At 56.7% G+C, this 102,244-nt stretch overlaps 2 protein-coding genes across 12 annotated transcripts in view; one reads left to right on the top strand and one right to left on the bottom strand.

Moving 5' to 3' along the window:
• The first annotated feature begins 8,878 nt into the window (after window positions 1-8,878).
• RAP1GAP (RAP1 GTPase activating protein) lies at window positions 8,879-75,053 on the top strand. 11 transcript variants are annotated; one of them, XR_004346302.1, is made up of 26 exons: window positions 8,879-8,950; window positions 25,756-25,791; window positions 45,408-45,501; window positions 52,127-52,162; window positions 53,166-53,213; window positions 54,467-54,505; window positions 54,992-55,177; window positions 58,348-58,451; window positions 58,695-58,773; window positions 59,149-59,202; window positions 60,301-60,384; window positions 60,587-60,687; window positions 60,821-60,950; window positions 61,997-62,152; window positions 62,618-62,689; window positions 63,298-63,384; window positions 63,813-63,950; window positions 65,788-65,919; window positions 67,856-67,933; window positions 68,908-69,017; window positions 69,941-70,096; window positions 71,667-71,790; window positions 72,781-72,883; window positions 73,216-73,350; window positions 73,619-73,660; window positions 74,035-75,053. XR_004346302.1 is itself a non-coding variant. In XM_032608962.1 (26 exons), the coding sequence occupies exons 1-25, from the start codon at window positions 23,606-23,608 to the stop codon at window positions 73,625-73,627; spliced, it is 2,262 nt and encodes a 753-aa protein (XP_032464853.1). In that variant the 5' UTR covers window positions 23,582-23,605; the 3' UTR covers window positions 73,628-73,660; window positions 74,035-75,053. The 11 variants fall into 11 exon arrangements, 3 of the variants coding, with proteins under 3 accessions (XP_032464853.1, XP_032464840.1, XP_032464873.1); XR_004346293.1 differs by lacking the exon at window positions 8,879-8,950 and adding an exon at window positions 23,582-23,649 and having other exon boundaries at window positions 69,983-70,096; XR_004346292.1 differs by lacking the exon at window positions 8,879-8,950 and adding an exon at window positions 23,582-23,649.
• A 14,194-nt stretch (window positions 75,054-89,247) lies between these two features.
• Window positions 89,248-102,244, bottom strand: part of ALPL (alkaline phosphatase, biomineralization associated) — a 56,910-nt gene continuing 43,913 nt past the window's right edge. The window contains exons 5-12 of the mRNA XM_032612527.1: window positions 102,193-102,244; window positions 101,233-101,408; window positions 97,836-97,979; window positions 95,867-95,936; window positions 93,805-93,939; window positions 91,539-91,730; window positions 90,959-91,078; window positions 89,248-90,259 (exon numbers count right to left, since the gene is read on the bottom strand). The exon at window positions 102,193-102,244 is cut by the window's right edge and continues 123 nt beyond it. Of these exons, the coding sequence (XP_032468418.1) occupies window positions 89,994-90,259; window positions 90,959-91,078; window positions 91,539-91,730; window positions 93,805-93,939; window positions 95,867-95,936; window positions 97,836-97,979; window positions 101,233-101,408; window positions 102,193-102,244 (1,155 nt within the window). The 3' untranslated portion in view covers window positions 89,248-89,993. The remainder of the gene's footprint in view (window positions 90,260-90,958; window positions 91,079-91,538; window positions 91,731-93,804; window positions 93,940-95,866; window positions 95,937-97,835; window positions 97,980-101,232; window positions 101,409-102,192) is intronic.

Raw genomic sequence — 102,244 nt, 5'->3', positions numbered from 1 at the left:
GGGAGGCAGGGGGTGTTTAATGAGTCTGTGCGGGAGAGTGCACTGCACACAGGACCCTCACAACCCATTCTAGGAACCTGTGGGCCCCACCCTCAGGTCGGCAAAGGGAAAGGATGGACTTGAGGTCCAGGTCGTGAGCTAATCCTCATTTTTAGATCCCAACACCTGCAGTCCCCCACCCCCCAATGGACCTGAACATAAAATAATAACATGCCAAGCAACTACTACTTTCCAAGGGTAAAGACTTGTGTGCAAGTTCACTTAGTACTTGATGCAGCTGCTTCCTCCTCCCTGTAAAGAAGCTGTTTGTCCAGAGAAGTTTCTTTCTGGGGATTGACATAAGCATGTCAGTGGTCACCCAGAAATCTGATGTATTTCCCCAGTTTGCTGTTAATAACAGTTTTAAAATGTGTTACTTGAGTCTTTTTTTTCCTCATGCAGTGGTACAAAATAACAGCCTGTGGTAGGTCTTTCAGGCTGATGACCCAGTACTGGCTCCCTTATTGATCTGCACAGGTGGTGGGAGCGGGGTGGGCCCTGTGTGAGCAGGTGATGCTCGAGCAGTTCTGTCTCCTGCCCCCACGACTTAACCGTGTGCTACCAGCACTGCACTGCTCAGAGTGATGTCTGTGGCCCCACAGTACCAGCAGCACTGCGAAGCTGTATTAGAAATGCACGTTTTTGGGCTTCCCTGGTGGCGCAGTGGTTGAGAGTCCGCCTGCCGATGCAGGGGACACGGATTCATGCCCCGGTCCGGGAAGATCCCACGTGCCGCGGAGCGGCTGGGCCCGTTGAGCCATGGCCGCTGAGCCTGCGCGTCCGGAGCCTGTGCTCCGCAACAGGAGAGGCCACAACAGTGAGAGGCACCATGTGCTACAAAAAAAAAAAAAAAAAAAACACATTTTCAGGCCTGAGACCCACTAAATCTGCATGTGCAAGCCGCCCCTGTTGGGAAGCCTTGGGCTGGGCCCTCTCCCGCCCACGGTCAGTCGGCAGAGTTACACAGTCATGTATACGTGTATTTAGTGGCCCTCACCACTTTGTACAGGGAAAACAGGTACAACATGTAACCTAAAATCAATTCTTGCCTTGTCTGTATTAATGGATGGAGATCAACTGTCTCCTTGACTTTGACCGCACCAAGGTGCAGAGACTCTTCCCATCAGGTTTCTTATGCATGTGGTTTTGTTTTTGTCTTTTAAAGACAGTCTTCTGTGGAAGGTAAAACGAAGCTTGAAGTCACCCCTGCCCCCCATCCCCATTGTATTTCTGTCCATTCCTCACCCCCCATCTGATGTGTACAACATGCCATTCTGCTATGAATTGTTGCCATCACCTCAAATATAGGTCGCCGTTGGGATGTCGTCATTCCTTGGGGGGATAAGTAGCCGTGTGTTAATGAACTTTATTGTGTAGAATTAGTTACCATTCTGCCCAATTTAAAAGAAATGTATGTTTGTTTCTGTGGCATCATAATCCAGAGCAAGTGTTTTATTACTTTAAATGTCCATTTGGTTGGCCTGTGTGGTCGGGCTTCTTGATCAGACCCTGGTTAACGCTTGAAGTGAATGCTAGGGTTGAGTAACCGGTTTTAAATACCCAAAGGGTGATTTGTCTCTGAGCAAACTGCTAAGGTGAAATGAGCACTGAAGCCTGCCTTTCCTGTTATAGAATCGCGCAGGAGTGTCACATCCTTTCTCTCTGGCATTTGGATGTTCAGCTTGTTCAGTGTCACAGGGGACTGTGAATAGAGTTCAGTCTCATGAACAACCAGCATTTTCATTTTAAGGAGATTCTTACCCCTTTACCTATGGCCCGTGCATCCCCACCCCAGGTGCAGGGTTTTGTCACAACTGTATTTCTGATTCTGAAAGCTAGCCATTTACCACCCCCAAAATCCAGGCAATGCATAGATACCAGTATTGGCTGGGGATTTGATTATCAACATGAGTGGAATCCTTTATTCATTAAAATACAGATTACAGACATTTGTAAAATGGTAACACTTTGTTCCTCATACTTCACTGAGTAACGGCTTTGTGCCAAGTCCTGAGAGCCAAGTCTAGTAGGGAGTGGTTAAGGGTCCGCCTGCCAAGGCAAGGGACACAGGTTCGAGTCCTGGTCCGGGAAGACCCCACATGCCGCGGAGCAGCTGAGCCCGTGCACCACAACTCCTGAAGCCCACACGCCTAGAGCCCGAGCTCCGCAACAAGAGAAGCCACCGCAATGAGAAGCCTGTGCACCGCGATGAAGAGTAGTCCCCGCTTGCCTCAACTAGAGGAAGCCCGTGCACAGCAACGAAGACCCAACATAGCCCCCCGCCCCGCAGAAAAAAAAGAGAGATGTAGAAAACAACGCCTCCATCTCATACATACCAAACATTCGTGGGTATTTTTCAGATCTGGCTTTTGAGTTAATTGGGCTGAGGAGTCTGCTAGCTGTTCAGATAGCACATACTTGTGTAGGCGAGTGTTGAAAGGGCTAGTTTGAGAAGTTGGGTCACCTGTGTTACAGATAATCTCACCATTTATCTTTAACTAAGCAAAGTTGCTTAGCTTTGCTTTGTCTTGGTTTCCAAATTATCTCTTCGAACAGAGCAGTATTTGCTGCTTTGTTCACCCTCCCACACTGAGGATCATGCAATAATAAACACTGTTGGGGTAAAATACTTCATGATTCTTTGTAATTAGACTTTAGCCTTTGTGACGAAACACTGTGGAATCTTTCCCACAAGTCTTCAAGAACTTTAGGACATACGTTATGCTGGAAGCCGTTGGAGTTAAAATGATGGCTGGACAGGTGTGTTTGATTATTCTGTTATATAAGTATTTCCTCTTGGCCCATAAGGAAAGTGAAGCTAATGGCCAAACAGTAAGGTGCCTTGATTCTGTGTTTATTTGCAGGGTCCTGTTGAAAGGAATTTGGAACACGTTTGGAATGCATATTGAAGATTTATGTCTTTGTGATAGGCAGGTTCTGCCCCAGAGGGGCAGCTTCCAGTGTTTTGATTGTCATTGCCAAGAACATCAGGAACAGGTGCCGTGAGCCTCAGAGGCCGGGCTGTGCAGGCGCCGGGCAAAGCAGAAGACTGCGGCCAGTGCTTCAGGCTACTTTCTGATCTGAGAATCGTGTTTTATATTCTTTTTTTACCTCTTGAGATTTAGTGAATAATATTTTTCAAGAGTAGGGTACGTGGAACAGGTATTTCTTGTGCTTCCGGGAACTTCCCCAACAGATAAGCCACAGGACCCACTTTATCACATGATTGCAGTGTACTGCCAACCATATCACATGCAGCACTTTTAAAAAATGCATGTGTTTCAGACAAGTTAGTGACATTTGTTCATATGGTAAGAGTTAGGTATCTTTGCTGAGCCTCATTAGGTTTTGGGAAGAGGTTGCAGAATTGGTCTTGTGAATCAAGTCATCTTTGTAGCTTGCCAGGAGTTGTCTGGCCTTTTTAATTATTATTATTATTGATTGATTGATTGATTATTTTTGGCCGTGTTGGGTCTTCATTGCTGCACGTGGGCTTTCTCTAGTTGCGGCGAGCAGGGGCCACTCTTCGTTGCAGGGCGCGGGCTTCTCATTGCAGTGGCTTCTCTTGTTGCGGAGCACGGGTTCTAGGCTTCAGTAGTTGTGGCTCGCGGGCTCCAGAGCGCAGGCTCGGTAATTGTGGCACACGGGCTTAGCTGCTCCGCAGCATGTGGGATCTTCCCGGACCAGGGCCCGAACCCGTGTCCCCTACATTGGCAGACGGATTCTTAACCACTGCACCACCAGGGAAGCCCTGTCTGGCCTTTTCTAGGTGACATTGTTCTGCCTTTAGAATTGGGACCTGCACCAGCTCATTACTGGACTAAGGCCTGGCTGTGTCTCCCCCAGCGGAGGCAAGACCACATTTCCCGAAGATGTGTATCCTGCTGCCAAACGGGCTCCGTCCACGGGCACCAGTGACACGGTGGCTCTTCTCGTGCCGTGTGTTCACACTTTGCCGTTCATGAGGCTGTCTGAATTCCCCCTGAAGTCAGTTCTGAGAGCTTGTCCAACATAATTACTGTATTGGTCTCAAACAGAGGGCATCATCTGTTCTCCCCCAACATGTTTAAAGGGGAAAAAACAAAAAGATGTGCTTTCAAGGATTTGGCTGGGACTGCGAAGGCCAGGGCCTTTGAAGTGAAATTGCTCTTGGTCAGGGAGGGAACCAGCCTCGTAACAGCAGCTGGAATGGCAGCTTGAATTCCGGATCTGCGTTAGTGCTGCCAGGCGAGGCAGGCCCTGGGCCACAGGAAGTGGGGGACACACCCCAAGGAAGCCAGAAGGCCTGGGCAGCGGCTGCCTGGGTTGAAACGTTGCCGGCTGGCACATGGGCCTCTGCAAGCTTGGATCTTGGTCTCCCCTCCCCCCATTCTCTGGTATAACCGAGAGAACACTAAACTGCTACCAGCTCTTTTTATGGTCCTGGATAAGTGTGTTCCCCTTTGTGCCTCAGTGTTCGCTCTAAAAGGAAGTTGGGTGTAGAAACTGTCGAGCAGGAATTAGGTGGAAGGAGGCAGTGGGGCCTCATCTCTTCACCCCTACCGCCACCCACTACCTCAAAGTCCAGGGAGTGTGTTTGGGAAATTGCCCAAGTGGACCACCTCTAAGGACTCTTGTTTTATATGTGAGTCATTTCTTTGATTGGTTTATGTTTGCAGTTTCTGCTGCATCTCCTCTCCCATCTGTAGCGTGCACTGGCTCTGGGTGAGGGAGGCTTCAAGTCGTGCTAGACTGTCTAGAATTCTGGAACTAGAGTGAATCACTTATTTTTGTCTTAACTGGGAGCCAGAGTTAGGGCTGTGCTGGATCTTATGTCTGCATTTATTTTATATTTTTTTTAATTTATTTTTTATTTTTATTTTTGGCTGCGTTGGGTCTTTGTTGCTGCACGCGGGCTTTCTCTGGTTGTAGTGAGCAGGGGCTACTCTTCGTTGCGGTCCGCGGGCTTCTCGCTGCGGTGGCTTCTGTTGTGGAGCACGGGATCTAGGCGCGCGGGCTTCAGTAGCTGTGGTATGTGGGCTTAGTTGCTCTGCGGCATGTGGGATCTTCCCGGGCCAGGGCTCGAACCCATGTCCCCTGCATTGGCAGGCAGATTCTTAACCACTGCGCCACCTGGGAAGCCTCTTACGTCTGCATTTAAAACCACTCCAAATCCCAGAAAGTGAATCAACCTAATTAGTGCTGGACTGGTCTAGCTCCCTGAGGGCAGGGTCTCTGGCCATCTTATTCATCCTATGTCCTGCAGTGTGTCACATATGTTCTCAGCAAGGAAAAACCGGATGAACGCTTCAGGACCCCCTGGAAGCTCTTGTCCAGCAACAGCAAGATTCCTGGGAGAGAGTTTTCTATTACTTTGGTGTGACCAGTGCTGTCCCCACCTTTAGGCTTGTCACCTTTGTCCTCAAAATGGGGATTTCCTAGCTGTGTTCACAGTTGTGATCCAAGAATGGGTCTCCCCAGGGTGGCATCCTCTCTGCTGTGTGTCCGGCATCAGCATGGCAGCCCACCGAGACACTGAGTCCTCAGAACCTTTCTTGACGGATGTGCCCTGGAGCTGACTGACTCTCAGTCCTCATCGGTCTTGTTCTCACTGGAGCGGAACTTTCTTCCCAGCCATCCCTGCAGCCCACCCTCCTCTTCACCAGCCCCTCCTAGACCTGGCTCAGTGTTCTGCGGACAACACACCTTGGGGACCCACCACTTTGGGGCTTTCTCCCTCTGCCTTTCCCACTGGGCAGTCCCCATCCCTATCTTTCTGATCTGACCAGGCAGGGAAGGGTAGCAGAGAGTAATTTCCACTCCCAGTTTGGACTCCCTCGTGCATTATTCCAAGTTTACAGCTGTGCCACCCACGTTTTCCTCTCTAGCCTTCTTAGATGTCAGATTTTTTGAAGCCAGCTTTCATTTTTCAGCAGTGGGGAGGGAGGGCAGGGGTGGTTGCTGGGTTGCAATGTATTAAGTGTTTGGAAAAGAGAAGGCTTGTGCCCAGAGGCAGCCATGCCTGAGTGGTCAGTCTTGAGTGGTTTGGATTGAAATAGGGCAGGGAAAGCGAAGCTTCAGGGCCTTCATTCAATCTTCCCTTTAATACCCAGGCTCCATGCCAGGCTCTGTGCCCAGCCCTACGGCACGTGCTGGCTGCCTTCTCCCCAGGGCCCCTGAGAGTCAGCATGCTGCCCCCCAGGACACAGGGGAGATGATAAGCCTCTTGTACTGAGGTTTTCTGTAAAGAGGAAAGTGCTGTAATTGAAGAGCTCCTTGGTTAATAAAGAAGAAATAGGGGCCTGGCACAGAAGAGCCTTCGTTTCTTGACCTACTCAGCCAGAATTGGGTACATTCAGTCCCTCGGTGCCCATAGGACCACAGGCCCTTGGAGACCTTGGACTTTGCTGGTCCACACCACGAAAGATCACAGCTGCAACTCCTCACTTAGTTTGTTTCCGCACCTCCTCTGCCTCCATCGGGCCCCTTGCTGTGGCTCATGTGAGGCACTTTGGCTTCACTCTGGAGTCCAGTCTGGAATGGTACCACCAGCAGTGCTTTCCTGGCCAGAGTTGGAAGCCCATGGTCTCTGTCTCACAGCATGGAGGGGAAGAGGGCTTTTTGGGCGAGTAGTTGGAGAAGCTGAAGAGGCACCGGAATTTTGATGGGAACTGAATTCAAGGATCCATCTAGCCCAGTTCACGAAAAAGACAGAGGATGGGAGGAAATGTAGTGCTTCAGAGAACCCTAGAGTTTGTGTGCCCTTCCTGAGATGTGTGAGCCCAGCCTTGCTGTAGGCAGAATAGCCCAGTGCACGCTGCCCTGGAAGGGCTTTAGGTTTTCAACCAGTGTTTCCCAAATACAGCTTTACTTCAGCAAGCATCTCTCAGGACCAGTGTCCTGTACAACACACCAGTCTGGGGCAGTTGCTGCACTATGAAATCCCTTCTGCACCATCCCCAGAAGTACCGTGACCAGTCTCATTCAACTTCTTCCCTCTTAACTACAGCTTTGAACCAAACTATAAAGCCCTGGTGCATCCTGAAAAGGATCCAGGCTCAGGCCTGATGCTTAGGCAGGAAATCAGACGCCCCCCAGGGCGGGGGTGGGGGGCCCAGAGTGAGCAGGTGCTGCTCTCGGAGCCCCTGCAGTTTTGTTTCTTCTTCCCTGAAGGCCTTGTTCTGCCAGCACTATTCAAAATGTTATCTGTGGCCCGAGAGCACCGGCAATGCTGTGAAGCTTTATTAGAAATGCAGAAGCCCAGGCCCCAGACCCACTGAATCTGGATCAGGCCACTCCTGTGCTCTTAGAATTTTGAGAAGCCCTGGGCTTGGAACTCTTTCCCACCCATGGCTCGGGGGTGCCTGCGGATGAGACACAGAAGGACTGGAAAGAATGCGTGCCCCGTCCCTACATCCCCTCTGCCTTTTCACATTTTCAGGGGGTGGGATGAGGGTGAGGAATGGCCTGCTACTCCCCCTTAATTCTAATCTCTGTTGGTTGAGGTGAGAGCCTTGGCAGGGAAACATGGCCCTGGTCCCAACCCCTGTGGGACTGAAAACTCAGGCTTGAAAGGCTCCGATTGTCCAGAGGCTGATAGAAGCATTGTTGAAGGCCCCAGGTCTTTTCCTTAATGAAATGAATCCCCATGGCTGGGAAGATAGAGGGGGGAATGGGGACCGTGGAAGTGACGGTCCCTTGTTAAGCACACAGCAGGTGCTCAACAAGTATGGTGAGTAAATGAATACAAGACTTGAATCTTCCCTAAATCTTGCCTGTGAAGCGGGCCTACTGGACTCGCTGACCTTGGAGGGTAGATGAGATGGAGGTTTTTCCATACCCCTTTTGCGACCTCAGTTTCTCCAGTTATTAGAGCGAGGGCGTGAGAACCAGAGGTGTAAAGATCGCCTCTAAAATCAGCGTTCTGTGTGACGTGGGCCTACCAACCACAGCCTTACCCATGGTCCCCGACAGCTCCGGCCTTGCAGGCACACTGCCTGTTTTCCCTGTTCATCTAGGGTGGTTGCTCCTTGGAGGGGAGTCCAGTGGGGAGAGGAGCCCAGGAGCCGCTCAAGGGTCCACGGCATTGCTGCTGCTCACTTGATGATGACCTTGGGCAAGTCTCTTCCCCTCTCTGGGCCTCAGAGGTCAGGTTAAGGTGATGTCTGAGGCCCCTTCGTGCCTGCGTTTTCACTCACGCCCTCACCCCACCTTTCTCCTGCAGCCTTCCCTCTACTTCTCCTTTCGAGCGCGTGGCCTGAGGTTCGCCACCCCCGTTCCCCGGTTAGGTTGGGAGTAAGAAGAGAGCTACCTAGTCCCCGGAGGATGTCGGAGAGCCGCTAACCGGCTGGGGGGCCAGCGCGCGGCCGCTGCCAGGAGGCACGCGAAGCGCCCGGGCGCGGAGGACGTGCCGCGGGGGTACAGCTTCCTCACCCAGCTAAACCTAGCCGCCTTTTCCTTCCTCCCCGCCCCTGCAGACTCGCGGGCCTAGGGCGTGTCCCCCACTTTCCCGTCGACCCCACTTGTCGCAGAAGTTGCCCCTCTCCCCTTGGAGCAGGGACAGTCGGCTGGACCGCTGGGTCCTCGCCCGGCCCTGCCAGTTAGCCGTGTAACCTTGAGCCGGTCCTTGCCCTCTCCGGTTCTCAGTTACCCGACCTGTAAAATGGGGCGCAGAGCGCCCGCCTCCGGGACCTGCTGTGGCGGGCGGCCGAGTGGGGGCCTCCGCCGAGCCCGCGGCTCCAGCTCTGGCTCTGGCTCCGCAGTGAAGGGGGAGCGCGCCGGGAAGGAGGCTCCGCGGTCACGTGACGCCGCCCCCCACCCCCCCCGAACTGCGGCGGCGGCGGCGAACGCCGAGCCGCGTCCGACCAGAGCTGCAGCGGCTGCCGCGGGCTCCGGAGCGCCGAGCCCAGGAAGCCCCGGCCCAGGCCCGCGGGTGAGTCCGCCCCGCCCGGGCGGCGGCCCTGGGAGGGGAAGGGACGGAGGTGGCCCGGGCTCCCCTCGGCCGGCAGCCAAGACCCAGCGCGGGCGGGCCGGGCAGGAGGGTGCGGGCAACGGGCGGGGACCCGGGGGCTGGGGGCGCAGGCTGGCTTTGGCCGCCCTGCGGGCGGGGGATGGGGGGACGGCTCAGCCCCCTGCCTCCGGGGTGGGTCGAGGCCGAGGCTCGGGGGGGTGGGGGACTGGGCTCGGGTCCCACCCCCCTGCGTGGGTGGGGGTTCCGTGTTGGACTCACCCTGAGGAGGGGGCGCGAAGAAACGGGCGCGTTCTCTCGATTTCTGGGGAGGGGCCCGGCCCCGACACCCACCAGGAGGAGGCACTGCGGTCCTCAGAGAAAGGAAGTGGGGGTCCAGCGACCCTGAACCGAGGGGGCAGTGATGTCCTTGCTTCCCCAGGGACAGCGCGCATCCCCCCCAGCCTCGTCCCCGACCCGCCGCGGAGCAGGGCACCCCCGCGTCACGCAGTCGGACGCCCCCTCGTCGCCCCCCCACCCCCACGGCTCCGTAGGATCTGAGGACTCGGTGGGAATCCACAGGGCGGTCCCTGCGACCCGCAGACGCTTTGGTGCCCGCCGTGGGGCGCCTGGGCTTGGGGAAGATCCCTTGTGTTCACACACGCACGCACACACACAGACACCAGCTCAGGACGTGACCTCCCTCCCTCCATGGTAGTTAGACCCCGACCTGTGCGTGACCCCTGGTTTTTGTTGGGGTCCTACCACAGGCCTGGGGGTGGAATCAAGGAGGACACCCCTCCCTTCACACATAGCACATTGGCATCTGTCCCCGTGCTCCATCCCTCTTCCTCTCCAAAGTCAGAGGCCAGCAGGAGGGAGACTGGGAGAAGCTGGGTCAGGACAGAGCAGGAGAGACGTGCGGAGGGGAGATGAGGGAAGGAGGCAGCCTTTCCTCCCCAGGTTCCTAGTCCACCCTGCCTGCTAGAGGGTGGTGGTCCCTCTTTCCCGAGGGTGTCTGGAGGAAGAAGCTGGGCCAGGGCAAGGGGGTGGGCGGCCCTGAGTTTCCTAGCTAACGAGAGGGCAATCAGCCAAAGGGGCCCCTGGACAGGGAGAGGGCAGCGGCTGAGTGGGGCAGGTGGTAGTCATGCCCAGCTGGCCCCAAGCTGGCCCCCATTCCTCTATCCGGGACCTGCGTCTCGCTGAGACCCCCTGGCAGCTGGAGAGTCTGGGGAAGCAGAGGGATACCTTAATGGCCTTGGAAAGGATTCCAGGGTCACGATTAATCCTCAAGTGGCAGAGAGCCTTCCTTATCCACAGCAATGTTTCAGGGAGGGGGACTGGAGTGTCCATTGCACAGATGAGGAAACTGAGGCTCAGAGAGGCTGACTGAACTGTCCAAGGTCACAGAGTCACCTTTGGCTGGCCTAGAATCAGTTCTCTGGCTCCTGGTCCAGACGGATCTCCACAGTGGTGGGGTGGAGACAGGGTGAGTGACAAGGTAGAGAGGTTCACAGGTGACCTGCTCTCCTGTGCGGCCTGGGGTGCGGGGGGGGGGGGGGAGGGTGCCTCTGGGATGGAGGTGGGAAGCTGGGTCAGCTTGCGGAGGACTTCCCCTTTCTTCAGGGTCCAGAGCTCAGACCTTCTCCCTTCCCAGAGCCCCGTGCTTGCTTTGCTGCCTCTGCCCACGGCCATGATGGTGTGTCTTCCCTCCCTGGGACCTTCCCAGCTCCCAGCCTTCCTTGGGCAAAGCCCTCTGCTCTCCTCTCTGCCCCGGGTGCCTGCCTGGCAGGGGTCTCCAGAGACCCCTCTCTATCCATCCTCCGCCCCTGTGAGACAAGAAGGATTCTTCCTTCGGCCTCTTGAAATGCAGGCGGTCTCCTTTTTGGCTCGGGCGTCTCTGCTGCTCTGGCCTCAGGCCCCCAGCTGGGTCAGCACAAGCCTGGGGTAAGGGAACCCTGAGGCCCCACTCCACCTCCCTCTCACCAGGCCCCACCCCTGCCGGCTGTCCTGTTCCAGAGCCGAGAGGCCCTTTGAGGACTCCTGGGGCAGGTCTGCCTTCCACGCCACCTGTCTGTCTGTGGAGGCCTTTGTCCTGGCCGTCAGACACCGCTGAGCAGCCACACGGCTGCACAAACAACCAAGACCCGTGCACAGCCAGACACAGATGCAAACACGCTCCGATTCACAGATACCCCGGGAACCAGACACAGGAACGCACCGCACACTCAGGCCAAGACCCCCGCCTCTAACTCTGACCAATACCGCAAGCGGAGAGACCTGCCATCCAGACGCTGTGTGCACACAGAGGAGGAGGGTGTTGTCAGGAAGAAGAGGCTCCTCCATAGCCCTCATGGGGCTGATAACGGCCTCCATTACCCCCTCCAGGGCACGCACATGACGCACACCCAGGAAGGAGCACAAGGAAGCCCCGCACCCTTAGAAGTGAACCTGGCAGATAGGCCCATGCACCCACCCACACCCAGGCCGCCATGGGTGCACACACGCATGCATTACATCAGCTTCCTGTGCGGGGGACACGAACTCGGCACCACCCCAGCAGGGAGTGGCAGAGGCCCCTCTGGCCACTCCCAGCAAAGCCTCACCCTCACCTTCTTTCCTCTTTTTTGGTTCACATGATCCCAGGTTGGCTGACCCTGAGAATCCTGGGGAACTACCTGTGGTTCCCCATCAGTGGACCTTACTCTCCTGCCCACCTTCCCCCCAGACATATACCTGCCAGGTGGCCAGAGAAGCCTCTCCCTCGGCTGCCCCTGGAGGTGCTGTTCCTCAAGCCCCTCCCAAAACAGGACACCCCCCAAACCCAGGCTCCAAGCAGCCCGGGGGTTCCCTTTCATTTGCCACTTTTCCGGGAGACCTTGCCAAGTCCTGGTTTCTGCTTTGCCCTCCCAGCGAGGCTGGGGGCCAGCTGGTGTGAAAGGAGGGGAAACCTCGGAGTTCTCCTCTACCCACCTCCTCCCTCGGCAGAACCTCTGCCTGCCTGGGCCCTGGCACCCTGGCTCTGCCTCTGAGAGCCTGGCATCGCTGGGAGGCAGCTGCTGAGAGGTGCTTCTGGGGGCTCAGATGTCTTCTGCAGGGCAGACATGCTAGGTGTAGGGCAGCGAGGGGCTCCGGGCTTTGCCGTTCTCACTCGGATGCTCACCCTGGGCTTGCCAGGGCGCTAGTTCTGAATCCAGGCCTGGCCCTGCCTCTTGCTGGCCGTGTGGCCCGGGGAAGTCATCTCCCCTCTCTGGGCCCATGTCCAGCTCTGGGAGGCAGCTTGGCCTGGCTAGGGAGTGTGAGGTGTGAGGTGGCAGCTCTGTGCCAATGAGGAAAGGAAGTTTGGCTCTGCTGGGCAGTGTGGGGCAAGAGGGCGCCCCTGGCTAAGGACTTCCGGTAGATGGAAAACTCTGGGTCCACACTAGGCCAAGCAGGGGTTGCCAGTCCAGGGATTTCCTGGGGAGACCACCCTGGGGTCAACAGAGGGGGACCTGAGGGCGGGGGGCCTGCTGCTGTAGTTTACATCTGTGAGTATTTTTATGCCCCCATATGTGCTCTATTTTTAGGGCTGCAGACTTGTACTTGCAGGCAGTGACTCAGAGAGGAAGGAAGAAGAAGCAGAGGGGTGCTGGTGGGGAGACACCCCAAAACGGGGAGGTTCCGCTGGGATACCAGCCTTCCCCACTGGAAGAAAGGAGTCAAATCTGTGGTGCCCCCGCTGTGTGCTGGCACAATGGTAGGGCCCTCGTCTGCACACTCAGGAAGCATTTATTGAGTGTGTAGTGTGTCCCAGGGACGGTAATAGACACAGGTGAAACAGACATGAGCTGGGTGTGGCATCCTTCGGTCCCTGCCACAGCCCAGTGTGGTGCTACTGTGGCCGTGTCTCAGATGAGGAGGTAAGGCTCACAGAGGTCAAATGACCCGCCCACTCCTCTAGTAAATGCCTCTGCCAGCGTGGGGCCACCCTCCCTGGGGTCCCCTTTTGCAAGAAAGCCTGAGTTAAAAATCCGACTTTGCCACTGACTAACTGCACAACTTGGGACCCATTACTCCATCTCTCTGAGCCTGTTTCTTTATCTGTAAAGCGGGGATCACCCACTCTGTGTACCTGATGGGGTTGTTTTGAGGGTTAAGAAGATTAATGTAGGCAAATACCCAGGGCAGTTCCCAGCTCATCGTGGCCATTTGTGGGGGACTCAGAGGAGATGGGCTGGGAGTTGTCAGGAATCCAGTTTCTGCTGTGTGACTTTGGATAAGTCACTCACTCTCTCTGTGCCTCATTTCCTTCTCCATAGAACAGGGATGATAAGCCCTTGTTTGCCTGCCTACCTGAGTGTTTTTTGTGCAGATCAGACATGGTGGCTGGGAGCTGCTTTGAAAAACATAGAGCTGAACTCAGAGATATGAATGCACAGAAGAAAAAACAAACACCAGAAAAATATGGAGAAAAATCTTAAAAAAGAAACTTCAAATATTTTATTACAGCAAGAAAAAATAAGCCTTTTATTCAATGTTTTAGGGGCAGTGGGAATTGTTTCCATAACCTCACATTTCCAAGGCAGTTGGCATTACTCTTGTCACATGAGATGGGTAGCTTTCCCCCTTGGGGAGTCAGTGCCTGGCACATAGTAGGTGGTCAATAAATGGTCATGGTGGCTATGAGTGGAGTCACTACGAATGGAAGGAGGAGTGAAGGTATTTCTTGTGGCGTGACCACTACAGCATGAAAGGTGGCAATCAGGACACTGGCTTCACTGGAAGGTGTGTGTAGGGGTGAGTTGGAGCCAGTTTATTAAGGACCTTGAATGCCAGGCTGAGGAATTTTCCCTGCAAGCCAATGGGAAAACCATTGGAGAGAGTGGCTGAGTCTTCTGTGGGCAGGCCTTGGGTAGGAATTAGCCTGGCCCGGTTCTCTGCCCTGCTCCTGCTGTGTAAGTGTGGCTCCATTGCCCGTTTCCCTGGGTCTCATTTTCCCTCTGTATGCAAAGGAGAGAGCTCCAGCATCTTCCATCCCAGGGACAGGAAAGAGGGCCAAGGCACCAAGCAGTCAGGAAAGAAGGGGACGATCATCTGTGCTGGAAATCAGGAGACCCACGTCCCCCTCTGCCCTCATCCCACTAGCTGTGTGATCTTGGGCGAGTCACCAGCCACTTTGAGCCTCCCTTCCCATCTGTGCAATGGGTGGGTGCAGTTTCTGCCTTTGCAATGTGGCTCCAGTGAGGTGGAGCTGGTGACCGTGCTGTATGAGCCTCAGGTGTGTCGTATCTCTGGGGATATCGTGCTGTTTCTTGCAACTGCACGTTCCCCAGGCTCCCTTGAGAATCTGGTGCTGCAGCAATTTGCGGGGGACAGTGGGTGAAAACAGACTCCTGAGCGGCCAGAGAGGCCGTGACCTTCAAGGCCACAGGAGCCACATGGCTGCCACAGCCAGGCTGTTGGGGGAGTGGACAGGTGAGGCATGTGGGTCCAGCCCTCTGCTCTGCTCCTGAGTTCTCCACCCCAAGTCTGCAAGAGAAAGACACCGCCATCCCAGCTCAGAGGACAGCCCTTTCCAAGACCCCACTCCTCTGAGTTGGGACTTTTGGGGGTGGGTGGAGGGTGACCTTGGGAATTTCTCTCTGCTTGCAAGCTCAGGGCCAGAACTGTTGCGGCAGCCCCAATTCCTCCGTTTCAAAAGTGGGACCCCTCATTGACCTGTGAGGGATTGCCAGAACGAGGCCCAGGCTGATGGCAGGCACGCCTCCCACCCTGGTGCCACGTCCCGACCTTGAGGGTCCAGAGAGAGGCCATGGGGCTGAGGCTCTGGGTAGGTGGGCTCCAGCCTGGCCCCATTTACCACCTGCCTCCACCTGAGATGTGGGAGCTTTTCCAGGTGTATAGGCATGCCCTTACGGTCCCTCTCCCAGGGCTTCAAGCCTCCGGAAACAGGACTGCACAGAGCCCCTGGGACAAAGCCTTCACCTGTCCCAGTCACCGGGCAGGGCCCCAGACCGCCCTAGCTGGAGAGGTGTGGCCCTCCGTGGTCCTCTGAGGGGCAGAGAAACCTGGGACCTCTCCCCTGCCCTTGCTCCCAGCTGCACCACTGGGGTCTGCCCTGTGTTAGCCAGGGTGGGAGCTGGCTGGCTGGCTTAGCAATGCAGGAGTGTTCCTGGCAGGGGAGAAGCAGAGTGGAGGCTGAGTGATGGGGTGCAGGTGGGGGGCATTAATTGAGTACTTACAGTATGCTGGGCCCTGCGCTAAGCACTTTTCATGGATCTGTCTTATTTAATCCTCAGAACAACTGTCATTAGGCCCACTGAGGCTCAGAGAGGGTAAGCAGTCTGCCCAGGGTCACCCAGCTGGTGTGTGGCTGGAGCTGAGATTTGAATTAAGGGCTGTCTGACTCCATTTTTAACCACTTTGGTGTACTGCATGCAGAATGAGATGGGGAGGGGGAGGGGGGGCCTAGTTCTGGGCAGGGGTGGGGCTGGGGCTCAAACCCTAGGGCTGCCTCACACCTGCAGGACCTGGCCCTGAACCTCCCAGCTCCCCTTCCCTCCCTTTTCCCTTCCCCATGGCCCGTCAGTCAGTCTGTGGGGCTCAGCACCCCGGACTGAGTTGGGGGAAGAGGAGAGAATGGGGAGATTTGTTTGCAGAGGTTCCCAGGGACGTACAATCCCACAGACCCCCCTGGATTCTCCTGGCCCCCTCTGGCTGCATGAACTCCCAGCTCATGAAATCCTCAGCATCAGATCTGGAGAGGAGCCCATGGAGATCAGCTGGTCCAGCCCCCTCATTTTATAGATAATAATTATGATGATTACAGCCCATGGCAGCAGTTCACAAAGGGCTTTCACATCTGGGTTGCCTCTGACGTGCGCCAGAGCCCTCAGGGCCGGCAGGACTCGCTTTGCCGTTGTTATTCTCCTCACTTTGTGGCTGAGGAAACTGAGGTTCAGAGAGGTGAAGGGATGGGCCTCGGGTCACAGGCTGGACTCCAAACCCAGATCTTGCTTCGCCTGAGCCCACTGCACCATCCCATGTCCCCTGAGACTTAGAGCCCACGTGGTGTGGCTCCAGGACAGCATCCTGCCTTAGGGACAGTGTTGGGGGTGTCTCTAGGGGGCGCTGCTTCTGAGAGGTCTGTGTGGGCACGAGGCAGGTGTCAGGTGAAGCTCTGGGACTCCCAGTGATGCCTGCCTTCCTCCCCTGTCATGGGAATACACCACCCCCTCCCTCCCGAGAGTGTAGACTGGGGCAGAGCTGTTTCCTAGGGGCCTCTCCACCTGCCATGCCCATGGGACCCAGGCTGCCCCCCAAATCAGACTGAGAAGGCACCTTGGAGAGCCCTCATTTTACAGAGAAGGAAACCGGGTGCCAGAGGGGTAGGGACCTGCCCACAGTCTCACGGAACCAGTGGCAGAGCTGGGCCTAGGACCTGGGTCTCCTGACTCAGTGTATGGCTGTGCTGGCACAAGTCCAGTAACAGTACTAAGGACAGCCCCCACTTATTGGGCACCTCCTGTGTGTCAGGGATGAGCACTTTACACTGGATCCTAAGAACAACCCTATAAGGTAAGTACTATTATTCTCATTACCATCCCCTTATACAGATGAAGAAACTGAGGCTTTGAGAGGTTATGAGAATGGCCTAAAGTCATAAACCAGGAAGTGACAGACAGAGGTGAGAATTCAAACACAGGTCCACCTTACTCCGAACCCATGCTGATGTCAACCCCTGTATGTATTATGATAGGAATAAAATTTATTTTATCCTTTTTGCTCATAGCCAACCTAGGACATCATACGTTCGTTCACTGACATTTATGGAGCGCCTTCTGTGCTGAGGAGACCAGGGAGCTGATCTGGAGTCAGAGGCCAGGGGTTGAGGGTCAGAGATTAGACAGTGAGGTGGGGCGTCTCCAAACACTCCTAGACTCTCTGACCCCGCCAAGGATGGCTGCCCTCCCCCCTTCTGTCCCCAGCCTGGCCACAGACTGTGTGTTTGCACCCTCTTTCTCTGCCCTTCCTCTTGCCCACGGTGTCTGCTGTAGCCTGATTGACCCTTGTGAGAAATGTGGGCATGACTCAGCAGGGGCTTCTGGATTTGGTACACCACCAGGAAGACTGTACGGACAACAGCAGTAGCAGCCACCACCTTGCAAGCTCTTCGTGGGCACCAGGCACCGTGCTCAGTCCTCTCTCTGTGTGCATCACCTTGTTTGACGCTCACCATCACCTTGTGAGCCAAGAGCTGGTATACCTCCGTTTTCCAGATGTGGGAACTGAGGCTTAGAGCCCCACAGCTCAGGACTGGGCTGGAACCCAGCTCTCTCCAGCTCTGAGGCCTGTGCCCTTACCCCTGACTCACACTGCCCTGCTCTGTGTCCAGGCTCTGTGCCCAGGCTGTGTGTTTGTGCATTTAGAAGCCTGATTCCTGGAAGGCAGGCTTCAGCCGAGCAGCAGATATTTGTTGAGCACCTACTGTGTGCCTTGGGGAAGTGCTTTGCGAGACTAAAGCTTATGAGGATGGGGAGATGGCACCCAAGTCTTGAGGCAGAGGCTCTCAGGCTTCCAGGGGTGTCAGGGCAGGGCAGCGTGTGCTCTTTGAAGGGCTTTCTTCTTGCAGGAGTGTCCCTGAGAGTGACTCAGAGCTGAGTTACCTTAGGGCGTCTTCCCTGGCCCTTGGGCAGGCCACTTAGTCTCTCAAAAGGCCTCTGTTTCCTGGTCTGTGAACAGGGATGATAATAGCACGTAGTTTACAGGGTGGTCAGGAGGACTGAACCAACGAGAGCGCTTGGTACAGGGCCCCGGGGACTCGTAGCTGCTCTTACTGAGCTGGGGTGCGTGTATGATGGAGGATGAGGTCTTGAGGGGGTGGCAGGAGAGCTGGATCTGCGCTATTTGCAAGCTTCAGTTTCTCCATCCATCACGGCTGACACACAGCTCTTGTGTAATCTGCCTCAGGGGGCTGTTGTGGAGATCAGAGAGGTCCCAGGGCACGTAGGTGCACCTCCATGGTCTGCACACCGAGGGATCGGTTCCCGGGGGAGAGGGGACGGCGGGAACACGGTGGGCGGCGGCACAGGTGCCACCATTGTAGCGCGCAGGTGTGTCATTGTGGGCTGGGAGAGGCGCTGCAGTTCGAGCCGGGGATTAGGGAAAAGGCACGTTCGGGAGGCCGCCTTCGCTCAAGGGGGGGAGTGAGGAGTGCGGGGGGCGTGGGTAACCGGAGCGCGGCCGGGAATGCAGGGCGCTTCCTCGGGGTGCCCTCGGGTCCCAGCCCTCCCCAGAAGAGAGACTCCCGGGGCGCTGTCCCTGGTCCTGGAGCCCGCCCGGCCCTAGCCCTGCAGTTCCCGTGGTGACCAGCTGAGGGCACCCGGGACCGCGGCGGACTCCTCAGGCCCTTTTCAGAACACATGTTTAAAGAGCGTTCTTTATTCTCATGCAGTGATATTCCCGGATAATAAGCCTACCCACACACACAATTTAAAAAACCAAACGACACACTGCCCTAAGAGAAGTAAAAGCCCTCACTTCCACAGATAAATAGTCTGGCACGATCACACCACAGGACCTAATGAAGTAACCAAATGCTTGCCCCTGTTTGTATATTTAAAAAATTTAGATTTAAGGGTAGAAAAATCTTATCGTGGTACCTGACTTCTAGTTCAGAATGGCTCCAGTAGCTACATCTTTTGAAGACTCAGTTTGTATAAAGCCATACTAAAAAATACTCATATGTAAACCAGAGTTAAGTTGTAGGATGGGATAAACAGGCCTTTCCCCCACGTGAATATCTGGGGGGATATTTGATGCACAGCAGGTCTCCTTGGGTGGGACTCTCCCTGGCATAGCTTTCCTGGCCTCCACCCACTGAGTGACAGCGGTGACCCCCAGTAACTGCAGAGGACCAAAACCACCCTCGCGTATTTCCCTAATGCCCTTCAGGGGGCGGAGCCGTCCCCGTTGAGAACCATTGCCAAGGTGGGGGCCTTGGCTGGGTGAAGAGGGGTTCACAGCATCCCTGACTGGCTGAGTGGGAGTGTGGCACCTTAAGGACCTGTCGGGGCATCCCATCCCCCATCTTACAGATGGACCAGTAGAGGCCCAAAGCAGGAAGAGATTGTGCTAGGAAAACACAATGAGTGACCAGCTGAGCTGGGAGCCGCAACCCAGATCTCCTGTCCCCCCGGTACAGGGCTCAGTCCGCCCAGCTGCCCCGGGTGGAGCTCTGGGCGTAACTGGTCTCCCTTCCAGTTCAACTCACCTGCTTCTGAAAGGGAGGCAGGGAGTGCCATGCCCTTAGCGGGGGGGCAGGAGAGGGAGGCTGGCTGGATTCCAGCCTATAATGTGTGAGAGGGTCTTGGCTTCCCCTCTCCTTGGGGATGTAGCAGTTGCACGCCACTAGAGCCCTGCCTTTATTTCTTCCCAATAGTTGGCTGAGCGCTGTGTGTCTGTGTGTATATTTTGTGTGAACATGATATGATCTGTGTGGGCCTGTGATTTCTGTGCATGAATCTGTTGTCATTGGTGTGTATTCACATGTGTGTACAAACCCAGCCGCAGTCAGTAGGTGAGCACTCACCGATTTGGGACCTGTGGGGGTGAGTTTGGTTTGACCTTAGCATGCGTGTGTGCATGTGGGTTTGTAAGTGTGGGGCTGCTGTTCACGTGAGCACGTCTGCATGCATTTGACCTTGATGTGATCGCTGTAGGCATTAGATGTATCGGTGCCCAGTACAAGGACAAGTGCACGTGTGACCTGGTGAAGTTTCTGAGCAGGTGCGCACACAGGTCCACTACAGACTGTCTTGTTCATCCTCTACCCCTAGTTCCTGAAGAGTGTCGGACACACGGTAGGTTTCTGAATAGGCAGAGGTCTCAGGAACTCGTTGAACGGGATGGCAGTCTCAGAGTCAGGATGGCTGGTTCATTAACTTCACTGGGCAGCCACTTGGGGAGACGGTGTGAGCCAAGCCACACCCACTCCTCCCTCCTTTCCCAGGGCCTAGGGACCCTCCAGGAGACTCCTTTTCCAGGAGCTCAGGGTTTGCAGCATCTTGGGATTGGGTGGGTGTGGCTTGGCTAGAAAGGTCATGAGCTAAGGACAATGATGCCTCGAACCTATGAAATTCTCATTTTTCCATGATTCAGTCTCTAACCCAGCAAAGTAAAAGTGGGTGTTTTAACAGATGAGCAAACTGAGGCCCAGAGAGGAAAACTGGTTACCACATGAGGCCGCCTGGCCAGGCAGGAAGCCCGGGATTGCCCTGCCTCCTGCCCAGGATGCCCCCAGCAGATATCGTGGTTGGGAATGACAGGGGGGAGGGAGAACAGGGGAGGTTGCTGGGGACCCTAGCAAGAATTGACCCCACCAGTCCCATCTGGAGCCCAGACCTGAGATCTTCCCAGGAGCCTGCCCCTCCCTGTGCCCTTACATTTCCATGCTGAGGGTTGGGAAGTGGGAGCTGGAGGCAGGTGGGTGGAACTCCCAGAGTTCAACCCAGGGTGAACTTGGAAAGGGAGCTCTGCAACCCTCCACCCCTGCATCCTTCCCTCCTCCTTCACACAGTCTGGCACCTGTTTGAGCAACTCTGGTGCAAATCTAGGAGGGCTAGAAGGGAGGCTTCCTCCTAGAGGGAGGGCCTGGACCCTGGAGGGCAGCCTGGCTCTGGTTTCTAGGGGAGAGGCTGCAGGGAAAGGAAGAAGGGAGCTCTGTCCCACCCCAAAGACGGTAGTGGCTTCCCAGTGCCAGTCGGCAAGCACCGGTTCTGTGCTGCCTGGAGAGCACTGAGCTCCCTGTCACAGCGGCCAGTGGAGGCTGGACGTCTGGGGACTGTTAAATACGATACAGCGAGGAAATGTCAGAGCCTGGCCTGGCACCTCCGCCCTTACTGCCCCACCTCTGTGTGTGTCTGTCTTGGAGGTTGTTTCATGTGCCCGCACGTAGGGCTGCCCCCTTCTTTCCAACAGCTGCATACACGGCATGGTGCGCATGAACTTTGATCTATTTATCTGGATGGCTGTTAGCTTGTTTTGGAACTCTTACTAATAAATCTTTGCTCACTCAAAAAAAAAATGGTGATTTCATGTAGTTCGGCCTAATACAAATGATGCAGCAGCAAGTGTTTTATTTAACAAACTCATGCGATTCAAATACTATTCTCAATGCTTTGTAAGTATTAAATTAGTTAATCCTTGGCAAAACCCTTTGAAGTAGGTACTTTTATATTCATCATCAACCAATTGAGGCACAGAAAGATTAAGTGACTTGCCTAAGGTCACACAGCCGACAAGTGGGAGAGCTGGGATTTGAACCCTGAGAGGGTTCACAAGAATGAGGATATAAGCACTTGCCTTCCTGTCTCTTGTCCTTGGCCATTCATCTTGAGACTCACCTGTGGTGACGTAGAGGGTAAATTCTCAGAAGTGGTTTTGCAGGTTCAGAAGGTGCATTTAAATTCTGCTCTTGCTGGCGGGACCGGGAGCTGGCCTGGGAGTGTCCTGAGCGTCGTCGGCTGAGGGACTGTGACACCCACCCCCACCCCACCCCCAGCTCTTGCCAGTGAGGCAGCTGCAGCTGGTCAGAGCCCAAGAGTCCGGAGCCCACACTGGGCTCTTTGTCTTCGGTGGGAACCCTGCAGCCCCCATGGCCCCTCTCAAGGGCCCACTGTCCCAGCACCAGCAGGGCCTCCCGGGGGCCAGGCCCGGCTGGGAAACTTGGCACATCAGAGGCCTCTTGGCCACCCTGCCAAGTGGACATGCAGAGCCCACTCAGGAATCACTCCCACTGAAAAGAGAGCGGCGAGGCTGAGGGAAATGTCCGGGTGGGTGCATCACCCTGGATGGGGCTGGAGTCCTGGGTCGCAGCCCTGACGCTGTGCACACCCCTTATGACCCAGGCCCAGTTCCCGGTCCTTGCCTCCACCCCAACTCTCTGGGTGCCCCTGCTGCTGCTACCACTTAGGAAGGAAAGACTTTCTCCCTCTTTGGGCCAATCTCAGTGCTCCTAGGGTTTGCCCCTCGGGAGCCCTACCAGACTGCCCTGTGAGGAGTGGGCTTCCCACACTGCCCCGGAATCTGCCACCCTGCGCGGAGCAGAAGGAGCCCGGCCCTGGCCCCAGAGCACCCTGCCAAGAGAGAGCCAGACCCTCCTCCACCAAGGGAGTGGTTCTAGGGCTGAGAAAATCATGCTGGCCCTGCCCAGGCTCTGAACTCTGCAAGGGGCTCTTGAGGGCTCCTCTACCCACCAGAATGTGTGGAGAGAAGGGGTCCAGGGTGGGGCAGAGAGAGGGGCTGGCGGGGGGTGGAAATCCACCAAGACGGGAATATTTGCTGTGAGCCAAGGTCTCAGTTTCTTCACATCTGAAATTAGGAGCCTGCTGTGTCCCCCATCCCCAACCTGGGTGAGGCAAACTGTGGAGCCCGGTGCCCAGACCAGCCATTTCCCAGGGGAAGATGGAGCTCACTGAGCCCTGGCTCAGGGCCCAGGCGGAACAGCTCCTGAGAGGCTTCTGAAGAATCCCTGCCACCCTATCGTTGTGCCCTTGGGTGTCCCTTCTCCCTCGTCCCCCCACTGCATCTGTTCCCTGCAGTCCCTCTAAACAGAAAACCCCATAGAAAACCTCAGGTTTCTATGAAGGCCTCCCTGGGTGCAGCGGGTGGGGGCAGAGTGGGTGTTCTGGGAGGGGTGGATGAGTCCTGGGGACAGGGGCAGCGCCCCCTGTCTCCTGACACACCTTTACTTGGGGCAGGAGAGACTGTGAGTTCTGGGTGAGTTGGGTGCAGAGGAGGGCCTCAGAGTGTTTGTTGAGTGAATGTGTGAACGGCTCTAGAACTTCGAGTCCAGTTTCCCTCCGAAGGGAAGGTTGCTGAGGAACCCAGGATGGATGATTTTTAAGAAGAGGTTGGGGCATCTCCATTCCCCCTCTTCGTCTTCACCTGGGCAAAGAAGGGCTCCTGGGAGTGGGGGATGAGAGTGGGCAATTCCTTCCTTCACTCTTTCAAGATGAGAGCTTCTGACCCACAGTGCGGGACTCCCCTAGCTGACACTTATTTAGCATTTACTGTGTCAGGCCTGGGCAGAGCGCTCCACACACATTAACTCACCACAAGGGCCCCGCGGGATTCGTCCTATTTTACAGATGAGAAATTCGAGGTACAATGCAGACCATTTTGACCCTGGATTCCAAATTCTGGACCCGGCTCACTATGAGTTTCCCCTTCGTGATGACAGGGGGACAAATCCGCCGACAGAACCGGAAGGCTCTAGGGGGGATGGAAGAGGGTGTCGCCTCCAGAAGAGGGTCTGCAGCCCGGTACGGCCTGGTCTGGGGGCGGAGGGTTGGCCTTGTCCTAACCTCTTCCCGACCCCCGCTACCGCCGAGGCCCCGCCCGGCCCTCCCGCCTCCCCGCCCCGAGGTCCCAGCTCGGAAAGTCCAGCAAATCCCCTGACCCCGGCCCGAGGGCGGCGCGAACAAGCGGCCCTTTCTGCGCGCGGCTGCCGACAGCTGGACCGCAGCCCGCGGGGGCGCGGACAATCCCGGGGCTTGTGGCCGGGGGCGGGGCGGCCCGGGTTGCCAAGGTGACCCGGGCGCGGGGAGGCGGCTCCGGCTCGGCGCGGGCCGGACGGGTGGCGCGGGCGGTGGCAGCACCATGAGCGGCCGGAAGCGCAGCTTCACCTTCGGGGCCTACGGAGGGTAGGTGCGCCGGGTGGGGGCGCTCGTGCGCGCGCGGGGGTGCGCGGGGAAGGGCGGGGGGCGGGGGACGTGCGCGCCCGCGGGCGTCTGCCTTGGTTTCTGTAGTTGTGAATTTGTGCTTAGGTGTGAGGTGAACGGTTTGATGTCAGTACGTAACTCGTAGGATTGGGAAGTCTGCGTGTGCGTGTGTGTGTGTGTGTGTGTGTGTGTGTTCCGATTGGGTGCCCCTGTGCACGCGTGGGGACGCGAGTGGCCGCGGGCATTTCTGTGTTTGTGTGTAAGTGTGTGACAGTGTTTATGTGTATGACTGTGTGTGGACCGGCAGGTGGGCCTGTGTGTGTGCACTCCTGGGTGCACGTATAGGTCGTGGGGGTGGGAAAAGGCAGGTCAAGGGGAGGCCCTGCAGGGTCCCTGACTTGGGCTCTGAAGCTGCTGGGCCCCAGCAGTGAGGCTTTGGAGGAAGGGAACCTAGAAGCCATTAGGAGGCCCCCGCCCACCTCCACCCCAGGGTACCTCGCTGCCCCTATCTCAGGCTGCCTGGCTCTCAGGAACCCCCTCCTCCCAGGGCTGCTGGCTGCCTGGACCTGGAGACCTGTGGAGGCGGGGGGAGCCAGAGTGGTGTCTGGTCCATCTTGGGGTCACTGTTCCTCCTGACCCCAAGTGCCCACCCCAGAGGAATGCAGAGGTGGGCTGGGAGGATCCTTGCCTTAGGCAGAGGTTTGGTAAATGGGAAGGAAGACTGGGTAGACAGACTGGCCAGAACCCCTTCCCTGGCTGGCCAAGTAGTTGCATAACCTTCACCAGGCCCTGCCTCCCTGTGGTCAGAGGGACGCACGGGACCCACCTTTTGGGTGCAGAGCATTTGGGGCTCACACTGTAACACTGCAGAATATGTGCTCTTTGATCTGAGGGGATTGTGTCCAAGGTACTCCCCTCTCTGGACACCCAACCTCCAAGGGGACCCCGCAGAGGGGCTGGGTGTGGTGGGAGACAAGAGGGCTGCCTTCCCTGCCTGGGGCCCTGCTAGCCATGAGGTGATGGTCCTGGGTTGAGCCCTGAGCCCCCCGGTCAGCTGACACCGAGAGGCAGCCGGGCAGTGGGGCTGCATTCTGTTGTGTGACCTTGGGCGAGTCCTGGCCTCTCTGGCCTCACTTTCCCCATCTGCAGAGTCCGCATTAGCTGATCCTTGGGAGACCCCAGCCCTGCCTCCCCAGAAGATGTCTCCTTAGCTGGCGGAGTCCGGTGTGGGGCCCCTGTTCCGGTTCTCCTCTGGCCTCTAACCAGGAGGCAGGAGTTGTTTGTTGTCCCAACAGCTGCTGAGCCCCTCGGCCCCCAGCTGGGCTGGAGGCTGGAGCCCTCCCCTATCTCAAGGTGCCCTCAGAGGGCAATGGGGGGAGCCTCTGGGAGGGGGCGCTTCTTATACACCTTCTCTAATGCCGGACCTGGAGAGAGTGGGGGAGACGAGGCCAGCGGGTGGCCCCTGAGCTCTGGGGGCTTGAGGTCTTCCTCTGGTTCTGCTCTGGGTTGGGGGTGGGTAAGGACAGGAAACCTCTCATGGGTCTCCTGCTCCCAGATTCCCAGGCATTTGTCCCCTGGGTGGATGTGACTGAGCTCCAGCTCCGAGATCGAGGCAGGCCACTGGGGAAGTAGAGGGGGGTGTTCTTCCTGCCCACCTTTACAAACACCCACACCCTTCAGTCCCGTCTGGAAACACTCTAAGTTGGCTCCAGCCACACCCCTACATCCTTGCTCTGATCCCAAACTGCTGTAGTCGCTGTCCCCACCCCACCTGTTCCAGGACATCCCATGCTGAACCCCACCCCTGCTGCCACCCCATAGCCTGGTACTGGGCCCCTGCTCCCCTGTCCGCAATCCTGTCTCTCTTCCTTTCTTCCTCACCCCACAACTTCACGTGTCCCTAAACGGACACTAGGGCCCCTGCAGCCTATGGGGGGTGGTGACAGCACATCAGGCGCCTTAGAAACAATACCTCCTCTTGGCCCCTCTGCAAGGGCGGTGGTGAGTTAGGATTGGCCTCATGTGCTGGGAGAGGCCTGGTAAGAGGGTCTGCCCCCCTCACCTGCTGTCCCTCTTGCTGTGTTTCAGGGTGGACAAGTCCTTCACCCCTCACCGGAGTGCGTGGTGAGTACTGAGGGGCTCTCGGGAGGGGCTGGGCTGCTTGGCTGAACTTTAGAGACACTCCCAAACCATTACTGCCCCCTGTAATGCCAGACCAGACCCCACCAACCCTCCACCCACCCTCTGCAGGCCTTGGAGTGGGCAGACCCTCTTACCAGCTCTGTCCCATCACCACAGTTCTTTCTAGAGCTCTGCCTTGGAGCCAGGCAAATCAGGTTAAATCTCAGCTCTGCCATTGCCTGTGTGACCTTCAGCAATTCACTCACCTCTCTGAACTTCAGTGCTCTAATCTGTGAAATGGGGATTAAAATGCCTATTTAACAGAGCGGAAGCCGTACCAAAAAAAAAAAAAGCAAAACAGGGCCTGGCATATTGTAGGCCCCCAGTGAAAGGGTTTCCTTCCTTTTCTCTATTCTTTCCCATCTCATGGTGTCTCCTGGCCACTGACCCCCAAACCCTCTACTTCCACTCCATACATAGCCTTCAGGACGCCCTCCTCCAGCCCATTTCCTGTGTCTGAGGCTGCCTCTCTCTGGAGGAGGAAGTGTCTGTAGCTTCCCCAACACTGTGAGCAGTGGGTGGAGGTGCAGCCTCACCTCGGGATTCACACCCCCCAGCCCGATGCCCCAGCAGGCGGGTGCCTCCCGGCTTCCCTGGCACCAGCATCACTTGGGTCCGGCTGGCTCCTCCTGCTGCCACTTTAACTCCAGCAGGAGAGCCCCCAACCGCTCTGGCTTCTGCTTTCTGCCCCTGCTGAGGGCTTCCTGGGGTCCCCAGGCCCTGCAGTGCCCCCCAGCTGCTGGATGACTCCTATCTGGCACCATTGCCTTACCTGCTGCCAAGAGCTCCCTAGGAAGCCACACCTGGGGCGGGAGGCAAACGGGGTGCCCAGGCTGAGCTCCAGGGCCTGCCCTTTTATTTTCCTTTGATGCTCTCTGTGCCACCTGGAGCCAGTTACTCTCCCTCTCTGGGTTTTGTCTCCTGCTGCTGTGCCTCTACTACGTGCAAAGCCAGTTTGAGTCTCTACCATGTGCAAGGCCATATGCCAAGCCCAGAGCAGGGGTAGGGCGAGGAGAGATACAGATGGAGGCGAGAAAAATGCCTTTTCTTTCAAGGAGTTCAGTAATAGTATCCCAACAACTGCCATTTGTCAAGAACCTGCTGTGCACTGGGTACCGTTAGGTGCTTGAATCGCATCATGTCACGTAATCTATCCCACATCGCTGAGTCAGGGACTATTAGCCTTAACTACAGATGAGAAGAATGGTGCATGGAAGGGGTAAGTGACTTGCCCAGGTTCACACAGCTAGTCAGTGGCAGAGCTGGGATTTGAATCTTGATCTTCCAGGCTCTGTGCAGAACCCAGAGTCTCACTCACTCCGTCCCAGGGCCTCCAGGCCACAGGGCAGATCTGACAGATGCACCTGAGGGAAGACTTGAAGATGGAGGAGGACTCAGAAGGATGGAGGAATGACTCAGAAAGCCCACTCTAGGGAGCCTTGAATGAAGAGTCAAAGAGACGAGGGTCTAGGACTAATAGTAACTAACCACTGTGCGACTTTGGGCGCATCCCTTCCCCTCTCTGGGCCTCAGTTGACACATTTACAAAATAAGGTTCTGGGATGACCAGGACTTGCCCATCACCCACAATGCCTTGCCCCATGCCCTCCTTGCTGGAGCTGCTGTCCTTGGTGCTAGCCCCTCTCTTCCCTCATCCCCAAGCCAATTGCTTAGCCCCCAGCCTGTGCCTGGCATCTAGTTAGTGCCCTGTAAGTGGGTGGTCACTTTGACTATCAGTTGTGATCTTCTGGCATTCAAGACCTGTCTCCACCTCACCTTCCAGGCTGGGACTCACTTCTCCCATGCCCTGCATTTCCGATCAATGGGAATATGGTCCCCATGAGCACCACCTCCAGGCTTTTGCTCACACTGTCCCCTCCCCTTGACCTGCCCTCCCCTCCCATTTCCACAAGCCCTCGCCACACCTGCAGCCCATCTTTATCACCATGTGTTGAGTGTTTGCTTTCCTGATCCCCACACCTCCTCTTTTTCTCCTTGAATCCCGTTTCTGCTGCTTACCATGCTTGTAGAGCACACAGTAGAGCTTACTCCTAGTGCAGTGGAAAGGCCATGGCCTTTGGAGTCTGACACACATTGATTTGAATCTGCCTCTGTCACATACTAGTGGTGTGACCTTGGGCAGGTCACTTGCCCTCTCTGAGCCCCATTTGGTGCTCAATGGTATTTAATGAATTGGACCTTTCAGCGAGTTGACCTCAGTTGAGTTGAGCGAATCCACACAAGAGTGTGGTGTGAGGCAGGGTCTGAGGTCCTTGAAAGCAGAGGTTGCTTGAGTTACTTTTGACTTAGGCCCGCTTTCCAGCATGAGTCCCATAAGAGCTGGGCTGTACTCTTCTCATCTCTCCATCCTCCACACAGTCTTGCCCAGCTGCCCAAACCCAGTAAATGCTTAATGAATGTTTGTGGGATTGAATCGAATGTGTCCAGAGGATGGAAGAGGTGAAGTGAAACCTTGTCAGGTAGACTGAGAGGGGGTGTGGTTTTCACCACGTATTTTTTTTTTTTTTTTTGCGGTACGTGGGCCTCTCACTGCTGTGGCCTCTCCCATTGCGGAGCACAGGCTCCGGACGCGCAGGTTCAGCGGCCATGGCTCACTGGGCCCAGCCGCTCCGCGGCATGTGGGATCTTCCCGGACCGGGGCACGAACCCGCGTCCCCTGCATCGGCAGGCGAACTCTCAACCACTGCGCCACCTGGGAAGCCCTCACCGCGTATTTTAAAAAAGGATTAAGAGGTAGGGGCTTGGATCAAGGGAGCAGTGAGGCCTGGTAGAGGCCAGACGTGATCATGGCTGGCTTCCCCTACCCCCTGCCCCTCATCAGCAGATTATCTACAGTGAAGGAACACAGAACAAGGGTGCAAATGCCAAGGAATGAGGCCCAGTGGGGGGATTAGGAGCCAGTGGGATAGTGGGTGACTCTGGTTCCGCAGCCCTAATGGACATTACGGTGGATTCAAATGGTGGGGGGAGGAGGGAGGTGGAACAGTGTCAGAGTAGGGGAATGGCTAGGTGGAGTTGTGCAGGGAAGGTGGGTTCTGGAAATACCCTGGGAAGAGGAGATTCAGCTTTGACCTTAAAGCTGGGACCCTGGGAGGAGGAGCAGGACCTGGCAAGGACTCAGTGCCAGTGCCTGCTGGGCATTTTACTGTGGTGGCCTCATTAAGTCATGATGACAGTCCTGAAAGTTGGCCTTAGTGTCCCCTTTATAGAGGCCAAAACCGAGACTGAGAACGTTGAAGACTCTGGCCCAAAGTTGCACAGCTGGCGAAGGCTGGATTTGAATCCAGCTTTTCCTCCTGCCAGGGAAGGGTCCTTGGCCAGAGACAAGGAAGCCACAGGAATGAGAAAAATCCTGGTTACGCGGTGAGAGAGGAGGACGAGGAGAGTGAGATAATCCTGGAACACCTCCAAAGCAGAGGGCACTGCCCAGCCCCCTGTGTCCCACCGGGAGGGCCTCTCTGGTCACTGAGATATTTCCCCGTGATAGTAATGGTACCAGTTGTTCCCATATACGAAACATTTCCCAGGTCTCAGGCCCTGGGCTGAGAACTTCATTTAAATTATTTCATTCCATCCTCATACCAGCTTTACAAAGTAGAGACTATTACTCTCTGTCTCCCATTTTACAAATGAGGAAACTGAGGCTCAGAGAGGGGACCTGGCTGGCCCAGGGGAACACAGTCCGTGAGTGGTGAACAAGACTGGCAGCAGGGTCAGCCTGAGCCTGTACCTTTAGCTCCAGCTCTCCTGGAGGCTGCCTGTGCCGACTGGGAGTCTTGGGTGGGCAGCCCCTGTCCTCAGGTGGTTCCTTTCTGTAATCACTGAGCCGGAGGCCCTGGGCGGCGGCGGGAGCCTGTGTGCTGCTGCAGGAAGCACGAGGCTGGCCTCATTAGTGGTTCTGAAATGCCAGGCGGGCACAGCCTGCCGGGCCTCCTTATCTCTTATGCATCTGGTGGGCAGGACCCCGGTGGGCAGCTGGCAGAGCACAGGACAGGGGAGCTAGCTACCACTTCTTGAGCCCACACCTGCCACCACACCTCTGAGCAGGGATCCCTCAAGGCGAATGCCAGGGCAGCTCCTGCCTCATTCCCCTGGCCGAGCCTGGGTGAGGGGGTTCCACGGGGGACAGGAGCATGGATGCTGGTCCCCAGCTCATTAGTCTGCCTGTCTCAGCAGCTACTTCTGAGAGAGGCTGGGACCTTGATTGAGCTGAGAGTCATTGGGGACTAGGGTGGGCAGAGGCAGGCTGATGTAGAGTATTAGGTGCACAGGCTCCTGGCTGCACAGCGCCTCGGAGTGACAGTAGTCTTAGTCATTTATTCATCATTCATTCAGCTCTAAGGAACTACCGAACACCTACTGTAAGCCAGACACAGTTCTAGGGACTGCAGATTCAGTGGAAAATGAGACAGGCGCAGTCCCTATCTTCAGAGAGATTGATTTGGTCAGTTCTTTACCTCTTTGAACCTCAATTTCCTCATGTGTAAAACAGGGAGTAGGGGAGACAGTCTATAAAAGACGCCCCCCCAAAATACCAAAAAGACAAACTCTGATGGTTGTGCTGAATTTTGAAGCAAGAGTACATGCTAACAAGAGCTGACCCTTACTTGGAGCTTAGCCAGCATGCTGTGTTCCAAAGCCCTTTCCATATATCGATGAGTTTAATCCTCACAACCCCATGAGGCAGGTACTGTCATTACTCCTGGTTTAGGGCTGAGGAAACTGAGGCATAGAGAGGCCAAGTAACTTATTCAAGGTCTCTTGGCCAGGCTGAGATTTGAACACGAGCAGCTGGGCTCCAGCTTGTGCATCACCCTGTACTGTGAAGCTGTGGGGTGATGGATGGAGTCATGGAAGGCTTTTCCGAGGAGGTGGCATTTGAACCAAAATCTGGAGAATGAGAAGAGCCACTTGAGAAAGCAGCAGATGCAAAGGCCCAGAGGCAGGAGTGAGTTTGGTGTGTCCTCAGAACAGGAAGGAGGCTGGTGTGGCTGAAGAGATGTGGGAGAGTGAAGCCAGGGGTGGATTTAGAAAGGGGGAGGGGCCAGACTGAGAGTCTCCCAGGCAAAGTAGGAGTCTGGCTACAACATCAGTGACTGACATGCAGAACCACTGAGTCTCAGATTCTTGGCTTTGTGAAATCTTAGAATCAGAGAATTTGGGCCTCCTAGAATCTTTGGAGATGGAAGAAATGTTTGAGGCACCCTCCTATGGCCTCCCACTAAACAAGGAACCCTCTCTTGGTTCACAACCCTTTGAATATTGGAAGAAGACTGTGGGGGGGCCCCTGAGGAAATCGTACCTTTATTTTCAGTGGCTTTGTAGACCTCCTGAAGCTCATCGTCCCTGGCTGAGACCATCATGACCTCTTGGCAGCTCCTTGACTAGCCTTTGTCGCTCACTCCTAGTGATAGGAGGCTCACTACCCTTGGAGTATCCCATTCCATTCCTCAGCAACTCAGATGGATTTCAAAATTCTTCCTTACTTCCTTCCTTACATCTAGGCCTGAGCCTAGATGCACCTTCTGGGTGTCCCATCCCTGACAGTGGCCCTTTAGTGAGACAAGGATGGGGATTTTTTATCCCCAGGTCCACTGTTTCTTGTCTAAACAGTCACTCATCCTAGCCCACCCTCCTTTACATCCTCCATTTAGCTCAGTTTGTGCAGGCCTTGAAGCCCCCTTAGTTGTCCCTCTCTGCCTTCCTAGGGCCAGACAATGCCCACTCCTGGGGAAGGCCACTTCTTGGGCAGGGGGGACGCCTAGGAGAGACTCCAGACCAGAGAGGCCCCCTCTTCCAGGAAAGAGCTCTCCCTAACTTAAGGAGATAAGAGAAAGTCTCCTTCAGATGGGTTTTGGTCCTGGGTCTGCCGCTATGTTTCTGTGTGACCTTGGGAAGTGAATCCCCGTCTGTGGGCAGTTTCCCCATGCCCACCTTCGGCACAATCAAGAGGCAGAGATGGGGTACTTCCTTGGCAGTCCAGTGGTTAAGACTCCGCGCTTCCACTTCAGGGAGCATGGGTTCGATCCCTAGTCAGGGAACTAAGATCCTGCTTGCTGCGAGGTGTGGTCAAAAAAAAAAAAAAGGGAGGCAGAGATGGTCCTGGAGGGCACTTGCAGCTCTAAGTTTCCCAGTCTGGTTGGCCCTGCTTGCCTCTACATCCCAGCAACGCTCAGGCTTAGGTCCCTTTGTTTGGGAGGTGCAAAGAAAGATGGGGGTTCTGTTTTCAGGCAGATCTGAGTCCAGATACCGACTTCAACTTTTCTTACTTGCTGTGTGGCCTTGCCCAAGCTACTTTTGCCTCTCTGAACCTCAGATTGCTCACGACAATAAGAACCAGGCTCCGTACCCCACGGGGGGCTTAGAATGAAATAAGTTCATTGTGTGCACTCAGTGGATGTTTTCCCTCTCCCTGAGCATTTGCATTTTGAGAGAAAAGACACATTAAACCAAAGAGAGACTCATTAAAATTTTAGTGCTAGAATTTTAGGCCCTGTGGAGGTGGCTTATTTGAGGAGAAGTGATTAAGGAGGGGACCTTTCTGATATCCCTAAATCCCATAAAGACTTTTCTCTGCTCAGGGTCTCTCCCAAGACAGTCATTCCTTCATTTAGCAAATTAATTCAACAAATATTTAATGTGGGAATGCCCTCCAAGGGCCAACCAAACCCCATGCTGGACACTGGGGACATGGCAATGGAGATGACAGACAAGGCCACTCCCCTCGTAGAGTTCAAGGGCAGGGGGGAGAATAAGGAAAGAGAGGGTTCTAAGGGGGGGGGTGATACGTGTTGATGGGGCAGATGTGGGGAGTTCTGAGAGCTCAGAGAAGGACTCCTCTCCCCTACCTGGGAATCAGGGGAGGCTTCCTGGAGGAGGTGACCCAGAAGCTGAAACTCAAAAAACAAGTTGAAATGGGCCAAGTGGCAGAGTGTCTGTGCGTGTGTGGTGTGGGAGGGAGGGCCAGCGCCAAGAGAGTGTTCCGAGAAGAGGAGGTGGCAGGTCAGCAACGTGGAGGAGAAAAGCATTTGGTGGCACTTGCGGGGCACAGGACGGAACTGGACCTGGCAACAGAAAGTGGGAGAGGCAGCCACCAGCTCATGTCCCTGTTAGCCCCACTGGGATTTCCTGTGGGTGCCCTAGAGGGTCTGAACCCCCAAGCCACGATGGGGCAGAGGCCTGCCAGGGCTGCCCATCACCCACTGTAAGATGGGCACTCCCCACTGTAAGGGCTGCCCTGCTCTGTGCTGTCAGTCTGGGGCTGTGTACAATGGAGGATAACTTCTCTGGGTCTTATAAATTAAAGGCCATAAAAGCACCTACCCTGAAGATTGTTGTGGGGATTACGTGAGAAATGTATGCCAAGGTCCAAAACCAAAGTGATGCCAGTGATCGTGGTCCCTGCCGTGTCATCCTTACAAGCTGGTCCTTGCAGTGGGGGCAGAATCGCTCAGTGTGTGGACTCTGCCCTCTGGAAGTTCACTGCCTGCCGGGAGGCAAGACCTGCCCACACTTGAGCATGCTCCCAGCCATGGGCACTGACCTTGACACTGGCCCTGAGAATGCTGGCTTTGCAGCCAGCCAGGTCTGCACTGAGTCCTGGCTGGGTGACCTTGGGCAGTACCTCCCTGGCTGAGCCATGGTTTCTTCCTTTGTGCAGCGGGGTTATTAGTCGTCACCACCTCAGGGTGAGAGGAGTGAAGAGGTGCTTTTATAGGGCCAGCGCAGCCTAACAGTGCAGCTCTTTCAGACCATGGGAAGCCCCGGTAACCTGCAGAAACAGCACTCTCGCTCTCTGAGGCTCATTTTCCTATCTATAAAATGGGAAGGTTAGCTACAAAACACTGTCGTGCTGGGGTTCTTGTGGAGTCTGATAGTCCCTAATCTTGACCTGGTCTGACTGATTGCTGTGTGACCCTTGGGCTAGAGACTTAACCTCTCTGAACCTCAGTTTCCACACCTGTAAACAGGGACAATATTCACCTCACAGGATCCTTTCAAGGATTCGTTAGCCATTTGCTTGTTGTTTTTTTTTTAATAAATTTGTTTATTTTATTTATTTATTTTTGGCTACTTTGGGTCTTTGTTGCTGCCCGCAGGCTTTCTCTAGTTGCGGTGAGCGGGGGCTACTCTTCGTTGTGGTGCGCAGGCTTCTCGTTGCGGTGGCTTCTCTTGTTGCGGAGCACGGGCTCTAGGCACGCAGGCTTCAGTAGTTGTGACACGCAGGCTCAGTAGTTGTGGCTCGCAGGCTCTAGAGCGCGGGCTCAGTAGTTGTGGCGCATGGGCTTAGTTGCTCCGCGGCATGTGGGATCTTCCCAGACCAGGGTTCGAACCCTTGTCCCCTGCCTTGGCAGGCAGATTCTTAACCACTGTGCCACCAGGGAAGTCCCTCGTTAGCCATTTGTTCATTCAACAAATACTTATCAAGTCCCTGCCACGTGTCGTCTAAGAATTGGGGATACAGCGGCGAACCTGAGGTGCCTGGTGTGTGGCCTCATGCAGTTCACCTTCTAATGCAGGAGACAGATGCAAAACGAGCTAATGGGCAAATAAGGTGAATTCACATGGGTAGTGGGTAGTGAGTGACAGGGTGGCTGGGGAGGGGATACCCTTTCCTAAGGGTATCGGGGAGGGCCTCTCAAGGCCTGAATGGGAAGGAACTGACTGTGGGAAGGGTGATCCAAGCAGAGGGCAGAGTATGTGTAAAGGCCTTGGGGCAGGAACAAGATTCCTTCCCTTCCCCAAATCTGGAACATTCCAGATCATCTCCTGGCAGCATGTGGAAGGTGGCTGAGTAGGCAGGGGTGTTGGAGGCCCATCCTCTCTCAGAAGAACTGCTGCTCACGAGGCAGGCCTGGGGGAGGGGGGTGGGCACAGTGGGCAGGCATGCAAGACCAGGCTTGGGTTGGGCCTCCGGTGAGATGGGGCATGTGGCAGAAGGCGGAGCCTCTGAGCCCAAAGGTGTGGGGCCGACTGCAGGGGTGGGGCCGACTGCAGGGCACAGGCAGGAGGCCAGCCTGGCGACTACCTGGCTGATCCCCCCTGCCCAGAAGTATTCTGGGGTCTGGTGCAGAGACCCGGGGCCTATTTCAGGAGGGGTTTGGGGGAGGGGAGCAAAGGAACTTAGGCTGGCTTTCTCTCTCTCTGCAGCCAACCTGGGCCTGAGCACCAGTCATAGCGTCCTCCGGCGTTTCCCAGATCTGGCCCACCCACGGGCCAGAGGTTCTTTGAGATGCCCCCTATACACACGCACATTTTCCCTATGCACACTCCTAGACTTGACTCTTGTCCAGGCAGCTTCGTCATGAGCATACAGCTATATACACATTCGCTCATGTAGCACATCATAATCGGGCATCGACTGTGTGCCAGGCCCCCAAACAGATCGGGTCCGCACCTGCAGAAGCTCCGTGATCTGATAATCACACTGTGACAAGTGCAAACCCGGGACAGGCTTCTGGGAAAGCTGGTCAGGGTAGGGGCAACCTGACCCAGTCTGAGGAGGGGGCTCCAGAAAGACTGTATAAGAGTGTAGCATGGGGCTTCCCTGGTGGCGCAGTGGTTGAGAGTCTGCCTGCCGATGCAGGGTACATGGGTTTGAGCCCTGGTCTGGGAGGATCCCACATGTCGCGGAGCAACTAGGCCCATGAGCCACAACTACTGAGCCTGCGCATCTGGAGCCTGTGCTCCGCAGCCGCGATAGTGAGAGGCCCGCGCATCGCGATGAAGAGTGGCCCCCGCTTGCCGCAACTGGAGAAAGCCCTTGCACAGAAACGAGGACCCAACACAGCCAAAAATAAATAAATAAAAATTAAAAATGAATATCTGCTTATAAAAAAAAAGAGTGTAGCATGTAGGTGTGATGGGGGATGACGGGGGAGGGTGGAACAGGTGGAGGGTACGGTGTGTGCAAAGGCTGGGAGGTGGGACAGACGCTCAGGGCCTCGTGGGCCACGTGAGGCAGTCGAATCTCCATCCTGCACGTGGCGGGAAGCCACGGGGGGGCTTTTAGGCAGGTGGATGACGTGATAGACACAAACATGCTCGCCTACAAACCCACGCATGCCCCAGACACGAGCGTGTTTTCTCCCACCCACACTTCACGTTCCTGCCAGGCCTCCCACCTACATCCTCACCCACGGAGTTGCACACACCCTGTCGCACCAGCAGGCAGCACCGCAGAAAACCCCGTGCCGGTTCCCAGCAAAAGTGTCAGACACTCGCCCCAGTTGCTTGCTGATTTTGTGGAGCAGCGCCCTCTGATCCAGCCCTTTGCACACTCCACATTTGCACAGATGTGCACGTGCCCCCTCCCAACCACCCCCACAGTGTACAGGATCATAACCCTCCCCTGCACATGGAAGGTGACTCCTAGCTGGGGCAGTACTTTCATACGCGTTATCTCACTGAATTCTCCCAGCAGCCCTGCGTGGAGGAATTATCAACACCATTTTACAGCTGAGGAAACTGAGGCTCAGAGAGGTGAAGTGACTCTCCCCAGGCCACACAGCTAGAGCTTGGCCAAGTCAGAATTTGAACTCAAGTCCATCTGGCTTCTAGATCTGTCCATTGGTCCAGCCAGACTCAGGAGCACGCATCTGTGTTCCTCTCCTCTCCAGGCTCTCACTGAGAAGGCGGCAAGGAACTTAAAACGCCAGTTTCTTCCAGAAACACGTTGATCAACTTGGAAAGTTATTTAGAGCCCCAGTGCATGCCCATCCGCCTGGCAACCTTGAGGCCTTGGGGGTTGGTTCCAGGGGTGGGGCTGGGCACCTGCCAGCCTGCTAGCCTGGGGCAGCTTGGGGCTGGGACCTGACTCCTGGAGCAGAGGCTTCATTTATTTGCATTTGCAAATGAGGCAAACAGCCTTGTCTCCGCACAGGCTGACCGTGGCTGGCCTGGCTCCCAGGACCTGACCTCTGAGGTCCCAGGGTATAGCCCCGAGCCCAGCAGCCTGGATTGCTTCTCTCCTGCCTTCTCTCCTCCCTGCCCCTCAGAGCAGAGTGCCTTGTGTAGGAGAAAGAGTGTGGGCTTCAGAGTCAGCCAGAACGAGGGTTACAGCCCAGCTCTGTCACTACTGCTGGGGGACCTTGGCCATGTTGTTTAACCTCCCTCTGTGTCAGCTTCTCCTTGGAATACGGAGTGAAGAGTATCTCTTTCTTAAGATGATTGAGGAAGGTAAAGGAGTCAGGTACTCAGCTGACTCAAAGGACTCAGTTGTTTTAATCTTTCTTTCTTTTTTTTTTTTTCTAATGACAAAAATAATCAGTGCTCGTTGTAAAAATCCAAACAATACAGAGAAATATATCCTGTAGAAGGCAGAAGTTCCTAGTGGTCCTGTTTCCCAGAGATAACCTATGTGAACTTTTACATGTAATTTAAAATTTTTACAAGTGAGATTTTTTGGGGGGCAACCTGTTTTTTTCCACTTAACAGTATACTTCAAATTCCCTTTTCCGTCAGGACTAGAAACCTCCTTTGTCACCACTGCATGGTCTTCCACGGTTTGCACATGCCTTGTGTGTTTAACCACCTTCCAGGTTTCAGCTATGGCAAACGCTGCTGCAGTGGATGTCCTCTGTTCATATATTTTTGTGCTTTTCTGTAAGTATTTCTGGGGGATAAATGCCTAGAAGTGGAGTTGCTGGGCCAAAGAGTGTGCACATTTTCATCCTTAATGGGTGTGGCAAGCAAACCGGCAGAGGAGTAGCAGCAATCCATGTGTCACGGGAGACCCAGGAAAGTCCATCTCCTCGAAAGAATGGGAATTTATCCACTGCCTCTGCCCTTGACCACAGACCCTGGAGTCAAGAGGAATCGATTCCACATGTGGGAGGTGCCTGGCAGGTCATCTAGTGAACCCCCATGCTCCCATTATTCTCCCTGTTCCCATACTTTGGCATCTCCCCCTTCATCCCTTCCTGCCTTTGCTTGACGGGGAGCTCAGTACCTTACACGGCTCTATTCATCACATTATTTCTCATGTGGGACTCTGGTCTACCTTCTCACGTCTTTCACCCAGGAGCCCTGCCTCAGTCCTCAGCAGCCTACAGAGGAAGGAAAAAAGGAAGAGAGAAGGGAAGGCCAGGAAATGCTCATGGTTAATATTTACATACTTTACGTGTATGAACTCATTTAATCCTCACGACAACCCTTGGAGGCAGACACAGTTGTTATCCCCAAATTATAGATGAGGAAACTGAGGCTCAGAGAGGTTAAGTAACTTGCCCAAGTCCCACAGCTGTTAAGTGGCAGAGCTAGGATATAAACCCAGGCAGTCTGGCTCCAGGCCCCACACCTCTGATGTTATACTGTCTCTCCGGGCAGGAGCTTGTAATTTATTGAACAACATCTACGGTATTCTCAGCTTCTGCTCACCAGTGGCCTGGAACCCATGAGGGAGCAAACCCACTGGCTAGGAGGAAGACGGATGGATTTAACAAGGCCTCAGCACTGCAGGGTTTAGCATCTGAGCAGTGAGGCCACAGAGCACCAGGCACAGCTAGAGAACAGTCCGGGCGGTGTCACTGGGCTTTGCTTTGAGGGGGGTGAGGCCTGGCTCTGATGCCAACGCCCAGCACCATTGTCTGGCCCAGAGCGGGCGTCAGGACGTGTGTCCTGAATGAGTGACTAAGCACAGGAATGAAGGGCACACGGGGGAGTGGGTGGGTGATGGAGTGAGTGAGCGAAGGAATGCATGGAGTTCAGCAAGGGAGACCCCCTGGGCTGCAGAGGCTGGGAAAGAACGATAAGGTTAAGGAGGGAGGCGGGGTGTGGGTGGCGCTAGGACTGAGCAGCCGATGGGTGCTGGGAAAGCCCCTGCGCATGAGCTCCGGCCACCCTTTCCCTGGGTGCTAAGGGCGGCGGCCTGTGCCGGCCCATCGGTAAGTTGTCCTGTGCCCACGTAGGCAAGGGCTAGAGCCGCTGGGTTTGGGCTTCGGGTGTGATACCATGGGCGAGTCATCAGCTCTGTCCCGGCTTCACTTTCCTCCTGTGTAGAATGGAGGTAACGAACGTTACCTGCCTTCGGTTCCTTGTGAGGCTGTAGAGAGGGTTTGGAGGGAAGGAAGTGTGTAAACTGTAAAGTGCCAGGCGGGATAAGCAGATGTTGTCATTAGGGAGCAGGAAGGCCCCGTGGCTCGGCCACCTCAGCGTCACTCCTCCCTCCTGCCCCTGCTGCAGGGAGGGGTCAGTCCCCGGGGAGGAGGAGGGTCAAGCTTAGGCTGCTGCAGGCGTTGGGCCACCTGGGCAGGGGAGGCACTGGCGGGCAGCTGGCGGATGGGAGGCCCGGCTCCCAGGTGCTGTGCCCCGGGTGGGGGCCAGTCCCATGACCTCCTTTCGGGGCTGCCAACCTGTTGTTTGCTCAGGAGGCCGCTGCCTGGCGCAGCTCTGGGATCCGGTTGTCTCGGCGCTCAGCCAGCTCAGGGTGAGCGTGCGGTGCCCCCGAGCCCCCTTCCTGCTCCCCTCTGCCCTGCCCGGTGCCTGAGAGCCTCTCCTCCCGCCCCCAGGGGGGCCCTGCCAGCTCTGCGGCTGGGCGGCTGCGAGACCCCGGCCCATCTTGCAACCTAGCTGAGCCTCTGCTTCCTTATCTCTGAAATGGTGTGAGGATGACAGCAGCCTCGGTCAGAGCTGTTTTAAGGATTACAGGACATCACAGCGCTGGGCTCGCCTCCCACCCCCACCCCTTGTCTCCTGTGCCCTCAACACTCCCTCTTGAGTCCTGGCTGAGGTCAAAGGTGCCTGGGGAAAGGAGAGCCAGGAGCAGCCATGCCTGTGTCCCCGATGCCCCTGCTCTTGCCGCCTCTCCCCATGGGCCCCCAGAGGGGGCCCAGGCCTAGCTTCAGAAACTTGCTCACCGGCTGCCCCTGGCCACCTTCCCTGGAACCTTGGCAAGGCCAGGGGCAAGCAGTGCCGGATGGTTGAGCTCCGGAGACAATGGGCTTCTGTGGCCCCCGGGGGGAGGGGGCAGTTCCAGGGTGGCCTGTAGCCTCTGGTTTCAGGAGATTAGAGTCCTCTCAGACCTGACACCGCGGCTGGGAGGCACAGGCAGCCTCCCAAGCCCCATCCAGAGGGCCCTCTCTCAGGGGACTGAAGGTTCACAGGAGTGACCCTCCAGGGCGGGACCCCTTCTCACTTTGAGGTCTGTGCCCTTTCCCCATCCCCCCGCCCCAACGTGAATCACCAGTTTGGTAGAACCGGTTGATCTCATGAAGACCAGAGAGATTCAAGGGACCCTGAGCTCTGGTGACCCGTGCTGGGCTGGCCTGGACCCCTTAGGCCCCGGTCCTGGGCTAGCCCCCAACAAATCCTTCTCAGCCTTATGTTCGTTGGTTGGCTGAGCCCCTCTTCTGCCCTCCTAACACCCCCCAGGACTGGATTCCCAACTTGTGTGTGTGCCGTCCAGCACCTGCCCGGCTACCCTGCTCCCCATCACAGGACCCCTGCCTTGGTGGTCATGTGTCACCTGCTCTGGCCACCAGAGTTTCACCTGTTTCAATTGCATTTTAAAGCATGAATGGTTTACCGGGGAGAAAAGAAGGAAAAAGGAGCTCCCAGCAAAGGGCAAAGCCTGTGCAGAGGCTCAGCAGTGGGAAACAGCGCGTTTGGAAAGCTGCCTGCAGCCCAGCCAGGTTAGGGCAGGAAGCGGCGGGTGGGGGCGGGGGGATGAGGCTGGGAGACTCGGCAGGGGTCAGACCCACCTGGGGGCCTCCGTTCAGGGCAGCTCTCTCTGAATGGCCAAAGGGCCAAGTCCTACTCACAGGATAGCTCAGCCACCCGTCTGGTGCCCTGAAAGGGTGGGTTCTCTGGGAGAGCGGCTAATAATAATAATGGCAAACACTTCTACTGGGCTTACTTGCTTACTCTAATCTGTGGCTTAGGAGGTGGGTACATTGTCTCTCATTTTGCAGATAAAAGACAGGACCCTCCCACCAACTCTCCAGCTGGTTAACAGGTGGGAAGCAACCCAGGGAGGCATCTGGTCACCCGTCCTCCGTCTTCCCTTTCTCCCCAATCACACCTGGGTCTGACCTGCAGTTCTGCAGAGTGTGGACACCCCCCTGAGAGGCCCCCCACCCCAGCGCAGCATCTGTGGCCCTGGACCGGTGGTGGCCTGGTTCTAGTTCCTAATCTGCTCCCGCCTTGCTGGGTAACTTCAAGTTGGTTGTTTAACCTCTCTGAGCCTCAGTTTACCCTTCTGGGAATGGAGGATCCTAGTGACTGCCTTATCTCCCGCTCCAGTTCCAGTGAGACTTCCAGGAGTGAGCAGATAAAGAGGGCTTTTGAAAAGTAGAAAAAGCTGCACTCACGACACTGCAATTATTACTGTTACCTCAATATGGAGATAAGGGAGGGGGAGGAGGTGCAGTGACAGTTGCCAAGTTACCGGGAGCTGTCTGCAGCAGCTTCCGGCCTGGCCCATCCCACTCAGGAGCTGGGCCACTGGGTCCCTCCCCAAACACCCCGCCGCACCCTTTCCCTGGAAGAGATGGGCACTCCGAGAGGGAGGGGAGCTGGGGCCAGATGGCTGGCGGCCACACACCTGCAGGGCCGGAAGGTGACCCTGGAATGTGGCTGGCCCAGACTCCAGGTGGGCTCTGGCTTTCTGTGTGACCTTGGGCAAGTCACCTCCTTTCTGGCTGCCGCCTATTCCTGTGTCCAGGTGTCCTGTACCTACAGGCAGGTGTCCAGGCCAGACAGGGCAGCATTGGAGCTGGACCTAGAGAAGATGCTTGGCGGTGGCAGCAGGAACCCGGGGCTGTGATGGGGAGGCCGCTGGGGGCTGGGTGACAGGACTGAGGGCCTGGGTTGAGAGCGGCTGTGATGCATGTAGTAGAAGAACCCTGGGCTAGAGTGAAACCCCGGCACTGCCCTTTCCCTGGAGTGACCTTGGGCTTGTCACTTAACCTCTCTCAGCCTCAGTTTTCTTATCTGGACAAAGGCTGATAATAATCCAACCTCACAAAACTGCCATGGTGATTGAATGAGACAATGTCTATGTAAACTGTAGAGCGCTGTGCAGATATGACTGCGGTCCTGGCCAGGGGAACAGAAAAGTGGGGAGAGTTCCCCGTGTCCCAGCTGCTGCGTGTGCAGGAAGAAGGCAAAGCATTTTAAGCTGAGCCAGGCCCTAGGGTCAGGAAGGTTTCCAGAGAAATGGGGAGCGGGCAGAGACTTGGGAGACCCCCGTGTGAACAGAATGATGGAGGTCGGGAGGAGACAAGGGTGGGATAGGAGAGAAAGGGGAGGGACAGAGAGATTCAAGTTCATGAGAGGGAGGAAAATAACCAAATAGGGGGAGGTCTGCGGAGACCAGAGGCGGAGGAGGGTGCATGGTGGGCTAGAAAGGTGGGGGAGAGGTGAGGAGGGCTAAGACGAGGGAGAGGAGGCATCAGGAGGGGTGGGGGAGGGAGGGAGGCAAGAACCTGAGTTTATTCATTTCTTCAGAAGCCCTGATTGAGCAGCTACTATTTTCTAAGAGATAATTGTGTAACATTAGGGCAGCGTCTAGATCCGACGGTTGGAGGTTCAAAGCCTCTGTATTTCACTATCAGCGTGACCTTGGACACGTTGCTTAACCTCTGTGTCTTAGTTCCCTCCTCTGAAACAGGATTAAATGAGGTAATACAAGTGAAGCCATTCGCTCAGGGTCTGCACGCGGTATGTCCTGCATCAGGGTTGGCTGCCCTTGCCGTTGTTACTGTTATTATTATTTTTTTTGCGGTACGCTGGCCTCTCACTGTTGTGGCCTCTCCCGTCGCGGAGCACAGGCTCCGGACGCGCAGGCTCAGCGGCCACGGCTCATGGGCCTAGCCGCTCCGCGGTATGTGGGATCTTCCCGGACCGGGACACGAACCCGGTCTGCATCGGCAGGCGGACTCTCAACCACTGCGCCACCAGGGAAGCCCAGTTACTGTTATTATTACTTCCCTGATGTGACGTGCTGGGTCCACAGGGCTGGCTGCCCATGCTCTGAAGTTCAGATCTTTGGCTCTGGAGTGACAAACCTGGGTTCAAATGCCTGCTCTGCCTCATTAACTGTGCGACCTTGGGCAAGTTAATATACCTTTCTGAGCCTCAGTTTCCTCATGTGTAAAGCAGGTAGATTTTGAGCACCTGCCTCACTGGGGCGCTGTGAGGATTAAGAAAACTCATGGAAGGCACAGGGAGGCTGTGGCCTTTGTCATTATTGTCCTTCTATCCCTGCAGAGCTAGGATGGATTGGGGCAGGCAGGACCCAGGGCCTCCGATTCCTGCGCTTTTCTCATCCTGGAGCCCCTTGCTTCCCCTACCCCTTAGGGCCTCAGCAATGACCTTTGAGGTGGAGGGGTTGCCTGTGCGGGGCAGACTCTGGACAGCCAGGAACTGGAGAGCTGAGGGCCTTGGGCAGCACTCCAACAGAAGCAAGAGCCCCCTTGTCTTGAGAGACCTACCGAGTCCTGTGCCAACGTGAGCAGTCCTGCATGAGGGGGCACCTGGACACAGGGAAATGGAGACGGGTTCTGGAAGGGGAGCGTGTTGGGGAGCTGCTGCCAGGCTGACCTGCAGTGGCTACACCCTGAGCCTTGGGGTATGAGAAGGGACAGACAGAAGGACAGCACCCGAATAGCTCAATCATGGGCAAAAACCTCCACTCGGCAGCCAGGGCCACCAAGACAGTGATCTCTACCATCAAGGGGACCCAGCTTCATCTGGGCTTCAACTCCAGGGCTTCCTGGCCTTTGGACAATCTCTGCTCTCCATGCTGACCTGGCTGTGTCAAGGGCATGGCTTTAAATTCTGACACCCACTTGCTAGGGGAAGTGGCTTCATCTCTCTGATCTTTAGTTTCTCCATCTGTAAAAAAGGGGAAAAATAATGCCAGCCTCCCAGCACAGTAGTGAAGGTGTAATATGCCTGACACAGTTCCAGGCACATAGTCGGTCTCAAGGGTCCCCACGGCAGCCTCAGTGGAATTTGCCCGGACCATTTCTATGGGCCTCTCTCCACTCCCCCTTCCCCAGTCTCTCCCCGTGTCACTGTACCTTGTAATCTACAGAAACCTGTGTTTAGGCCATTGCTTTGCTCACAGACCTTTAATGCCTTCCCACTGCCAACATTCATTCATTCACTCACTCATCCATTTAACAAATACTTAATGAGACCCTACCATGGGGAGCCAGAGTTTACCATGAATGCATGAATACCAGAGAATTCATTGAGTGAATAGCTTCTAGCTGCCCAGGCTCTATGATGAATTTGTTCTGGAAACTGAGGCTGAGAGGGGTGTGTCACTGATTTAAGGTCAGTGCCTGGGAATATCTCCCCTACAACGATGCCACAGGCCTAAAATGTCACTGCCACCATGTCTATCTTCTGGGTCAAGCTCTACCCAGTTCAGGACCCCCTTTTAAGGTGCTAGCCCCCCTGGGAGGTGGAGAGGCATGCATCTGGTACCTGCGGCGGGGCTATGGACAGTTCCTCTGAGCTGTTTCTCCCTGAGTAGCTGGGCCCAGGGGAGCCAGCAAGGGGGCTCAGAGCTTCCCCAGCGTCTCCTTCCTGGGCCAGGTTCCCACAGGCCCTTCCCCTCTTGGGGTGTGGCAGTCCCAGCTCCGCCTGACTCAAGCTGGCCGTGGCCTGAATGACTCACCCTCTCAGGACCAGCCTTCGAGGGACTGGGGCGGGGGTGCAGCCACATCAGGGTGGCCCTAGGTGGTGGGTGGAAGCCAGGACTGCTTGCCCAGCCCTGGGCCACCTGGGTCCCAGGAACCACTGGGCACTTCCTCTCCCTGACCCCAGAATGAGCCTCCCCGGCAGGCTTTCTAGGGTAATCGGAGCTGACTTCACCCTCACCAGACCTGCTTCCTTTCCTCAGGGAGGGCCGTGGGTGTGGGCAGAGTCTGGGCTTGGTGTCAGTCAAGCGCCACTCAGATGCTGCTCTGCTGCTGGCCCGCTGTGTGACCTCTGCGCGCCTCTGCGTCCTCATCTGTAAAGTGGGAATGCCAGTGTGGCGAGGAGTCTGTGCCCTCAGGCCTGGAAGGAGGGGCTTGGCGCGGGACCTGGCACATAGTCGGCCCGATGAGTGTCCGTTATTGTTATTGTCATTAATAATAGCGATGGCCCAGGTGGCCTCTCAGCCTTAAGGCTACTCTGTCCCTAAAGGCTCAGGGAGAGGGGCATAGAGGCTGGGCTACCTTGCTTAGTCCAGAAGTCGGGGCTCAGCCCTTTACAGCAACCCTCACTGCCCCCTGCCTCAGTCTGCCCATCTTCAGAATGGGCTGTGGACATCCTCTTGGCTGGAGTATGGGTTAGGGAGGCCTAATGGAGAGCTGGAAGTGAGACCCTATCTACAGCTGTGATCCCTGGGGAAGGAGAGCCTGTTTGGCAGCCCTGCTCAGGAAGCCCTTCCTCTCCTGCCTCCTGGGGAACCCAGGGCCCCCTCCTCTGTGAAATCTGTCCCCCTTAATGTCCCCCAACTCTGAGAGTGACTCTCCCTCCCAAAGTTCACAAATCTCCCAACTTGGGGCCCTCCCTGACCTCAGACTCTTTTTCTCTTCCAGGAGGAGTGATGGGCAGAACCTGCGCTTCCCTCAGGCACTAGACCTGCCACGAGTGGACTTAGCTCCCTCCCAGACTGCTTCACTCCACCCTAAGGTAAGTGCCCACCTCCCCACGGCCCCTGGTCTGGAGAGGCCCCCCCACCCCGACCCAGGGCCAAGAGATACCTAGGAATGACTGCTGTGCAGAAGTAAAATGTTTGGGTAGATGCTGCTTGGGGTTTAGCGCCCCCGCCCAAGGGTATACAACTCCTCACCCCTGGGTGGGCCTGGTACAGTCTCAGAAGTTGAACCAGGGTCTGTAGAACTGTTGGGGGCAAAACAACTGGGAATAAACTGGCCAAACAGCTATTCTTCCTTATATTCGTTATCAACATCACCATCAGTTTCCTCACCTGTAAATCAGGTGTAATGATAATACCCCACTTCCCAGGGCTGCTGTGAGAGGCAGCCCTCTGAAGTGGGGTAAAGTGTGAAAAGTGATGATAGAACACTCTGTGCACAATATCTGGCACAGAGTAAGAGCACTATACATGAGGCTATTCTTGTTGTTATCATCAAAATCAAATGTTTGCCCAGCACCTGACCTGTGTCAACTTTGTGTTGGGCACTGAGGTGCCAGAAGTCAATCTGACACAGACCCTGCCCTCAGGGAGCCATAGTCCAGTTAGGAGATAAATAACTAAACAACTTATACAGGGTGTCAAATACCAGTAATAACCACTAGCATTTATTGAGATTTCCTATGTGCCAGGTGGGTACTTAATGCTTTACGTGCAGTATCTCATTTCATTCTCAAACTCTAACTACTATGTACTTATATTAGTACTCTTATTAGTCCCATTTTGCAGATGAGAAATCGAGGCTCAGAGAGGTTAGGTTACTTGCTCAAAGACACATAGGTAGGATGTGATGGGTCTAGGACCAGAACTCATGTTATCTGACCAGAGTGCCTAGTCTGGTGGCATCTCTAATGCAGAGGGTAATAAGCTCTCACTTTCGTAGTACACTTTTCAGTTTCTAAAGCATGTCCACAGATATCATGCCTCTTGGTCCTTCCATCAAACCTTGGTGGTAGGCATTCTCCAGATGAGGATCCAGATGCTCAGAGAGGGGAAGTGGTTTTCCCAAGGTCACACAGCCAGGAAATAGCAGAGGCAGGATCTGCCAAGCTCCTTTCCCAGTGCTCTGACCTGGAACAAGGGCCATATACTTCTTCTAGGCCAGGAGGGCACATGTCCAAGGAAGGGTGTACTTTTGGATCACCACCTCCAAGGGGGTCCAAGTGCAGCGGGTCCTAGGGATCGTATCAAGGGGTTCTTGAGATCCTCTCCTGTTGTCTGTGCCTGGGCGACAGCCCAAGACTGGGCCATATGGATCCTGGGACCTGGCAGGTAGGGAGCGACTCCATGGCAGCTGGGCTCAGAAGTGAGTCTCCCAGTCCCTCTCCCCATAAGCATCCAGTAGGAGGCCTGGGTTCACTTCCCCTTGCTGGGCCTCAGTGTTCCTGTTGGAAAAATGAGGGTTAGAAGAGCCCATCTCCCTGAGTCCTGCCTGCTTGGCCAGCCTGGGGCTGGCCTTCTCAGGTTAGCTCTGAGCTACCTCCCCTCTGCCCAGTTTGGCTAGAAGCCTCCATTTGTGCCAATACAGCCCAGCCGGCTGCGGGCTCCAAACTGCCCCATCCCAACAGCCCGCCCCCACCCCAGAATCAAGACACAGTCTGTACATCGTACTCCTTTGACAGCAAAGGAAACCAGGGCCCAGAGAGACTGGGTCCCCAGCAAACCAGTGGTGGGGCTGAGGGGTCCCAGGTCTGTGACACATTCTCCACTCCCCCTCCCCCAGCTCTGCACACATTTATAGTGTTGATGGTGGAGCCAGTGTGAGGGGCAGTTGACCTCCCTGTGCCAGTGGGCAAATCCCTGCCCCTCTGTGGGCCTCAGTTTCTGATCTGGAATATAGAGGTGGCAGTTTCTTTTCTACCCACCTTGCCAGCTTGCAATTGGGGGATGACTGTGAAGGTAATTTTGGAAAGTTCAAATTAGGAAGCTGAACTATTATCAGGATCGTTACGTTCCCAGGGCAGGACAGACACCCAGAAAGGACATCCCCCTCTCACTGGGAAGCCGCATTTGTATAGACACTGAGTTATCCAAGACCCTCCTACCCTGCCCTGCTGTAGGATTTTTTTCTGCTTGAGGATTTAGAAATCTGCACACATGTACATACACAGCCTACCCACACCTACATACACGGGTGCATTCACATGTCTGCAGACGTATTCAGAGACTCGCACGTGTACGCATGCATGTATATACAGATACACATGTACAAACACACAAATATGCACACCCAGGATGTCCCCATCTGATCTCAGTCACACACATCTACACAGCTGCAAGCACACATGTGCACACCCTCCACTCCTGGCACGCAGATGTCTCCGGTGATGCGAGCAGCTCTTGCCTCCTCCCAGTGTGGGAATGAATGTTTCTCTGGCTGCATTTCGATGGGTGCCCGGAAGCGCTCAGGCCTGGAAGTGCCTGCGTGAATCAATATTTGCTGCTGTTAATTATTAAAAACAAAGCTACACTGTGTCTGGAATACACATCTCCAGAGTTCCCACCGGCTTCCTGGGCTCCAGCTTGACCCAGGGCCAGGTCTGGGGGAAAGGAAGGTGCGGTGCTTTCCTTCCAGGAGGCCTTGGCCCTGGAGATGGAGAGTGGTGGGTAGCTGCCAACAGCTCCTTCAGGAAGCTGAAGAGAGGTTGGGTACTGAGCTGGTGGGCAGCCCTGCCCCGCAGGGTCTGAAGCAGCTGGTGTTGACTTGGCCACAGCTCAGGAAGCAATTGCTGCTTTCCCAGCATCTGTCTGGGGAGGGGATGCTGAGGCCCTGCCCCCCACTGTACAGTGGCAGACACAGTGCAGGATCAGCTGGAAGGGCTTTCAGAGGCCTTATATTTTACAGATGGGGAACCTGAGGCCTACAGAGGTGGCAGGGACTCACTCAGGTCTACTCAGCAAGTTGTAGCAAGGCCAGAGCTAGAACCTACATATGCTTAAGTCTTCTCCATGTGTGGGTCCTTGGCAGGCCCTGTTCCCTCCCTCTCCCAGGATCAGGGGCAGTTAGGGACAGGTATGGGCATGGGGCCTGGGGAAGGGAGGGTACAGGTCAGCCACTGGCAGGCATTAGAGGGGGGTGGAGGTGAGGAGGTGGGAGGGGAGAGAGCTCCAAGCCTTTCCCTGGATTCCTAGTTCTGCCTTTTCCAAGCTGTGTGATCTTCAGCATGATATTTTCTCTCTTGGAATCAGTTTTCTCTTCTGTAAAATGGGGATGACACTCGTACCTCTTGAGTTGTGGGGCGAGGATAAGACTTGCAAAGGGTCCAACATTAAGTAGATGCTCAAGAAAAGCCCTCTGTCTCCAAGGTAACCGCCCTCAACCCCCGCCACTTCCTCCCCGACTTCAAAGCCCAGCCCAAGAAGCCCATCCCTGAGGCCCTAAGGCGTGGTACCCAGAGTTTGGGAAGGTAGAGGACGCACGCTATGGGTGCGCTGAAGAGCCTTGGGGCCCAAGGGCCCGCGCCGAAAGCTCCCAACGCGCTAGCAAGAGCGCGCAGGCGCAGTGTCCGGGGCGGGGCCTCCTGTGTCCCCGCCCCGGATCCCCGAAGCCCCGCCCCGGTCCCCGCGCTGCCCGTACCTGGCGCCCCGCCCCCTCAGGGCCCGGCAGCCTGGCGAGCCCAGCGCAGGCAGCGCGCCGCGGGAGCCCGAAGCCGGGAGCGCGGAGCTCGGCGCTGCGGGGCCCGGGCCGGGGTTCGCGCGGGCCGGAGCCGGCTGGGTCAGCTAAAGCGCTGCCGGGGTGGGGGCCGGGGCCGGGCCGAGCTCAGGATGGCGCAGCCGCGGCCCCTGGAGCCCCCGGGCCGTCCTCGGAGGGGATCACTGCCCTCTGGGGCCGGCTGGCAGGTGAGGACCAGGGCGAAGGCGGCCTGGCCGAGGGGGTCTGCGGGAGACGGATCAACCCAACTTCTCCGGAGCCCGGCAGGCTCTGCCCCAGTCAGGGCGGGTGTGCGAGGCTCCGTCATGGAGGGTGTGTTAGCTTCTGGGCTGACACACGGCCATCGAGGCCACAGGGCACACCCCTGCCCTGGGGTCCCAGGCCTTGAGCTCTTTCTGCAGCTGCCTACGGAACAGAGTGCTCGTGGTTGCACTGTGGCTCTGGGCTACGGGGGCACTCTGTGTGTGTGTGGATGTGTGTGTGCGTGTGTGTGGATGTGTGTGTGTGGGCGCTAGCCTTGGGACCACTTCATCCATCCCCTTCCCCCTTTAGGAAGGGTCTGAATGTCACAATGTAGCTTTGCTTGGTGCCCTGGGGCACTTCACTCACAGCCTTCCATGTGTCAGAGCGTCTGATGCACTAGTGAGGCTGTATCTGTGGGTATCACTTGTTGCTGTGTGTGCGCTCTGGGTGACAGTGCCATGTGTCAGTGTTTATGTGGCTGTGACTTCCAGTGCGTTGTTTCTGGCCATGTAATGCCATGTTACCCTGAGTGGGGTATTCTGGGGGACATCAGTGCACCTGTATCACTGGTGCTGGGACTGTGCTGGGCTGAGGTTACGTGGCTCACCCAGGCACAGATGCTGGGGGACATCGGTGCACCTGTATCACTGGTGCTGGGACTGTGCTGGGCTGAGGTTACGTGGCTCACCCAGGCACAGATGCTGGGGGACATCGGTGCACCTGTATCACTGGTGCTGGGACTGTGCTGGGCTGAGGTTACGTGGCTCACCCAGGCACAGATGCTGGGGGACATCGGTGCACCTGTATCACTGGTGCTGGGACTGTGCTGGGCTGAGGTTACGTGGCTCACCCAGGCACAGATGCTGATGTTGTGCAAGGTGTTGGCTGACAGGCGTGTTTGTCTACCTGGACTGCAGATGTGTGTCTGTGGTCTCTGCTCTAATTGCCTGTGGAATTGTCTCTTCCAAGCTCAGAAGTGTGGGGTGTGGCCACCGGGGCTGTGGGTCACCATCTCCTGTGGACTCCTGTCGTGCATTTTACAGGGTGGGTTTTGCCTCTGTGGACAGGCCTCACAGTATGCACATGGGGTGTCTGTGTCTTGTGATCTTTAACAGACAGCTCCGTGTAGTGTGTGTGTGTGTGTGTGTGTGTGTGTGTGTGTGTGTGTGTGTGGCTCAGACCAATGCCCCTCATCCTTGGCGATTAACCACTTCCATAGTTGCTGCATGCTTTTTCTTTTTCTCAAAACTCATTTAATGTTATGGGATCAAGTCTGTCATGTCTGTTATGCAGGGAGTGTGACTGATGGGGAAGGGTGAACTTGTGCATGGCAGTGGGGCTCTGTGGCTCAGTTTCCGTGAACGTACCTGCCTGTGTCTGCGAGCGCACGTTGTTTTGTCTCTCGGCACGTGGATGTGAGAGTAGTTTTGTGGCGTTCGTGTAGCTTCGTGTGCAATTACTGGCGCAGTTGCGCAGATCTGCCTGGGGGTGGGTTTGCATTTGTGTGTGCGGCTCTTACGGGACATAGACCTGTATGTGTGTGAGGGAGTGTGCTGTTGTGTAACGTAGGACACTGACACGTGTATTTGTATGTGAGCATGTAGCTGTAAGGATTGATGTACACAGACCCGGTGGGTTTGTGCGTGTGGGTTTCTGTGTGTTTGCTTTCTTTGGTACAGTGAGACTGTGTTTAAATATTGGTGTGCAGGCCTGTGTGTGTTTGAGCAAGAGAGAAAGAGAGAGAGAGGGAGTGTGTGTTCCCTGGTGTACAACCCCATAGCACATGTGCGTGTGAGCTCAGGCAGTGCCCCCACTGGACAGCAGGAGCGACTGAATTGAGGCCTTGGAGGTGCTGGGGGAGGGGCGCTCTCCTAGAGACTCTGGGGGCTTCCCAGGCCCAGCCCCCAGCTCCGCCAGCCGGCAAGGATGCCGCCTTCCAGGAAGGCTCGTAAGGAGCTGGCGCTGGAGAGGCTGAAGCTGCCAAGCACAGCTGGCAGATGCCCGGATTAACCCTGTGTGTGCCCTGGCTAGCCTCAGGAGAGGCTGGCTGGAGTGTGAGGAGGGAGGAGGGAGGAGCGGGAATGTGTGGACTCAGACACAGGTATTGGGCCCATGGGACATCCCAGCATTCTCTCCCACAACAGACGCCCAGCCCACACTGCTTGGGGGGGAGGATGGGGCCCTCCTTCCAGAGGTGAGTGGAACCACAGACCCTCCTGAGGATCCCAGCTGGGCTCGTCTCTGGACCTGGGACCTGGGACCTGGGGCTCTTCTGAGGGGTCCGTGGGCCGATCCGGGCGCTGCCAGTCTTGCAGTGACATGGGGGAGATGTGTCTCTCCCCAAAGGTCAAGCACCCTTCTTTGTCTGAGGCAACAGCCTCCTCCTTTGGGGAAGGGGACTGAGTGGGGTGGGCTGCCTGGGGAGGGTGCTGGACTCTGGGCAGACTTCTCCGGGCAGTTGGTCAAACTCTGCCAGTCAGTGGCACAGAGCCCCATCCTATGATGTCCCTTCCACTCCCTCTTGCTGCTTGGACAGGTCCACGGTGTTTGGTCCCTTCCACTCCCTCTTGCTACTTGGACAGGTCCACGGTATTTGGTCAGAGTTGGGGCACCAGGAGGGCTGGGGCAGGTGGAGACTTCTCGGAGACTTGCAGGATCAGCTGGGCTACCCCGGTGCTGACCTGCTCTCTCCATCTCTGTTGCAGAACACAGATCTGTTTGAGATGATTGAAAAGATGCAGGTGAGGTGGGCTCTGGAGCCCGTTCTGGGGAGCCACAGAGGGGGCTGGACTGGGGGCGGGGGGCCCTTGCTGTATCTGCAACCCTACATCTCTCTGAGGACGGGCCGGGAGCTCTCGCAGACCGTGCCAGGAGGAGATGTTGGCAGTGTGCTGTCCAGAGCCCTTTGTCTGGGGATGGGGACTGATGGTGCCCAACTGCCTGACTGACCCAGGGCGCAGGCCCCGCTTGCATCTCTCCAGCTCCCATCCCTGTGTAGGTTGCTCAACCCACCCCGCATACACATACCATCCCCCATCTCCCAAGAGGCATCACAGGCTCTGCAGGACCCTGTGTGGAATGGGGGGAGGGACAGATGCCAGGGCACAGGGCAACCAGAGGCTGGGCTGCAGGTCCGGGGAGGTGTTAAGGAACCGGGCAGCCCCCGCCCCTCTGCCTGACCCCTGCCCATCCTCCACTCCCCAGCCCTGGTCTTCCAGGCCCTCGTCTGTGTTTTTCTCTTGGGTATGTGTTGGGAGGTGGCCGGGGGACTTGAACCAACCTCAGGAGCTTTCCTGATATCGGGTCACCCTCCAAACCCTGTCTCCTGCCATCTTCCTGTTTCCCTGCCTCTCTTAGTCTTTCCATCTCCACCTCTCCCCCTCCTTCTCTCTCTCCCCCTCTCTCTCCCCCTCTCCCTCTTCCTTTCTCTCTCCCTCTCCCTCTTGCTCTCAACAACACGTATCTGTGTAGATGCAGCAGCCTCCCTCCCCAGCTCACACACAAGCGTGCACACTGGCCCTGCCCCCACTCCCAGCAGTGACCAGAGCCCCGAGCCCTCCCTGCTGCTGCCAGTCTCCCGCAGCCCCCGTTCCCTCCAGGAGGGCCAGCCCTGCAGAGGCCTGAGTAACCCGGCGGCCAGCGCCCTGCCCTGGGAGCACCTCCACAGCACCATCTACCTGGAAGGGGTGCTGCTTCCAGCAGCATGGGAAGGGTGTGACGGGATGTGCTGCCTTCTCTTTGCAGGGAAGCAGGATGGATGAACAGCGATGCTCCTTCCCACCACCCCTCAAAGTAGGTCTGAATCTGGAACCACTCCACCCTTCTGGGGGCCTTTGGCTTCCTGAGCAGTGCTCTCCAAAGGGCTTGGGGATGGGAGGGGACGGGAAGGGGGAGGCAGACTCCCTCTCTAGGGGTGGGGGAAGTGCTGCCCCAGCCGAGCAGCCAGCCCAGGAGAATCTGCGCCCCCCTTTCGTGAAGTAGCCTTACTGCGGGCTGGTGCCGGGGGCCAAGGGGGAAGCAGGGTATACCCAGCTCCTCCCCTCGAGGAGGCTAAGGTGTGGAGAACCCCTCCCTGCCTGTAGGCCTTCATTCCAGCTCCTCCTCACCCCATCTGCACCACTGTAAACTCACCCCGCCTCTCCAGGCTTCCCCATTGCAAAATCGAAGCCCCATCCCTCACGATAGCCTGCGTAAAAGGTTTTCCTTGAAGCCACTTATGGTCAGCAGTTGCAGAAAGACTCATACCCAGGACCCAGGAGGCTTACGCTCCCCCTCTCCATGTAGCTCCTGCCTGGGACGGCTGAGGGGGAGGGGGAGAGACGGAGAGATGGGGAGGGGTAGCCTCGTTACCCCCCAACCTTCATGAAGAGACTAACAGGAAGCCTGGGACCAAAGGAGGCGTGAGGAGGCTCTTTAGACTCAGAATTTTCTTGGGGTGGGAGCTGCATAGCCCCTCCAGGTACGTATATGGTACCATGGTTGGTGATTTGGGACCCCAATAATCCAAGAATATCAGTGACTGGGCTTAGGGGAGTGGACCCAGGGCTACAAGGATGAGGGTTAAAGTGGGGTTCATGGGCACAAGGCTGATGCTTTGTCTGGAACAGGGCTTCTCAAAGTGTGGTCCTCAGACCAGAAGCATCGGCATCACCTGGGAGCTTGTTGGCATATAAATTCTTGGGCTCCACCCAGATGCACTGCATAAGAAACTCCGAGGGTGGGGCAAAGCAATCAGTTTAATGAGCCCTCCAGGCCATTCTGATGCATGGGAGAACCACTGGTCCAGAGGTTTCTTCTGGGGATGCAGTGAGCCTCCTTTTCCCCAGGCAGCAGACCCAGAAGAGGCTGCCAGCGCTCAGTGAGCTAAGCCTGCCTCAGTCCCTGCCTCGTGGGGTCAGCCCACATGGGGTGGGGAGATGAGGAAGCAGCCCCATCCGCAACCCCAGCCCGGGGGTGCTGCCTGAACAGCAGGTGTTCTGGGGAGGCTGGAAGTAAAGGGTAAGGACCCCACCCCAGCTGGGCCTCTGCCCTGATTTGTTTTGCAGACGGAGGAGGACTACATTCCCTACCCGAGCGTCCACGAGGTAACCCACCGGATCCCACTGAGCCCATCTCCCTCCCGAGCCCAGGAGGCACTCCCTCAGGGAGTCTGGACAGCCGGGTCCTCCTCCTTGTCAAGAGCCTGACCACAGGCCTTGCTCTGGGTGTTGGAGACTCAGTTTACAAGCCCAAGACTTCAGAGCCCATGTGAACCCTTAGGCCTCTGTGCCAAATATGCCAGCCTCTCGGCCAACGTCATGCTCTCAGCTTTACCTGTCCCGACACTCCCATCCTTTGAGACTGGGACATGGGGCTCTGTGCATCTGGGTCTGTGCCTGCAGTGGGAAGAGAAGGGCTGGAGCAAGTGCCTTGAAGGAGGTGGATTTGATCCCTGGGACCCACATAGGCTCTGGGCTGTCCCCTAGTACTCCTTAGCTATGGCAGAAGTGGCTCCAGGTCTGAAATGGGGGGTGTCTTGGGGCCCCCAGTGGTGTGCAGTGTGGGTGGCTCTCAGCTGAGTCCTCCTTCAGGTCCTGGGGCGAGAAGGGCCCTTCCCCCTTATCCTGCTGCCCCAGTTTGGGGGCTACTGGATTGAAGGCACCAATCACGAAATCACCAGCATCCCGGAGACAGAGCCGCTGCAGTCACCCACGGCCAAGGTGAAGCTGGAATGCAACCCCACCGCCCGCATCTACCGCAAGCACTTTCTTGGCAAGGTGTGTGGCCCGCTGGTGTTGGGGGGCTGGGCTGGCTGGGGAGTGGGTCACAGCCCAGCCCTGGGGGACGCTGGGCCTGGGAGGGAGTGGTACCGTGGGCTGGGCTGTCTGTTTGTCGCAGAGTCCAGGGAGCATGCGTAGTGGATTCACTCATTCAGTCAACAAACATTTATTGCAAAAGGCAGTGTTACGGCATAGTGGTTAACAGAGACTCTACCAGGGCTTGAATCCTGGCTCTGTCACTACATGGGACATCAGGCAAGTCACTTACCCTCTCTGTGCCTCTGTTTCTTTCTCTCTCTCTTTTTTTTAAGATGGGGAGACTGTTTTTTTGTTTTTAATACATTTATTTATTTTATTTACTTTTGGCTGCGTTGGGTCTTCGTTGCTGCGTGTGGGCTTTCTCTAGTTGCAGCAAACGGAGGCTGCTCTTCGTTGCAATGCACGGGCTTCTCATTGCGGTGGCTTCTCTTGTGGAGCATGGGCTCTAGGTGCATGGACTTCAGTAGCTGCAGCACATGGGCTCAGTAGTTGTGGCTTGTGAGCTCTAGAGCGCAGGCTCAGTAGTTGTGGCACACGGGCTTAGTTGCTCTGTGGCATGTGGGATCTTCCCGGACCAGGGCTCGAACCCGTGTCCCCTGCATTGGCACGCAGATTCTTAACCACTGCGCCACCAGGGAAGCCCCTGCCTCTGGTTCTTCATCTGTAAAAACGGAGATGGTGATGATACCCACCTCATGCCTTTAATGCGACGATGTTTGTGAGGCATTTAGAATGGTGTCCGGCCCAAAGTGTCCAGCACAAAGGGCTCAGTCAGGGTGAACAAATAATGAGCACCAGCTGTGTGCCTGGTCCTGTTCTGGGCACCAGGTATACAGCAGCAAACAAAACAGCCCCAGGCCCTGCCCTCAGGCAGCTTGAGGTGGGGAAGACTAATTCCGTGGTGTGACCTGGATTGGTACAACCCCTGCCCCACCACCTGCCCCAGAGCCGGGACCCTGCCCAGTAACGACCTGTCCTCGTGTCACCCGATGACGACGGCAGCGTTCCAGGCAGGAGCTGTTGGGCGAGGCTGTGGGAGCTGGAGGGGAGGTCACACACTGGGACCTTGTAGGTGCCACGTTCCATGCCGAGTGCGGTCTCTGTGTCAGTTTACAAACGAGGTGGTGGCATGTAGCGTGGGCTCTGGAGTCTCGTGGCCTGGGGACGCCTATTGACTCTTCTGTTTATTGATGGTGTGACCTCGGGCAAATCAGTTAACCTTCCTGAGCCTGTTTCCTCGTCTGTAAAAATGAGGATGATAAAAGCATCGAGAACCATGTTTGGCACATAGTAAGTGCTCAGTAAACGTTAGCTGTTATTATTACATCTTCATAATTACTCTGTGAGATCAGGATCGTCCTAATTTTTACAGAAAAGGAAACTGAGGCTCAGAGAGATAAAACGACTTAGTTAAGTTCACACAGTTACTGAGCTAGGAACTGGACATAGCTCTGGCTGACCTTCCATTAAGACACACTAAGGGAGGGGTCATGTTTCTAGCGTGTGTGCGTGCACTCGTGGGTGCTGGGAGGAGGGGTGACTCCTTGGGGTGTTGGGAAGCTGTGTGGGCTCAGTCTGAGCCCAGGGCATTAGCCTGATGCTGGTGGGTGTTGGTGCTAAGGTAGGGGGACAGGTTGACTGAGACTAAGCCAGCAGGCCCAGATGCAGGAGCCATTGCCAGGGGACAAACTCAGAACAGGGCAGGGGATTTCACCTGTGGGTGGAGAGAGAACTGCATGCCCGGAAGCCACTGTCCAGAGGCTCTTAATTGGGTCTGGCAGGTGGTGGGGCCTGGGTGACTATGTGGGCCTAGTTTATAGCTGGTGCACAGAAAAGTTTGCTGAAGAAGTGGTGAGTGATAGAATGAAGGTGGTGCCTTGGGCACTGGAGGATTGGAAGAGGCACAGGTTGGGGGGGTCTTAGAGGAGGCATGATGGCCAGGGTCAGGCTGGCAGCACAGAGAGGAGGGGCCCCAGGGGCTGGCAGAGAGGCCGGGCCATTCCCGGCTCCAGGTGGGGTGCTGGGGAAGCAGTGGGCCGTGTTCTGGCAGAGGGAGGAAGTTAGGGTGACTTTGGCATTGACCCACTGGGCCCCTGAGCCCACTCTCCTTGGGCTTCTCTGGGCCCAGCCAGGGGGGTCTGGGGAAACTCCACACCCCGAGGACTTCGGTGCAGACCTCCTTGCCAAGAGCCTGCCACTCCCTCTGCACAGATAGTGCCAAGCCTTTGGGGGTTTCCATCACTCTGCCCCAGGTCCCCGCAGACTGCCCCTGAGCTGTGGATTTGTGGTGCACATCCCCTGGCCCCTACATCTTTTTCCTCCCATCCTTTGAGCACAGCTGTTTGTATTTAAACAGGGCTTCCTTCTACCATGACTCCTGGGGTGGGTGTGGCTGAGGAGCCGGGCTGGCAGGGGAACCCAGGGCCAGGTGGGGTGAAATCTTCTGGCACTTCCAGCTCTTGGCTTTGGGGCTTCCCCACCTGGAGGTGCCAGACTGCCAGCTCCTCTCTGGGGATGCCATCCCCGCTGCAGTTCCCCTGGGCCCTCGGGAGCATTTCTTCCCCACCCTGTGTCTTCCCCAGGTGAGGCGGGAGGGCAGGAACCGGCTCGGTCAGCCATCCAGTGTGTTCATGAGATGTTTCATTTCCTGATTCTCATGGGCCCTGGCTTCAGGGGCCACAGAGCAGTCAGTTAAACAATCAGTCAATTGACATATTTTTATTGAGCACCTACTGTGTGCCCAGCTCTGAGAGGGGCGGGGGCTGGGAGACAGCCATGCAGGTGCAGATGTGGTCCTGACTTTGCTGAAGAGGACACCTACTCTGCGGCCGACACTCTCTCTTTCAGTGCCTGCCACCCTCCCACAAGGTAGTGGGCCTCACCCCCATCTGATAGACTAGGAAACTGAGGCACAGGAAGGTGAGGTGACCTTCTCAGGTTACCCAGCTGGCAAGTGGCAGAGCTGGGATTTGAATGCAGGTCTCTCTGAGGCAGACAGTGCTGTTAGCCCGGACACCTGCTGCTTGGTGAAGGACCCCCATCCGGGGGTGAGTTGGCTTTCTCGTCTGGTTCCTGGAAGCCTCAGGCTCAGCCTCACCCTCTCCCCTGGCCCCCGCCTCCCACCACAGGAGCATTTTAATTACTACTCACTGGACACCGCCCTGGGCCACCTTGTCTTCTCACTCAAGTATGATGTCATCGGGGACCAGGAACACCTGCGTCTGCTGCTCAGGTGAGGGTGGGGTGAGGGGACCTGTGACTCTCAAAACCTGAGAGCCCATCTTATTTTACCCACTCGAGAGGGCCAGGGATTTGCCTGAGGTTGCCCTGCAAGTTAGTGCCCAAGCCAGGCCTGACCGCCTCATCACCTCTGGACCTCCCTGGGGTCTGCCCTCTCTGGTCTTACTTGGTGTGGAGGGGCTCCCATCTCCCTTTCGCGCTGCCTCGCCCCTCAGCATGGGTCTTCTCCTCCCAGGACCAAGTGCCGGACATACCATGACGTCATCCCCATCTCCTGCCTCACTGAGTTCCCCAACGTGGTCCAGATGGCAAAGGTGAGGCCTCTGATCCTTCATGCTGAGCCCCCCGTGGATATCTCAGGTGGGCACAGAGCTGGGCTGCAGCCTCGCCTTTGCACACCCTCATCTTTAGCCCCAGATCCTGGCCTGCCTGCTGTGGCCTGTCTCCAGGGTCCTGCCGCTCACGTGTTCCCATGATGCCCACGTGCTGGCTGTGTGCTTTGGGCACTCTTTAGAACACAGCACCTTTTGGAGACAGGGGCTCCAGTTCTCTGTACCCCATTCTGAGTGACAGTGAGCCTCCTTCAGCCTTGATTGTCCCCTCTTTGTCCTCCACTGTCCTCCCCCCAGACCTTGGCCAGGGAGGCCCAGAGGCCCCACCCTCAGGCCCTCCCTTATCTGCTCCCGCAGCTGGTGTGTGAAGACGTGAATGTGGATCGATTCTATCCTGTGCTCTACCCCAAGGTATGGCTGGATCTGGGCCCTGCTCACTGGGAGTGGGTGGGTAACTAGGGGGCCAAGCATTTATTGGGCACCTGCTGTGTGCAGGGCATTTTTCCTAAGTTCTCTCATTTAAACCTCACAATAACCCTGCAAAGTCCCCAGTTTGTGGAAGAGGAACCAGAGGCCCAGAAAGGGTTGGTGCCTTACCCAAGGATGCACAGCAGATAAGGAAGCCTGCATTTGAACCTAGTGCTTTCCTCCTTGGAGGCGAGCCTTCCTTACCTCTGGAAACTCTCAGTGCCATTTGGGGACCCTCCTAAGGGGTAATCTGTGCTCCTGAGCCAAGGCTCCACTGGTCTTGCCTTCTGACCCCAGAGGGGACCTGGGGAGAGAGAATAACACAGGCACCTCCATAGGTGCCACCCCACAGACGGCAGTGGCACTTCCAGCTCTGGTGCTGGGTGCTGGGTTTGAGGCACTGTGACGATGTGGGATAAAGGGGAGGGACTTCTGTCTTCAGTGAGCCAGGGGGTTTCTGGAAAGAGGTGGGCCCTGAAAGACACGTACAGCCTGTGGCTCTGACTGAATTCCAGAGTGAGGTGAGGTCGCTGAAGGGCGGGTGGTCCAGGAAAGGTCCCCTGAAGGAAGGGGCCTCAGAAATCAGGCCCTGCTTCTCAGTTACCGAAAGCCCAAGGTGAGGAGGGGAACTTGCTCAAGGCTCCACAGCACACTGGTGGGACTCGGCCTGTTCTAGAATGATGAGGTGGCTTTACAGAAGAGCCAGGGAACAAGTTGGGTGTTAGAGCAGAGTAGGGGCGGGAGCTTATGAGCAGAACTCAGGAGCAGTGCGCTTAGCCTTTGGAATCCAACAGACCTGAGTTCAAGTCCAGCTCTGCCATTTGCCAGCTGTTGACCTTAGCTAGTCAGTTCCTTAAGGTCTCGGAATGTCAGCGTCTTCATCCGTGAGATGCAGTCCGCGGGAGTGCCTCCCTCACGGGCTTGTTCTGAGGAGGAAATGAGTGGATGCATGTGGAGTGCCTGGCACAGTGCTTGGCACATAGAGCAATAAACGGCAACTTGAAAAAGCAGCGTGTTTCACCCATCGTCCTGTCCCCGCAGGCCTCCCGCCTCATCGTCACCTTCGACGAGCATGTCATCAGCAATAACTTCAAGTTCGGAGTCATTTATCAGAAGCTTGGGCAGGTGTGCTCACCTCCTCCTCCCTGCCCCCCACACATCTGGCCATGTACCTGGGACCGCAGACCTTTGCCAGGGAGAGCACCTGCCGAGGGACTCAGTTTCCCAGGAGCTCAGAGGCTGCCAGAGGTCCCCTTTCCAGCCTTCCTGGGTGTGAATGGGGGTAGGAGGCCCAGCTCGATGACCTCTGCCCTCTGTGCATCCCTAGACCTCCGAGGAAGAACTCTTCAGCACCAACGAGGAGAGCCCTGCCTTCGTGGAGTTCCTCGAATTCCTTGGCCAGAAGGTCAAACTGCAGGACTTTAAGGGGTGAGCATTGGGGTGGGACAAGCAGAGGATAATACGACCCATGGCCTTGGGCAGGGAGGGAGGCCCCGTCCTGGCCCCGTGGAGGCCTGGCTGGGGCTGGAGACTGAGCCGTGGCCTGGGGGGCCTGGGGCAGGTTCCGAGGAGGCCTGGACGTGACCCACGGGCAGACGGGAACCGAGTCTGTGTACTGCAACTTCCGCAACAAGGAGATCATGTTTCACGTGTCCACCAAGCTGCCCTACACAGAAGGGGACGCCCAGCAGGTAGCCTGGGCACCCACCCACCTGCTTCCCACCTGCCCTCCTGTCCCCCATTTACCTACCCATTCAGTGTCCACCACACCAGACTCAGTGGGCCCTGGGATAGAGAGATGGAAATGATCTAGTCCCCCAACTTGTGGCCTCTAGTTGGGGCAGGGTGACAAGCTACTACGATGTTGTGAAAGCCTCAGTTTCCACATCTGTGAAATGGGGATCATGCACCTACCTTATAGGTGAGCATAAACGAGGGTATGCACCCGGAGTGGCTAGAACAGTATCTGGAACATAGCAGGAGCTCAGTAAGTGCGAGTATTTTTACAGGAAATGAAGGGTATTGTCAGGTCACATGGGGGCACTTAGACTGGGCACAGGTGGGAGTCAGGCAAAGCTTTCAAGATAAAGTGACTTTTGGGTGGCAAAGGAGAGGGAGGAGGAGCATTCTGGGGGAAAGAATGGCTTCCATCTTCTGCAAAGGGCTGGTGATGAGGAAGTGCAAGGCACGTTCCTGGAGCTGAACTTGGAAATTTGTCACCTTGTCCTAAGCTTCCTGCAGGGCTGTCCTCCTTATTTCCCCATGCCCCCACTCCAGGGGTACAGGGGGATACAGGGGTCATGTGAGAAAAATGGAAATGTTTATTCCTTATTTTTAATGTCTTTTAATTTTCTTTTAATAGATTCTCTGTTCATTTTAACAACAAAGATATATTGAGCGGAACTTATTTGTTCAAGAGGGGCCCATGTTTGGGGTATTTAGACAGGAGGAGGGTGAGAGGTAGGGCCTGGGGACCAAGAGCCCCGGGTTCAAGTCCCCTAATTCACTGTAGGGCCTTGCAAGTCACTTCTGTCTTGGCCTCAGTTTTCTCATCTGTCACAGGATTCCAAGAAAACGAGAATAATTTTAAGACAAGCTTCTCACCACATAGTTTCGGGGGAAGCAACTCCTTAGACATGGCCTCTGCCTACCCCGAGCCCCCCGCACCTCTGCGGGCACCCTCCCCACACTCCGCGGGCCCCCGGCCAGGTGGTGAAGGCTGTGGCCCTGTGCTCAGTTACAGCGGAAGCGTCACATCGGGAACGACATCGTGGCTGTGGTCTTCCAGGACGAGAACACGCCCTTTGTGCCGGACATGATTGCGTCCAACTTTCTGCATGCCTATGTGGTGGTGCAGGCCGAGAGTGGGGGCCCCGATGGCCCCCTGTACAAGGTGGGTGATCTCGGAGCTTCCCAAGGGCATCAGCCACCATCCCAGCCCCACCCTCACTCACTGTGAGGCCTCTCTGAGCCTCAGTTTTCCTAACTGTAAGTAGGGGGACTGTCCGGAGGGCTCTGAGCCCCCCTCTTGCTCTGATGATGGAGGAGTCCCATCCCGCCCTCTCTGCCCCCTGAAATCCCTCCCCTCAGAGAGGCTGGTTACCCTCCTCCGCCCTTTAGCCTCCTCCTCCCTCTCCATCCTCATGACTCCTGAGACCCTCCACCCCTTCCCACCACTCAAATTCAGGACCAAGGATGGAGGAGCTGAAATCCTGGGGTTCACGCATCCAATCGGCAGTCACTGAACCTCCCCCGCCAAGGGGCAGCCCTGTGCCCAGCACGGGGCAGGATAGGGAGGCGAATCAGTGGTTTCTGGCTGGTGTGGGGACTCCATGGGGACAGCTGCCCTCCCTTCCAGGTCTCCGTCACTGCGAGAGACGACGTGCCCTTCTTCGGGCCACCCCTCCCGGACCCTGCTGTGTTCAGGAAGGTGAGGAGCAGCCCCCAGCCCCCCCCCATCATGGGCAGAGCAGGACTAAATGGGTGGTGGCTGAGAGGGTGCACATTCTACTGTACGAGGACCTGAAGCCCCACTGTGTGCCAGGGCAGCCGGGCTCCCCTAACTGAGCAGCTGGGGCCTGGCTTTTCTGTTCTTGATAAAAACTGTGACTTTATTTTACAACGTCCCAGAACAGACTATATCATTGTTTTACATTTTGTATAGCAGACTCTGTGGCCTTTCCTCACTTCTGTTGTCTTCTTGACAATTTCAACCTTCTTCTAAAATGTTTGGGGAGAGGGGCACACATCTCTCTCACATCTCAGGAGCCCTCACTTTGAGCCTTGGCTTCAGCGCCCCCCAATCCCCCAGACTGAGGCAGTGGGAGACCCCAACCCAGCTCTCCCGAGGGGTGGGCAGCCATGAAGGGCATAGGGCTCACAGGTGCCTGGGCTGGGGAGCTGAGCCCAAGGAGATGCCCTTCTGGGAGTGAAGAGGGCAGCGCCCAGGCCCCAGCAGAGCATGGCTCAGGAGCCCCAGCCCCTTGTCTCTGTGTTCGCCTGACCCCCCTTTCTCTTCTCCACGCTGGGGGCTCCCAGGGGCCCGAGTTCCAGGAATTTTTGCTGACAAAACTGATCAATGCTGAATATGCTTGCTACAAGGCAGAGAAGTTTGCCAAACTGGAGGTGAGTATGGGTTCTTGGGGGTGAATCCCCCCACCCCGTAGAATTTCAGCCCCTGGGGAGAGAAGAGCTGTGTTCAGACCTTGGCCTTAGGGAAGGCTGCCTGGGGGAGGACAGATTTACAGATGAGCAGCGCCAGGGTCAGGGGAGAGGAAGTAAGTGTTCATAAGGAATGCTCAGGAGGGCCTTGGAGGTAGGCGGGCTGCCACAGAGGACGCAGTGGAGGAGGGGCGTGGGGACATGAAGTCAGATCTTTGAGGGGCCACGTGGAGCCCTGGGGGCTGCCTGTGCTGCGGAGGGGCCTGAGGGAAGCCGTCTAGGCTTCTGGAGCCCAGGCCCACTTCCCACTCAGAGAAGGTGGCCACGATTGCAAATGTGGGAAGAAGGGCTGACCCCTGGGGTCTCTCCTAACGGCCCGGCCTGGCCCTCAGGAGCGGACACGGGCCGCCCTCCTGGAGACGCTCTATGAGGAGCTGCACATCCACAGCCAGTCCATGATGGGCCTGGGTGGAGACGAGGACAAGATGGAGAACGGCGGCGGGGGCGGCGGCTTCTTCGAATCCTTCAAGGTGAAGAGCAGGGGTCTACCTGGGTGCAGAGGGGGACGGATGTGGTTGGCTTGGATGGAATCTGGGCACGTGGTTGGGCTAGAGTAGGGGGATGCCGTTAGCTACAAGGTGTGGGGGTGTGGCTAGAGGTGAGCTCACATTGGAGGTTGAGTCGGGTGGAGGCGTGGCTCGGGGTGGAGTCACGGGTGGAGTTAATAGGCGTGAGCTCGGACTAGGTGGGCACGCACCTGGGGTAGAGTCTGGGTGATGGTGAGCCTCTGGGTGGACCTGGGCTTTAGGGTGGGCTTAGACTTGTGGGGGGGTGTGGTCTTGGCCTGGGGTAGAGCTGCGGTTGGGAGTTGTAAGGTGGGCTCTGGCTGGGGGAGGAGTTGATGGTTGGAGGCGGGGCTAAGCTTGGGGGCGGAGTCTGCCTGGGAGCTGTGCTGAAGGTTGGAGCCCTCTGGTGCCAAGGGTGGTGGCTCCCAGGTCAGCAGGCAAAGAAGAGAGGAGGAAGCCTCTGTCCTGACCGAGAGAAAGAAACAGAGGTCAGGGAAGGGAGGTGAACGAGGGGCTATAGGAGAGGGACCTGGTCTGCAGGACCTTAGGCCGTGTGACCCACCCTGGCTATCTGTGGTTTAGCTTAGTGTTAAGAGCATAGACACCCTGGGTTCAAATCCCAACTCTGCCACTTACCACCAGCTTGAGCATTCTCTGAGCCTCAGGTTTTTTAATCTGTTGTTTAGGGTAATGGCAACTTACCTCATACAACTGTTGAGAATTGTTTGTGAAGCAGTTAGATCAGTGTAATCTAAGTTAAGAAGCAAAATGCAAAGCCCTGCCCATCTACCTCAGCAACTACCATCCCAAGTGAGAGGCAGAGGAGGAGAGAGTTCCTCTTCCCCCCACAGGGCCTGGACTCCCCCAGACTGCAGGTCCCCAGGCGGTGGCCTCTTTGCCACTGTGTCCTCCACCCACAGGAGGAGGACTGCCCATCCTCCAGGTGCCCAGCAGGCTGGCAGGGCCTCACCTTTACCCCAGGGCAGGCCACAAAGTTGGAGGTGTGGGTTTGCATAAGAGGATTAGCCCAGCTGCCCAGGCCTGCCTTGGGCTGAGGCGAACAGAACGTCTTTGAGAAAGAGGCTTGAAGAGAGCCCTGCCTCTGCTCACTGGAGATAGGGAGTGGGTGGGAGGAACACGGACCTGGGGTGTCTTCTCTGAGGGGGCCTCCAGTGATCCCACATCTGGTGAGTGCTGGATGGTGGACCGGGCTTAAGTTACAGACCTTCTTCGAGGCAGCGGAGCCCACGGTCAAGGGTTTGGGTGTGGCATCTGGGTTCCAGACCCACCTCTGCTTCAGTTTCATCACGTGTAAAATGGGCTTGGTGGCAGTGCCTGCTTCCTGGGGCGGATTGAGTGAGAGCAAATGTAAAGTACCCGGCCCTGAAGTGAGCGTTCAGTGCAGATTGACTGAAAAAAGTAAGGAACGGAGGGAGGGAGGGAGGGAAGAAAAGCAAGGAAGAAACAAGTCCTAAGAGACGCTAAAAGGAGGGAATTGGGGTTTCTGGAGGTCTCTCTGTGCACGCTTTTGCTCATGACCCAGCGTCTTCTGCGGTCTTTACAACAACTGCACGACCGGTCATGAGGCTCAGAGGCTCAGAGGTGTGGAGTGGCTTGCCCAAGGTGACCCAGCAAGTTGGTGGCAGAGTCAAGGCCCACACTACCCTTGGCACATGTGGACCTGACTCTTGTGTGGTCTCATGGGAAGGGACTTCCTGGGGTCACCGAGATTGGCATCGGTGGCTCCTGGGTTTCCCTGAGGGGGTGGGGCCTTAGGAAACCCCTACCGCCACCTTCGCAGCGGGTCATCCGGAGCCGCAGCCAGTCCATGGATGCCATGGGGCTGAGCAACAAGAAGCCCAACACCGTGTCCACCAGCCACAGCGGGAGCTTTGCGCCCAACAACCCGGACCTGGCCAAGGCGGCTGGAATAGTGAGTGCCCTCCCCCAGGGGCCCCGCCTCCCCCCGCTGCCCTGCTGTCCGAGGGCTCATCCTGGGCTCTAGGCTAGGTCTAGCCACTGCCCTCCACGGGGTCAGGTGCCCAGGCTGTGACACTGGGATGCTGAGAGCCTGCAGCCCCCTCCCCAGCTCCTCGGCCCACCCCACCTCCTGGCCCCTTATTCAGCTGTGTCTGTTCTGGGGCAGCTTCTGTGTCACATTCCTTATGAAGCACCTACTGTCTGTCATATGCTGGGGATTGGGCTGCTGTATGGACACCTCCTGTCAAGCCTTGAGTTTCTGGGAGCACCTATTGTGTGTCAGGCTGTGGGCACGCACTGTGTGTCAGGACCTGGATTTCTGTGTGAGCATCTGCTGTATGCCTGGCTCTGAGATGCTGGTGGGTACCGCTGTGTGTCCAGACTTGGGCTGCTGTGTGAGCACCTACTGTGCGTTAGGACCCGGGCTGCTGTGTGGACATGTACTTTGTGAGCACCTACTGTGGGCCCGGCCCTGAGATTCTGTGAGCACCTATTGTATGTCAGATCCTGGTCTACTGCGTGGACCTAACTCTGTAAGTGTCTGCTGTGTGCCCAGCCCTGAGCTGCTGTATGAGAATCCACCATGTGTCGGGAAATGGACTGCTGTGATAAGCCCTGGGTATCAGTGAATACCTTCTCTGTGTCAGGAGATGAGCTGCGTGAGCACCCATTATGTGCCAGGGCCTCTGTGGTTGTGCCCACCTACTGTGTGTCAGGACCTGGGCTTCTGTGTGAGCCTCTCCTGAGTGAGCACCTACTGTGTGATTACTTACTGTCTGCCAGGCTCTGTGGGATTCTGCTACTAATACTCAGGGGGTGTGCTGGGCACAAAGGCTGAATAAGGCCCTCAATTGTGGGCCAGTCTGCTTTCCACTGCCCAGTGGTCACCCCCAGCACTGCACCTACTGCTCTGCTGCCCCTTCCCCATCCATCTTTCCTTCCTTCCTTCCATCCACCCGTCCTTCCATCCATCCGTCTGTCCATCCATCCACCCACCCACCCATCATTTACTGACTGACTGCTGCATGCCAAGCAAGCCCTGTGCTCAGTGCTGTGAGGCTGTGTCATGTGGCAGGAGGGACCCCCTCCACCCCACCCCTGCCCCATGGGCTGACCTGGCCAGGGAGGCAGGGCGAGTCCTCTGTGTTCCAGCAGTCACCAAGCCCACTGTCACTGGAGAAGCAGGCCCACCCTCCTCCAACCCCAATTCACTAGCTACTCCCTTCCTTCCCCGCCAGAGTGGCCCAGCCTCCTGTGGGTGGCTGTAGAGGGGCCCCAGGGACAGGGCCGGACCAGCAGCACCCACCGTGGCAGTAACCAGACCCATTTCTGTTTTTGTTTTTGCACAACTGTCCCCTCTCTTCATGTTGCTTCCTTTTCCTTCCACTCTCTCCTCGTTCCTTGTTTTCCCTTCCCTTTTTCTCTTCCCCTCCTCCACCCCCTGCCTCCCTCCACCTTCTTGCACTTGTGTATTCTGTCCTCTTGCACCTGTCTTTTTACTCCCTCTCCTCTTTCAAACTGTTTTCGCCCTTGATTTTTCCTTTGTGCCTGCCCCTCCCTCTCCATCTCTGTCCGTCTTGCTCCCCGGGTCCATCTCTGTGTCTGTCTCTCCGTGTTTCACTCTGCACCCCTTCTCATGTGACTGTCAATCTCTCTCCTCTGTTCTCTCTGTGTCTCCTCCCACCTATTCTCTCCCTCCCTTCCCCGGCCTTGTCTCTCTCAATCCCCTGCCCCACTCTCTTCTTTGTCCCTGTCTGTCTGTGTCTGTCTGTCTTTCCCTCCTTTCCCTGTCTCATTTCTCTGTGCCTCCCCCTCCTGCCGTCTCTGTCTCTCTGACTCTCTCTATGCCTGTCTCTCTCTCTCTGCTCCCACCCTTTGCTGCTTGCCAGTCATTGCTTATTCCTGGGAAAAGTGCGAGTAGATTCGGACGCCGGGGCAGTGCCATAGGCATAGGAACCGTGGAAGAGGTTGTCGTCCGCGGGGCCGCCGTCTCTGGAGGCTGCCTGCACGCGCTGTTCTCTGCTCGCCCTCAGGACGGAGGCCATATTGGGGACGTTGCCCCCCTCCCCCCGGGACAGGCCCGAGGGCTGGCAGGATGGAGTGCCAGCAGCTCTGATGGCACTCAGCACCTGCTTTGGGGCCTGGCACCTGTGCCAGTGCCAGTGCCCCCCCCCCCCCCCACCAGGGGCTCTGGCCCTGCCCTGACCCCTGGGACTCTGGCCCAGTCCCTGCCTTTAGGATCTGGTACCTAAAGACCCTCTGTCCAGCTGCACGTCCCCCAATATCGCCAGTTCTGCATGGAGCGCCACCGCCCTCCTCTGCCCTAACTCCCTGTCCCGACCATGAACTGGCCTGGGGGTTTCTGCCCATCTGTGCCTCCATGGGGCCCACCTTCCCGCCTCCCCAGAGAAATGGGGGACATGCTTCTGGTGCCTGGGGCATCCCACCATTGTATATGTGTAACCTGGGCTCGGGGGCATCTTTCAACTGCTGGGCCGGAACCTCCCCCAGCCAGTTTGGAGATTCCGAGGTGTAGCAGGGGGCAGGGGCTTGGGTTGCCTCACCCACTCTCTCCCCACTGCCCATAGGCTGCAGGTCCCATGAAGTCCTAGGGGCAAAGAGGCAGCAGTCATTCTGAGGACTTGGCCTCCTCCAGTCCCAGCCCAGAGTGGCTGTCCAACTCCCTTAGGCTTCTGTTCTTCTCCTGGACTAAGATGCTGGGTCCAGACCTGCTGTGTGACCTCAGGGGGGCCTTTGCCCTCTCTGGGCCTGTTTCCTTATCTGTAAATTAGGACAGCCCTCTCTGAGATGGACAGTTCTCTCATTTTTCTTGCTCATTGTCTCTGCTTCAGGGCCTGGGCAGCAGGGCCCCAGGGTGGCATGTGGGGGGCACAGGGGCTCCTGGAGCAGGTGGGTACTGAGTTGGGACCTCTCCCCGCAGTCCCTGATTGTCCCTGGAAAGAGCCCCACCAGGAAGAAGTCGGGCCCGTTCGGCTCACGCCGCAGCAGTGCCATCGGCATTGAGAACATACAGGAGGTGCAGGAGAAAAGGTGGGTGCAGCAGAGAGGGTAGGATGGTGTCCTGCGTCTCCTCTGGCTCCCCCTGACCCCCATTCAGTGGCAAAGCACAGCAGGCAAGAGGGAGCTCCCACCCTTCTCCCCCTCTGTCCCCACCGGTGACAGCTACAAGGTCAAGTCCCTGCTCTGCGTCAGGCACCATGGCCAGCTCGTCACCTAACATGAAGCCCTATCATCCAGTCCCAGCTCTGCCGGCTCCCAGGGGGTCATATCTTGCACATCAAGGAGCCACAGGTCAAGGGGTCAGGGGCCTGCCCAGGTCACACAGCTGGTGAGGGACAGAGCTGGGATTTGAGGCCTGGTCCATAGAGGTCCGTAAGTGCATCTGTGTGGGTGGGGTGTGGACAGCACACCATAGTACCAGCAGGGAGCCTCCGGGAAGCAGAGGATAATTCCTGGGTGTGAGTCCTGTCTCCACCACACTGGGGCTGTGTGACCTTGGGAAAGTCACTGTACCTCTCTGAGCCTCACTGTCACAATCTGAGAAATGGGGATAAGAACACAACCAACGGCATGGCGCTGCTGTGGGGGTGTGTGCAGTGCATGTGAAGCAGGGAGCAGGTGCACTGAGGCCTCAGGAGTGGAGCTGGCACTGTCCTCAAAGGCAAGAGAGCCCAGAATCCCATGAACCCAGGGTTCGAGTCTTGGCTTCTCCATGTCCTAGCTGCGCGTCCCTGAGCAGTTTCCTTCCCATCTATGGACTCCAGTTTCCTTAACCATAACAGGGTCTTCAGTAGGTGCTCCCACAGCACCTGCCCCCTCCTTGGCCAGGCCAGCCCAGGAGCTGCAGGGACTGCTCTGGGTCTGGCCCCTGAGGATGTAGGGTGTGGGTACAAGGCAGGAGGCATCCATGACCTCCTCTCACCACCTGGGCCTCCTTCTACCCTTGATGCCAGGCCTGGTGCTGAATCCCCCCGCTGCCCCCATGTGCCCCGCAGGGAGAGCCCCCCGGCTGGCCAGAAGACCCCAGACAGCGGGCACGTCTCACAGGAGCCCAAGTCGGAGAACTCATCCACTCAGAGCTCCCCAGAGATGCCCACGACCAAAAACAGGTTGGGGCTCGGGGCATGCTGAGCCGGGGGGCTTGGGTGTGGCGGGCCCATTCTTTCTACCCCCGTCTGGGCCCAGGCCTGCCAGGAGTGTTGACACAGCCATACCACGGCGGCAGGGGGCCTGATTACTCTCCTAGGTCCTCCTTTGACACACACCCGCTGAGCACTTTGTGCACGCCAAGCTCTGCAAGACAGCAGTGAGCTGGACATACACGGCCCCTGCCCCGTGGAGCTGACAGTCCAGCGTAACATGGCCTAATAAGCTACTTCCAGATGGTGATAATAGAAGAATAAAGCAGAGGATATGATGAAGAATGAGTGGGGGTGGGGCGTTAGGTGGGTGCTCAGGGAAGACATCTACCAAGGGTTGGGGTTTGAATTGGGAGCTGAGTGAGGAGTCAGCCCTGTTAGGTCTGACTTACAGTGGCATGGCAGAGGGAAGAGGGTTTCAGGTAAGAAACACGGCAAGTGCAGAGGCCCTGAGGCATGCTTGGTGCAGTTGGAGCTGAATGAGTGAGGCTGGGCCCAGGCGGACACCGGTAGTGGAGGGGATGAGGTTGGAGAGGCGGGTGGGGGCTAGGTCACGGCTTTGAAGGCCATGTGAGAACTTTGAGACTGGCAAGGAGGCTTTGGAAGATTTTAGTTAAGAGGAGTAGTGGTGCTTTAACAAGCTGACTGTGGTCACCATGTGAAGGCTCTGAGGCTGGGGGCAGGAGCAGAAGCAGGGAGGCCAGCCAGGAGGCTGCCCCTCTGTTCAGTGCTTGTTGGCTGAGCCCTTTCTGTGTTGGCTGCCGGGGGTGAGGGGGCTGTGGAGAGGACCCGGCCTGGGCTGAAGAGTCAGGCAAGTGAACAGAGAAGCAGGAAAGGGCCACAGGGAAAGGGAGAGACAAAGCTGAGCAGAGAGGGTCATTCCCACAGCAAGGAAGAATCAGTGAGGGCCTCCTTGAGTAGGCGACCCCTGGCTGGCTTTCCGAAGGTAAATTTACTTTTTTGGGATTTGAGGGAAGGAGTGAGACTCCAGGCAGGAGACACAAAGGCCCTGAGCATGGGACAAAATTGTGAGAGAGTTAAAAGAGAGTAGACTGTGGAGTTGGAAGGCCTGGGTCCTACCGGTTCTCCCACCTATGGCTGCGTGACCTCGGGCTGTGTGCCCATCCTCTCTGTGCCTCGGTGTCTGCTCCTCTATAAGGTGGGTCTAATAATGATAGCAATGAGATAACTAGGGTAAAAGCACTTAGAACAGTGCCTGGCACAGAGCAAACCTGCACTAGATGGCAGTATTGTTGTTAATAGTTATGATTGAGCATCCAGCCAAGGAAGTTGGACTTTATCTGGGGCAGTGGGGATCCAGGAGAGGGAATTGAGCAGGGGAGGGGCATGATAGGATCCACGTGTTAGCAAGGACAGTGGCATTGGGGAGGCTCAGAGGCCCAGGGAGCTGTAAGAGGCCAAAAAGGCACTTGGCTGGCTGCAGGCTGGGCCGCCCTGAGCCGGGAGGGCAGGGGCATGGGGTCTTGGCCCAGGAGGTGCCCAGTGTGGATACTGGCTGATAGGATGCTGTCTGTGGCAGAGCGGAGACAGCAGCTCAGAGAGCAGAAGTGCTGAAGGACTTCTCCCGCTCCTCGTCCAGTGCCAGCAGCTTCGCCAGCGTCGTGGAGGAAACAGAGGGTGTGGACGGGGACGATACAGGCCTGGTGAGAGGCCCAGGGAGGGGAGGTGCCCCACAACGGCCTGAAAGGGGTGCTCTTTGGTCCCTGGAGATGCTCTGGGTGGAAGCATGAGGCTGGGTGTGGTTGAGTTGTGATCAAGGGACTCAGCCCAAAGGAGTAATGCAGACTGACCTTCTCTTACTCTTAAAGCCTTCCGTGGCTCCCCGGTACCCCCCACAACCCAATCTCTGAGGCCGTTGAAGATCTAGCCCCTCCCTCCCCACCCTCGTCTCTTACCACTTCAGCCATTCCGCCCTCCTTTGCAGTCCCCCAAACCAGCCAGGCTTACTCTGCTTCTGGGCCTTTGCACATGCCATTTCCTCTGTCTGTCCTCCTTCCCACTTTGTCTGACTGACTCGCATTCATCCTTCTCAATTCAGCCTCATGTCACCTCCTCCTGAAAGCCTGCCTTCCTGGTCCCAGGGTAGGTTAGGAGCCCCCTTTACACTCTCATAGACCCTGGGCTCTGTCCTTGGAACCTGTCTGTCATGCTTCACTCAACAGTCCTTTGGCGAGCGCTGTTCCTTGCCACGCCCCGTGCCAGCTGCTGCGTGGGCAGAGGGGACAGTGCAGACCAAGGCCCTGCCCTGTGGGGCTTGTACTAGTCTGGAATTGTACTAGTCTCTTCACAGCCTGTCTCTCCTCTCCTCTTCAAGCTCTCGGAGGGCTGGGACCTTTCCTGATTTCTCTCGGTGGCTTGGCTCACGAGAACATCGATGAATGTTTGCTGAATGAATGAATGGGAGCGCACGTGTGCGTGTGCGCGCGCGCCTGGGTCTGTGTCTGTTCCCACTCTGTCCTCCTCTGGTCCCCCCTGGGGCAGACATTGCTGGGCCCTCATCCTCTTTGCAGAGGGGCAAGGGTGGGGGGTTGTGGATTGCAGCGGCGAGGGGCTGGTGAGGAGGGGAGAGGGCAGCCAAGCCAGTGCCATGGCCAAGGGCTGACCTCCCTCTTTCTCTCCTCCACCATCCCCAGGAGAGTGTCTCATCCTCGGGGACGCCCCACAAGCGGGACTCCTTCATCTATAGCACGTGGCTGGAGGACAGTGTCAGCACCACAAGTGGGGGCAGCTCCCCAGGTACTGGCCAGGGCCAGCTTCCCCCACCACAAGCAGGGCCAGTCTTGTGGTGGGCAGGGGACAGGGCTGGGCACAGAGGGTCAAAAGCAGTTCTCAGACCCCAGGTGGTGGGTGTGTGATGGGACTGCCCCTGACATGGGGACAGTGGGCTGGTCATTCTCCAGCCTCGGGTGGTTGGTGGCTTGGAGGGCTGGATGATGCAGGAAGGGAGGGGGGTAAAGAAGGGAGTTAAGGGTGGGAGTCCCAGAGGGAGGGGCTCGGTGGGGTTGGGGAGCACTGGTGCCGACCGCCCATCCATGCCCCCCGTCTCCCTGGTGCCTCCCCGCGGCCAGTGAGGTGGCTCCCTCCTGCCTCCCTCCCCAGGCCCCTCTCGGTCACCCTACCCAGACGCCGGCAAGTCGGGGGACCCTGCATGTCCCGAGATCAAGATCCAGCTGGAAGCATCTGAACAGCACACGCCCCAGCTGGTACGCACAGCCACCAGGGGCCTGGCCACGGTGGGGACAGGTGGCCTGGAGCCTGGCCCTATGGGGAGCCCTACCTGGGAGGGAGATTGGCTGTTGGGGAGAGGCATCAAAGTGACCAGGGGTCCCCAGGGATGGGGGCTGGACCAAGGACCCCCCTTAATCCTGGAGGGCTGGGCTCGTCCAGCCTGGGCACAGCCAGTGACTTCTGCCTGTGTGTATCTTCCATGTCGTCTGTCCTGTCACCTGCATTGCCGCCATCTCTGTGCAGGGCTGTTAGCCAGGATGGCCCTCTGAAGGTGACACTGAGCAGGTCAGTACCAGCCCCCGGCTTCTGTCTGGTGGGGAGAGGGCGGGGGTGGGTCAGCTTCTCTCTCTTCCTCTGTCACCTCTCTTGGGTGAGAGCTATGTATCTAGGTTTGAGTCCTCTGCCACTCAGTTGCTAGGTGACCGCAGGCCTCAGTTTCCCTATCTGTACAATGGGGCTAATAAATGCTGCCTCACCTCTGCCCATGAGTTTCTGGGAGGATCTGATGGGAGCCTGAAAGGGACTTGGGAGTTGTTGGGAGGGAGGGGTCTAGGGGGTTCCCAGTGAGATGGAAAGACCCAGAGCCTGGAACTCCAAGGGTGGGCCCTTCCGCATCTGTCCCCCTGCTTCACGGTGCCTCCGTCTCCCTTACCCTGCAGAAGCACGAGGGGAAGATGCTGTGTCAAATCCAGGCAGACGGGACCTCTGCCCCCGAGGCCAGCACCAGCCTGTGGGCTGCCCCCGGCCTCCCCAGCCCTCCTCCTGGCCCACTGTCTGGGCTGTCTCTGCAGGGCGGAGCCATCCAGACCTGGGAGCGGGGAAGCTGCTGGCACTATCCCCACCCCCTGGGCTGGGGGGCCGGCTGGGGCAGGGAGTGGTCACTTGAAACAGGACTCCAGGCCTGGCCATCCATCACCCCTGGGTGGCCCTCTGGACTCAGGGGGAGTGAGCTGGAAGGGGGGATTGAGACATCTCAGTGCATACAGAGCCTACTGTGGAAGCCGTGGGGTGTGAGGTGTGGTAGAATGAGCACTGGACTGGGAGTCCTAAGTCCTAGCTTTTAATTTGGGTTCTGCTCTGTGACTATGGGCAAATCACTCTCCCTCTCTGGGCGCCTCTGCTATAAATGGACAAGATTATTTCAGAGGTCACTGAAGGCTGTGAGTCCATGCACCTGCCCCAGAATGGAGGATTGTCGTCCTAGAGACCTCCCATCACCCTACCCTGCTTCTTGGGGTTCCTGGGGCCCCCGGTGGGCCGAGGCTGTGCCCATTGCCCCTCCTGGACCCTCAGTCTCTACCGCAGATCTGCCGATGCCCTGTCCACTGCCTCCACGACAGACGAGTGACCCGCTTGTGGGGGAAGTGGGAGCTGCCTGGCTCCTCAGCCAGCACCCAGCTTAACCCCTGCCTTCCCATGCTCCTGGGCACGCCGGGCCGAGGGGTCTCAGCTGGCCTAGAGTTATGGGCCGCACCTTTGCGCCACCCTCACCCACCACGGAGGGGGCAGCCAGGCACAGCTGCTGTGAGTCCACATCCTTGTGTGCGTCTGTCCACACTTTTTAGGCGCCACGCCAAAGGCCAGCCTCCTGGCCCCAACACCCATTTTGGAAGCCCCCCATGGCCGTGTGTATGTCAGTAACAGTTGTACAAAATAAATTCTATTTATCGCTATTGTACCCCGAGTCGGGTGTGGCTTCATGTGACCCCGCCCCCCACCCGGATCAACCCGACAGATCTCAGTGGCACCGTGGTGGCGAGGGAGAGCCTATTCACCCCCCGAATCAGCAGCTGGGTCTGCGAGCACCTCCAGGGCCAAGCCGCAGGCTCCGTGACCACCAGCTCTGGCTTCCCCCCCATGGCCCTGCCCTTCCACCTTGCTCCCCTCTCCACAGCGGGGAGAACTGTGGCTTTGAAGGTCCAATCAGGCAGACCTAGATTGGAGTCCTGACACGGTCTCTTTAACTCTCTGGGTGACGCTGGGAAACTTACAAACGTCTCTGAGCCTCAGTTTCCACTTCTGTAAAACGGAAGCGATAGTACCTCTCCCAAGGGTTCGTCATGAGGATTCACTGAGCTGGAGCAGGTGGAACACCTAGCACAGCGTCTGGCACCCCGTGGGTGCTCAAGGATCGGCTTTCCTCTCTTTTCCTATGCCCAGTGAAGCTCAAGGGCTTCCCCTATGTGGCCACCTGGGGGCGCCAAGGGATTGCTTACCTGGAATGATGGGGGTGGGGAGATGGCGATGAATCTGTCCAGCTGCTGGAAGGAGCTCACAGTGCAGAGCGGTTACAATAAAGGGTGACGAATGCCCTGGCGGGGGTAGGGGGCGGGGACGAGCATGGGGTCCAGCCTGGCTAAGGGAAGAATGGGGAAGACTCCGGAGCAGCGGTGCCCGAGCATCCTGGAAAGGCTTAGGATAGTGTCCCTGGGGAGCGAGCTGCAGGTGCAAAGGTAGGGGGCGAGAGAGTGCTGCTTGCAGTCGGGAAGGGAGCCAGCAGTTCTGAATGATGGGAAGGGGGTGATGGGCAGGGAGGTGGGGCAGAGATGAGGCCAGAGGTCACGTGGCCTTGGGTGCCAGACCAAGGGGCTAAGGCTTTATGCTGAGGGCACTGGGGAGCCATGGAGGATGCGAAATAGCAGTAGAAAGAGAAGAGGGGGCTGCTGGTGGGGACTGGCTGGGCAATGTCAGCCCAAGGAGGGGCGGGCCCAGGAGGTCATTGCTGGGTGCGGAGGGTAACCAGGACAGTGGGCAGGGAGGACCCGAGGAGCCTTGGGGCGGGGGAGGCGGGGGTTCCTGGCCTGAGTGTTGGGTGAATGGAAGGGTATCCTCTGAGGTAGGAGCACAGGAGGAAGAGCAGGTTGGGGGATTTGGGGTCTGGGGGCGCGGGCACAGAATTGGGTTCCAGCCTTGGCCTCGCCCCCTCCCCACCACAGCTCCCATGCCCTCCCCAGGATGTTGGGTGCACCCCAGGGGCTTTCCCGACAGGGCCCTGCTGTGACACTCAGATGTCTGGGGCCACCCAGGGGTGGTGACTCACATCCACTCCCCAGCCCCGCCCACCTGGGTTTGGCCCTGGGCAACCCTGGGCTCAGTGGGTCCCCTGGTAACCCCCCTCCCCTCCTCTGCCTCAGCCCTGTTCTCTAACCCCTCCCAGGCCCTGGCTCTTCTCCACTCTCTGCCCCAGTCTCTTACCTTGTCTCCTCCCAGCCCACCACCAAGGGCCAGTAGCCCCGCTTCAGCACCGAGATGAAGAGCTTAGCTCTGAGTCTGTTCACCTCCCGGCTCTGTGACTTTGGGCACGTGAATTTGGCTCTCTGGGCCTCCGGGTCTTCATCTGTGCAATGGGAATGCTAACAGTCCTGCCCTTGGTACCCTGAGGTGAGGATTCAATAAGGTGATACCTCAGAAAGTTCTTGGTGCTGCCCTAGCACACAGTGGGCTCAGAAAATTGTGTGTGTTGTGTGTGGGGACATGCAGCTAGCCATTAACGAGGGCCATCTCCGTGACCCACAACAGAGGCTGTGGAGTCTCTCTGAGTGGGAGATGAAGCAGCTGGCACGGAGCCCGGCACAGGTGTCTGCATACGAGGCGCTGGGAACGTACAGTTATGAGTTGCTTCCCTGAACCTCAGCTTCCTGGGCTTTACCGGGGTTCACGATCCTTGTATAAAAGAAGTGGGGCACCCCTGCTTGCATCCCTTTATGATGTGCCCCACCCCACAGCTCCGGCCCGCAGCTGAGCTGGGGCGGAAGCAGGGGGGTCGGCCTGATGAGCAGAACCTGCCTTTGCCCCTCGGCCTGCCCGGGTTGTGGCAGCGCCCCCGTCAGCGGGAAGGGCCGGCCTCTGGGCTGGGTTTCAGCCTGGGCCCCCGCCCCACCCCTCCAGGCTCCAAGGTGGGGCTGGGGGAGGCGGAGGACGAATCTGGCCTCTGGGATCAAAGCGTCCAGCGCTGTTTCTCTTGTGCCCGCGCCAGCTCTGTGCTCGTCCTGGGTTCTGAGGTGGGGAGGGCGAGCCAGGACACTGACCCGAGGCTGAAATTAGGGCTTGGGCGGGGGGCGCCAGGCTCCGGGAAGCACAGGACGCTGCTTAGAAATAACTCTGGTGGTGGAAACGGCAGCCAAAGGTTTCTCTGGACGCAGGAGGCAAGAGGCCTCCATGGAGGGACTTGGGCGCCTGGCTGACCCGACAGCCACGGCTCCCCTGCCTCAGAGCTGGGACCTTTCTCTCCAGGTCTCTGTTTCCTCACCTATAAAATGGAGGCAAAGCCCTACCTGTTGCTGTCAGGCCAAGAAGCTGTCATGGCCTCTAATGGATGTGGCATAGACCCCATGCCCAATAGGAGGGGTCCTCCCCGTCCCCCAGCAGCTGGGGCATCCCTGGACATCCACGGCTAACTCTGGGGCAACGTTGCCAAAGAGCCGGCCGCAGGCCCAGGCCCGCCCAGTGCCAGGGGACTGGGACCTGGACATTCTCTGCTGCTCAGGCCACAGGGGGTACTTAACCAGGGACCCTGGAATGTGGAGGTCCCTCCCTCCTTCCCTGTATCCGCCCTGCCAAGGGGACAGTCAGGGACGGAGCCTCCTGAAATAACCAGATCTGGTTAGCAAGGCTAATTTTAAAAGCCACTCTGGCTGCCCCATAGGCCCTTCTGGGAAGCCATGAATGTCCCTGTGTTTGCCCCGGGGAGGCAGGGTGAGGGGAGAGCAGAGGGGCTGGGAGGACTCCCACCCCTGACTGCCAGTGCCGGAGACCCCAAGCTGCCTCCCAAGGCCTGCCCATCCAGGGCGCAGAGCCCTGGCCCAGTACAGGGGCTCAGGGGCCCAGCCTCTGCCCTGATCCACTCAGAATGAACCCTGGTGGGCTCTCAGGATCCTCCACCGTCTGCACTGGTCTCCCTGAAGCAGTTCTGGGCAGGGAGCCTTAAGCTCTCTGTCTGTCTCTGTCTTGGCTATCTCCCACAGTCTCCATCTGCTTACTCTTTATGTCCCTTTATCTCTGTGTCTCTGCCTCTCTCTGTCTCTGACACTCGAGGTCCCTCTCTGCAGCTGTGACTTTATCCCCCTCTCGCTGGGTCCATCATGCAGGAGGCCCCCACAGCCTTCTGACAGTCTGTAGGCTGGACTGTGCACTCCAGGTAAGGGGTAAGTGTCCACCTGGGAGCTGGGGCTGCAGGTGGGTCCTGGTGGGACCCCTAGAGTAGTCCTGGGGACCGACAGGAGCTGTAACTGGGCAGGCAGGGGCTCTGTCATGGCCTGGGCCATCCATCCAGGCCAGGTGCGAGCAGAAGAATTGAGCTCCAGGGGTAGGGTGGCCAGATTTAGCAAGCAGAAACACACAGAGCCCAGTTAAACTTGAATTTCAGATAAACAAGGGATGATTTTTAGTTTAGTATACCTCATGCAATATTTGGGACATACTTAAACTAAACATCATCCCTTGTTTATCTGAAATTCAAGTTTGACTGGACATCCTATGTTTTATCTGGCAGCCCTATCGGGGAGGCCCTAAGAATGAGAGGAGAAATTTCTTAGGAGCAGCAGGTTCTATAGACCGAGGGAGCCCCCGCCTGGCGGGGATGTCACAGCCACGCCTGGGGGAAATCCCTGTCTGATGTGGGAGGAACAGCTCCTGCCCACAGGGAGCTTTCAGTTTTCTGGGGTGGGGCCAGTCCTCGGGAGCTTGGCTGGCGGGGTGCGGTGCACGTGATACGCAGACACCAGTTACCTCCTCAGGGGAACCATAGACATCAGAAGGGAGGGTCTCTCCTGAGCCCCGGTGCCTCACCCAGGGCCTGGCACACAGTAGGGGCTTCATAAATATTTGTTGAATGAATGAAGAATTCTCCCAACCCATGCCCACAGCAGTGGGGTGGGCCTGGCCAGCAGGGGCTCCAGCACCCTACCTGCCCCTCCCAAGCTCCTTGGATCCAACGGGGGTGTGCACTGCCCTCACCCCAGGGGCTCCCCAAAGTGAGCTGTGGAGGGGAGGAGCAGGGCAGAGGGCACAGAGAGATGATGCCAGCTTTTCTCCTACCCCACCCTCACCCCAGACCCCAGTCCCAACTCGGAGTCCAGCCTGGGCAAGCATGCAGGTCGGGGCTGGGAACTAGGGCAGGGTGACCTCTGGCTTCCGGCATTGGGGGCTTTTGGGGACTAAGGTAGGGGAGCAGGCCAAAGAGGTGCTGATCAGTGCTCCTTAGGGGGACATTTGGACAGTTGGGAGATCCCTGGGACCCAGAAACTTGAGGACACTTGTTTCTGGGGAGGTAAGATTTGGATCTTTTCCTGAAGCGCATTGATCTCAGGGGTCTTCCTGGAGCGGCCAACTAGGGAGAGGCCTGTGGTTCTCCCACACCTCCCCCAAGACAGAGTCCCTTAAACAGCCTTTTTGTTCATTCACTCATACATTCATTCATTTATTCACTGGCCGATCCCTCCCTTAATGCCTCCATTCGCTGGGATGACCCGGCTCCAGGCCAGGTGATAAAGGACTGCAGCATCTCTTCTGGTCTCAGTAGGAACATACCTGTTCCAGTGCTGGCCCTGCCACTGGCTCCCCGTGTGACCTTGGGCAAGTCACTGACCACTTTGAACCTCAGTTTCCCCATCCCTACAATGGGGATAACGGTAGCAGCTCCCTCCCTGGCTACTGTGAAGGGTATGAGATGATGCCAGCCCTCGGTGCGAGAGCTTCAGAGGGGGATCCACCGTGATTATTGTTGTTATTATTATTATCAGTATCATTTTTTAAAATTTTATTTATTTTTGGCTGCGTTGGGTCCTCGTTGCTGTGCGCGGGCTTCCTCTAGTTGCGGCGAGCGGGGGCTACTCTTCTTTGCGGTGCGGAGGCTTCTCATTGTGGTGGCTTCTCTTGTTGCGGAGCACGGGCTCTAGATGCACAGGCTTCAGTAGTCGTGGCTCGCGGGCTCAGTAGTTGTGGCTCTTGGGCTCTAGAGTGCAGGCTCAGTAGTTGTGGAGCACGGGCTTTGTTGCTCCGTGGCATGTGAGATCTTCCCGGACCAGGGCTCGAACCCGTGTCCCCTGCACTGGCAGGTGGAGTCTTAACCACTGCGCTACCAGGAAAGCCCCATATTATCGGTATCATTTTGAGGCCCCTGTGGGTTGGGCAGGGAGTGGCTGGCCCCAAGGCCCGGGCCCCATGGCCAGTGTCACACTGAGCCATGCCGACAGGCCCGCTTCCTCTCGGGGCTTCAACCATCTTGGACCCCATCCCTTTTTTTCAAGGCATGTCAGCTCCTTCAAGGTGCCTCTGGCTTCTAGATCAGCAAGAAATCCTTCAGAGAAAAGTTAGAGTTGGGGACAGAGCTTGGAGTGGCCATCCGGTGGCAGGGCTTGGGCTGCAGTGTGAGCTGGAGCTAGTCCCTCCTGCTCGGGCCTGGTTTCCCCAGTTGTACAGTGAGGGGGTGGGGCTGGACGTCCTGCCATGGCCTGGACGGGGCCCTCTGTGTGTCATCCTGTTAGTAACGGGTTAGCTCCGAGCCCATAATCACATCTGCCCTGGGAAGAACTAACAGCGACTCTGTAAATTGAGCTCTAATTGCGGCTTTTAGTGGAGTCAGCTGCTCCCCCATTCCTCCCCCCTCCCCCCCGGCCCTGCCCACTGCTCTGAATCAGCGAGGTTGTCCCGGCCTGCCCTGCCAGACCCAGGAATCCCCCAGGATTGTTCTGGCTCCCACTGAGCCAGCGATGGGTCAGGGACTAATGTCCTTCCAGGACCTACTGTGCACGAGGCTCTGAGCCAGGTGCTTTCCATGCAGTGGACTCCAGGTCATGTGACTACAGCTCTGGGAGGCAGGGGCTACTGGGCCTGTTTTTGCGGAAGGGGAAACTGAGGCACAGGGCAGAAAAGTCACTTGCCCCAGGCCACTCAGCTAGGATGTGGCAGAGTCTGGATATAAATCTAGATCCGGCTGATTCCCAGGCTTTGTTCCCGGCCTGAGGCGGAGGAGACACACCCCACCCCACCCAGGGGCTCCGAGCCCCCCAGCTGATGCACCTTCCCCGCTGGCGTTTGCTGACAAGGTCAGAGGCAGCTCCCCTCCTCAGGCGGGGCGCAGGCCTATGGTTTCCCTGTTTGTTCTGGAGGTCCCAGCCGCTACCCCGAGGAGACAGCTAGTGGTTCCCAGGCCACAGCCCCTCGGGCGGAGCCAGACCGCGACTGGCCGGCCTGGGAACACTGCCCGCCAGCCCCACTGGGCTCCACCAGGCCCTGGCGCTGGGTGGTCTGGGCAGGGGCCGGGGAGGGCCTCGATCCTGGCCACGGGGCAGGAGCCACAACTGGTGCCAGACTCGGGGCTGCCCTGCCAGAGACCTGGAAGGGTCCTGAGGCCGGGGATGGCTAAACTGGGGCAAACACTGCCCTGGTGGGGAGCCCAGGAGGGAAGGCCCCGGGCCCCAGCGCTCTGAGGACCTCAGGAGAAACATCCACCCGCTTCAGGACTGTCATTGTTGGGTGGCTGCAACTCAACCACTGAATTGGTTCAGACAGGAGCCCTCCTTAGAGGCTGGTGGAGAAGCCAGGGTTGGCAGGCAGAAGACCTAGCGTCCAGCCCTGCCCTCCTCTGGACCTCAGTTTCTCCATCTGTACAATGGGCAGGGGTCAGCGCTCCCTGCTTGACCAGGGCTCCACCAGCTGGGCAGGCTGTGGTTGTGGGGTGGGCAGCCCAGGCTGGAAGGATCTCAGTTGTTCCCAAAGTCATTTTCAGGGGCTTCTTCTTGCCCCTGCCCCCAAGTCTTACAACCCCCGCCCACACCTCTGACACAGCCCCCTCTGTTCCCCTCTCCCAGGTGACTGCCTGATGGGAGTGGAAAGAGCTCTCATGGGTTTTGGAGTCTGACAGAGCCCAGTTCAAATCCTGGCCACTGGCTCTCTGTGATCTTGGGCACGTTTCATCCTCTCCCTCCCCCATAGCTTTAAATGCCATTGTGACGCTCATCCTTCTATCTCCGGCCTGGGCTCCTCGCCTGAACTCCAGACTCTTTCCCAACTACCTACCAGCATGTCCACTCCAAAGTCCAATGGGCATCTCCAAGCTAACGTGATCCAAACCAACTCTCTATTTTCTCCCCAAATCTGCTCCCCCATATGCATAAATGGCATTCCACCAAGGTGCTCAGACCCCAAACTGAAGGGGCATCCCTGCTTCTGCTGTTTCCTCTGCTCTCTGCATTCAGCCCGTCAGCAAGCCCGGCTGGCTTTAATTCCCAAACGTGTCTGGGATGAAGCCCCTTCCCAACACACTTAGCTGGTCCAAGCCATCACCACCTCCACCCACAGCAACAGAAAGGCCTCCAGACTGCCCTCCGGCATCTGTCCCTGGCGTTGCTGATCCCTGCATGGCAGCCAGAGCAATCTTTCCATAAGCTGGATTGTGTCGCTCCCTGCGCCTAACCTTCCCGTGTGACAGAAGAAGATGCAGGTGCCTATCGTGCCCCACGCGACACAGCTCCTGTCCGCCACTCCCACCTCATCCCATCCACCGTCTCCCCTTTCTCTGGGCTCCAGCCACATTGGTTATTTCTGTCCCTCAAACATATTAAGAGTATTCCTGCCCCAGGGTCTTTGCACTTGCTTTATCCTACTTGGAATAATCTTTTCTCCAGCTCTTTGAAAGACCACCTTCTTACCGACTGGGTCTCAAACCAAGTGTCACCTCCTCAGACAAGTCCTCCCTGCCCACCAGCTACAGCAGGGCCCCCAGTCACTCTCCGGACCTTGGTTTTCTTATTTGTAAAATGGGGCCAGTGCCAGTGCCCTACCTAAGAGGGTGGAGAGAGATGGCTGGCGGGGAGGGGGTGCTGAGATGCCAGTGTGAGGCAGGCACGGGGCTCCTGTGTCCTTCTCTCTCACTGGCACCCACAGTCCCAAGGCATGGCTGACCCTGAGCTAGCTGGACCCAGGGTCGGGAGACGGGGAGAACCCTTTGCCAGAGGTGGAAGCTGGGCTCCTCTGCCCATTTTACTGTGTGACTTCAACTTGGTCTCTGACCCTCTCTGGGCTACCTTCCTCCCTGGCCTGCAGAAGCCAGCTCCAGCCCTGAGCTTTGTCTGGGTGACAATGGAAAGAGGCCTGTCCCCAGGAGATCCCTCAGGAGTGGAGGGATCAGGGCAAAAGGCCCATCCAGCACTGAATCTTGCCTTGAGGTTGGATGTCAGGACAGCACCTGTTCATACCCTGAGAACAGGCAGCAGCTGCTCAGGCCTTAGCCCTGGAAGGGCTCTGGGAGAAGAGGGAATGGTCACACCTTGAGCCTGTCCATATCCTGCCCCAGAGCCCTCTTCTCATCCTGACCCAGCCCCCATCCTCAGGGCACAGCCTCTTAGCCGCCACTGTTCCCCAACCGGGTCACCTGAGTGGGCAGGAGGCTGATTAAAGGGCCCTCAGCCAGAGTGTTCAAGCCCAGGCTGACCTCAGAGACCCTGGGGCCACCCGCCCTGGCCTGGGCAGGGGGAGGGAGGAGGAGGGAGGGGAGGGAGGGGGAGGCAGGGGGAGGCAGGGGGAGGCAGGGAGAGGCAGGGGGAGGCAGGGGCTCTGCCTGAGGCTGCTGGGCACTCCCCACCGGGACAAAGGCACAGGCCCAAGAGGTCAGGATCTCCTGGCTGACGCCGGCAGCCCTGCTCCCTCGAACCTTTGCAGAGTTACAATCCTGACTCCTGCTTTCTGCTGCTCATCCGGCCCGGTGCGCGGTCGCACTGCCTGCCTTCACGTCCTTCTCATCTCCTGTTAGTTGTGGGACTTCACAGAAGTTATCAGATTTCTCTCTGCTTCCTTTTCCTCATCTGTAAACCAGAGACAGTAACAGTCCCTGCCCTTGGAGAGTGGTTGGGCGGATAAATGAGTTAAGTGCTCTGTGAAGCACTAGGAAGGATGCTGGCACTCAGGGAGCACCGTGGAAATGTCCACGGCTGTGCCTATAGCCAGTGTTTCCAACACCTCAGCGACTCTAAGCCTCGGTTCCAGTGGGCAGGAGGGAGAGTCAGCACTGGCCGGTGGCAGCCCCATGCCCCGCCTGCCCCTGCTGGGCTGGTGGGTCATGTGCGTGCCCCCCATCCTGAGGTTGCGGGCAGATGGCTGAGGAGCCGGAAAAGAGCCTGGAGCCATGATCAAGGCAGCCTCACAAGGAGGCCCCAGGAAGCCACACAGGAACTCGGAAGCCCAAATCCTCTTCTGAGAACTTAATCCCCCACCCCACCCCCAGATCGGCTGGTACTAGATCTTGGTGGGAGGTCTCAGGGTTAGCCACCAGGGCTAATTATAAACGCTGCTGCTTTGGGGATCTCACTACCTGATCGAAGGGCTTCTGTGGCTGTTGGGGCTGGGGTTGTTTTCCTTGGAGAGATTAGCGCCTCGGAGGGCCTTGGAGGAGGTGGACTGGGGGTCAGGCAGACCTGGGTTCAACTTGCAGCTGTCACTAACAAGCCATGGAACAGGTCCCTGTGCCCTGCCAAGCCTCAACTTTCTAATCTGTAAAATGGGGATGATATTGTCCAGCTCACAGGATGGTGGTGGGGTATGTGGATGTGTCTAGCATCTGGGGATGCTACTAACCATCCTACAACTTCACTGCCATGTCTTGGGTGCTCAGTAGGGTGTGCGATGCCTTGTAGGTCCCCTGCTCCCTCCTGCCTTCAATCTCAGAGCAGTAAGTTTGCTGACAATCTATCCACTTACATGCTGGTCCAGTCTCCTTCTTCACAAATAGGACTGAGACTCTCAGGCACAGGTTTGGGGACTGCCTCCTCCTCCCCACCTCCATGACCCCAGCTTCCCTTGCTTGGCCTTTTGCAGCAGACTCCTTGTTGGTTTCCCAGCCTCTAATTCTTCTCAGAGCTGGCAGCCAAGATGATCTTTCAAAAATGATGCTCACGCCCCAGCTCCAGAATCTTCTATGGCTCCCCAGGGTCTTCAAAGTCAACCCCTGGCTTCTTGGAATGGCATTTGAGGCCCTCCTGCCCATCTTTCCCACAACATTTCCTCTGAATTCCCCTCTGTAGCCTCATGCCTGCCTCAGTCCCCTTTGCCTTGTCAAGCCCCAGGTCATTCTTTGCCTTCTGTCTCTGTGCCCACCCCACTTGTGCCCCCAGCTGGTTAGGTGCCCCTTCCATGCCCCCACAGTTCCTTGCCTCCCCACCGCCCTCGAATTCCCTCTGGTGGTCTCTACCATGAGACATGAACTTCCTGAGGATAGAGTCTTGGGCCTGTTCGCAGTTGTCTCCCAGGCGTGGCCCAGGCTATGGCCGAGAAAAAGGCAGGGGCCACAAGCTCAGTTTCCACAACGACCAGACAAGTAACACCAGTCCAGAGGGGCTTTGCATAAGGGTACAGGGAACCCTGGGGACTGAGGCAAACAGGAGAGGTGCCCCCAAGATGGACAGCCGTCTCTCAGCTCCAGCTGACTACTGCCCTGCAGAAATGTGGGGCAGTGCCAGCACACCTTCCAATTTTTCAAAAAAAGCCAGAAATTCAAATCTTTTGTGCAAGTTCCCAATGTTCTGAAACACTGTGAGGATACTCAGTGACGTCTGGGGAGCATGTGAGTTGGAAGGTGCCCTGAGCGTAAGTGAAGCTGAGACAAGACAACCCAAGCTTCCTACACCCCTTCCTTTCTGTGGAGCAAAGGTGCTCACTGTTGAGTGGGGTGGGGGGCAGTGATTGCGTCCCCTAGAAATCTAGTGAGGAGGGGCTGGGCATGTTGCTAACCATCCTGCAATGCACAGGACAGTCCTCACAACAGAGAAGCACCCAGCCCCAAGTGCCGGTAGTGCCGTAGTTGAGAACCTGCTAGAGTTGTTGGTGGGAAACAGCCACTCAACTGAAGACTACATTTCCCAGCCTCCTTTGCGTTTGATGGGATCATGTGACTAGTTCTCACCAATGCACCGTGAGTAGAAGGGACATATGTTACTTCCAGGAAGAAGTGGTTAAAAAGTGGGTCCCTCCCACCCCCCTCATTGGTGAGCTGGTCAGATAGACGTTCTGGTTAGATAGAACATCTGGAACTTAGAGGACAGCAAAGCCACATAGTGGAAAGAACCTGGGTCCCAGGCACCTGACCAGAGGCACCACCAGATGTTTGAGATAAATAAACTCTTATTGTGTTAAGTTCTAGATTTCTCTTTAGCAGAAGACAGGGTTATCTGGATGACTAGATGAGGATTTGTCAGCTTGGCTTCAGTCTCCCTCCCTGAGAAAGCATCTTACTGTCACCCTTAGCTTCTAGTTCTGCGGGTGGATGGGTGGAGCTGGGACCTCTGCCTGGACCCCTGGCCTGGATTAGGACTCAGAGCCACCAACAGTTAGACTAAAGGGGTGATGAGTGACGTGAAGGTGTGGGGTCCAGCCTGGGTGAGGGAGGCATGGGGGAAGACTCTGGAGCAGTGGCGCCTGAGCAGCCTTGATTATCCTTGAAGCGGACATCAGCCCACAGCCTGGACTCCCGGCAGGAGGAGCTCCTTGTTTCTCATGGGATCCTAAAGGCTCAGCATGTGTTCAGCATGGTGCTGGGACCGTACATTCAGATGCAGGAATGGAACGTCAGCGAAGTTAAAGGACTCTCCTGAGCTCGTGGAAACGAGAGAGTGATGGAGCAGAGACAGGAACCCCTATCTCTCTGACTCACAGCCCATGCTTTTGAACCCCATCCCAAAGTTTAACAGATATGATGGTGCTTTGTTAGTATCCTTTGAGCATTTACTGTTCTAGCACATGCTTGGGAGCTTTGTCTCAGCCCTTCCAGGGGCCAGTTGGAAGAGCCAGGGTGTTCCTTTTCCTGGGAGCAGCCCTCAGCCAATGAGGGATTAGAGCTGGAGAATAAATACCCCAGCTCCCTCGCCCCACAGTGGTATAACTCTGAGATACATCTTCTACACAGTCTCCTGGAGGCCCACAGTGGGACTGAGCCCTAGTTGTCCAGAATGGTAACCTGCTTAATAACATATCCTTCCCTTTCCATGCTGACTTCCCCACTCTGCCTGGTGCTTTCTGGGTTCCTTTTATAAACTAGTTGTACTCAGGTCCTTGTCTCAGAGTCTGCCTCTGGAAAATCCAACCTAAGACACAAAGGATGGTTTGCATACCCCAGAGACGTGTAAATTGATTTTGGGTGGTACTGGCGAACTTTTTTAAAATTTGTTTTTGGCTGTGTTGGGTCTTTGTTGCTGCACATGGGCTTTCTCTAGTTGTGGCGAGCAGGGGCTACTCTTTGTTGCGGTGCAAAGGCTTGCTCATTGCAGTGGCTTCTCTTGTTGCAGAGCACAGGCTCTAGGCATGCAGGCTTCAGTAGTTGTGGCGCACAGGATTAGTTGCCCCACGACATGTGGGATCTTCCCGGACCAGGGCTCGAACCTGTGTCCCCTGCATTGACAGGCAGATTCTTAACCACTGTGCCACCAGGGAAGTCCCTGGTGAACTTTTAAAAACAGACTGCTTAAATGTGAATTTAAAGACGTGTTTAGGGGGACTCCCCTGCTGGTCCAGGGGGTAAACACTCCGTGCTCCCAGTGCAGGGGATGTGGGTTTGAGCCCTGGTCAGGGAACTAGATCCTGCATGTATGCCGCAACTAAGAGTTTACACGCCCCAACTAAGAAGTCCGCATGCCGCAACTAAGGATCCTGCATGCCACCAACTAAGACCTGGTGCAGCCAAAATAAATTTAAAAAAAGAAAGGAAGAAGTGTTTAGGAAATGATAGTACAGAGATATGCCAAAAATTATGAAGCTGGTATGAGAATAACAAATGAAAATGCTGTAATGTACAGTTGAAGATGAGGTCTCTGTCCTGGCGAGAATGTAGGCATGTAGTTTAATTTGTTAACCCAGCATCAGCTCGGCTGTGCTTCCCTTTTTAACAGGACTGCTAGGAAACTCAAAGAGAAATCTGCTCAGCTGCATTTTCTTTCTTGAAGGATGTCTGCTTCTGACATACAATTTCTCATCTTTCCAAGTTCATATTTAACTGGCCCGTTATGAGTCATTAGGACTGGCTGCCTCAGAGCCTGGTTGGCAGGAGGTTGGAAATGCATTATAAAGAAATAAAGCGTGTCGTTAAGTATGGGAACTTTGTAATCAAATTCCAGCTCCACAACTTGAGGGACCTTGGGCACTCACATCCCCTCCTGCACCCTTGGCTTCATCATCGAGAAATGTGGATGATGGAGGCCTACTTCCTAGTGAGGATTAAATGAACTGAATGCATACAAGCATCAAGCACAGAGATTAGCAGATGGTAAATGATCAATATTAATTGTTAGGATTAGTATCATTATTGGGACTTTGATTCTAATTGAGGAGAGAGGAGCAAGCTTGGGCAACTCTGTATACCCCCAATATCAGGTGTAATCTTGAGTCTGGTACCTGGGCTTGACAATCAGGAATGGAAAAATCACAATCATCTAGGCTGAAGCTCTGTGAGGGCAACCACTAAATTCTTAGGACCTAGTACGGTGCCTGGCTCATACTCAATGCTTATTGACTGAATGAATGGAGGAACAGCTACAATGGGCCAGGGTGGGCAGTTGTTTGTGAGCGCCACGCAGCAAGGGTGTCCCAGGGCCCTTGACGGCCTTCCTGCCATGGGTTTCAGGGCACAGAGGCAGTCTTCTTTAATCCTCATGGCAACCCCAGAGTGGACTGTCTCCCATTTTACAGATAAGGAAATGGAGAGGCAGAGACACAAAGGACTTTGTCCAAAGTCGCCCAGGTAATGAGCGGTGGAGTCCCCAGGTCAGCAGGAGACCCTTTTCTCCCTGTCCAACCCCACCTGTGCTCCAGGGCCCTGAGTCCAGTTCTTCCCAGAGAAATGATCTTATTTCAGTCTCTTCCTCACTGACCACAAAGACTCAGTCCTGTCCTCAGAAATATTTGGAAAGTTTTATTTAAATGTTTTGTGTTCCCTTTTAACCAACATCAAAAAGAGAAAAATTTTTGGCTGCTCCAAACAGGAGAGTCACTTCAGAGAGGAGCTGGCATGTGTGTTCAGAGCTGGGAAATGTCTGCTCTGCCAGGCTGCCCTTCCCAGCCTGGGCCACCCTGGGCTGGATGGCCAGTCCCAGGAGCTGACTTCCCGGGAGCCCCAGGCGGCCTTGGAATGAGTGAGTGAGCAAACCCCCATCCTGAGGAGAAGGACTTGGTCTCCCCTGCAGTTAGGACTGGGCTTGGGGACAGGGACATGAGCCTGGTGGGGCCTGGTGGGTTCCAGAGGGAAGGAGAGGGGAGTGGGAGGATCAGATCCGGAATGTTCTGTAGAAGCTCCAAGGCCTCTGGGTCTGGAGAAACACGTCTGCTAGAAAAATAAGATGCTTTGAGAAGTTCTGCAGTCCATGCTCTCTGCCTGTCCAAGAGAAACCTACCCTGTTGGCCAAAGGGGCAGCGGGTGGGGGCAGAGGCTGGAGGTCAGCAACTGGTGGAGATTTCCAGCGGGGAGCGAGGTGGGCAGCAGGCAGACTTTGGTTTCCTGGGTCCCCTTTCTGGCAGCTGCAGAGGCTGTGGAGGCCTCTGCCTCCCGCCCCTTGAGGTGTGGGCTGCCGGGGGTGGGCAGCACTTGGAGAAGGAGGCCAGCCATCTGTCGTGGGCTGGTAGATGCCCAGGCCCTGGGCCCTCAGAACAGGATGGCCAGGGGGAGCAGGGCCAGCAGGAACAGCAGAGGGCCTGGCGAGGGGCTGCCTGACAAGCTGGCGGAGGCACAGTGGTCGTGGTTGGCACCGATGCAGGCTGCGTAAGCCATCACGTGGGGGATGTAGTTCTGCTCGTGGACGCCGTGCAGCAGGTGTGCCATGGGGCCCTTGGCGAAGACGGCTACGTCCTCCCCGCCATGGGTCTCGTGGCGCAGGGGCACGGCAGACTGTGCCTGGTAGTTGTTGTGAGCTGCGGGCCAGAAGAAACACTTGCTGAGAGCCTAGCAGGGGCCTGGCACTATGCAGTAGCTTCCCCGTGCCCCTTCCAGGTTGGCCTGAATGCCCCCATTTTATAGAAGAGGAAACTGAGGCTCACTGGAGGGAAGTCATTTCGCACCAGGCCACAGGATTTGGGCCTGAGTCTGTTCTGACACAGAAGCCTGCACTCTCAACCCCCAGACCTCATCCGGGCCGTCTGGATTAGAAGGGAAGAGTCAACCCAGGAGAGCCTCTTACCGTTGGCTGTGCCATTAGGCCCCCAGGGACCCCTGGGGACATCATGAACAAACATCCAACAATATGGAATTGGATAAGCAGACTGGGAAGACTCACACACTGGAATATTATACAGCCAGTAAAAACGACAGTGTAACATAGCAAGTACCTACACATGCCAGGCACCACGCTAAGCTCATCAGATCTATCTAGTCCTTCAGACAAACTTAGGAGGTAGATATGGAGGAAACAGAAGCTGAGGAAGGTGAAGTTATTTGCCCAAGGTCACAGAGCTGCTAGATTTTAGGAGGGATTCAAATTAAGGTTGTTCTGACTCAAGTCCTGGCTATCCTGAGACACCCCCCCGAGCCTTAACCACAGGACTACACTGTTTCCAAGCTCATCCCTAAGAGGGTGCCCTGTCCCCTCCCGGCTCTGGGCCTTGCAGTCTTACCGTAGTCCACCATGGAGACATTCTCTCGCTCACCGCCTACCACCTTGTAGCCAGGCCCGTTGCCGTACAGGATGGCAGTGAAAGGCTTCTTGTCTGTGTCACTCACCATGGGGGCCAGACCTGCACAGGGAGGCACTGGTCCAGGGGTCATGTTGGAGTACAGTCCCCAGCCCCCAGCTTGGCAACCCCTGGGTCCCCTTTCAAGGAAGTCGCCTTCCAAACCCAATTTATTTCCAACCAGCCACCCTTCAGTTTTCACCGTGCCCACATCCTCCCATCTGTTGGTCTGTCCTTCCATCCTTCCATCCATCCTCTCCTCTCCCCTGTCCATTAATCCATCCTCCCTCTCATTTTTCTACCCATCCATCATCCAGGTGGCCACCCATACACCCACCCAGGCATCACTTCACTCCATCCCCCATCCTGTGTTCCCCCACCTGTCAGTGACTATTCCTCCCTGCCCAATTCTGAGTCTCACACGTGCCAGGCCCTGGGCTTGCCAGGTCTCCCACCCCACTCCTGCTCCCAGAGGGCAGACCCTGGGAGTGCCCAGTGCCCACCCCAATGGAGGCCCACCTACCAAAAATAGAGTTGCCACGGGGTGTGTACCCGCCAAAGGTAAAGACGTGGGAGTGGTCAGCGGTGACAACGGTCAGCGTGTCTTCCACGGAGGTCATGGTGCCTGCCTGCCCGATTGCCCGGTCCATCTCCACCACCTCGTGCAGTGCCTGCTTGGCTTTGCCCTCATGGTGCCCGTGGTCAATCCTTCCCCCTTGGGACACCAAGGCAAAGGCCTCCAGTGAGGGGGCGGGGAAGGAGATCTGACCCCCAATCCCCATCCCGTGATGGCCAGGGGACTCCCCTGGGCCAGGCACCACACGAGGCACTTGACACAGCCATTCGACCTTCACAGCACCTCAGAAGGCGAGTTGTTGGACCACAGGCCCACCCGTGGAGAGTGCAAAGCCAGGGTTTAAAGCAGCTCCACCACCCCACTTGGCTCCCAACACTGCTTCTTCAGCTTCTCGGTGTCCCTGAAGACCTTGGAGAGGTAGGGAAGGGACCCAACATGCCTGAATGGCTACTAGGTGCCAGGCGTCATAAGCTGATGTCTTGTTTCCCTTTCACAACAACCATGGGCAGAGATGGGTACGATTAGCCCCGCTTACAGATGGAGCAGCTGAGGCCGGGAGTGGGAAGTGACGTGTCCAAGGTGGGATCTGCTAGGATTTGAATTCAGGTGTGACTCGCTGTAAAGCCCTGTTTTTCCATCTCCGCTTTGAATACATCCCCTCCCAGGGTAAAGCACGCTCCTAAAGGGGAAAAACCCTCCATGCCTGGGCAGTGCCTACGGCAGCCTTCCATAAAGGCCCGGGGAAGCCTGCACCTCGTGCCACCTCCCCAGATGAGCACAGGAGGCCTGGCGTTAAGCCTGGCTTAAAGGTCATGGCTAAGGCTGTGTGACTTCAGAGAACATCTTCCATCTCTAACAGGAAGACGATGCCTGGTGGACACTCCCATCTCTGAGGCTCCTGAGCCTGGGTGCCTGGCCGCCCTCCTTCCTGCTAGCCTGGGCCTCACCACTCTGGCCCGGCAGGCTAGCAGGGTGGGTCCCTCCTTTGTTGTGGCTCTGGGAGCAGCTGGTCTGGCGGGCCCAGTCTTGGCCGCGCTCACAAAGAAAACCGCTCCCGGGGGAGCCCGTGCTCACCACCACTGGTTCCTGGCTGGTTCTTCGGCATCAGAGGCCCGTTCAGGGCCAGGCCGAGACCGCCGTGCTTCAGTGGGAACCCCGGGGCTTGGCAAGAAAGCCGCCGAGTTGGGCTGGCGGCCGCTGGCCTCTGGAGGGCGGAGGGGCCCGAGCGTGTGCGTATGTGTGGTGACAGGATGTGTGCAAATACGTCCGTGTGCGTGTGTCCATTTAGAACATGAAAGACAATAGTTGTTAGAACCTTGGAAGATTCTGGAAGCTATCATTTCCTCTCACTTCCTATTGTTATTGACTTAGCTACTGTGTAATCGTAATAATGATAGTAACAGAAGCATCAAGGATTTATTCTCTTTTGGGCCCTGTTCCAAGTACATTATGTCTCTGAACTCAATGGATGCTAATAACCCTTCTTGGAGAGGGTGACTATTTTTGGCCTCATTTTACAGAAGTGTACAGGTAGAGGTCACAGAGCCAGTGGGTGGCAGCATCAGGACAATGACTCCAGGGCCTCACAACAGTGCTGGGAAACCCCAGGAATGTCGGCATACAGCACCGCTGCCTCCTGAAGGATCTGGCTCTCCCAACCCAGGGGACCCCGGGATATCCCAGGGCCCGCCCTGGGCCTTCTCCTCTCTGACCTTGTTCCTACACGGGCCCAGTAACATCAGAGGTCTGTTGTCCAGCTGCGAGGGTTCCTGCGGACCGATGGGCACCTACAGAGGAGGACCCTGGGCCGGTGTCCTTGGACCCAGCCAGGCAGCTGCTAAGAGCACATTTGTCTACCAGGGCCTGCTGATTTGTCTTTTGGGAGGAGTGAAGCTGAGGGGCCTGCACACCCCTCCAGAGCCAGGCCTTGGGGAGGTATTTCCAAAAGGAAGAAACTTGCCTCCTCTCTCAGGAAGCCTTCCTGGACTAGTAAGCCAGATGTGCCACCTCCACGCCCAGAGGAGAGCTGCTTATTGGGCTGGGAACTTCAGCACCGCCCCCTTTCCCCCCCTCCCTCCACAACCCATCTCCCTAAAGGAATCTCCCTGCCCATCCCCAAACTGGACAGTTCTGAGAGCTGGACCGCCCTACCCCCGAACCCATCTGGAAGCTCCCAGGGAAGTGGCCCTGCAGTCAGGTCCTGGACCCCTACCTTCCACCAGCAAGAAGAAGCCTTTGGGGTTCTTGCTCAGGATCCTGATGGCCATCTCCACCATCTCGGAGAGTGAAGGGTCAGTCACGTTGTTCCTGTTGAGTTCATACTGCATGTCCCCTGGCTCAAAGAGACCTGAGGAGGACCCGGGAGGATGTGGGTGTCTCAGGGAGCGCAGGCTCCCCACACACAGCTTGGGGGTAAGGTGGGGCGATGGGAGCTCATCCGGGTGGCTCTTGCGGGCCTGACTTGTGCCAGGTGCTTTGGGCGCACTTCCTCCTTTCATCTTCTTAGCCACGCCCTGGTGAGAGCGACCACCGCGTCCATTTCACAGAGGAGGAGACTGAGCTCAGGTGTTTAGTACCTTGCTATTTTCAGCTGCTAAGTGGGAGACCTGGGATTCCAATCCATCAGCCCACCCTGAGCCCATGGAGCCCTGGACATGGCAGAAGACTGTGTCCTGGCCTCAACAAGGCAGCCTGGGTGTGTATTTACATGTCATTTACAGGTCAGCCTTGAAGGGCTCAGTGCCCTGTGCAGTGAGACAGAAGAAGGGTTGGGGTCACTGTCCCTTCTGTTCACCGAGCTCGGTTTTTTCCCTTGTGAAGTAAGGAGAGTGTCACGAGATTACCCGTGTCACTAGATTCCGCAAGTACTGGGCTGGTGTTTCCAGTCCTGGATGTCCTTCCAGAACACCTTGCCCTTCCATGATTGCACGCAGCCAAGCAAGGGCTCCGAGGGACAGAGTGCTTACTCTGTGCCACACGCTGTCCTCTGTGCTTTGGAAGCACTTAGGCGCCAGCCTCTGAGATGCTGCCCAATAATCCTCCCTCCTGGAATTCACGCCCGTGTGTGCCCCTCCCTCACTGACTAGGGCTAGCCGGTGTATCCGACAGAACACTGTAGAAATGATGGTGTGTGACTTCCAGGCCAGGGCATAACACACTGTGGCCTCGGCCTTGCAAACTCTTACATTTCTGGGGGAAGCCAGCCGCCATGTTGTAAGGACACTCAAGCAACTCAATGGAGAGATTCATGTGGCAAGGAGCTGAGGCCTCCTGCCAACAGCCTGCACCGAGTTATGAGCCATATGAGTGGCCCACCTCGGAAGCCCCGGCCCCAGACAAGTCTTCAGATGACTGCAACCTCACAAGAGACCCAGCTAAATCACTTGCAAACTCTCGACCCAGAGAAACTGTGAAGGAATAAATTGTTCAACAATCATTATAAATAAAACAACTTTACAGTTGTTTTAAACTGTAAAGTTTTGGGATAATTTGTTACGCAGCAACAGGTAACTTACATATTAGCTCACTTAATCCTCATGACAACCCTGAGGAAGGCCCTGTTGTTATCCCCATTTTACGGAGGATTCATTACCCTTATTTTATAGAAGAGAAAACTGTGGCACAGAGAGGAGAAATCACTTGCCCAAGGTTGCACAGCTCATGGGTGGTAGGAGCTGGATTTGAACCCAGCACTCTGGCTCTAGGAACCCAGGACCCAGGGGCTGTGCTCCTTGAGAAAGATTTGCAGGAGGTCTTGCTCCCACTTGCTTGGCCCAATAGCCAGAAGGGAAGGAGGACCCAGATGTCTGCATGGTGGCACTCAGGGTCTCATTCCACCTGGCCTGGAGCCGCCCCCAGGCCCCACACCTGTTTCCCACTCCCTGGGGAAATGGGGGCACCCCCCCCCCCCCCGTCAAGACCACTGGCGACAATCTAGCTGGCTTCTGCCCTGGCAGCGCAGCAGGGCTGGCTCTGGGTCCCCTTGCTCCTCAGTCTAGGATCTGTTTAAGTCCCAGCTCCAGCCAGGGTTCAAACTCACCTGGGCCCTAATTCTAACTGGCTGTGTGGCATGCCAGAGGTCGCTTCCTTTCTCTGAGCTTTGTTTCCCTTTGTGCTCAATGGAGCTATTCACCCTGCACAGCCAGCAGATTTCAGGTCTAATTCTATGAACCAGAACCCCTCCCTCACCCCTCCCAGGTCCTGGAGCCTGAGGGCGAAGGTCCCTAAGTAGCGGGGCACCCAGCTGGATGTCCACTCCACCCCCCTCCACTTACCCAAGAGGTAGTCCACGGTGTAGGGGTCGAGGGCCAGGAGTTCGGTGCGGTTCCAGATATAGTGAGAGTGCTAGGAAGGAGGGCGGTGTCAGCCATGCGGGGCTGGGGAAGTCGGAAGGACTAACCCCAGCTGGTCTCAGAGTCTGCGGCATGCACCGGTTCTCTTCAGTCATTTAAAATCCCTCCCCGAAGACCCACCATCCCTGCCTTCAAGAAATGGCAAATAAATGGGAAATTTTAATGCAGGGAGATGAGAATTTGGAGACCAGAGACCACTGTGAGCCTTGAGGCCGGATCAGAGAGAGCTTCCTGATGTCCTAATGGGGCCTTGAAGGACAAGCAGGAATTGATCAGCCTGGGGTCAGGGAGCAGAGTTCCAAGCACGGGGAGGGATCAGGGAGCAAAGAAGAGGGAGGCGCAGATCACAGGCGGCCTTGAGTGCCCACTGAGAGGTATGGGCTATGTGTATTCTGAGAGCTGTGGAGAGCCAGGGAGGAAGCAAAGCCCTAGCTCTGCCCTGGGGACCCCACCCAAGGGGGAGATAAAGGAAGTGCTGTTTCCCCAGGGCATAGAGGCCATGGGAAGGGGCTGGCCAGCTTGCCTGGTGATGGCACCATTCAGGCCTAGACCGGGGGGTCCCGAACTACCAGGAATCAGCTGTGTGTCCATTAGAGAGCCCCTTGCCTTCTCTGGCCAATGGCATTGGGATCAGAGGCTTCTGAACCTCAGGGGCTGCTTTGGGAAGGAGGGTGGGAAGGCTAAGAAAGTGGAGCTCCCCTCCTTCACTGAGATGATTCTCCTATGTTATCTCATTTGTCCCTCACATCACCCATCCAAGGTAGGTACTGTATTCTCATTTTACGGATGAGGACACTGAGACACACAGATTAACCCATACTAAGGCATGATTTGCAAAGAATGTGTGGCTTATCTGAAACCTCAAAGTGATACCCTGTTCGGTCCAGTGATGTAGGTGCCTCTCTCCCTCTTGGTGTCTAGACTGAGTTCCAGGGTAAGCCCCCTGCCTGGGCAAGAAGAATTATAAGCTCCGGTCCCATGTTCCAGGTAGAGAAACTGAGGCTGGGAGTGGCGGTGTCTCTCTGACTCGGGCTGGGATGGGGCTCTGGTCCAGCCTGAGCTGACTCAGGAGTGGGAAAGGTTCCAAGCAGCTCAGACCCACCCCTACCAGCCCCGGGGGACCGTTTCCCAGCCCCTACCCCCCACCCCACTCTTGGCCCAGCCCCATCCCACAAGGCCTCCCCGGGGGCCAGTCCTGGAACCCTCAGAAACCCAACCCCAGAGTGACATCAAAGTGGCTGCCAGGCTGCTTCCCACTGTCTTCAGCCCTGACCGCAGTCATTTCTAGACTCCAGCTGCCCCAGGCCCAGCGGCCGGCAGACGGAATTTAAGGGCCAGAGCTGCTCCAGGGAGCCAGCGCCCAGGTCTTCCCACGCTCCGGCAGGCCAGCACGTGCCCGGCCCGGCCCCTCCCTGCCACCTCTGCCTGCAAGACCCTCCCAATATTGCCTCCTCCCCCTCCTCCCCCTTGTCAGGGCTTCTCAGCCCCACCCTTGTGGTCTGTCCCCTCTGGGTTCCTGTAGCTCCTGGGCGTCTCGCCATCCAAGCACACAGCATTCCACGTTTCCTTAACCATCTGACTCATCCTTTGGACCTCATGCCTAGCCAGGGGCCCTGCACACAGTAGGGATGCAGGTGAACTGAATGTCTCTGCAGGTTATCCTTGGCCCACCTTCCTCCTTACCGCCTGAAGGTATTTCACTGTGGTCTTGAAGGAAGGAATTGATGGGCACCTACTGTGTGCCATTCATATATCTGTAAGGCCCTCTGAGCCCATTGAGGTAAGAATTATGACCCCATTCTACAGAAATGAACACGGATTCAGAGAGGACTCCCGCAGCCCTGCCCACTGCAGGCGTACCCTGCAGCCATCAGGCCCCCGGACAGGCTACCTTGTGTTTCGGTTTGAAGCTCTTCCAGATGTCGATGAGGTTCAGGCCGTCCAGCCTCGTGCCCCTGGCCTTCTCGTCCATCTCATACTCCACATCGGTTCTATTCTTGGGGAACATGTACTTCCGGCCACCCCCCATGATCACCTAAAGGGGACACAGCCATGAGGAGCCCAGGGCGCCATGACGTCCAGAGGCTCCAGAGGCTCCGCCTGGAGAGCTGGGCTCCTGGAGGCCCGGCGGGTGGAGTGGAAGCTTCTCCAGCATGGCGAGTCCTGGCTTCAGTCCACGCTGCCCTCCCCGAGCCTCCACTTCTCCAGCTCGGGGGCAGGGATGAAATCACGAGGCTATTGGGACTGTGATTTGGGCTTCTGGGTGAAATATTGGAGCTAACCTCCCTTATTCGGCTTTCCGGAAGCCCGACGCATAACTTGGGCTTCTGTGAGAATAATACCATGTACAGAGTGTGTGTCAGGCACTAAGGACCTGAGATACATGATCTTATTCAACGTCATACCAAGGCTGTAAGGGAACCCGTGTCACCTGTTTTCCAAACAAAGAAATGGGTGTAGAAATGTGATTTCTTTCCCATAAGGCCACACGGCCAGTGAGGGGCAGAGCCAGGATTCAAACCCGAGGCTCCTCCAGCCCCGGCACCAGGGCCCTGCGGCGTCCATGGAGCTGAGGATGGGGACTCTGAGAGCCTCCTCCCCCCACAGCCAGGGAGGTCTTGGGGCAGCCCAGCTGGACGCCTGGCAAACAGAGGACCAGTACTCACGTCTGTGTAGTCACCGCCAGGCTAATTTTACCCACTGTGCTGACCCGCTTGGGCAGACGGACGCGGGACTGTTTGTTTTCCTGGGGAGTCCGTGTTTGAAGTCCTGGCTATTTTTAGAACGGGGGCCAAGAGCATACTAGCCGCCGCCCGCAGTGACCACCGCACCGGTGTCCTCCTGTCACCGTGGGCGTCAGCCCAGGCCGCTGCCCCTGGCTGACACCTTGGGAGAGCAGACCCAGTGACGGCTGGCCTCAGATCCACTGTCCTGGGACTGGCATTTCATGGGCACCCTTCTCAACCTTCCATTCCAGCTCCCTCCTCAGAACCCAGGTTCCACAGGGTGGAGGGGGAGCCAGGAGTCCAGGCCGGTGGTACAGGTGGTACAGGTGAGGGGTACATGCTGGCCCCAGGACCAGCCTGGATCCTGGGGAACCAGAAAGAGCTCTGAAGTCAGACTTGGGTTTGAATCTTGACTCTCCTGCATCTTGACCAAGGGCTTGTCACTTAAGCTCTCTGCACCTCAGTTTCCTCAACTATAACATGGAAGTAACGCCCACGCACAGGACTGTCCCAGCCACTGGACTGTCCAAGGAGGAAATGCAGTGACGCAGTGCAGTCCCGGCACCTGGGGCTGGCCTCCCGTGCAAGGTATTCTCAACGGCCAGAAGTAGTAGAGATCCAAGTAGTTCCAAGTTCCTCACTGCCAGCTCCAGCCAGGAGCTCTGGGGGCAGGGCAGACTGTTAAAAAAGGAGAAGGGGACCCCGGGTCACTGGCCCCCCGCCCCCCCAAATTGTTCCCACAGAACCTGACCCCTTGGCATTTTCAGAATGGAAAATGAAGCCCCCAATCTTCTTGCCTGGAGTCTCATCATTTCCAGCCCCAGCAGGCACTTCACACACTCATTAAACTCCCAAATAACAGACTTGCTGTTTGGCTTTGGTGTTTGGGTTTTTATTTCATTTTTCTTTATTTTTTTTTTTTTTTTTTTTTAGCAGAAGATATTTATTTTCAGGGCGGACACCAGGATTTTTGTTTCATGTACAGCCTGGGGGCTGGGGGGCTTTGCGGTGTTGCTGATGCAGGGGCAGAGGGGAGAGAGAAGGACGAGGAGGCTGAGAGAGGAAAGGGAGGAGGGGCAATCCTCACAGCTGCCCCACCTCCACACTCACGCCCTAGCTCATCCCCCAGTGGCCTCTGCGGCTTACCACCCCCCTAAACCCAGTTAACACCCCTCCCCCCCCCCGCCCCCCCCCCCCCCCCCCCCCCCCCCGCCCCACAGAAGCCTTCATTTAAGCTCCTGTCCCCTTCTCAGGCTGTTGCTGCCAAATCTCTCTCAAGAGCAGCCCCGTAATTACACCCTGTGCTTGTACAACAAATGTTCTCACATCCATGACCTCATCTCAGCCTCCAGCGGCCCTGGGAGGGGGCAGGTGGGGCTCTCGGGCCCTGTTGCACAGGTGGGGACACTGAGGCTTGGGGAGGGGAAGCGACTTGTCCCAGGACATGAGTTGGGTACAGGCAAAGTCAGAACGGCGGCTTTGCCTGACACAGTCGCTTGCTAGGAGCGATCAACGGGACTACGTGTCCCGAGAGGGGCAACTCAGTCCACTGCTCAGAAAAATGAGGGGTTGGAAGAGGGGCCAGGTGGCACTTAGAAATTGGGGGGATGGCATGGGGGGGCAGAGGGTGGGTCTGGGAGCCAGGAAGTTTGTCTGGTGGGGGTAGAAACAGAGGTAAGGGGTAGGAGGGACCTGGGGGCTCTCTGAGCCTCACTGAACCCCCATTCTAGGCTTGGGGGCCGAAGTCCCCTCACTCCCTCACCAGCCCCTGGCAGTAGGTAACAAGAGGCTGAAAAGGGAACAAGCCAGAGGTTCTCATTTAAGAACAGAGAGTAGGGACCCATCTGAACATCAGGTGGACAATGCTGGGGTGCACATGTGCTAAGCCTGCTCCGTATGTCAAAGCTGGTGTTTCAGGGCAGGGACATGTGGCTGCTTATGCGTAAATGCTACCACATTCTGAGCACTCACTCGGCATTGGGCCCAGGGCTAAACTCTACAGGGGTTATTTTACTTAGATCTTGCAATGGGCTTATAAGGTAGGTACACTTCACAAAAGGGTTGTAGAAGGGAAGGCTCAGAGAGGTTAAGTAACTGACCCAAGGTCACACAGCTAGCAAACAGCAGGGCAAGGATTGGAACCCAAGTTTTAAAAGTAAGATCTCGGGCTAACCGCGGCCCACACCACCTTTTCTCTGGGCATGCTGCCTGAGTGCACGGGACGCGTGCCTGTCTGTGCATGTGGGAATGTACAGGGCAGGTACTCCCCTGAGATGGCACTGTGTCACCCCCACGCTCCAGTGCAGCGCCAGTTTCCAATTTACAGAATAATCCCTGGGCGCCTGGTTCTTGAGGTGTGGTGGCGGCCACATCAGGATTCATCCCTCAGCCCCACTGCGGAGAAATCCTACAGTGCCTCCCTGCCCCAACCGCAAATTCCCTAATGGGCTGGGAGCCCTCCCAGGTGTGTGGGGAGCCAGGCCAAACTGCTCTTCCCAGGCCAGTCGAGGCCTCAGGCCTCGGACCCACAAGCCCCTACTCTGGCTGCGCTCCCGCACTCGCCTCGATGTCCCTGACGTTGTGCATGAGCTGGTAGGCGATGTCCTTGCAGCCCTGGCTAAGGGCCTCCGGGGGCATCTCGTTGTCCGAGTACCAGTCCCGGTCAGCAGAGTGGGCGTAGGCGGCACTGGGGGTGGCGTGGTTCACTCGCGTAGTGGTCACGATGCCCACGGATTTCCCTGGGGTGTGGGAGAGGAGGGGTTGGTTTCGCCTGGAAATGGGTGTGTCCAAGCTGTCTTCCCCCTCCCTCTCCTAGCTAAAGACAGGTCAGTTCTGCTGCCTGCCTGGGCCCCAGTCTCCCCATCCGTACTAAAGGTGGGGTTGGCGGCTTCCAAATATCCAGGCAGCTCAGATACTCTGCCTCTGTGACCCGCCCCCGTCCTGAGGGCCCTTGAGCTGTGAGCACCTGGGCTGGAGCCCTCCCCTCCACCAAGGACCCTGCAGAGCCCCACCCTGCAGGAAGCCCCCCCCGCTGCCCTGCAGGAACACAAGGGCCCCTCCGAAGGGCTCTCAGTTGGAGTGTGGTTCTGTCACCTATGTCAGCCAGCCTCATAGCCTGACTCCAAAGTCCCTGGGGGCACGTTCCAGGGTCTCCCAATTCCCAGGAGGAAGGGAGAAGGGGTAGACATTTACTGGACTTCCACAGGAACAGTGCTGGGCTCGTTCCTGACCTCCCTCACACTAAACCTGGGAGGGGGGCTATATTTTCATGCCCATTTCATAGTCAAAGGAATAGACTCAGGGAAATGAGCTGGGAGCAAACGCACACCTGAGTGACCCCCTAAACCACTAGCTTTCGCTGTCATGGAAAGGAATCCATGACTATTTCACAGAGGCCCAGAACCTCAGAGCTGGAAGGGCCCTGGAGAGCATCTTCTTCTACCCTCTCCCCATTGTACGGTTGGAAAGAGGCTCAGACAGGCCACAGAGCCGGGCCCATTCCCCACCACTCGCCCCACTCACCTGCGTCCTTGGCCCAACGCAGGATGGAGGTGACCTCGTTGCCCTGAGTGGT

The sequence above is a fragment of the Phocoena sinus genome, chromosome 1 (assembly GCF_008692025.1).
Source record: "Phocoena sinus isolate mPhoSin1 chromosome 1, mPhoSin1.pri, whole genome shotgun sequence".
NCBI lineage: Eukaryota > Metazoa > Chordata > Mammalia > Artiodactyla > Phocoenidae > Phocoena > Phocoena sinus.
The sequence above is the reverse complement of the archived record's forward strand: the minus strand, read 5'-3'. Positions and strand labels throughout refer to the sequence as shown.

Excerpts from the sequence above, each read along its gene's own strand:
- RAP1GAP (XM_032608949.1), top strand. The coding sequence starts at position 23,606 with ATGAGCGGCCGGAAGCGCAGCTTCACCTTCGGGGCCTACGGAGG. Across the intron at positions 45,502-52,126 it reads CTGCTTCACTCCACCCTAAG|AACACAGATCTGTTTGAGAT; the intron begins GTAAGTGCCCAC and ends TCTCTGTTGCAG. Across the intron at positions 63,951-65,787 it reads GCTTCTTCGAATCCTTCAAG|CGGGTCATCCGGAGCCGCAG; the intron begins GTGAAGAGCAGG and ends CCACCTTCGCAG.